Source organism: Cynocephalus volans, chromosome 2 (genome assembly GCF_027409185.1).
Source record: "Cynocephalus volans isolate mCynVol1 chromosome 2, mCynVol1.pri, whole genome shotgun sequence".
Lineage (NCBI taxonomy): Eukaryota > Metazoa > Chordata > Mammalia > Dermoptera > Cynocephalidae > Cynocephalus > Cynocephalus volans.
The window spans coordinates 144,842,156-144,986,334 of NC_084461.1; the positions used below are offsets into that span (position 1 = coordinate 144,842,156).

Consider the following 144,179-nt stretch of genomic DNA (forward strand, 5'->3'; position numbering starts at 1 on the left):
TTATTTCTCATTTACTGAAGGATTTCTCTCTCTCTCTGTCTCTCTCTCTCTCTCTCTCTCTCTCTCTGTCTGTCTTTTTACCTAAAATCACAGTTGCTTCCTAGTAACTAACATGTACTATGCTATCTAATCTAGCCTTTAATGCTGGGCTTTTGAACACATTCTGTTGTTGGTAAGATATACCCTGTCTTCAATAAATCCTGTAAACTATTTAATTGCAAAATATTGTTTGTTCAGAGCATCTCTTAATAGATAACTCTGTAAAATAAGATATTTTAAATGAAATCAAGATAAACAGATGTATTTTTAATCCTCAGGTTTGAATGTCAAGGGGCCAACATCATGAAATTTTTATAGCCATAAACAGTCTTTATCATCTTTGCAGTAAAGAAATCAACTCTATTTTAGTCTCCCAACAAGACTTGAAAACATCCTAGTCTCATATTACTTTATGTCAGGTCATGATGAGACAGTGGTACAACATTGCAAACATATACTGTGTATGTGACACTTAATTCACCAACTCACCTGTTTAAGAAATTTTACATGTGTTTATTTCCTTTAGACCCAATTCTGTCATTATTTCCTTTTGTAGAGTTACATGGGAATCTGGGGAGCTTATAAGTACCTGAAAAATCAACTAAAGTCATTTAATCTTCAGTCATTATAATTGCTGCCACTATCCTCATTGATTTTTCAGGGCCCCTTGAAGTGGGTGGCTTCTCTGCTACCATGTCAGTGGAGCACAAGGGACTTTTCCTGGCCAAGCAGTCCCAGGGTTCAGCCTCCTGGACACACCACTGGCAGTTCCTTCTGAAGTTTGTCACTCTCTTGGTGGGAGCTGGGGCTGCTGCCAAGATTCTGTCACATCATATTGCTGTTGTATCCTGGCCTCTTACCACTCTAGGAGAGGGGCCAGTGTTTCCCTAATCATGCAGCTCAAAGTCTCTCTCATACAGTCTGCTGTCTGACTTTGCTAGAACTCCGCACTGCTCTATAATGAATGGATGAAAGATACCCACACATTTGCTGCTTCTGCTACCTGAATCTTCTCCAGTGAATATTGTGTCTCAGGTCTCATGTGTGTGCTCTCTGGTCATTGGCTCTTGTTTGCACACTAGACACCTTATCCCAGAAAAGGAGAAGATGTATCTCTGCCATAAGAATCACTTCCTATCAGTTTTATATCAGACTTTTTGTTTGTTTTGTTTTTTTATCTGACACTCCAAAGCTACGAAAAAGGATTAAGGGCATTTTGTATTTCTTTTTTTAACATGGCAGACTGAATACATGTGTTTATTGCCACTCCCTTCGCACATCCACACAAAAAAACAATAAAATATATGTAAAAAGTAGAAATTCAAAATGCAAAGAATGGAAAGAGGAGAGAGCAAAGAAGACATTAACGTGTTTTTGAAAGATGAAAAGTAGATAGAGGAATGGCAACTGATTTACCAGAGCTGAGGAAGCTTAAAACATGACTTCAGGAAAGAGGTTTGTGCAAACCCCCCCTCCCCCCACCCAAGATAAAAAAGCCTATTTAAGTCAAAGAAAAAGAAAACGAAAAACAAAACAAAGAACGAAGGGCGGGAGGGAGGGAAAAAGAAGAGAGGACAAAGGGAAGAAAGGAAGGAGTGACGAAAGAGAGGGAGAGAAGGGGGGAAGAGGGTGGAAAGGAAAGAGAGAGGGGGGAGAGAGAGAGAGAGAGCGCCCCCCGGGAGTCGATGGCTCCAGGTACCCTAAAAGACAGAGTGAGATGTGCATGATACGTTGAAAATACGGATAAGAAGCAGTTAAATCCCCAGACCCCAGGCCCACATCATTGTTCTTCCCTGGCCCCCACAGAACACTGTGGGGCTTTTTCTCTCAGACACTGCAGCAGAGAGGACCTGGACTCAGGAACACCAGGCACTGGGAAAGCAGGAGGAGGGCGCCTAGCTGAAAACAAGGCAGCTGAGACTCCACCTCCCTTTCGTCCCTCACTCCCCAAACACTGTCATCTAAAAACTTATTTTAAAAAAATCTGCAGACAGAATATTAGAGGATATTTTACTGGAGAAAATAAATGCCCCCAAAGAAGCTCTACAGGTAATTTTTGAGAAATAGTTTTGTGACTAGATCTCCCAGTTGTCTAATCAGCAATACAGCACAGGTGATTATGCCCAATCACCTTGGCATAATTGACATTTTAGACCATATAATTTTTTGTTGTTTGGAGCTTTCCTGTGCATTGTAGGATGTTTAACAGCATCTTTGACCTCTCCCACTAAGTGTCAGTAGCATTTCCCCAGTGGTGACAATCAAAAATGTCTCAGATATTGCCAAATGTCTCCCGGGGGGTGAAATCACCCCCCAGATCAGAACCCCTGCCCTACAAGGAAACCTACCAGTCAACAAATACCACAGACATAGACATAGCTAATTATGTTCTAATTCCTACAACAAACAAAAATTGAATTAAGGATTAATTTTTGTTTTATTTTTTGGCATAACTCTTTTGATAAATTGTATGAGTTCATATGTCAGTCTTTCCTTCAGAGTCAATTTTCAGATTTTTGTAAAATAGTCTAGATTTTTACAATTTTTCCAAGGGGTTTGCTTTATCCTTTGACAGTCAAATCATTCCTTTCTGAATCATTGATCCTGTAGTCATCCTTTTACAAAGTTTGCAAATTCATTTTGTAATCCACTTGTGTTCTACTTACATTATATATTCTGCTTGATAAAGACGTTGACCTGATGGGTGGGCAAGACACAAGTGCTAATGAGTGAAAGAATCTTTGAGATGAGACTAATTGCATAAGTGCTTGGTTCATTATCACTAATGTTCACATTATGATCCACTGTTGTAGCCATGGGGTAACTTGAATCATAAGCACCTATTAACAACAGCTCCTGTACCTATCACAGTAGTTTTGAGCTTACACATAAAATAAAGGCTCCATTCTTCAGGAGAATGAAAAAGGAGAGTTGGTAAAATATTCTGGTTAACTGTTTAATATTAGGGTTTCCCTAACTTAACTTACAGCTGATGGGAGTAAACAGAGTGACAAGGAACTGTAACAGCCTATGACAGAGTGACAAGCAACAATCTTTCTTTTCAAACCAGAATAATAACCAATTCTCACAAGCCAATATTCAGTTCTAGTAAATTTCAGTGTTTGGTGCCAGTAATTAGACTGGAGTTTACATAAAAATATAAAATGTGTCCATTTCTAGCACTTTGTGATTGGCAAAGTGACAAAATTGTGGAATAGTTCTTTTCCCCAGCTGTGAGGAACTTTCTCAACAGGCACCTATTGACCATGGGAATAATCAGACCTAGTTATACAAATGTCAATCACTTGGCTTTCAAGTTCAAAAACAGCATGAAAAAAAGAACTGCTGATATTGTTGGCACTCATTGCAACAGAATCATTCTTTCTCCATAAAATTCTAGGTGACCTTCCAATTCATTTCCTTCTGACTTTCCTTGACATATTACTTTTTCAACATTCATCTTTCAAACTGTCTAATCTTTACTAATTTTATAATTAGATGGTTTCAGAGTTTTAAAAAAGAGCCCACACTGATAACATCCTGACCAATTTGTATGGCAATTTTTCTGTTCAAGTTTAAGCAGCAATGATAAGGAAACTTATTAGAACGCTCTCTTCATATCCTGAGATTAGTGAACTTGCAAAAATAAATTCTTCTTTGCAAAGCTTTGCATGGAAAACTTGGTTCACATAATTCTTAGAAAATTTATTATTTCTTTATAGAACTGGCCCATATATGTGGTAGTCTTCCTAGCATTTGAAGGTTATTGAACAAGATATGTAAATACCTCCCCCAGAGGTGTGCTTTAAAGCCTAAAGTTTCCACTTTGACATTCATTTCTTTAGATGTCAATGTTGCCGCATTAAAATTTGCATATTATTGCATATTACCACTGACAGCTTTGGCAGATTATATTTTCCAAAAATGGCTGCAGTAATATTTCTGGTCTTACATACTCTTTCAGAACCTTGACACGTCCCACCAAGAAGTGGAGCCTATTTTTCCTCCCCTTGAATTGCAGTAGGCTGTTTCTCTACTGCCCTGACCAACAAAAAACAACAGAAGAGATGCTGCATTACTTCTAATACTAGTTCAGAAAAGACAATAATGGCTTCTGCCTGGCTCACACATGCTATGTCTCTCTCTTTGTCTCTCTCTCTCTCTCTCAGTGAGTGTATGTGTGTTTACCACTGGAACCCAGCCACCATGCTGTGAGAAAGTCAAGTTGCCACATTGTATTCTGGCCACAACCAAAGCTGAGGTTCCAGCCAACAGTCAGGATTAAGGCCACACATGTGAGTGAGTGAGTGATTGAGAGAACAAGCCTTCAGAGGACTCCAGCCACCAGCCACCAGCCACCAAGCCACTCTAGCTGCCTCTAGCCGAGTATAGCAGAGATGAGCTGTTGCCATGTCTAGCCAAATCTCAGATTTTTTACTAAATGACACCATTGTTTTAAGTCACTTAGCTTTGTTTTGTTTGTTTCTTTTTAATGTACCCTTAAAAACAGAAGAAGACTAAAACATTGATACTGATACAGGTTAATCTTTCAGATTAGCTAGTTATTTGTAGTAGATTGAAGAACCATGAGGATTATAACATGGCACAGATCAGACTTAATGAAGAGATAAAGGAACAGGGAAAATAGTGTAAGCAAAGCAAGACTTTTTCTACTTAGGGTGAGTAGGCCTAGTAGGGATGAGAACAAGAGGGTCAGAGAAGGTGAGGAAGAGATAAGTAAGAACTTCCAAAGGCAAATTATTTGGGTGGGGACTATGGACTAGCATTCATATTTTAGAGCTATGAGACATTTTAAAATAAACAAACAGTGCCTATCTATACTTATTATTAATTTTTAAGACCAATTCTCCACCTCATGTTTTTTAAGACAGCAACTATACACATCAGAGTTTTCTATACCACTCTTACATATCTATAAAGATTATTTCAAAGGAAAACAACCATCTACACCCCTCTCTTGTACACTGGGAAAATTCAAGTTACCCACAGCCTTCTAAGCAAATTACTCGCTGCTCTCAGGAAACTGCTGTGACTTTGTCCTATGGGATAAACACACACACACTCACACACACACGCGCGCGCACACACACACACACACACACACACACCTCTGTATATAACTACATATATAGCTATATAAATACCTACATACTTTTTTAGCTCAGCCACGGTAGGGCACAATAAAATGTTACATAATAATGAATGAATGGGGCTGGCCCCGTGGCTCACTTGGGAGAGTGTGGCGCTAGGAGCGCAGTGGCACTGAGCGCCGAGGCCGCGGGTTCAGAATATAGGGTTGGCTGGTGTGCTCACTGGCTGAGCACAGTGCGGGCAGCACCAAGCCAAGGGTCACAATCCCCTTACCGGTCACAAAAATAAAAAAAAAATTAATACTAATAATGAATGAATGGCTAGCACAAATGACTTACTTTACTAATTGTAATTGTATTTAGTTTAATACTGCCACTATGGCCCAATTTCCCTGGAAGTAAATAAATTATAAATTGTAGAGTTTAGGCATCTTCCAGAAAAATATTACAACAGGAAAAAAACTGTATGAAAAGTTACTATAAAGAACCTAAAAACAGGGTCTCAAAAACAGGGTCTCTGAAGCAAAAGCACAGAGTTGAAGGGAGAAATAGAAAACTCAACGATAAAAGCTAGAGACTTTATACCACACTTTCACTAATTGATAAAACAATTACGAACAATATCAACAAGGAAACAGAAGACTTAAGCAATACTATAATCCAGCTAGACCTAATGCAATAGAGCACTCCACCAACAACAGAAAAACACACATTCTTCTAAGGCACACCTAGAACACCCTCCAGAATAGAGCATAGACTAGGCCATAAACAAAGTTGCAACAAATTTAAAGGAACTGAAATTATACAAAATATACTCTCCAGCCACAAAGGAATTAAATTAGAAATTAACAAGAGAAAGTTTGAAACATCCACAAATATCCAGAAATTAAACAAGAAACTTCTAAAGAACCAATGGGCCAGAGAAGAAATCAAAGGGTTGAATTAGAAAATACCATGAAATGAATGAAAGTAGAAACAATGTACCAAAGCTTGTGGGGATACAACTAAAGCAGTGCTCAGAGAAAAATTTATACCTTTAAATGCTTATTTCAAAAAAAAAAAAAAAAAAAACTCCACTCAGTGTCATCTTAAGAAACTACAAAAAGATTAAACTAAAATCAAATCAAGACCAAGGAAGAAAATAATAATAATTAAATAAAACAGAGAATTTTTAAAAATAGAGAAAATTTGCAAGACCAAAAACGAAAATCAATTCTTTGAAAAGATGAACAAAATTGACAAAGCTTTGCTAGACTGACCAAGAAGAAAATAAGGATCAAATTATAAAAATCAGAAATCAGAGAGAGGACCTTACTACCAATCTCACAGAAATAAAAAGGAATAGTATGAACAACTATGTGCCAACGAATTAGGTAACTTGGATGAAATGGACAAATTCTTAGAAACATACAAACTCTCAAAACTAACTCAAAAAATATATAAAATCTGAATAGGCTTATAATAAGTAATGATAATAAATTTAGACCAAACATTTAAAAAAGAATTAAACCCAATTCTTCACAAACTCACTCAAAATTAGAAGAGGAAGGAACAATTCTCAACTCATTCTATGAGATCAATTTTTCCCTGGTAAAAACAAAGGCATCACAAGAAAAGAAAACACAAATCAATCAATATCTCTTATGAACATAAGTTAAAATCTTCACCAGCAAAATCTTAGACAAAATATTAACATACCAAATCCAGTAACATATTAAAAGTATTATACCCCATGACCAAGTAGAATTTATCTCAGGAGTGCAAGAATAGTTCAACACATAAAAATCAGTCAATTTAGTACACCACATCAATAGAATGAAGGGGCAAAATATAAGATCATCTCAATTGATGCAGAAAATGCATCTGAAAAACTTCACATTCTTTCACGATAAAATCACTCAGCAAACCAGGGATAGAAGGAAACTACCTCCACACAACAAAGATCATATATAAAAAGCCCATAACTAATATCATATTAAATAATGAAAGACTGACAACTTTTCCTTGAAGATCAGAAACAAGACCCAATGCCTGCTTTCAACACTTCTATTCAATATAGTCCTAGCAAGAGCAATTAGGCAAGAAAAAGAGATAAAAAGTATCTGTAATGGTTAGTTTTATGTGTCAACTTGATTGAACTAAGGGATGGCCCAATAGCTGGTAAAATATTTCTAGATTTGTCTGTGAAGATGTTTCCAGAAGAGATTAGCATTTGAATCAGTAGACTGAGTGAAGAAGATTTGCCCTTACCAATGTAAGCAGTCATGATTTAATCTGTTGGGGGTCAGAATAGAACAAAAAAGTGAAAGGAGAACAAATTCTGTCTCTTCTTGAGATGGGACATCCAAATCCTCTTGCCCTTAATCATCAAAGCTCCTGATTCTTGGGCCTTTGGACTCCAGCCTTACATCAGATTTTCCCCTGACCCCGGTTTTCAGGCCTTTAGTCTCAGATGGGAAGTTACATCATAGGCTCTCCTGATTCTTGGGTGTTTGGATACAGACTGAATTACACCACTTGCTTTCTTGGTTTTCCAGATTACAAGGACTTCTCAGCCTCCATAATCACATGAACCAATTCCCATAATTGTATTATGTTTCTATTTTTCTTCTTCTATAGTACTGTTTCTCTGTAGAACCCTGACTAATACAGCATCCAAATTGGAAAGGAAAAAGTAAAATTATCTCTGTTTTCAGATGACATGATCTTATATAGAGAAAACTCTAAAGGTTCCACAAAAATATCTTATAACTAATAAATTCAGCAAATTTTCAGGATACAAAACCAACACACAAAAATTAGTCACATTTCTATATGCTAACAATGCACAATCTGAAAATTGTACACTTAAGTGTGTGAATTTTATAGTATGTTAATTAAAATCTTGCTAGAGACATTTTAAAAATTTAAAAATCAACTTGATAACTAAGTGAAGTTGCATATGTAATTATTTATGAAAGGCACATGCATGTGAGGAAGATACATTTATCCATTGACGGATAAATGTATAAACAAAATGTGATATATACATATAATGGAATATTACTCAGCCCTTAAAAGGAAAGAAATTCTGACACATACTGCAACATGGATGACCTCTGAGGATGCTATGCTAAGTGAAATAAACCAGTTGCAAAAAGACAAATACTGTATGATTTCACTTACATGAAGTACCTAAAGCAGTCAAACTCGTAGAAGCAGAAAGTAAAATGGTGGTTTCCAGGGGCTAGGGAAAAGGGAATAGAGAGTTATTGTTTAATGGACACAGAGTTTCACTTTGGAGAGATTAAAACGGTCTGAGATAGATGGTAGTGATGGTTGCACAATAATGTGAATGTACTTAATGCCACTGAACTGTATACTCAAAAATTATTAAATGGTAAATCTTACATATTTTTTACCACAATGAAAATTGGGCGGGCTGGCCTGTGGCTCACTCGGGAGAGTGTGGTGCTGATAACACCAAGGCCACGGGTTCGGATCCCATATAGGGATGGCCGGTTAGCTCACTTGGGAGAGTGTGGTGCTGATAACACCAAGGCCACAGGTTCGGATCCCATATAGGGATGGCCAGTTAGCTCACTCGGGAGAGCGTGGTGCTGATAACACCAAGTCAAGGGTTAAGATCCCCTTACCAGTCATCTTTAAAAAAATAATAAAGAAAGAAAATTTGGCAAAGAATTTGAACCCTTTTCCAAAGAAAATATAAAAGTGACCAATAGGCACATGAAAAGATGATCAACATCATTAGTCGTTAGGTAAATGCACACCAACACTACAATGAGCTACCACTTCATACCTACTAGTGTGGCTATCATCAAAATGACAGATAATAGGTGTTGCCAAGGATGTCGAGAAATTGGAACCCTCATACATTACTGATGGGAATGTACAATGGTCCAGCTGCTTTAGAAAATGGTTTGGCAGCTAGCTATTCAAAATGTTAACTATAAAACTACCATATGCCCCATCAATGCCACTGCTAGATACACATCCAAGTGAAATGAAAACATAGATTCACGCAAAAACTTGTACATGAATATAATATTATTCATAATATCCAAAAAGTAGAAAGAACTCAAATGTCTATTAACTGATGAATGGATGTACAAAATATGGTATATTCATACAATGGCTTATTATTAAAAAGGAATAAAGTACTGGTACATGCTACAACATGTCTGAACCTTGAAAACGTTATGCTAACTGAAAGAGGCCAGTCACAAAGGATCATGCATTGTATGATTCCATTCATATTAATTGCCCATAACAGGCAAATATAGGGAGATAGAAAGTGGATTGTTGGTAGCGTAGAGCTAGGGGACTGGGAGAAGGGAACAGAGAATGATTCCTGAAAGATGTGGGGTTTCTTCTGGTGTGAAATGTTCTAAACTTAGGTTGTGGTAATGGGTGCACAACTCTATGAATATGCTAAAATCCATTGAATTGTACACTTAACTGGGTGAATTTCAAGATGTTTTAAAAACTTAAAAATCAATATGATAATTAAGAGGAATGATATATAATATATAATTAATTATGGAAGGCACATGCATGTGAGAAAGAGGCATACATTCAGAAACAAACACAATTATCTACAGATTGATTAAATTCCTTTTAGGGTTTTTTTTTTTTTTTTTTTTTTTTTTTTTTTGTCTTTTTCGTGACCAGTACTCAGCCAGTGAGTGCACCGGCCATTCCTATATAGGATCTGAACCCGCGGCGGGAGCGTCACCGTGCTCCCGAGTGCGCCACGGGCGCGGCCCTCCTTTTAGTTTTGATCTCAAATTGGTGGTAGGAAAAGGGAAGCAGATGTACCTCATGTATGGATATTTTTCTATAGAATATTAATATAATTACCTCTCCTTGAGAAAAAGGGGATTAAAGTCACACTGGCTATAAAAACATCTTCTTTTTAAAATGTACAATGAACCAGAGATAAGTCTGTATTAAATATCTTTTGTTTAAAATATACAATGAATCATGCGTGTGTAAATGTAATACAAATACCTGCTTAGAAAATGTTTTGAGTCCTAATATTACTACATCACACAGCATAGTATAAAAATTTTATTTTTGTTTTGGGGTAGAGAAATTTTGTGTATGATCACATAGAGTACTACTGATTTAAACATCATATTCTTTGCTCATTTTTAACTATCATCCCCAGGCTGTGTTATACACTAGATTCCCAGAATATTAGAGAGGTAGTTGCCAGTGCTGGAGAGTGGGAGAAATGGGGAGGTGTTGATCAAAGGATACAAACTTTCAGTTATAAGGTGAATAATGCAGAATTTTTTAGCCTTGTGGGAGAGACATGAATCAAAGAAGGCTGCTCTAATGAATGGCGGGGCGGTGAAGGGCAGAAGAACTGAGACTCTCTGTTCCACAGTGGACATTTGTTTTGATACTCACAAGTTTTCCTTATGAATTCCCCTGTTAAAAAAGAAGGAAATTTGGAACTATAGCAATAACTAATTTATGGCCCCAAAAGCGTTCTTAACACCATATTCTTTGCCAGCAATTTTATAATAGGTTCTTTCCCCTTGTAACATGCTTATTGTTAAGGGGTTTGTGTGCTAGGAAGTATTTAAATAAGCTAGCCTTTAATTTCTCAAGACAGTCCAGAAGTTATTATGAAATGACCAACTAAAAATTAACAATAATAAAGTTTGAGACAGTGAGTTCAGTTGAAAAGAGCAAAGTACAACCAAGCAATGAAATTCGGAGCTTAGATCTCATGTGTGCATAAAACAGCATTCCCTTGAACTTAAAATTGCTTCATAAACACATACCAATATAAAGCATTTCTAGAGAAGTAATTTCAGAAAGGAATGTGAGATGTTCAACGGGGAAAATTAGAAGAAAGAAAGGTCCTGAGCTTTAGTCCTAACTCATTATCCACACTTGAGAAAATCATTTAACCTCTCTGGCCTTACTGTCCTCACACAAAAAATATGGATCATAATCTGTGATGGACTGAACTGTGTCCCCTTAGAATTCATATATTGAAGCCCTAACCTCCAATTTGACTCCATCTGGAAATAGGGCCTTTAGAGATATAATTAAGTATAAATTGGTTCATAAAGGTGGCCTTAATCCAATATGATTGGTGTCCTTATAAGAAGAGGAAGAGACATGCACAGACCATGGGAGGACACAGTAAGCAGGTAGCGATCTGCAAGCCAGGAGAGGCCATAGGGAAAACCAAATCTACTGACACCTCGTTCTGGGACTTCCAGCCTCCGTAACTGTGAGAAAATAAATTTCTGTGGTTTAAGCCATCCAGTCTGTGGTATTTTGTTACGGCAGCCCTGACAAACTAATATACAATCTCTACCCTGAAAATCTGTCAAGGACTCTGGAGAGTTAGATGAGAAAATACATGTGAAAGTCCTTTGTAAACTATGAAGTTTACTAAAAATAAAAAATGTTATCTCTTGGTGGGAATTATCATTCACTTTTATATATGAGGGACAATCCACTTAAGGGAATACTTAACAGAAGAAAGACGGAAGAAAAAACTAAAATATTGGCTTATGTTTGATAGTTGATTTGTATTAAGTCCTCCCAGTTTATGGAGTCTTATCCCAGCACATTAGGAAATGAATTCCTGCTGTTAAGATCAAAGCAACCGGAAGACCAACATTGTTGCAAGTAACGAAGGACAAAGATCCTGACAAAACCACTTGGGTTATAATTTGTTTCTCTCTCAGAAGGTTACTTATGTCTACAGATAAAAATAATACCTAACATTTACTGAGTCTTCACGTGTGTTTTCCATATATTAGCTCAATTAATCCTACTGTTATCTCCCAATCAAAATATCAAGATACTGAGGCTGAGAGCTAGAAACTGGAGAAACTGTGATCCAGACTGTGGTTTGTCCTTTATTGTCTCAACTAAATCACTGCTTCTGGTTATTAAACATTCTTTTACAGGGCCAGAATTGACAGAAAATTTCATATACAGAAATCTGTATCAATGTTATTTGGCAGTATTATTTATCACACTCAAGTACTTTCATGCCCACAGACAATGTGTTTATGATTACATGACGTAAATATATGTGAATTTCCATTAAAAATAGAAACACCTATAATGTGCCTAAAGTTTTTATTCTATTTGCACTAAATCTATGCATGGGTGACTTTCAAGAAAAACTGGATATTTAACGAAGGCTTGAACAAATTGATGTGCTGTTCTATCGTATTTTAACTACCTATGGGTATATAAAATCCATGTTTTTATTTATTACTCTTATTTTAACCCTGATGAAAAGCTCCTAAACTTGACACGTGAGAATATCTTATATCAAGAAGAGACTCTGAATAATTTGAAACTGGAAATTATGCATATAAAACAGCTGCAGGAAACATAAACATTCATAAAACATTTGGTGATATTTCTTAACATCTCTCCAGAGAATTTTAAGCATTCTAAATACGTAGAATTTCTGCTCCTTTGTATCGTTTGCTTTCATTGTAGTCTGAGTATTTGTCTAGAAGCTTTCATAACAATACAGCTGACTGAGTGTAAATTGACTAGTGTCAATTAAATTGACTAGTGTCATATGAGGCCTTAGATTGTTCCAGTCATCAGATATTTCTTTTTCTCTGCTGGCTCTTTCTTGACATTATTTAAATAGACACAGTTCTAGTTCATCTTTGAAAAGCAAAATATCTCTCTTATTCTATCCTCTGGCCATTGCCTCTACCCTTACTGTTTGGCTACTGCTAAGCTAAGGCTGATGTCGCAAATCCTGCACACAGCTCCAATTGTCTAGCTCTTAATCCTGTTTGTGACACCAATTGTAAAGCTAGGCGACCACACTAGTTGTTGCAGCTCTTTTACCTGCCGGTAATCCTGCACCGACTGGGCCGATGGTTGAGCTAGGGCTGGGTCTGGAGCTCCCAGACTCCTCAAGCCCATTCACACCCTGGATCACAAACCCTTCACACGCCAGGATGGGTCACCAGACCCCTTCACGCAGGTCTATAAACTAGGTAACCAGCCACAGGGTCCTTGGAAGCTGCGGGTCTGGAAAAACATGGCCGTGCAGGGTGGGCGCCTGAGGCAGTAAAACACCTACCAAAGCGGTGCTTCCATGCAGGCTCACTTACTCCACCCACACGCACAATGTTTACCAAATGCTCTGAGCCCGCTCTGAGGCAACGGGAGCCTAACCAAATTGTTCCATTTTCCCAACACTTACAGTCATGTTCCTTGAAAGACGATTGGTTTATAAATTCAACGGTTTCATTTTCTGTTTCTTGTTCTTACTTTATATCATCCTCTCTGCAGTATCAGATACTGGTGCTCACTCTCTCCTTGAAACACTTTCTCCTGATTCCTGTAACATACTCCTGTTTGATTTCCCTCTTCTCTCTCTTTCCTCTCCTTCCAGGTTCCCTCCAGAGATCCCTCTTCCCTAGATTCTCTCTTCAGATTTATCACGTTCAACTCTCCCTAAGGAATCTTTTTTCATGACTCAAATCACTCTCTATATTCTGATGAGTCCCAAAGCTACCTGCAGCAGCAAATATTTCTCTAGCTGCCTTTAGACATCTCCACCTCAAAGTCCTTCAGGCATCTCAAGTTCAATGTTTGTTGTCAGCAAACCTGATATTTTTCCTGTATTTTCTGATGAGTACATAGACAGAACCTCCAGTTAACCTTTTGCTTAAACCAGAAACGTGGACATTACTCCTTATTCCTCCTTCTTCCTGATCCCCTAAATTTAACCAATGACTACAATCCACCTGTTCTACCTCCTAAGGTCCCTTGAATCCATCTCTTTCTCACCATTTCCACTCTTACTCTCTCAATTCTACCTTCTCACTTTTTTCCTTGGTGAAGACAGTGGCCTCTTAACTATTCTTTTTGACCCTGATCTTGACCCCCTCTCTACAATCTTCACCCTGATGCCAAGGGTTTTTTTCTAAATCACACCCCAGTTGTGGCATTTTCTTTAAATTCCCTGGTTAGTTCCCCAAAGTCTGCAGAAGAAAGTCCAAAATTCCAAGAATGGTATACAAGGTATATGTGTCCCTTGAGGATGAGTTAACTGCATCTCCCCCAGTTTCATAGCTAGACCAGCCCCCTCAACACCCTCTGTACTTTAGTCAGAGTAATCCGTATTTCATTTGCAGAAATAAGTTTATTCAAGCTGCCCGGTTAGCTTAGTTGGTTAAAGCATGGTGCTGATAACACCAAGGTCCAGGGTTTGATCCCGAGAGAGAGAGAGAGATAAAGAAAGAAACAAGTTTAGTCTCTGTCCTCTGTGCCTCTGTTGGTTTCATCTGACATACACTTTGCACCAGCCTTTTAACTTGGCTAAATCTTTCAAAACTCAGATCAGAAGTCAGAGCATCTCAGAAGTCTTCTTCAAGACCCTCTGGCCCCCTACTTTAAGTCTTCTTGTGTGTTCCTCTGGCATCCTATGCACAGCTCTACCACAGCACTTATTCCGTGGCTGGTCATTTGTTTCCTTGAAAGGTTTTTTGTTTGTTTTGTTGTGAACATAAACTATAACATGGAATACATTACCCTAACTTAGATATTTTTCACCCACATTCACCCGCCAACTCCTGGAATGCCAAGGGAGGGCTCACTGCCTTCTACTGGAAGTATAGGCTGGCAGCTGGAGAGAGGCTTTGACCCACAACCAACACTAGAAGCAGTGAAAAACAACCATCTTGGGACTTGCTGATTGTTTGTTAGAAGTTTGAGGTTGGGTAGGGAAAAGAGCAAAGGGCTGGCAAAATCAGGTAGAGGAAAGAAGAGTTTGAAGTCTAAATAGATAAGGAAGTGGTGACCCGAAGCAAGGAAGGCCTTCACTGGTTTATTGCTAACCTAAGGAACAGAAGTTCTGATTTATGAAGTCTCTTATTCTAATATGATGCAAAGGGACAAGAAAGCTAGATTGGAAAGTATACTTCATTTTCCAAATCTGAATTCTGTCAAAACGTTTTGTGTATATTGTGTGCATGTGTGTTCAGGGGGGAGGAAGGTTAGCAACCTAGGCAGAAGCCTGAATGGGAAATGGAATTATTCTCCCCTCACCTTTCCATTCTCTCCTTCCAGAGCAGTGGACGACAGACACATCATCAGTGCTGACTTCTGATTGGAGTACAATGACCCAGCTGATCCTTCCAGGCCCTTACCTTCACAGAGAAAAATAGCCAACATTCCTTATGGCTCAAAAGCTGTAGCATTTTAAAACTGGGACTACAAAATACAATGGTCTGGCACCTAGAATGCCCTCAATAAATAACTGTTGATTGGACAAACAGAAAGTAAATGGGGGGGGGGGGGCGGAGAAGAAAGTAAATAGGCAATAAGGGCAAAATGGCAAAATGTTGGTGATTATTGAAGCTGGGTAGTGAGTTTAAAATGTTCCACAATAAAAACTTTTTCTAAAAAATTCAGTAAAATCCAAATTCAAGTTATTTGTAATTTTAATAAAATGTGGTTACTAAACAAGAAGTATGCAAGATCGCCCTCATTTTTGAGGATGATAATAATGACATCAGAGATGTTAGAGGACTAAATAAGATCATGTGTGTTTATAAGTTCAGCATAATGGCCTGGCACATTGGAAATATATAACAAATGCAAACCCTATGTTATTGGCTGATCTTGGCTTTGAGCTCTGCACTCAACAGAGTCTATAGCCGTAGAAAGCAGAGAATCTCTCCCTAATATCTGCCAGTAGCTTTTTATGGCAGTGGTTACTTGACAAGTCAAAAGTTTAGCTTTTCATGGAATATAGTAAAACTTCAGTTAATTGGAAAGGGTTAATTTATCTGAATATCTAAGCAGTTGCTGGAATCTCTGAGTGGAAGGATATACCTGAAGTTACTAGTCTATGTATTTTTCTCTTCCTGTTTCCCCACAGCCATACACAATTTAACTGGTATCCCAGGGACTAATAAAGAATCTAAGAAGCTACTGCCAAGCATGTTTTCTTCAAATGAAGAAGACAGCAGATGCACTGGAAAACAGCTGGAGAGGTGGAGGGGAACATAATAAGCATTTACAGGAAGAAATAGGAAGTACAGGGGAAGGGACTCAACTGGGCTCTTTTTGACCCTCACTTCCTAGGCCTTCATCATAGTTAGACAAGCCTACATTCAAAAGTTAAGGATATTTGTCAGAAAACCTGAACAGAGGGTGAGGTGCTTGGACATCATGTGTTTGAGAGGAAAGGCAAAGATGCAAACAGAACCAAATAGGAATTTCCCTATGAATCAGGGCAGCATTTAACACGTCACCACTGTTATACCTGCTTGTAATTTTTGTTGCTCAAAGGCACTTCTACAATCTACCATGTAGAAAATATGATTAAATCTTTCTATTACCACCTGGACGCTTGCCCAGCCTCAAGACCATTATTCTGAGCATTGGTTCTTGTTGCAATTAACTGTAGATTGAGAAGAAAGTATGAAGACAGTAATTGAATATATCATTGAGCCAAGAAAATACCCTAGAAGTAAGTCATTTGAAAAATTCCTGATAGGAACGCATGACTAAATCTAAATTTCTTTAAAAATAAAATCATGGTTAATGAAGGGGCTCATTTTCTCCCTTTCACAAGAGTAAACAATTGAGTGTTACATTTGCACATTTTGCTAATTAGGTCTTTTACGTTATTTAAATGATGGTCTGTGTTCTAAATATTGTGGAATAAAATGGTAGTGGGGCTGAGGGGAGGGAGAAAAGACAAAGAATGTCTATTTGACTCGATTTACATTTAATTAATGTTTCTTCAGTGTTAGTGAAACTTTTTTTATGTAGGAATTTGAGATTTTAATAAAAAGTAAAAGCAAGATCCTAATGTTAGAGAAAACATTTTTATTATATATATTACCTAAAGCCTCAAGTAAAATTTTCAAGTATAAATAAGGCATATTGGATTGAATTATGTCCCTCCAAAACTCACTGAAGCTTTGTGTCCCCCAAGTTTTGGGTATTAGAAACTTAGTCCCCACTGTGACTGTTAAGAGGGTGGGAAATCCTATTATGGTAATTGAAAGGTGGAGCCTTGAAGAGGTGATTGGATTGTAGGATCCTGCAGGAGTGAATGGATTAAAAATGGTGGTCAGGAGCCTGGTTTAGAGGGCTTTAAAGGAACAGGAAAGTCTGTCTCTCTATCTACTCTCTCTGCTTCCACCATCTTGCATTGTGAGACCCCTGGGTCATTGTCACCACCACCAGAAGGACTTTGGACTTCCCAGCCTCAGAAACTGTAAACAATAAATTTTGGTTTTTTAATAAATTATCCAGTTCCATGTATTTTGTTATAGCAACACAAAAAAGGACTAACACATATGGTGTAGAAATTAATACATGTAATTTAGATAATTTTATTAGGGTTAAATAAACAATTCTTATACTCTGATTCTTCTTCTAGGCTGAGAATAGAAGACTAAGTCTGACAACAGAGAAAACACAATCAAATGTATTTTTTTTTCTTACTGCCTGCCTGCCTGTTGGGCTCAAATGTATTTTTAAGTAAGACATTTAAAAAGAAATGTTACTAATTTAATCATAAAGGCTATCATTTATCAAGTTATTTACTGTGTTCTTGGAATAATGTTTATCTCTCTGTATACTTTCCATTATTTGATCCTTTCAATAACCCTATGAGTAAGCTATTTTTACTTTCTATTTTTTTGTGTGTGATGAATTTTTTTTATTCATTATATATATTTGTGTGGAACAGAATTGAATATCAATACATGTGTACAATATATGGTGATCAAATTAGGATAATTAGTATAGTCAAGTTCACAAAACTTAATAAATCTCTGTGACCCTTAACTAGTTTCTTGCCAACCCCCCGCCCCCTTTCCCACCTCTAATAACCACAGTTCTGTTCTCTCTTAAAAATATGGAATGCTTCACGAATTTGCATGTCATCTTTGCACAGGGGTCATGCTAATCTTCTCTGTATCATTCCAATTTTAGTATATGTGCAGCCGAAGTGAACGCTTTACTTCCTATTTTTGAGAAAAGAAAATACAAACTTGATGTGATTAAATAACTTGCTGAAAGTCAGATAGCTAGTTAATAGCCATTTCTGGTTATGAAAATAAGTTTATTTTATTACAAAGTCTTTGTGCTTATATTGCCCAGACTACACGTTCCACAAGGACAAGGACCAGTCTGGTTAGTTCTCCATAGACACATATTATGTGTTCAATAAATATTAGTGAGCTTGTGTATGCTTTTCATTGCCATAAAGGTTTTATGATCCTTTATCAATTTTTTAAAGTTGTGTATATATTTTCCCAATTTTTGAAATTAGTAATAATGGGAACTAAAAGCCCCAAAGAGAAATATGTACATTTGTAAACTCACACATTATTGCAATAAGTATTTTTTTAATGAAATTATTTTTTAAGTTTTATAAATTGCAAATTTATATTCATTAGTTAAGTTTTATTTTCAAGGGGTACGAAGGGCCCTTCTCCATTTGAGCCCCAGTTTCTCAAACTGACCTGATTACGTGGCCGAGGTATCCTTTTGAGGTATTAACTTTTTCTCCCTTGTTTTCCTTTCCCCCCTGTGCCCCCATTCCAGGGATTAGTTCTGTGGCATTGCCTCAGGGAAGTACGTGGCAGGGCAAACAGCACAGATGTCAGCAAATCTTTCAGATTTTCACTTTTTCAAAGCCCAGAGAGCCACTGAACAGGAAGAGGCCATGAGAACAGAGACCTCCAACTACAGTGTGCAAGAACTGATAACTGACTCCTTGTGCACCCTTCCTCGGGCCCTTTTACTTGTAGACCTTTCTCACTTGTGACAATCTGGCAGAGAGAGAGGGAAGGAATCTAGGAAGAGTTCAAGCTAATTATCTTCCTACTAACCTGGCATAAGAGAAGCTCATAAATATTAAGTTTGTTAAAGTAAATAAAAAGAGTAATATTGTTTCATACCCGGGTCTGTAGTCTGAGAATCACACTCACTGCAATTATTTTTCTCATGTATTCTTCCTAGCAGTCTGCCACACATTGCTCATTTTAAGCCATTGAAAAACTGCACCAAAGTTTCTATTTAAATTTGCTCAAAAAGCAAATTCAGAAAATTGGTCGAAAACCAAGAAATTACGTAGTCTAACTCCATTATTTGCTAAATTATACAAAATAATAATAAGGCAAAGATCTATTGGCTTCCAAAGCTCACACAGAGAACTCTCTGGAATTTAATAAACCACACCATAGAAAATCCACCACTTCTCTCCATTTGTAATGAAAAACCAAAGCTTCACTTTTTTAAAAAAACGAGTCTTTTTAAAAACTGGGGGCAGAACCACTGTTCAACTACTAAACCGCAGGGAACAAAAACTCCCAGTACATTCTGGAGTGATATCCCGGCCAAACCGGCTGGCAGCCAATCGACGTGACCCGGGCAAGAGTTGGTGCAGCAGAGTATTTAGTTCGGTCCCCTCTAGAATAAAGACGCTTTGGGACATTCTCCAATGAGAGCCGCTTAGAGGTTGGGGCGTGGTCTCAAGGGCGCGGACAGTTTGGCTCTGGATAATGGGAAGTGTGCGCTGATTGGCCGGGCTTCTTACCTCTACGGACCAGCCCTCTTTGGGCTGCGGCTGCCATCCATCAAAAGAACTGCACCAATCAGCAGCGAAAGGCCCCCTCTACCTCCCACCCGCGGGAAAGCCCCGCCCTTCAATATATTGCTCAGGAGGTCCATCGCAGCCCTTTTGGCTCCTAGTTTACCCCGGCTAGGGCAGTGTCGTCTTGGCGGCACTGCGGAGACCTCCACCCAGGACGGCTCCCCCTCCCCGGGCCTCTCCCCTCTGGCCCGCGAGTCCCCTCGCCTCTTAGACCTCTCGAATCTGATATCGTGGGGTGAGGTGAGAGCAGGCCCGGGGAGGGTGGTTACCACTGAGGAGCCGCAGTCGCTATCAAGGTGAGCTGGGACTGCGGGGTCGACGCCGGGTTGCGGGTGAAGAATAGGGTTAGGGGCGCGGGGTGAAACGTAGGTCTGGCCCGCGCCTTTTTTCTCGATTAACTCTCCCGCTGCTGCTGTGAGTGCAAGCCCAGGCTAGTCCGAGCCTGGAGGGGCGGGGCTGGATCTGTGTTCTCGAGGTGTCTTAGTATTTTGCCGGCCCAGTCCCAGGGACCAGCCCAGAGGCGAAAGAGCGGGGCTCACGAAGTTAGTGGTTCCGCGATTGCCCTGCCTTCCTGCCTTTAAATTGGTGTAGGGAGGGACCGTCCGTGTATCCAGGGTTTAGCTTCTACCCGGGACATAGATGTGTTATATACACTTAAATTAATGAAATTCTCGGGTTCATCTTGCAGACCGGGTTAGCCCCCGGCCCCACTATGTGTTCCCATAGCACCTTTTTAAGTTTCCTTTCCTAACTCCAATAAAATTTAACTATTATTGAGCACTGTGTGCCAAGCACTGTAATGCATTCATTGAATCGTCTTGTTTAATCTTCACATTCAGAGGCAGATATTGTTACTCTCATTTTACAGATGTAGAAATAAGCTCATTATTATTGTCCAATGTTTAAGCATCTACCATATGTGTTAAGCTCTTTACGTTATTTCATTTAATCCACACAAGTATATGAGGTATAATAACCTTATCCCCACTTTACAAACGAGGAGCTAAGAAAAATTAACTTGGATAGTTCACATTGTTAATATATGGAAGAATACATACCATCTGATTTCAGTGTCTAGTCATGATTATCTATTGACAATGAATAATTTGAACAAGTATTTATTGAAGATTTGCTATCTTTTTTTAAAGGGCATGGTCCCTGTCCTCAAGGAACTCACAGTATAGGATGTGACCAGCCTGTAGAAGGGAAAAAAATGAGGTGGCATTTTGCAGTGGCTTAGATTCACCAGCCCCATTGTGTGTGTGTGTGGGGGGGGGGGGCTTGTGTTATAAAGCTCTTCTTGACACAATGCAAAGATGGCCAAGGAAAGCAGGAAGGGCTACTCTTACACTCCTTTCTGGGTTTTGTTCTATATATAGATGATAGAGGTACTGACAACAACTGACTCTGAGAAACTGCTACACCAGCTAAATGCACTGTTGGAACAGGAGTCTAGATGTCAGCCAAAGGTCTGTGGCTTGAGAGTAATTGAGTCTGCACACGATAATGGCCTCAGAATGACTGCAAAGCTAAGGGACTTTGAAGTAAAAGATCTTCTTAGTCTAACTCAGTTCTTTGGCTTCGACACGGAGACATTTTCTCTAGCTGTGAATATACTGGACAGATTCCTGTCTAAAATGAAGGTATGTTTAAAGGAACATTACCCTGAGTATCTCAATTTTGCTCAATGTGTTTTGGAGATGGAATTTCCAACCTTTGGATGGTATTCATAAACTTGACCTTTTTTATTTTCAGCAAGTAGTCAAAACACTATGGTAATTTTACATACTACAGCATTAATATGCTTCCTTATCATAATCAAGAGTTATGTATCATTTATTAGGCTTAAATCTGAGATGAAAAATAGTCTAATATCAATTAATTGCAGACTCTCCCAGTAGGAAAGTTGACTGTTTTTAAAAACCTATCTTAATAGCTTAGATATTTTCATTTATTTACTGTCATTTTTAGATTTAAAGAAATTTGTTAGAGGCAGAATGCTAGATTGTGGTTAAGAATTAGGATATATTTCTTAATCATTACCCCTATATAAAGTTCTAATTGTTTTAGCCTTAGACCTGGTCAAGTATTGCTTACGGTTGGCATTTCCAGATTAAATTTGCCTGCAGTAGAGAGTATCTTCTGAAAAGAGCATTTATATAATTATTTCCCTATACTGGATAAATAAGACATCTATGTAGCTTTCAGAGCTTAACTGTTAAAAATACCTCTGCCTTCTCTGTATGTCCATGGTCACTGGAGGATAATGAGATAATGTGACAATTTAGTCTTCAGTACCTAACACAATGCTTCATATATAGAAGGAACTCCATATTTGCTCAGTTGAATGGTTCAAGGTACTTGTTCAACAGACTGATTAAACTACTCTTTAGACACCAGGTGTGGGCACTAGCTTTGATCTATAAATGTTGCACGAATGAATAACATACAGCTGTCCCTCAAGTGTAATACAGTCTTATGTGGGAATAAGATGGTGGTACCGGTAACTATCATCGAATACAAATCATAATAAGAAAAATAATTACATATGCCCTTAAAGAGATATAAATATATTGCTGAATGGGTTACAAGGAGAGAGAACACAGATTGGTAAAAGCTTCATTTGAGCTGGAACTTAAAGACTGATAGAATTCTGACTGTGCGTCACACTGCAACATTCAGAAAATGATGAATAAGTGGAAAAGATATTGGTAGTGGACAGAACTTTACAGGTGGAGTAAACAGTATGTATGATAGTACTTAAAAACTTTTATATGTGTTACTACAAAGAAAACAGCCTGGAAAAAAATACAACGCCCTGGAAAGAAATTTTGTGAATAAGCTGTAAGGTGTTTTAGTCCTCTTATAAGTCATTGACCAGTTAACTTATTTGGTCAAACTAGAAGACAGTCCTTACTTATAGTTCTGCAGTGATAAACAACAGGCTTTTTCTATGCTAAAGCCAAACATGCTGAAACTTAGTCCCGTTATTCAAAAATTGGTTCCAAATCTGGTACATAGAGTTGACAGGCTATAGAGTTTAGGAATGAGTGGATCATGTTAAGTCTATCACAGCTGAGAAATAGGAGGGTACTTCAAAAAGTTCATGGAAAAATAGAATTAAAAGATAATACAAATCCTTCCATGAACTTTTTGAAGTACCCTCCTATACCTCAGATACATTTTCATAATGATGGGTCTGAGTTCTAGATTATCCTTTAAGTGGTGTAAGGTGGAGACATGGGTTTATTGTTTTTTGTTGTTGCTTTAGGTACAGCCCAAGCACCTTGGGTGTGTTGGACTGAGCTGTTTCTATTTGGCTGTAAAATCTATAGAAGAGGAAAAGAATGTCCCATTGGCTACTGACTTGATCAGAATAAGTCAGTATAGGTTCACGGTTTCAGACTTGATGAGAATGGAAAAGATTGTTTTGGAGAAAGTGTGTTGGAAAGTCAAAGCTACTACTGCCTTTCAATTTCTGCAATTTTATTATTCACTTATTCAAGAGAACTTGCCATTTGAAAGGTATGTGAACTTTGTTTTGAACAAAGAAGATTTGAAATTCAGAATGGTATTATCTGGATATTTCATAAAGTCAATATCCTTGTAGAATTCGAATTATAGACAGTAAAATGACAGTTATGGCTTCTTGAACTTTACTGTCCAGCAGAAGTGAAAAGACTTTCAGTTGTCCATAGCTTCATGAAGACTAATTCTTGGCATTAAAGGACATTTCAAATTTATAGAACCTAATTGGTAAGACTCTAATATAAATTTATGGAAATAGGACCTTCAGTAGATGCAGAAATAGATTAAAAGGAAAATAAATCTTGATATTTGTGGCATGATACTGTTCTTTTTATTTTTTTGGCCCAAATCATTTAAAACTCATATATGGTGCCCTTAGGAAGTTAATATCTCTGATGGAAGGGGAATTCCTTTACTTCAAATTTTTTTTTTTTTCTTTTGGTGGCTAGATGGTACAGGGATCCAAACCCTTGACCTTGGTTTGATAAGACCATGCTCTAACCAACTGAGCCAACCAGCCAGCCCCAAATAATTTACTTTCTGCGATGTGTGCATAAGCTTCACTTTAAACATTGACTTATTGTTTTTCTAAAAATGTCTCTTGTCTAGTTGTAATATTATCTCTATAAAATTAATTCCGTTTTCTTTTTAAAGGAGAAATAGCCTTAATTTTGAAAGACTAGAAGCTCAGCTTAAGGCATGTCACTGTAGGATCATGTTTTCTAAAGCAAAGGTAAATATTTTAGAAAGATTAAACCTACTTATATAGTCCTATTTTTATATTTGACGTTTACTTTAAATTTCTCTTTTATTTAGCCTTCTGTGTTGGCGTTGTCTATCATTACATTGGAGATCCAAGCACAGAACTGTGTAGAGTTAACAGAAGGAGCAGAATGTCTTCAGAAACATTCCAGGGTATGTCAAGGTCATAGCTGTAAAAGAAACTAAACTACTTGTATGAGCTCCGGAAGTAAAATGGGATGTCATATGTTTATTTGAAACTTAAGTAGCTATCCTTAAATTTTTTTTGATGAGGAAAGATATGTTAATAGGATCACATTTATTACTGTAGTAAAATACAGTGGAACTTTAATTTTTAAAAATTTATTTACAGATAAATGACAGAGATTTGACCTTCTGGCAAGAGCTCGTATCCAAGTGTTTAACTGAATATTCATCAAACAAATGTTCCAAACCAAATGTTCAGAAGTTAAAATGGATTGTTTCTGGGCGTACTGCACGGCAATTGAAGCATAGTTACTACAGAATAACTCACCTTCCAACAATCCCTGAAATGGTTCCTTAATTGGTAAGTTTGGTTCATTGTTATTCTCCATATAGAGAAAAATTTCCAATGCTATAATTCTCTTCTATAATTGAAAAATTTAAAATATTATCTTCAAATACATAAAATGACTTTAGAATAGCCAAGGGAAAAAATGACTTCACAGATCTAATCAGCTAATATTTGAAGGTGTTTACTACATACAAGGTACAATATCCTAAGAGTAAGGAATTAACCTCATGTGTATGCTAGCCATTTCATTAAATTGTGAACTTAGAAAACAGCATCCTCCTTAGTAGCCTGAATTTTTAAAGTTGGACTAAAATAGTAATTTTTATTGCATAATATCTTGCTGTATGTAGACCCAACTTCTGGCTCATTTAAAGTTACACAAGCCTAAGAAGGACGAGACCAAAAGTTTGAACCATATATGAACTAATTTAAGACTATTAGCTTATAAGCAAAATTAAAATGAACTTGAATATTGTACTTACAAAGATACAGCAGATGGTCTCCACTTTGGGTGTCTGGAAACTGCCAAGGGGTCTCAACATTGTAGTTGCATATCATTTCTATAGCAGTTGGACTACTGTAGTTTTACATATAAAAATGTAAACTTGGTCACTGCATATATGATATACATTCTTGCCATCTAAATTTCTTAACTCATAGGGATGATTTTTTTCTACTCAAAACTAAATGTTATTTAATACGTCTACATATGAACCTTAAATATGAACAGTTCATTTTTTACAGTTAACATATAAGCAAACTTCTGATGTTGTTTTTGTTGTTGTTGTTTATTTAAATAGGATTATTACAGCAACTAAAAACTCTTCTCTGAAGCCTCTCTCCACAACCCTGGGCTACGGATGCCATGTTGTGATGGATTTTAAGCTATGAAGCCTCAAAACATTACAACTAGATTTAGCATTGATGTTCTCATTCTGGGAAAACTGGCTAATTAATATTATGCTGTAGTGGAATTATGTTTAGATTTCAATTCATCTGTGAAACATTCAAATCAAAGCTAAAAGCATAAATGTGAAACGTTAATTACAAGCCTGAGAAGGTAAACTGTGAATCTTCATTTCTAACATTGATCTTTCTATATTGGATCAATATATTGTATTTAGGTGGTACAGAAAATGGTAACCTACTTAAATGTTAAATTTTAAATTGAGGTTTACCTCAAAAACAACATTTCACAAATGCACTTTTAAGGCATAAGGGTTAATATTCTAAGCAGTGTAAATGGTTTCTTGGCACCTGTAGTGCAAGTAATAGATAATCCAGAGATGTGGACTTTATTGCTATCTGGTGATTACATTTAAGTTTGAAGGCATTTTATATAAGGAAAAAATACAGACCTAGTAAGTTTGGCATAGTCATTAAGTTATCTTTAATATTTTTTCTAGAAAACAGGTGATGTTTGTATCCATGATGAAAAATTTTATACAAAATTTACTGCCTCAATCTACTTCATCGAGAAAATTCGTTTCTATTTTATTAGTAACTCAAAATAAATTATCACTCTGAAAACATGCATTACCTCAGTAAAGTTCAGGCTAGATTTAACACTCCAGATGTTTTTACTAAAGAGTTTTTTATAAAACTACCATTACTTCTAATTTAGAATTTTGTTTAAAGGAAGAGAATGTATTCGTTAAATGCCCCTACTATGCCAAAACAAAGTGTTAAGAACAGTAAGTAGGCACCTTCATTATTATGATGTCACTAAGGTATTGTTCAGGATTTTTCATGTCAGTGAGTGAATGTAAGTTAGTAGGTTTACGGTGTTGAAGTTTTCTATATGGTTACTCAGTGCAAAGTGTAGCCTGAGTCCATCCAGAATGGCTGTAACCAATTTTGACATCATGTTGTGGATAAATAAGCACTGAAAAATAAACCAAAGAAAAAATTATATCTTATCCTTAACATTTATGAACCATGTTTTATGGATAACTTCAGTTTTCCCAAAAGGCTGGTATATTTCAATATTTTGAATACATCAGTGTTAATTTTGAGTTGGCACAGGTAACCTAACCAACTACCATTGTGTTTTGGTACTAAGTGATATACCTTTCAATAAAGTTATTGAAATGCAATCCTTTGCTGGGTGTTTTAGTTTTTCTTCTGATTTAATTACTTTAGCAGTGTGATAACAGAACTATAATAAAACTATCTCTATTTAGTATACTTAAACTTAGCAGTAAAATAAGATGCATAGTAGCAGAAACAATAAAATCTCTTTATAGTATGGCTATTACCTAATTGATACTTTATTTTCTAATAGTTTTTAAAACAGACACAGATAATGACATATAAATATGCTTAATGTGCACTAACAAGTTGGTGTTTATTTATTATTAATCACTTTTGTCATTTATATTCATCACTATTATGAATGTTAGTCTTAATACAAATTTAATCTTAGATTGAGCCCACCTGAAGTTCTGTGCAAACCCTCTTACCTAATTAAACAGCATTCCAGGGGGGTGGCTCTTAATGATATATAACTGCCAACTATTATGTTAGCGTTCTTGGATCAATTAGTAATAATTATTGGAACTGAAACAATATCTGATTTTGAACTGTTCTTGATTGATTAGACTAACAAGACATCTTATAAATTGTACATAGAAAGGAATTACTGATAAAAGAAAAACTTAAAAAAGAAGACTTCTGCACTTGACTCTGAGTAGACATATTTAATAACATCTCTTTTCACATTTTATTTTTTAAAAAGGTATCCTTATATGTATATACAACTATGAGACATACTATTGAAAAACAATAGACATTTCTGATCTAATGTGTGTAACTGGCAATGATAGCTTTTACTGTCAGTTACTATTGCTAGATGTTTGTCATGAATCATCTTATGTAATTCTCTAAACTGAACAAGGTTATCACAAATTACAAATGAACCAGAGCCAGAGATGCTAAGACATTTGCCCCTGGTCACGTACCTGATACTTGGAGGTGAAATTCAATCCAGGTAGTTCTGTCTCCAGAGGCTGTGCTCTTAACCACTCTGCACAATACCTCCCCCCAAATAGAAGATTATTTGGACTTATGTGAAATTGTGTAATTTCCAGTCAAAACTATATTCTGGTCACATTAACTTAAGTGCTATCATCGTGATCACAGATGAACAACAACACTCAAAGAATTTATTTTCTCTATTTTATACTAATAATTTTTGTAAAACATGTTACCAAGGGCCGGCCCGTGGCTCACTCAGGAGAGTGTGGTGCTGATAACCCCCAAGGCCACAGGTTCAGATCCCATATAGGGATGGCCAGTTAGCTCACTTGGGAGAGCGTGGTGCTTACAACACCAAGTCAAGGGTTAAGATCCCCTTACCGCTCATCTTTAAAAAAAAAAAAAAAAGTGTTACCAAGGATAAAGAGAGTGATTATATAATGATAAGAGAATCAATTCACCAAGATGACACAACGATCTTAGATGTGTAAGCACCTAATACCAGAGCTTAAAAATACGTGAAACAAAACCTGACAGCACTGAAAGAAGAAATGGACAAAGCTTCAATTATAGTTGGAGACTTTCTCTCACTAATCTATAAAATTACTAGAAAATTAGCAAAGATGTATAATTACTGAATAATACCAGCAACAAGCTAGTTCTAATTGACATAAAACATGTTATCCTAAATCAGAATAAGCATTCTTTTCAAGTGTACATAGAACATGCACCAAGACAGACCATATCCTGGGTCTTAAAACAAACCTGAACAAATTTCAAAGAACTAAAATCATACAACGTATGTTCTGTGACCATAAACTAGAAATCAATGATAACAGGAAAATGTCCAAACACTTGGAAATTAAACAAGACTTCCAAATAATTCATGGCTCTAAGGGGAAGTATCAAAAGAAATTAGAAGACATCTTAAACCGAATGAAAATGAAAATATCAATGTGTGTAATGCAGGTAAACCAATACTCAGCATTTACAGCACCAATTGCTTCTATTACATAAGAAAAAAGGTCTCAAATCAATACTCTAAGCTTCCACTTTAAGAAAATGGGGGGGGGGGGGGAGAAGCAAAATAAACCCAAAACAAGCAGAAAGAAGAAAGTAATTTAAAAAGGGTGTGTGGGGACGGGGGGACACCAATAAAATTTAAAACATTAAAAATAGAGAAAAATCAACAAAACTAATAACTAGTTCTTCAAAAAGAGCAATAAATTGATAAATCTCTATCAAGACTAACAGAAAAAAGAAATTATCAATCTTAGGAAAGAAATAGGAGATTCCACTACAGATGCTAAAGACATTAAAAGGACACTAAGAAATTACCATGAACAACTCCATGTACATAGAGTTAGATGAAATAAACCAACTCCTTGAAAGCACAACCAAAACTTAAATAAAATGAACTAGATAACCTGAATAAGTTGGGTAGTTATTTTTAAAATGGAATCCATTGTTTAAAACCTTACTGGCAAGTTCAAAGAAGAATTAACATAAATTCTACAAACTTCTTCCAGAATGTAGAAGAATAACATTCCAATTCATTTTATAAGGCCAGAATTAACAAGATAACAAATCAAATAAAGATAATACAAGAGAAAAAACTATTGAGCAATATCCCAAATGAATGTAGATATATGAACTGAATACACCATGACCAAGTTTGGGATGGCACGAGGGAGATACAGCTGTTCCAAAATTCTAAACTTAATCAATATAGTATATCATAGTATCAGTCTAAAAAAAAAATGATCAAATCAATTGATATAGAAAAAGCATTTGAGTATTCAGGGTCTTTTGTTCCACACAAATGTTAGGATTGCTTTTTCTATTTCTGTGAAGAATGTCATTGATATTTTGACAGGGATTGTATTGAATCTATAGATTGCATTGGGCAGTATAGTCATTTTGACAATATTAATTCTTCTGATCCATGACCATTGAAAGTCTATTTTTTGGTGCCCTCTTTAAGTTCTTTCCTCAGCATTTTGTAGTTTTCATTGCAGAGATCTTTTACCTCGGTTAAATTTATTCCTAGGTATTTTGTTTGTAGCTATTATAAATGGGATTGCTTTCTGATTTTTCAGCTAGTTCATTGTTGCTGTATAGAAATGCTTCTGATTTTTATATGGTGATTTTGTTATCCTGCAACTTTACTTTGTTGATCAGTTCTAAGAATTTTTTTGGCCAAGTGTTTAGGTTTTCCTATATATAAGATCATTTCATCTGCAAACAGGGACAATTTCACTTCCTCTTTTCTAATTTATATGCCCTTTATTTCTTTCTATTGCCTAATTGCTCTGGCTAGAACTTACAGAATTATGTTAATAAGAGTGGTGAGAATGGACCTCCTTGTCTTGTTCCTGGACTTAGAGAAAAGCTTTCAACTTTTCCCCATTCAGTATGTTATAGCTGTGGGTTTGTCATATATGGCCCTTACTGTGTTGAGATATTTTCCTTCTACACCTAATTTGTTAAGAGTTTTTATCATGAAGCGATGTTGAATTTTATCAAGTGCTTTTTCTGCATCTATTGAGGTGATCATATGGTTTTTTTCCCTTCATTGTGTTGATATTGTCTATCACACTCATTTATGTATAATGAACAATCCTTGCAGCTCTGGGATAAATCCCACTTGATCATGGTCTAAACAATCCTGAGCAAAAAGAACAAAGCTTGAGGCATTACAGTGCCTGACTTCAAAATATACTACAAAGCTATAGTAGTCAAAACAACATGTTGCATAAAAAGACACATGGACCAATGGAACAGAATAGAAAACCCAGAAATAAGTCCATGTTATCTATAGCCAACTGATTTTTGACAAAGGATGCCAAGAACATACACTGGGGGAAGGATAGCCTCGCTAATAAATAGTTCTGGGAAAACTAGATATCCATATTTAGAAGACAGAAACTAGACCCCTATCTCTCATGATATACCAAATTCAACTCGAAATAGATTAAAGACTTAAGTGTAAGACCTGGAACTATAAAACTACTAGAAGAAAACAGGAAACACACCAAGACATTGGTCTGGAAAAAATTGTATGGAGATGACTTATAAAGCACAGGCCAACAATAAACATAATGGGATTACATCAAACTAAAAAGTTTCTGTAGAGCAGAAGAGACAATCAACAGCAAAGAGGCAACCAGCAGAATGGGAGAAAATATTTGTCAACTATTTACCAACAAGGGTTTAATATACAGAATATACAAGGAACTTAAACAACTCAACAGCAAAAAAACAAATAATACATTTTAAAAAATGAACAAATGACCTGAATCGACATCTCAAAAGAAGACATACAAATGGCCAACAGATATATGAAAAAATGCTCTACATCACTAATCATCAGGGAAATGCAAATCAAAACCACAATGAGATCATCTCATCCCAGTTAGAATGGCTTATCAGGTGAGGATGTGGAAAAAAGGGGACTCTTACACACTGTTGGTGAGAATATAAATTAGTACAGCCATTATGGAAAACAGTATGGAGGTTCCTCAAAAAACTAAAAATAGAACTACCTTAGAATCCAGTAATCCCACTGCTGGGTATTTACCCAAAGGAAAGGAAATAAGCATACTGAAGAGATATCTGCAACCCCTTGTTTATTACAGCACTATTCACAATAGCCAAGATATGGAATCAACCTAGGTGTCCATTAGACAGATGAATAGATAATATAGTATATATACACAAAGGAATACTATTCAGCCATGAAAAAGAATGAAATCCTGTCATTTGCAGCAATACAGAAGAGTCTGGAGGATGTTAGGTTAAGTGAAATAAGTCAGGCATGGAAAAGTAAATACTGCATGTTCTCACTCATATGTGGGAGCTTAAAAAAAAAGTTGATCTTTTATAAATAAAGAGGAGAAGAACTGTGGTTACTAGATGCTGGAAAGAGGAGAGGGTGAGGGGAATAGAAGTTGGTTAATAGACACAAAATTACAACTAGACAGGAAAAATAAGTTCTAGTAGTGGACAACAGTTCTAGGTATCTATAATTAACAATTATTTATTGTATGTTTTCACAAGGCTAGAAGAGAGAAGCTCAAATGTTTTCAACATGAAGAAATGATAAAGTTTTACAATGATGAATATGCTAATTATCCTGTGTTGATTATCGCAAATTGTATACATGTATTGAAACATAATTTTGTATCCCATAAATATGAAGTAAATACATGTCAATTTAAAAAAATCCTTAAAAAAAAAAGCATTTGAGAAAATTCAACATCCACTCATACAGAAATTCAGCTAACTAAGAATGTAACAAGAACTTCCTCAATGTGATAAAGGGCATATATGAAAAATCTAGGGCTAACATAATACTTAATGGGGAAAGACAATGCTTTCATAAACTCTAAGATCCAGAACAAGACAAAGATGGCACTTTCTGCACTTTATTGTTCTAGCCAGTGCAATCAAGCAAGAAAAAGATCTAGAAAGGATAAAATAAAACTGTTCCTATTTATGGTTTATGTAGAAACCTCAGGGAATCAAGAACAAAAATACTCCTAGAATTAATCACTGAGTTTAGCAAGGAAACAGAATACAAAGTCATCAAACAAAAATCAGACATTTATACACACTAGCAATATGCAAAAGGATAATCAAATCTTAAAAGCAAAACCATTTACAATAGCTCCAAAAAAATGAACACTTAGGAACAAATCTAACAAAAGATGTAAAGGATCTATCTATAAGCTGAGAAATGCACAAAGTGCTGATGACTGAAATCAAAGAGGTCCTAAACAGAGACACCCCATGTTCATGGACTGGAAGACTCCTAAAATTCTATTCAAAACCCCAGGAGGATTTTTTGTAAATATAGACTGATTTTAAACTTTATATGGAAAGACAAAGAAACTAAAACAGCCAAAACAATTAAAGAATAATGTTAAAGGAATCATGCTACCCAGTCTTGTCTTACTATAAAGCTACAATAATCACAGCAATGTGGTATTGGTGAAAGGACACACACACAGATTTATGGAATATAGAGTCCAAAAACAGACTCGCACAAATAGCAACTGATTTCTGACAAAGGTGCAAAGACAATTCAATGGGAAATGGATGTCTTTTCAACAAAGGATTTTGAAACAATTGGACATCCATATGCAAAAGAATGAACCTCCACCTAAACTTCACAGCTTATACAAAAATTAACTTAAAATGGGCCACAGATATAAATGTAAAAAATAAAATTATAAAGCTTTTAGAAGGAAACAAATGGAAAAATCCTAACCTGGGGTGAGGGAAAAAGTTCTTAAACATGACACCAAAAGCATAAGCCACCAACAGCGTTATGAATTAAGACTTCATCAAAATTAAAAACTTTTGTGCTTCAAAATACACCATCAAGAAAGTGAAAAGAATCTACAGAATAGGATAATTTATTTATAAATATCTCTAATAAGGGATTTATATCTAGAATATGTAAACAACTCTCACTACTCAAAAACAAGACAATAACAAATGGGCAAAGGATGTAAACAAACATTTCTCCAAGAAAAACATACACATGGTCAATAGCACAAGACAGAATGCTCAACATAATTAGTCATCAAGGAAATGCAAATCAAAACCAGAGATACCAAAGTATCACTTTGAATCAAAGGCAGATGACTAGTGATAGCACGGAGAAACTGGAACCCTTGTACACTGCTGGTGGGAATGTAAAATGGTACAGCCACTTTGGAAAATAATCTGGCAGTTCTTCAAATGATTACACATAGTTACCATAAAACCTAAATATTCTAGGTAAGAAATGAAAACACATATACACATAAAAACCTGTACACAAAATGTTTATAGCAGCCTTAGTCAGCATAGCCAAAAGGTGGAAATACCCTGAACACCTATAATTTACAAATGGATAAAATGTGATTAATACAGACATACAATGGAATATTACTGACATAAAAATGAATATACTGACACATGCTGGAACATGGATGAACTTTGAAAACATTATAAGTGAAAGAAGCCAGTAACAAAAGACCACATTTTATATGATTCCATGTACATCAAATGTCCAAAACAAAGAGATCTATGAGACAAAAGGTAAATTAGTTGTTGCTTGGCTGGCAGGGGGAGATAACAGGAGCCAGGGATAATAAAAGGTTTCTATTTGAGATGATAAAGATGTTCCAAAACTAACTACAGTAATGGTTGCGTATGTATGGGTACATACTAAAAACTACTGAATTATACATTTTAAATAGGTGAAATATACGGTATGCAAATTAAGTCTCAATAAAACTGTTTTAGAAAAAGTTTACATATGATTGCATTTATATGACATTTTTGAAAAAACAAAACTATACAGACAGAGACTAGATCAGTGGTTTCCAGGGTTTAGGGGCTGGGAATAGGGTGTGACTACAAAGAGACAGCATGAGGAAGTTTTTATGGTCACTGAACTGTTCAATATCCTAACTATGGAGGTGTTATATATACATATACAGGTACATCAAAAAGTTCACGGAAAAATAGAATTAAAAAATACAAACCTTTCCATGAATTCTGAAGTACACTTGTATGTGTTTTAAGTCACTGAACTATACACCAGAAAAAGTTAATTTTACTGTATATTTATTCCAAATACAACATTTTTTAAAATGTCAAAAAGAGAAGCCAATTAAAAGAAAAAAGCCTCTTCCCCAACAATCCATTCCTAAAATTATTGGGTAAAATGAGCAAGACAGGTGTTATAGGGTGGGAAGGCTGCAGTGGCCTACAGTGAGGCGTTGGGGTGGAAGCAGAGTAAGGACATCCCTGCTCCAGCACATGATGGAGCCTAAGTAGGGTGAGGAAGACATTCATATGGGGAGATGACCTACAATAGGGAGTCAAATACATTAAGGACAGTAGGAAGCTGGTTTCTCACTGCTATTGAAGGGAGTTAAAAATACGGAAAGGGAGGAAACTAAAATAAACCCCATGGGATTAGGATAGAAAGTTAGAATTGACCACATAGTTTTCAATATATATGGATATAAAAATACAGATGTATATACATGCACTGTGTATACACACCAACAGTAATTGCACTCTAGCACACATATCTTGGCTTTTAAATACCATTATCCATTAAAGAGAACCTGGGTTTTTGGAAAAATGGCTGATTCCTGGGCTGGGGCAGGGAAAGCATAATGAGCCTGGTATATTTTGTGCCAGAGAGTAAGAAATCGCTCCAATAATGATAAGGACATGTCAAAAGGACACATAAACCACCTAGTATGGGCTTTTGCCAGGCAAACGTATGGCAATTTTGAGAATCAAAGTAATGAGAATAAAAGAATTTTAAACTACTGAATAAAAAAAGAAATCATGAGTCTCTACAGATACAGAAAGTTTGATGAGAAACAAAATAATACTTGAAACTATCTTCTCACAAAATAATTAACATAAAAAGAGTAACTTTACAGTGAAGGCTGGCAGACATTACTGTAATCAGTGATCTAAGTAACACCATAAGAAATGGGACAAATTGAAATTATTAATCCATGATAGGATGCAGTAAGAACACATCATCCTTATCATTCCTTCCAGAGATGCTTAGTGTGAATCTAATCATGAATATTAGACAAAACTCACAGTTAGGGATACTCAATAGAACTAGCCTCTAATCTTCAAAAGTGCCAGTGTTGTGAAAGTTAAGGAAAAAATGAGAACTTGTTCCATACCAAAGTGGACTAAAGACATCTGACATCTAAAGACAAGGCATGATTCCGAATGGATCTTCCTGCTATAAAGGACATTACTGGGACAATCAGTTCAATGTCAATGTCTGAGGATTAGATGGTAGTAATGTGTCAATGTAAATTTCTTGCTTTTAATGGGTACATCGTAGGTTGGCTGGTTAGCTCAGTTGGTTAGAGTGCAACCTTATAACACCAAGGTCACGAGTTCGGATCCCTGTACCAGCCAGCCGCCAAAAAAAACTAATGGGTGCATTGTAGTTATGTAAGAGAATGTCCTTTGAAGCAAGTGAACACTAAAGTATTCAGAGGTAATGGGGCATCATGTCCTTATTTTATTCACAAATGGTTCAGGAAGAAAAAATTCTGTGTACTTGTAATAACTTTTCTATGTATTTAAGATTTAAAATATTTTAAGAATTAAAAAGACCATAAAAAGGATGAAATAAAACTTCAGTAGACAATTCCTACCTTTATGTCTGGATCACTGAAGATCAAAATGACTTACAATAAGTGACCTTAAGTTTCTTTCTACCACTAATGAAGGACTTGCTCAATAACTATATTCACTTTGCTGCTTCTCTTGTATTAATCCACTCCTATTTTTAGATTTTTAACTATTTTTCAATTTCTTAACCAATCCCTCGAGGAATAATATGCTAATTAAGAAATTTTCATTAACTCTTAAAAGTCACTTACTCAAAATACATTTGTAGATTTTTTTCCTTTCTTAAATATTTTTTTCAGTACTATAATTCCCTTGTGTGAATTGGTATACTTAGACAAAGGGGTACACAACCCCTAGTTAGAAAACTTTATTGAACATTTCTCCTGGATCCCACTTGTCAAAAGAAAAACTTAATTTTCCCGGAAGGCATCCTTTCATTTCACATGATCTATACCCTAATAATTTTTGTATTAAAAATAGACTTAAATATGAAATTAGTAAAATGTAGCATATAAAACTTCATGCTGAGCAAAAACAAGTCCAAAAAAAGGTTACCACATATCCACAGAATAGTTTCCACAGTACATTTCCTATGTAAATCATATTTAAATGCAAATTTTAGAACCATATTTAAATATATTTTGTAATTTGTTAACTGTAGGCATCGAAATATTTCTTCCACCACATATTCTGATCTTTTGATCAAGCTGGCAACATCTGCTAGGATCCACACAATGCAGCAAAAAAAACCCAGCAATTATTTCTCAAGGTTTGAGAAATCTGGTCCACCTTTAGTGTAGTTTCCTGAGATTTCTGCTCCACTGAAGTCAAAACCAGGATTCTAAAAGATATGAAAAAAATAAAATAAAATAAAACTTATAAGGGAAAATAGAAGTATGAAGTGGCAACTGACAAAAAGAGGAAATATGAATGGCCAATGAATACATGAAAAGATACCAAAAACAAACTTCACGGTAATCACCAAAATGGAATTTAAAACTGAAGTATTTTTCAACTTTGAAAATTACAAATACTTAGAATGTCAATATTTACATTACAATTTTGGCAAATGTATGGGAAAACATATACTTCGACATCAGTATGTAAACAGATCTTAACGGCCAGTGTTTTTTAGGGGAGCTAACTATACGCCATGCAGGGTTCTAAGAGCTATACATATATTAACTTCTTTAACTCTCACAACAATCCTATGAAGTAAGCACTACCTCAGGCTTTTAGTCTTTTTGGTGGGGCCATATCATTTATTCAACAAACATTAATTGAGCTCATACTGTTTGTAAGACACCATTAGAGGCATGTGGAATTCAAGAGTGAACAAAACAAAGATCCCTGTTCTAGTGGAGCTTACGTTCTAGCAGCAGGAGATAAATAATAAAATCCATAAATTATCCAGTATAGGGGCTGGCAAACTCTTCTGTAAGAAGCCAGGTAGTAAACATTTAGGCTTTGCAGGCCACACAGTGTCTACATGAAACTGCTATATGAAAGATAATATACAAACAAATGAGCAGCATAGCTGTGTTCCAGTAAAACTTTACTCATAAAAACAGGTGGTGGGCCAGATTTGGCCCATGGGCCATAGCTGTAGTTTGCCGACCCCTGATCTAGTGTGTTAAAAGTTCAGTGCTACACACAAAAAAAAGTAGGACAGTGTAAGAGAAGATTATAGTTTTTAAGTGGGATGATCAAAGTATGCTTTAAAGGATTTGAAAACAATGAAAAAAATGGCAAGCTATAGAAGAGTATTCCAGTGAAAATGACAGTGAAGAAATAGGCTAGCATGTTAAGAAACAACAGGACAGTATGGGTAGAGCAGAATGACTGAGGGGGACAGCAGTGAGAGATAAGGTCAGGGAGATAATGGAGTCCCCTATTAGAAAGGGCCTTGTAAAAGAGGAAGGACTTGCTAAGTTCTGAGAAGTGACATGCTCTGACTTGCATTTTAAAAGGACGGCTCTAACTGCTATTTTTAGAAGACTGCGGCTGGGCTAGAGTAGAAGCCAGGAGACCAATTAGAAGGTTATTAGAGAAATCCAGGCAAGGCCTTAAAGGTGGTTCAGATAAGAGTGGTGGTAGAGGTGGTGGTAAGAAGTGGTCAATATATTTGTAAAGTATTGCCAATAAAATTTCCTAATAAATTGGAAAGAGTGTGAGAGAGGAAGGAATTCCAATTTTTTCAACATGTGCAACTAGTTTCCATCAACCGAGATGAGAAGGCTAGATGTAGAACAAATGTGGGAGGGAAGTTGGGGTGTTCAATTTGGGCATGTTGAGTTTGATACGTCTGTCAGATAGCCAAGTGGAGATGTTGAATAGGACCTACTGGATATACAGGTCCAAAATTAAGGACAGTAGTCTAAGCTAGAGATATACATCTAGAAATCATTAACATATAGATGGGAAGTACCCACTAAAACTTTAAAAGTGCTTTAATCTAGTAACTCCTCTCCTAGATATCTATCTTAAAGATATCTATCTTGGAACACAGAGATGAAAACACAGGCTTAGTGTAAAATAGAGAAAAATGGAGAAATCTACACTGTGGCAAAGAGGAATAGCTAAATAGATAATTATGATACATCCAAATTAGAAAACACTCTGAAGCAGCTAAAAGGAATGAATTTTGTCTGTATGTACTAGTAAGGAAAGAGACCTGAGACATACCATTAAATGAAAAAGTAACACGAAGAACAATACACACAGTGTTATCCACCATTTATGTTAAAAACAAAACAAAAAAGCCAGTACATGAGATGAGAATGAGAAAGAGGCATGCAATGGGGGTGGGGGTTGTGGACCCTTCACTTTTTTATACTATGTAAGCCTACACTGGCTTAATTTTTATAAGAGTTTATTCATGTACTACTGATGTACGTTAAGTAAATGTAAACTCAGAAATCATAGCAATAATACCAATAAATTCCTCTCAAGAAAATTTTTAAAAAATCAAATCCATACACGTAAAATGGCCATTTTTCTAACCATTTACTCAAAAACTTCCTCTAAAGAATTTTTGTAACTTTACATTGAGCTTTAATTTCAAATAATAGTATGTATTCTATGATTTTTAGATACATAACTACAAATATTTATACATTCATGTGACTTACTTCTTTCTGAAATCTCTCTAATGTAAGCTTTCTCTGCATTTGGTCTTGCACCCAAGGATCAGCTGCATATTCAGATTCTAGAAGAGAAGTCCAACAATTTGCTGCATCTCTCTTTGTCTTTGTAAGAACAATACGAACCATTTTTCTATCCTCTAAAGAAAAAAAACACAAATAAAGAAAGGAGAGTTACCATCAAATTATATATTTTTCAAAAACCATTAGGTAATCTTGGCATGTAATTGTTTTCAACACGTTTCTAGTATATTTCAAAGTCGCAAAGACAAAAGGGGACAAGATACTAAGTTCCAAGACAAAATTAATTTTAAAAAAGATTCTATAAATTATAATAGATTACCCTTACCCAAAGTCCATGTTCCCTCATCAGCTATTGTAGAATCAAAGAGTTTACCCTGAAAAAGAAACATATAAAGCACTAAAAATATAGCTTTTCATTAATTTTTATAAAGCTTTCATAGTTAAGACTTATCTAATTTTCTATTTAATCCACATCTTATATCATTTCACCATATTTATAGGTGCTCAACTCTTAAGTTTCTTTCTGGCAAGTGAAATGGACCCTGGTTTACATTGCTTGGGATATTTACTACAACAAAGAACAAAGGGCTCTCTAAAGAAAGATCAGAACTCCTTAACTTCTAGAAGACATATAAATACTATTGATCACCAACCAGCCAAACGTGAAATATGTGAAAGGCTTTAATTTTACCAATCATCATGAACTACAACAGAAGATCTGTTAAAACTAGAAAGAAATGCTGTCTTTCAAAGTAAACTTTTAAAAACTGGTTCAATGTCTTTGTTAGGCAAATCTGTTAAATCAAATTTAAAGCACATAGTGTAGATTTAATTGATAATTAGTTGTGACTAATTTTTCATAAACTAGTTTTAAGAAAAAAATAAGCAAAATATAAATTTAAAAGCAAATGCATAAACTCAAATCCATTTTAATTTGTTGCCAAATTTATGTAAAAATTAAAATGTAACTAAAAAAACCCACATTCTTTCAATATGTCAATACTACTAATAAAAATCCTAACGGTCTATATATGTACATCTAAACTCCCAGAGTTACTGCTAACTTCCCAAAGTTATTGGAGTTAGCAAAGTACATTTGAATTTTAGTTTAAAAACGGTGTTCAAGAAACTATGAATTGTACAATTATTCAGAAAGGTCATTAAGATACAAGTTGACATAAATCAATGTCTTTCATGCTCACCTTCTGAAGCACTAAAAGCACTTTTATATGAAACAGTTAACATATAGTGTGAGTTTATTACATACCAGGCACTACTCCAACCTCTTCATTCACACGGACAACATGTTATGCTTAAAGCAATCCTGAGAAAAGTACTATAATTACCACACTTGCTGATGAAGGTTTAGAGACACTGAATAATCTCTTGCCTAAGGTTAGAAAACTAGAAAACTGGCAGAGCCAGGTATCCTACCAAATAGTCTCCCTTTACCACTGCACCACATTGCTATCAAACATCTTGGGCATCTAATCTGAGAACAAAATCTAATTTCAATTTAATTTAACCACACGCTTAACAAGGAAAAAAAGGGTCCCCGATACGAAGGACTTCGGTGAAAAAAAACAAATAAAAAAAAGGGGTGCTGAGTATTTTCTTCACACACTTCTTCGCTCTTGCTTTACCACTCCACAAACAGGCAGTAGTTTTCTCATTTTAGATGAGAAAGTTAAGTCATCTGACATCATTTCTGAACATTCACCCCGTTATCCTATTCTTTATTTTCTTTTTTGGACTTTCCTATACCCGCCTACATATTAATCATGTTTCCCTACAGGAGCGAACCTTCTCCAGTGCAGGAACCTTATCTGTCCCGCTGTACTCCTGGCACTTAGATCAATGCCTGGAAGTGTATATACGATATACTTTGTTCCTTTAACAACTTAGTTAATTTGTTCTCAGCTGAAGACCCTCAGAGGCGCAGAAGAGGCAGCTTGACTTAGTTTGATAATAAAGCAGAAAAATGGATTCCTCAAATTTCCATAATTCAGGACTTGCCCTTAGGACCAGACCAAAACCAGGCCAATTTTATCGCTCTTCCTCTTTCTGCCAGCCAGAGGAACCATCCGACCCGACAAGAGTCACTCCACGGAAACAATGAACTTCAAAACTCGGGGATTTGCGGAGGCCGGGAAGAAACTGAGCACAAGCCCCGACCTGCCGCTACCTTGAGGATCTCGCGGCCACCCACGGCCAGCGCAACATGCCGGCTCTGCAGGCCGCACTGGATATCCTGGGCACGAGTCCCTGGCGGCACTTGAACTTCAATGAACACCTCCTCCAGGGTCTGGTACCACTGGCCCCACGGGGTCCCACATGGAACCACCCCACTGCGCTCCTCAAAAGGGGCCGACATTATCCAGGAACCTCCCGCCGCAGCCACACCGAGCGAGCCGAGCGCACGCGCGGAATCCCCACGCTCCGGCTACGCCCAGGCTCTTCCGCTCGGGTCACTGCACATGCGCAGGATCCCAAGCTGCTGTTGCGGTGTGTGTTCGTTTTTCCCTTTCAAAGGCCATTTACGGCACTGGCAGGACCCGGTTTGAAAGAACTGAAATCCAGAGGAACTTAAATCTTAAGAACGCTGGGAGAGAGGTGGAACCTGTGAAGCAGAAACTCACCACACTGTCACCCATATGACGCCACAATACAGGTTTTCAGACTTCTCATTTATGAAGTGCGTTTGCGCAAATGCAACCAGTGCATAAGTTACAATTAGTAACGCCTGAAATGATTGGGGGGCGGGGAGGAGTAGAGAACAGTAATAGTCTCCTATTGGCTGGTAGCCTAAACTCACAGGCTGCCTAATTGGACGCCGCTAGGACCCAGTGCGCATGCTCCTTTGATGTTACCGTGCGAGATTGGTGTGCCCAGGGTTCTGATTTTCTAATTGGCTAACGTCAGGATGGGCGGGGAATGTGCGGAGAAATTTAAATTTGAAAGGAGTAGGGAAGTATAATCCGCGGGCAGTTGCCGCGGAGTGCTAACTTTCTTCGGTTTCTGGAGCTGGTCGGCAGCATGTCTTTTCCTAAGGCGCCTCTAAAACGATTCAATGACCCTTCCGGTGGGTATAGGAGAAGGAGCTGGGGGACTGGAACTCTCACTCCGCTTTCCCCTCTTCGGTTCCCTACGTCGGAGGCAAGCAGGAGGCGATTTTAGGCCTGGAATGGGATTCATTCAGTTGATTCATTTTTATCATATATACTAAGCATATGCTACATGCCAAGTATTTTTATCAGGATACTGATGATACAGCAGTGAGTAAATATGGAGACTACATTCAGGTGGGGAATACCGTAAATAAACAATTACTTCTGTAGAGAAACTAAAGCAGGGTGAAGGGAATGGGAATGAGAAGGCATTGGTAGCTATTTGATAGTCAAGTGCAGGAAGGCCTCACTGATGAGAACATTTGAGTATTACTTTTCGTCTAAACTTGTGAATTTCTTTTGAATATTACATTTGGGCATAAAAGAAGGAAGATTGGTAATGGCAGTTTACTGGCATAAAATTATAGCAGTAGCACTTATTGAAAACACTGTAAATGTTTTTCATTTGGTTTTTCATTCTGATACTGACCACTTACAATGTACCCCGGGCACCATACTAAGTCTTTACATGGATTATTAGTTCTTTTTTAAATCCCCCAACAACCCTAAGAGGTAATCTTATTATTCATTGTTTTATTGATAATCTTACTAATCTTATTTTATTAAGACGGGGACTTAGATTTGCTCAATGTTATACAAACTGGCAGAACTGACGTATGAACCTAGGCTGCATGAATTCATCATGTGCTCCTACCCACTGCAATGCATAAGCACAATAACCTGGAAGCCTTACATGTGGTTGTTAGGCATTCATCTTTTAGTAGATGATAACTGTGCTGAGTCTGTGCTTAGGTCTCTCCTTCTAGTACTTGTACGTATTTTGTATAACATGGATTTATAAATTTCCTGAGCCTCAACTTATCCATAAATTATCGTATAGAGTTCTTGTGAGGATTAAATAAAATAACATCCATAAAATGCTTAGTATAATTCCTGGCATTAGTAAGCTTTCAGAGTTCTTAGTATGGTTGCTTTTCTTCTGTGCATTCAAACCGCACTTGGCATCATCAGTAGGTCTGATGTATTGATGTTAGCCAGAGATGGATTATCACTATATTTTTTTATTCAAGGCTAATGAGGACTGGACAGTTTAAATTGCTTTATTTCTATAAACCAATGGTAGTTACCTCAGTGACTCTCTTGGAGTAGAGTGGACACCAAATATTTTCTTATATTCAGTCCTCAATAACAAAGCCATGTTGCTTGTTATTACATGATGTTCAAACCAAAACTATCTTAACTGTTCTGCTCAGTTGCCTGTGTTCTTTGACCCAATTGATATAAATGGCAAGATGATATTATTCCTCATAGGCCTTCTTTATAGTATCAAATGGATGCTATTTTTACATTTTAAAAAAATGAAGCAGTTTATTGATATTTTTACATTTATATCCACTTTATTACGACATGTTTTTAACTTAAGATCATACAAAACATTAGATGAAACATTAATGTTTTATGTTTCCTCTAGGTTGTACACCTTCTCCGGGTGCTTATGATGTTAAAACCTCAGAAGTATTAAAAGGACCAGTATCCTTTCAGAAATCACAAAGATTTAAAAAACAAAAAGGTAATGGATCCCAAAATAAAACAATGATTATATGATTTTATATGTTTTAAAGTTATGAATAACAATATTTAAGTATGAAAATACTGTATCATTTCTGAAAGTGTAAAGCTAGAACTATATTTAAATTTAAGGGTTAAGTACAGAATAATGCTTTTATCATTACACTGTTGTATTAACAGGAAAATTAAGCAAACCACTTGTATAAGCAAGACACTCATATATATATATATATATATATGTATATATATATATGTAGTTTCCCATTCGGTAATTGCCTTAACCTTTCTGTCAGGGAATATCAGGAAAGTCAGAGAGGTGTGGGATGTGTAAAAAATATTGCACAACTAATTATTTGGAAATGTACTATCAAGAAAAGAATAACTTTATGTTGCTTCATTAATAATTGCAATAAGAAATTTGAATATTATGTTTTGTGTGTGGTTAAAACATGTAAACACCAACCTTGATATGTATAATTTATTTTTCTACAGAATCTCAACAAAATCTTAATGTTGATAAAGATACTACCTTGCCTGCTTCAGCTAGAAAAGCTAAAACTTTGGGATTAAAGGTGAGGAACTTTTTATATGTCACATGGTTTATCAACTGTATCATTAAAAACGTATCTGAAAGTTATTATATTTGATTAGAATGGGTTAAGTGTATAAATCAAAGTTGTAAGTAAATTTATAAACTGATGAAACAAGTTATTGTTAGGACTCTAGCAAGTTTTACATTTTTGCCTGGGTCATTACTAAATACATTGCGTTTAAATGTGCCTTTAGTTCGCTATTACTAAATGGTATCCACTTGTCAGTCATTTCTGTATCTCGATAAATTTTACATTCCTAATTAGCCTTTAAAAATTATGCTATGCTTTGATTTGTTAGTTAGCACCATTTGAGTTGTTTTGGTTTTGTTTGTTTGTTTGTGGGGAAAAGTAAGTATTGTGAAGCAAAAAAAAAAAAAAAAAAAAAAAAATCCAATGCCTAAAAGAGGTTTGCTGCTCAGAAACTACTAAGGAGTGGTGGGAGATTAAATTCTCAATAGTTTTATGATATGGCTTGTGCAAGAGCCTACTATTACTGTTTTCATTGTCTCATATGCAAGCAAGTTGTACTTTCTTAAGCAGTTACACAAATTAATATTTTAATGTGAAAAGGATTCAGAGTTGAGAAACCAAAGCTCCAGGTTAAGCTTAGACTACTCATTCGTTTGAGAGTTACCTAAGTCTCTTGTTCTATAATACAAAATTAATATATAATAAAAAAATTATGGAAAATAGAATTAAAAGATAATATGAATCTTTCCATGAACATTTTGAAGACGCCACTTATAGAGCTGTACTGTCCAGTATGGAAGCGACTAGCCACATGTGGCTGTTGAACACTTTAAATGTGGCTAGTGCTACTGAAGAACAAAATGTTTAATATTATTTAATTTTAGTTAATGTATATTTTAAAACATATTTGATTTTGTTAGTGGCAAACTTCTAGATGTTCTTGGAACTACTTGGGTATGTGAATCTACCTTTTTGTCTATATGCTTCATGAAATCTAAAAATAAATATTTTTGATGAAAATTCAGCATCTGAATTGAAATATGCTATGAGTGTAAAATTCACAGCAAACTTGGAAGACTTAGTACAAAAAATATTAAACATCTCATTAATAATTTTATACTAGTGACATGTTGAAATAATGTATTTGATATATATTGGGTTGAGTAAAATATATTAAAATTTCTTTTTAAATATTACTACTAGAAAATTTAAAATACATATATGGCTTACATTATATTTTTATTGTGCAGGACTGATGTAGACACTCTTTTCTTGTGTACTGATATAAATGGCTTGACTTGATTTTCTTGAGGAACAGTTCTGAAATTTTGAATTAATTATAGAATTTACAAATCCCCTTAAAAAACAAAATTACAAACAAGTTTGTGTAGAATCCTAAAATAATAGGTCTTCCCTGATAGAAAATGTAATAAACATAGAAACATATAGTACAGATTTTGTTCAAGGTGTTTATGTATTTTCTTCCATTTTTATGTTGCTTTGCCTCTCATGGATTTTTCGCCCCTTTTCCCCTGGGTGACGGAGCCACCAAAGATTACTCAAAGCCCATCTCTTCTGAGCAGTGAGAAGCCCTGAAAAGGGGTTAATCTCCCGGAACTCTCAAGAGGCATTCCTTCCATTTGGGAAATTAAACGGGAATTGGGGTTCTCTACCCACATTTATTCTCCAGACCAGAAAGTTACAGGAAGAGAACATAGGTGGGGTTTTTTCTAAGTACAATTTAACAAGTTTAACAATAGAAGCCGGTAACTTTCAGTAAGAAAAGCAAGGTGACATTCTATAATGCAATTTTTCAAGAAGTTAAGTTGATCCACCAACAAAAGCTTGATCTTGGCAAGCATTCTCTTCTTACAGCAATTTCCCAGTATCTTTACATATCAGTCAGTAACCTGTCTGTCTTTGAGCCAGCAACCTTGCTGTGTTACAATTCTTTATCTTACAACAGAGACTATAGCCTGGGGAAAATTTCCTGTCCTTTGCAAGGTCAGTATTTGAAACTGCAAGGCTTTGGAAAACCAGGCCCTGTGAAGTACATTTGCTTTATGCATACTCCACGTTTTAGATGGAAAAGATAGATATTCTATTTTTAACCATTGTGTCAGAAAGGTTGTTGGATATAAAAGGATGTAGTGTGAAAATATATGTTTTATGTAGAATAAAGGCAATTAGAAAATTAGAATCAATTTTGGACTATTTCAGTTTTTCTTTATTTCTTTGTATCTGTATATTTATTTTCCTTTTTGAATATCAAAATTTAAGTTGACTTTTCTTTGTAAGATTCTTTTCTTTCTGAGATAACGTACTAAATATTCAAAATGTATTGCTATTCAACATTAGAAGGGAGGCAGTCAGTAGCTTTATTCATAAAACTCCACCTATTCTTTTCACTGAGTGTATTCAAAAGAGCCAGATCTATTGGGTTCAAAACTTTCAAACCTGAAATATTTTGAGATTTTTTTTTTTTTGGTGGCTGGTGGCTGGCTGGTAGGGGGATCAGAACCCTTTGTCCTTGGTGTTATAACACCACACTCAAATCAACTGAGCTAACCAGCCCTGAGATTTTAAGAACTTTTTTTTTCATGTACCAAATAAGTGACCTACAAAATGTTTAATAGACTCAGTGCAATGTTTAAAATAGAAATTAACTGTTTGGAACTCTTAATCTTTTCTGATAACTAAAAATCAAATTTGGATGTGATATTTGTAGCACTTAAATTTGTTTATAATTGTCTTTTGGCTTTTAAACAGAAAGAATCTCAAAAGAATGATAAAGATTTGAAGATATTAGAAAAAGAGGTAAGCAATGCTAAATAAATGTGGAATACTATGTAATGAAAAAGGAGCTACAAAGAATTAAGAGACAAGGATTTTGTTGCAGTTTGAGGAGTCCTGTAGTGAGGCAAACATACCATTGAGACCAGTGCCTACCGGGGAACAGTTCCTTTGTGTGGTTATCATATTTCAGAACCTCTCCAGGCTATGGAGATATGGTATGCTGGCAAAGTCAAGTTTCTTAGCATTCTAAAGAACAGATAAAGAAAGCCAGCTTCACGAAAAAGTGATAACTAAAAACCAATGTTGTTTTATTACAATTAGGTATGTGGATCAAATATTTACATTTACTCATAGTGAATACCCTTCCTGTATTCTAAACTGTGTTAAGACAGCATAGCTAGAGAATTGCTTGGTGAGCATGCAGTCCTAGCAGATTAGTTGGATTGGGATTGAGTTATGCTAACCTGATGCATTGTTCTGTACAATAGGTATATGCCTTTCTCAGGAGTGAAATAACCTAGAGCTGTGCTGTACAGTGTGGTACCCACTCACCACATGTGACTATTTAAATTCAATAAGATTAAATAAAATTAAGAACTCAGTTCCTCAGTTGTACTAATCGCATTTCAAGTGCTCAGTAGCCACCTGTGGTGAGCAGGTACGATACTGGACAGTGCATTTCCATCAAGTCAGAAATTTCTGTTGAGTAGCAGAAACCTAAAGAATCCCCTTACCCCTAAGCAGTGTTCAGCTGCTCACTGCCACCTTTGCTTCTCTGGCAGTCTTTTTCCATGTTTCCATTGCTGGCCAACTCTTCTAGTGGGCATATTCTTTCAGTATATTAAAACTTTCTGTTTCAAGAAGATATAACAACCACAATTATTTGAAGTTGATACGACAAGCAAACAGAAAGGACATTGTTGGGGGGGAGGGGGGGAGGGAGAAGGGAGGGAGGTTTTGGTGATGGGGAGCAATAATCAGCCACAATGTATATCGACAAAATAAAACTTTAAAAAAAAAAAAAAAACTTTCTGTTTGATTATAGTTAAACGTTGGTTTAGGAAAAGAATATGTCAAGATAACTGCAAATTTCTGCCTCGTTGCTCTGATGCTTTTGTATTTATTTTAATAATATTGGCTGTCATTTTAGTGTGGATACATGCTGCTGATGTAGGGGTTGGTACTTACAGACGTAATAAATGAGTCTTAGTGATGTAGCTGATGAGTGAGTGGCAGAGCCAGGATTAGAACTGATAATTTGCATCAGTTACTTCATTGGGTATGGAATTTTAGGTTGGCAGGTTTTTCCCCCTGCTATTTTAAAGATGGCATTTCATTATTTTCTGGTTTCCACATTTTCTTTTGACAAATATTAAGTTTTGTTGTTTTTTTAAAATCTCGTAGTAGCAGGAGGAATGATGGTTTGGTGATGCCTACTACATTTTGCTCACAAGCCCAGCTCTGCCTTTTTGAAATAAAGAAGATATTTAGCATTTCAAACTATAGTTTGAATTTGTGTAGTTGGAACTAGAGAAAAGAACTCTTATAAGGAGAAATACCTTAAAGGTGAATAAGCAAAGGTTAAGGGTTTGGATCTTCTTACCAGCCAACCTCCAAAAAAAAAAAAAAAAAATACTGAATAAACAGCTTAATTGCATTTGGAAATTTATGGCAATTAAAATCTTTCTTTTCTTAAAATGTATACAGATTTTTAAGATGTATCATGTAAATATGATTATACAGATAGCTAGTAAAATTAGACTATCTATGAACATAACATCAAAATCAGAGTTTTTCCTAGCAGCTTTAACACACTGATTATCGGTAGCATATGTTTATGTTGGGATTGTCTCAGTGAATTCATTTATCACCTCGTTTTTGTCCAGATTCGTGTTCTTGTGCAGGAACGTGGTGCTCAGGACAGGCGAATCCAGGATCTGGAATCTGAGTTAGAGAAGGTGGAAGCAAAGCTAAGTGCTGTAGTCAGGGAAAAAACATCTCTCTCTGCAAATAATGCTTCGCTGGAAAAACAGCTTATTGAATTGACCAGGACTAATGAATTGCTAAAATCTAAGGTATTTGAACCTCAATATAATGTGTACAATTGAATAAACAATAAATATGTTTTTTCTCATTACAGTTGTTTGGGAAGGGTTGGCTCGAGTTTAGCCCTTTTCCTTCACTAAATGTACCTTAATTATTAAGCTGCTTCAAATAGGGATTATTATATCTTTTTTTTTTTTTTTTTAAATTAGGGTGTCTGTCACTTAAGAGGTTATAAACAAACAAGTTACTTTTTGTTTCAGTTTCTGACATTTTCTCACCCCTCAAAAGTATCTCCAGAAAATAAGACCATTAATAAAATTACAGTATTTATATCTAGAAGTCACTTTAAAGATCTTTCTTTGAAGTAAATAATAGCATAACATCAGCCTTCCACCTCAAATCCTTTTGGGAATGGAATAGGAAATAAATAAATTGATAGACTAAATATGTTCAATAGATAAATTGTGTTTATCAATATTAATATACTAATAGATCTTAAAGGGCTTAACGTGGTCATCCTGCTTGTTACAGAAGCAGAGGGAAGAAATAAACCACTGTTCAGTTTAATAAGAGTCATTTATTCAGCGCTTGTAATGTGCTGGGCTCTTTGCTTACAAAAGGAGTAAGACTACACTAGAATCAAGCATAGGAAGTGAACAGGTACCTGGGCCCCACTGCAGGAGATTCTGTGTTAGTAGGCCTGGGGTAGACTCTATATTCTACATATTTCAGAGTATACCAGGCAATTCAGATTCATTTTGTTAAGCAAAAACACCAAGAAATCTCTTAAAGCCTTGTTTTAGAGCCTCACAATGGACTTTCCAGCACATAAAAGTAAGTGATTTCCCAAACTTTTCAGAAATAAACCAGAAAGTCACATTAAAGAAAAGGAGAGACAAGAACAGTAGTAGTGTGTAATCAGTTAATTGTGTTGGTCAAAGGTTATTTTCTCTACCAAAGGATATTGCAGGCAGATAATAGCCCCAATGATAGGTAGAATAATCAATATTTAAGTGATTTTACATATGACTTGGTAGAAAATTTTACGAATTGTTTATTACGTGTTTGTTCTACTTAGTTTTCTGAAGATGGTAACCAGAAAAATATGAAAATTCTAAGCATGGAGCTGATGAAACTTAGCAACAAAAGAGAAACAAAGATGAGGGTTAGTGCTACCTTTGGTAAGATTGCTCTGTCTGGATCTGGGGATCTGGACAATTTCTCATTTCCTAAGACAGAGATCTCTTTTGTGTAGAGTATGATGGCTAAACAAGAAGGCATGGAGATGAAGCTGCAAGTCACCCAGAGGAATCTTGAAGAGTCTCAGGGAAAAACAGCACAACTTGAAGGGAAACTGTAAGTGACTAAAAGTAAAGAGAAATTACATGAACCAATTCTTGATTTGCCTCTCTTAGTGAGTTATTGTTTAGTGAGACTTTAACATTCCTTCAGTGCCTATTTCATTGCCTCCTTCCAATAGACCTGTTCCTTTTTCTAAGTGACGGTTAAGCCATAATCATTACCACACATTTTATGCTAGAAAGTTGTATTACTTTTGTACATCTGTATTAATGTTGAGGAAAGGTCTCTTTATAATCACATAATCTTATGGAGGTAATAGTCAAATTGAGAAACACTAGCATAGGAAGCTGTGATAAATGCGCAATCCTAGCCTTCTTTTTATTACATAGCTGTACTTTACATGCAGTAAAATGCACTGATCATAAGTATTCAGTTTGTAGACGTTTGACAACTGGTTATATTGATGTAACCATTAACAAAACAAGATAGAGAACATTTCCATTCCCTCAGAAAGTTTCTTCATGCCCCTTCTTGCTCCCCTGCTACTACCCATGCATTGCATCCTATTTCCGCAACTATGTCTGACTTCTATTATCATAGGTTTGTTTTGCCTTTGTTGGGATATTCATCACAGCATGAGAGGAGAGAAAGAGAATGTGCATGTGCATGCGTGTATGTGTGTATGTGTGTGTGGCTTTTTTACGTAATTTTTCAAGATCCATCCATATGCTATATGTGTTATAATTTTTTCTTTTTATTTCTGAATAGTATTCCACTCTATGAATATACAGACGATCCCCAACTTAATGATGGTTCAGCTTATGATTTTTCAACTTTACGATGGTGAACTGATATGCATACAGTAGAAACTGTACTTCGAATACCCATATGACCATTCTGTATTTCACTTTCTGTACAGTATTCAATAAATTACTTGAGATATTCAACACGTTATTATAAAATAGGCTTGTGTTAGATGCTTTTGTCCAACTGTTGGCTACTGTAAGTGTTCTGAGCACATTTAAGGTCAGCTAGACTAAGCTATGATGTTTGTTGGGTTAGGTGTATTAAATGCATTTTTGACTTTAAAACTCTTGGGGTTTCCTGAGTGAGGGGAGAGTCTTTGTTATTTTAATGAGTCAAATCATTAGAAAGATTCAGGATGGGTGCTATCTGCCAGAAAAATCAATCATATGATTAGGTGTGTTGAATGCATTTTCAACTTATGATGACGTAACACCATTGTAAGTTGAGGAGTATCTGTACCTCTATTTGTTTACTGTTCTCCTTTTGATTATTATTTGGACTGTTTCTAGTTTCTGTATATTATGAAAAGATTGCAGTACACGTGTTCTATGTCCTTTTGTGGGCATGTTTTTATTTCTCTTGGGTAAATATCTAGGAATAGAATTCTTGGACCATAGGTAGTATAACATTTTAAATAACTCTAAAGCGGTTGTACCATTTTATACTCCCACTAGCAATGTATGATATTTCCAGTTGTTCCCCATTCTCACCAACATTTGATGTTGTCAGTCTACTTGATTTTAACCTTTCTAGTGGATATGAAGTGGTATTTCATTTGTAATTTTAATTTGTTACTGTTAATGTCAGGGAGCATCTTTTTATGTTCTTATTGACCAATCATATCTCATTTTGTAAGGTGTCTAAGTCTCCTGTTCATTTCTTACATTAGGTTGTTCAGAGGAGATAAACACAAATACCAAGCAGCCTGGAACAGAAGCTTTCTGGCACATAAAATGCTATTTAGTATATTGGGTGGGTGGGGAAATCAGGAAAGCTACAAAAAAAGATTATTTCTAACACTGGAATGTTGTAGATGATGGTTCTCGTCATCATAGCTCTTTTGTAGGAATGTGTTTGGAAAGCTTTTTCACTTAAATAAAAATTTTAGTCTCCTATTTGCATATAAATTGTCAATTTAAGAGGTCACATAAAATAATGGATAAGAGTTTGGACTCTGGAGTTAGCCTGCTTGATATAATAGTGTCTAGTATCTGATACATAGTAAGCATTATGTATGATTATTAAGTAAATAAATTAGTTCATATTAACATATGCAATTTTTTTTAGTGTTTCAATAGAGAAAGAAAAGATTGATGAAAAATCTGAAACAGAAAAACTCTTAGAATACATCGAAGAAATTAGGTAATAAGAGCAGTAGCTTTAAATTGGGCCTTATTTTGTTGAATTCTGATGAATACATCATTTTCATCATTTTTCTGTTAATTTTACCTGTGACTAAATAGATGTGCTCTTCAAAATAATCTGTTTAATGCAGCTGTGCATCAGATCAAGTGGAAAAATATAAGCTGGATGTTGCCCAGTTAGAAGGAAATTTGAAAGAGAAGAATCATGAAATATTAAGCCTTAAGAAGTCTCTTGAGGAAAATGTTATGTTGTCTAAACAAGTAGAAGACCTGAATGTTAAATGTCAACTGCTTCAAAGAGAAAAAGGTATTATAGTGTTCATAATTACTTTCTTTAGATAAGTGCTACATACAATATTTAAGAAAAGTACAATATACTTATAATTGTCTAAACAACAACAAAAAAACCCTGTTCTGTATTTGAGAATTTTTTACTCATATAATATTTGTTCTGTATTTATTTCAATATATTGTTTGTCTTGATTGAAATATATATAACTGTGCAGTTCTTTACTTCCCCACTGGGTGGCTATTTAAAATTGGTAGATGTACAGAACTAGATTTGGGAGTTTTATTATATAGCATATGTTATATATGTGTGTATATAGTAATGATACAAACTATATAGTTTTGGGTTTTTTCTTTGGAAACACTTAATCTGAATAACATGCTAAAAGCCATATAAGGAAATATTGTGGGATTCTGGGTTTCTCAATGTTAATGTTGGTATCTAGTTACAATATTTTCAATGTTTTGTCTTTTATAGAAGACCTCATCACCAGGAATAGAGAACAGGATGAAAATCTAAATGCCAAGATGCAAAACTTAAAAGAGAAGTTTATTCTTGAAAAACAAGAACATGAAAAGCTACAACAAAAAGAGTTGCAAATTGATTCACTTCTGCAACAAGAGAAGGTAGTTTACTACAATATAAAAAAAAAGTGCTTATTCAATGTCACACCTTTTTTTATGTATCAGAAAATCTTTATTGTTTATATCCTTTGATCCAGCAATTCTAGTTTTAGAATCTTATCCTGAGGAAACAATCATCAGTATGCTGAAGATTTAGCCACAAATCTTCACTACATATTCACCACAGGATTATTAATAATGTGAAAAAATTATAAATAATGCAGCAATATAGGGAAATTCTTTTTTAAAAACTTCCTGGTACAGTCTATGTAGGCATTTAGTTATCTCATAAAAGTGTTTAATAACAGGAGAAAAAAAACTATTTTTAAAATCCAGATTCTGTAAAGAATATTTCAATAACAATGGGAAAAGAAGTCCTCTAAAAAACAAAAAAATGACCATAGGATGGAAATAGATAATTCTCAGAGAAATTCAGATGGCCTTTAAGCCAGAAAAGCTGCTCTTCCTCAGTAGTAACAAAGGAAATGGAAATTATTTTTTTTTTCACTTGCAAGATTTGCACAAATCAAAACATTTGATAATATTTGAGAACATTGGTGAGAGCTGAGCCAACAGGTACTTACATGCTGATGTGAAATATATTGTTAGGCTACATGCAACAACTAAAGGAATTAGGTAAATCAATATATACTGACCTGAAAAGATCTCAGCAACCGTTTTTATTATTTTTTTAACTTACATTTACGTATACAGAGTATATGTATATATATATATATTTTTTTTTATATCCAAAAAATGTATACATGTATATGAATATATAGAAAAAGACCAAAAGGCATATATATTCCAAACTAGCAGTTATCTCTAGAATGGGAAACTGCTGTTGGGGTGGGGAGTAGTCAAAGATAATAGTCACTTCATTGTAATGTTAGACTTTTTTCACAGTGGTGATGTGTTTGTGTATCATATAACTTAAAAATAGTTTTATATAACACTGAAATCACTATATACTTTTTATATAATATGTGAGAAAAGTATATTAAAGTGTATATAAAAACCAGTTGTAAAACAGAAGTATAATTTTAATTTTATTGTGTGTGTGTGTGTGTGTGTGTGTGTGTGCGTGCGTGTGCGTGCGTGCTGTGTAGAAAAAAAGCCTGAAATGATATTTGCCACAATGTTAACAAGGTGTAGGATATCATCCATATAAAATGATATATCTATGTTGTTTTTTCTTGAAACTCTTGAATTTAATTTTTATACTTCATTTATTATAGTTCTTTTTTGTCTCTCCATAAAACCTCACAATGCCATTTCAAATTATTTTGATGTTTTTTTGATTTGGATGTAGGAGTTATCTTCCAGTCTTCAGCAGAAGCTATGCTCTTTCCAAGAGGAAATGATTAAAGAGAGGAATTTCTTTGAGGAAGAATTAAAGCAAGCACTGGATGAGCTAGATAAATTACAGCAAAAGGAGGAGCAAGCTAAAAGTCTGGTCAAGCAATTGGAAGAGGAAACAAAATCTAGAGCTGAAGAACTAAAACTCCTAGAAGAGAAGCTGAAAGGGTTTGTATTAATAGGACCTCATGTTTATATATGACTTCAGTTGTTAAAAAGAATTTTCTAGTACATTTTCTTAGGATTCTCACATCAATCATGTGAGTGTGTGAGGCTGGAATTATTAAAAGTAATGAATAAACAGAGAGAGGTATAGTACATGCACAAAATGTAATGCAAACAGGTATGGCAGCCAAAGTTAAAAGTGTTGCCCTTTCTTTTTCTAAGGCCAGACGTTTAAGTAAAGAGAGTTTTAATAAACAAATGACTAAAGTTTTATGCCCTTTTAGTACTCATATTTTCTAAAAACTATTGGACATAAGCATTGTAACAATAATGAATTTAAGAAAAAAACAAAAAATTAAGAATTCTACCCTTTAATAAAGTTTCCATTTTTTGTCTGTGTGTACATCAGTTTATGTAGTGTAAGTTATACCTTTAATTACCTTTTTGAGGGAGAACAAACACTTCAGAAATAGCAGTCTAAAAGCAAAATGGGGAAAAAAACTGGGAAACATTTAAAAATAAGAAGTTTATTCAAGGTAGAAAGATTGAGATCTCATTTTTTTTAACTCTAGTTTCATATTATTTCTATCACATTTTACTTCCTTCTCCACTACATTTATTTAAATTAAAATATCCAGTTTGATTCTTGAGCACAAATTGCAAATAAAATAATGGATTATGTTATTTAAATCCTTGGGATCTCATCACTAAAACATTTTATAGCAAGAAACCATGTACTAAACATAAGCCTACACTATTATATCTCACACCTGTGTATCTGTTTCTGGTTGAATACTTTTATTATTAATCTTTTCTCTGTTTTCTTGTGGTGATTAGTGATGTATATGAACACCAAGGTTTTATACATTCCTGCTTTTCAGAGAATAGTAAAAAAGTGTAATTAGCAGGATTGTTTTATACTGTAGCCAGTCTCAAGGAATAGGAACCTTAAGAAACTCAGTACGTGATTTCAGAGGAGAAATTTGAGACAATCATTTATTCTAACTCAAAGAACTCTGGTCCAGTAGTTAAGAGATAGGTATTTTATTACTAGATCTATTAACTGGCTGTGTGATTCTGAGTAAGACAGTCTTAATTTCTTTCCCTTCATTAGATATTAAATAAAGGACTTTTACGAGATGATCTCTAAGGTCCCTTGCAGCCTAGAAATTTCAGGCTTAGAAGAAAAACCAACTAAGAGATTGAAAATGATTCCTGTAGGGGACAGGGAGGAAATCGTTATTATTATGAACCCTATAATAATATTTGATTGCTCTTGCTGTGGTGTGTATATTTTTAAAATTCCATATTCAGAATTAATTTAATCAGCTATTTATCTTGTCTCAGTGTCCGACTTAATCTGTAACTGCAGAATGCGTATTTATATTTTTTAGTTCTATATAGTCTTTAAAAGATCTCTCATAAGTTCATATTCTATCTAAAATTTTGTCACCATTTTGGTAATATATAATATTTCAAAAAATCTGATATATGTAGCATATATTTTAAAGATGGCTTAAAATCTATTCTATCTATGCAAAATAATCCATTAAAAAAGTTGTTGAATCTTTGAATACTGACAATGTGTCATGTGGGTTATTCATAGAATCAGAATAAATCCACATAGTCCTTTAACTATTTTTTCAAAAGAACTTTTAAAATGAAGTGTCCTTAACTTTATTAGTATGTCTTAAGTGCTTAAGTGCAGAGAATTAAACTTTTTTCAATCCAGGTGCTTTATAACTGGTAATCCTTTGCATTCTTTAGTCTTGGTTGCTGCTGTAAGACTCTGTTTTACAGTCTTTTTATTTTTTTTATTTTTTTTATTTTTTTATTTTTTTATTTTTTATTTATTTATTTATTTATTTATTTATTTTTAAATTTTTTTTTAAATTTTATTTTCTCGATATACATTGTGGCTGATTATTGCTCCCCATCACCAAAACCTCCCTCCCTTCTCCCTCCCCCCCTCCGCCCCAACAATGTCCTTTCTGTTTGCTTGTCGTATCAACTTCAAGTAATTGTGGTTGTTATATCTTCTTCCCCCCCCCCCCCGGTTTTGTGTGTGTGTGTGCGTGTGTGTGTGCGTGTGTGTGTGTGAATTTATATATTAATTTTTAGCTCCCACCAATAAGTGAGAACATGTGGTATTTCTCTTTCTGTGCCTGACTTGTTTCACTTAATATAATTCTCTCAAGGTCCATCCATGTTGTTGCAAATGGCAGTATTTCATTCGTTTTTATAGCTGAGTAGTATTCCATTGTGTAGATGTACCACATTTTCCGTATCCACTCATCTGATGATGGACATCTGGGCTGGTTCCAACTCTTGGCTATTGTAAAGAGTGCTGCGATGAACATTGGGGAACAGGTATACCTTCGACTTGATGATTTCCATTCCTCTGGGTATATTCCCAACAGTGGGATAGCTGGGTCGTATGGTAGATCTATCTGCAGTTGTTTGAGGAATCTCCATACCATTTTCCATAGAGGCTTCACCATTTTGCAGTCCCACCAACAATGTATGTGAGTTCCTTTTTCTCCGCAACCTCGCCAGCATTTATTGTTCAGAGTCTTTTGGATTTTAGCCATCCTAACTGGGGTTAGGTGGTATCTCAGTGTGGTTTTGATTTGCATTTCCCGGATGCTGAGTGATGTTGAGCATTTTTTCATATGTCTGTTGGCCATTTGTATATCTTCCTTAGAGAAATGCCTACTTAGCTCTTTTGCCCATTTTTTAATTGGGTTGCTTGTTTTCTTCTTGTAAAGTTGTTTGAGTTCCTTGTATATTCTGGATATTAATCCTTTGTCAGATGTATATTTTGCAAATATTTTCTCCCACTCTGTTGGTTGTCTTTTAACTCTGTTAATTGTTTCTTTTGCTGTGCAGATGCTTTTTAGTTTGATATAATCCCATTTGTTTATTTTTCCTTTTGTTGCCCGTGCTTTTGGGGTTGTGTTCATGAAGTCTGTGTCCAGTCCTATTTCCTCAAGTGTTTCTCTTATGTTTTCTTGAAGAAGTTTTATTGTTTCAGGGTGTATATTTAAATCCTTAATCCATTTTGAGTTGATTTTAGTATACGGTGAGAGGTATGGATCTAGTTTCATTCTCCTGCATATGGATATCCAGTTATCCCAGCACCATTTGCTGAAGAGGCAGTCCCTTCCCCAGTGAATAGGCTTGGTGCCTTTGTCAAAGATCAGATGGCAGTAAGTGTGTGGGTTGATTTCTGGATTCTCTATTCTATTCCATTGGTCAGTGTGTCTGTTTTTATGCCAGCACAGTGCGCACAGAGTGGGGAGACGTGCGGCCAGGGAGGCGGAGACTAGACAGAAACCACACACCCTGTGGGGTTGCCACTGCACGATCCAACAGCCTGGGCCAGAGCACACGGAAAAGGGAGAAGTCCTGCACAGGAAGTGAAAGCTCAACAGCGATCACACACCCTGTGGTACGTGAGCCACCAGCCCAGTAGAGTCCAAGCTGACCAGAAAGGTGGCTCCCCGGAGAAGCCCAAGTCCTGAGGCAACCACACACACAAGGCACTAGAGGCCAACTGAGCAGCCAGGGAGGTAGCCATACGAAATTGGCAACCACGGCAACATCCTAGTTATTCATTAGTCTCAAACTGGTGGACTGTGAAACCCCCTGCCACAATGAATAAACATCAAAAAAAAGATAACAGAAATACAAAAAATCAAGAAAGTACACCACCAAAAGTTAATAAATCTCAAACTCTAGATCCTATAGAACAAGAAGCCCTTGAAATGACTGACAAGGAATTTCGAGTGATAATTCTAAGGAAACTGAATGAGATACAGGAAAACACAGCTAGACATCATGACGAAATGAGGAAAAGTATACAGGATCTGAAAGAGGAAATTTACAAAGAAATCAATGTCCTGAAAAAAAATGTAGCGGAACTTGCTGAACTGAAGAAGTTATTCAACGAAATAAAAAACACAACGGAGAGTTTAACCAGCAGGCTTGTCGAAGTTGAAGAGAGAACTTCTGAACTTGAAGATGGGCTGTTTGAAATAACACAAGCAGACAAAAAGAAAGAAAAAAGAATCAAGGACATGGAAGAAAATCTGAGAGAGATATCAGACAACCTCAAGCGCTCAAATATCCGAGTCATGGGTATTCCAGAAGGGGAGGAAAATGGAGATTCCATTGAAAACATATTCAAAAAAATAGTGGCAGAAAACTTCCCAGGTATAGGAAAAGTCACAGATATTCAGATCCAGGAAGCTCAACGATCTCCAAACGTATTCAACCCAAAAAGGCCTTCTCCAAGACATGTCATAGTCAAATTGGCAAAACTCAGAGACAAAGAGAGAATCTTAAAAGCTGCAAGAGAGAAGTGTCAAACCACCTATAAGGGAGCCCTAATCAGACTAACATCAGACGTTTCATCGCAAACCCTAAAAGCTAGAAAGGAATGGGATGATGTTTTCAAAATACTAAAAGACAAAGATTGCCAGCCAAGAATACTTTACCCTGCAAGGCTATCCTTCTGAAATGAAGGGCAAATAGTATATTTCTCAGACAAACAAAAACTGCGGGAGTTCACTACCACACGACCACCTTACAAGAAATCCTCAAGGGAGTACTGGGTTTGGTTCCTGAAAAATAACTACCACTGCACTAAAAACCCAAGAAAAATCAATACCCACTAGTATAATAAAAATGGCATTCATGAAGAGAAAACAAGCAAACAAAAACGCTATCTACAACCTAAGGAACCAACAAACACAGAAACCAATCAGTAAATCAGAAAGCAAGGAACAAAAGAGACCTAAGACAACCAAACAACCAACAAAATGCTAGGAATAAATCAACACCTTTCAATAACAACTCTTAATGTAAAAGACTTAAATTCCCCAATCAAAAGACACAGACTGGCTGACTGGATCAAAAAGGAGGACCCAACTATATGCTGCCTACAAGAGACCCACCTCACCCATAAAGATTCACACAGACTAAGAGTGAAAGGATGGAAAAAGATTTACCATGCAAACAGAAAAGAAAAACGAGCTGGAGTAGCTATTCTTATATCTGACAAAATAGACTTTAAACTAAAAACCATAAAAAGAGACAATGAGGGACACTACTTAATGATAAAAGGGCTGATCCATCAAGAAGACATAACAATCATAAATATGTACGCACCCAATGTTGGAGCAGCCAGATTTATAAAACAAACTCTATTAGACCTAAAGAAGGAAATAGACACTAATACCATAATAGCAGGGGACCTGAACACCCCACTGTCAATATTAGACAGATCATCTAGGCAAAGAATCAGTAGAGAAACACAAGATCTAAACAAGACTCTAGACCAATTGGAATTGGCAGATATCTACGGAGTCTTTTTACCCTACCTTCTCCCCCTCAAATTTTTTAACTCCCAACATAAATACATATGATATTGAAAGATAAACGTAGTAATAAGTAAATTTGGATGAAAACAAAAGTAAATTAAGAGCAGGAAAGATACGATGAAGCCAGTAGTAAAGTTGGTACATAAAAAAATAATGCTATTAGAGATAGGACATAAATAAACTTGGATCTAACTACCTAGCACCTAATGCAATGATGAAATATGACATATATGATTCAGTTTCAAAGGTGAATACTATTCTCTATCTTAGGGTTAATGATTTGTAATTAGCCTTTTTTTTTTTTTTGGCAGCTGGCCAGTACTGGGATGTGAACCCTTGACCCTGGTGTTATGAGCTCTGTGCTCTAACCGAGTGCTTATCTTTTAATTGTATCTTTTTTTAGGAAAGAAGCTGAACTGGAGAAAAGTAATGCTGCTCACACTCAGGCCACCCTGCTTTTGCAAGAGAGGTATAATAATACAGCACAAAACCTTGGAGATGTTACTGCCCAATTTGAAAGGTATTTTTCTTGGGATCCCCAACTCTCAAATGTAACATGAACAGCAAAGCATGTTTACCTAGAGAAATCTGTAAATTAAGCAATTGCACAAAGTGAATAGTTGGTATTACTTTAAATGCTGTAATGACCAATAGTAAAATGGCATTTAGTCTTACTATACTTATATAGAAATTTTTCTTTCCCACTGTCCACTTAAGATTTCATGCACTCTTAAACTTTGGCATTTTTGCCTTTCTCATGATGTCATCATTTTCCTTAAAGAATTCAAAAGTTATTATCTCCTCATCATCAAACCTATAAACACATCCATATTTATAATCATCCCCTCTTTCCACCTATTACAGATGAAGTGTCCTAGTTTTAACCTTCAGTGGCCTCATTCTATTATTTATCCTTGTTTCTCATAATTTCCAATATTTCCACTGGAATTTTTCCAGTCAATGTTAAAACATTAATGTGCATTCATCTTTAAAACACATAAATTAAAAAAACAAAAACTTCTTTGACTCACTTCCTTTTGTTGCAGCTATCTAACACTACCACTCACTCCCAACACCCTCCTTAACCCCAAATTCTACTCCTCTTCACAGTCCCTCTTCTTGATAGATCTGTATGCTATATTCACTTCCTCACATCCTATTCTGTCTACTTGTGATTTTCCTTGTAAAAAAAGTTTATTTGGGGGTGGACTACAAATTGCAAAGGATAATATAACAAATACCTATGCATCTCACACCAAAGGTCTATTAATGTTAACTTTTTTATCATATTTACTTTAGATCATTTAGGAGGAGGTCTTTTTTTGTCTACTTTAATATATTTTATAAACACAAAAGAGTGCACAACATGTGCATAAACTAAAAGATAAAAAAAAGCATAAAGATAAAATCAACATGCATGAACCCTTAAAAGACAACTATAAGCCAAAAGATTTTTAGCAACTTGGTATCTATATATGGGTTCTTCCACTGTTCCATAATCACACTTTCTCTGAAGAGCTAACACTATCTCGAAGCCTACATTAGTTCTTTCCTCACTTTTTTCCTGTGTATTATAATTTTATAACATGTATAAAGGCACTTCAAAAAGTTCACAGAAAGATTAGTATTATCTTTTAATTCTGTTTTTCCACGAACATTTTGAAGTACTCCTGTATATGCATACAAATAATACATTATCTAATTTTTCTTTTTCCTGAACATCACCAAAAAATGTTATCATGGTGTTTGCCATTTTCTGGGACTTGCTTTTTCATTCTGCATTATGAATGTTTTTAGGATTGAGTCATGTTGTTGCCTGAGGCTGTAGTTTGCTCATGGTTGCTGCTATGAATATTCGATTGTATGAATATACTCGTACCATAATTTATTTTTCTACTCCTACCTTGGACTTTTGGGTTGTTTCTCATTTCTTTTATTATTAATAGTATACTTATGAATATTTTTGTAGTCTCCTACTATATCTGTATAAGAATTTCTATAAGGTCATAGGTACGTGAATGTTCGACTTTAAAATTTAATACCTTTTCAAAGTGGAGATAAGAATGTAGGAACTGATCACTGGGGAAATAAGGTACTATTCAATAAATAGTACCCCCCAGTGTTGTGTGAATTCCCATTGATCTAATTCCTCACCAAAACTTGTTAAATTTCTTAAATTTTGCCAATGTTACCAAGTGTAAAATGGCTTCTTATTGTGGATAATTCATCTTTCTTTCTCTGTAAAAGGCTTGCTATGACTTTTGTTCATTTGTCTATAGGGTTATCATTTCCTCATTGATTTGTAGAGTTTTTTTAATCACCAATATACATTGCAAATATCTTCTCCCAGAGTGGCTTATCTTTTTATTTTCTTTATAGTTTCTTCTGATGAGTGAGAATTCTTCATTTTAATGTGGTTAAATTTATAGATGTTTTTGTGAGCACTTTTGCATCTCATTTAAGAAGTATTCTATTTCCATTTCTATTCCAAGAGCATAAAGATATTTACCTATTTTTCTTCTAAAAGTTTTAAAGTTTCACTTTTTATTTTACCACCTAAAACTTATTTCTGTGTGTGTAGTGATACAGGGATCAAATATTTATTTTTCCCTATAGTTAACCAATTGCCTAGTACCCATTCATTGAATATTGCCTTATTTTCCCAGTGATGTGTTCCTATATCTGATATATTATGTCAGATAGGTAAATAATTTGTGTGTGTTTATATTTTATTTATTATTTTTATATATCAGAGATTGATCTCAGTCCTCTAAAGGAATTTTCCTTCTCACTACTTTGAAAAATAGTGGTTTAGGGGGATTTTATCCACTCCATGATTTCACTTACTATCAGCATGCTAATGGCATTAAAATGTATTTCTTCAAACCAGACCTTTCTTTTCAGCTTCACACCCATATACCCAGCTGCCTACTTGGCATCTTCAAGTAGATATCTCACAATCATCTCATATTTACCCTTCCAGAACATCTCTTGATCTTCTCCATTTCTTTATAGCTCCAGTCTCATTTTTTTTTTTATCATAGTCAGTAACATCTTCATCTTCTCAGATTCTCATTCCATAAAACTTAGAGTCATCCTTGCTCATTCTCTTTTTCTTACCCTCAATATCCAGCCTATCTCTTGAATTTTTCTGTTCTGCCTCCAAAAGAGATCTCACATCTTTCCACTGCCAATTCTAGTCCAAGCCTTCTTTATTACGCACCTGGGCTGAAAAAATAATTGTCTTCTAATTGATCATCTAGTTTTTCATTTCTGCGCCTTCCCCAGTCCACTCTCCTCATACCTCTAGAGTGATCCACATGCTTACTTAGAGAACTTTAGCAGCTCCCCTTAATCCCTCAGGTAAACCCACTGCCCTGCGGTGATGACCAGCTCATGCCTCCGGCTTCTTCTCCTGCCTCTCTCATTCATTAGGCTCCAGTCTTGCCTCTTAATGGACTGTCTTCTACCTGCCTCCAAGTACATATGCATCTTTATCCTCTGAACTGCTTTCCCCTAACTGCCTAGCTAACTCATATCTCATATAAATTTATAACTCATGGGCCGAGCCTGTGGCGCACTCGGGAGGGTGCGGCGCTGGGAGCGCCACGACGCTCCCAGCGGCCGCGGGTTCGGATCCTATATAGGAATGGCCAGTGCACTCACTGGCTGAGTGCCGGAAACGAAAAAGAAAAAAAAAAAAAAAAAAAAAAATTTATAACTCATATAAATTTCCCAAAATGGCCTTTTCTGAACTTTCCCTGTTCTATCAGCTTAAAGTTCTTTTTTTTTTCTTCATAACCCTTATTACAAATTTATTTTATATTTACATTTTTTTAGAAGAGTAAGAAAGGCAATTCCCCATCTTCCCCACAAGACCTTAAACTCTGTGACAGTAGGTGTGAGGACTGTATATATTTTTTTGTTTTGAAGTGATTTTCATATTTGATAGTTAATTTTTTACATCTCTATATGCATAGTTCTGCACACAGTAGGCACTTGATTTTTTTTTTGAATGAATAAATGCCATGTAAACTCATTAGTATTTACCTTACAACACTGAATTCTTACCTGTGTAAAGGCATGACTATATCATAAGGGTTTGTTTGTTTTACCTAAAAATGTATAAAATGTAAAATTATTAGCCATATGTTTGTCATTTACACAATAGTTAGAAAAATGTTTTGATTTTTTTTTTTTTTTTTTTTAAATAAGCTTTAAAGCATTGACAGCTAGTGAGATAGAAGTCCTTAAGCTGGAGAACTCATCACTACAGGAAAAAGTGGCAAAGGCTGAAAAATGTGCAGAGGATGTTCAACATCAGGTGTTGGCAACTGAGAGCACAAATCAAGAATATGCAAGGTATGTAGAACAAATAAAGCCTGTCTATGCTGGTAGCCTTAGAGCCATGTAGACAATTTAATGTTGAAAGCCAGCTAGTAAATGATGCAGGGAATAGTCCCATGGCCTGCTTTTGGCAATAGAAAAAAGTAATTAAAATAGCTGTAAAATATTTAATGTACTCTTCTCTCAAACCCAAGGATGCTTCTAGATCTGCAGACCATGTCAGCACTTAAAGAAGCAGAAATTAAAGAAATCACAGTTTCTTCTCTTAAAAAAATAACTGATTTGCAGAACCAACTCAAGCAACAAGATGAAGACTTTAGGAAACAATTGGAAGAGGAGGAAGCAAGGTAACCTGGATTTAGAACTTACTGCCATGTAACTCAGTTACAATGTTATTTTTAACATAACTATGTTTTTAAATTTAATTTTCCCATACAGAAAAGCTGGAAAAGAGAATACAATGGCAGAATTAACTGAGGAAATTAATAAGTGGCGTCTCCTTTATGAAGAACTGTATAATAAAACAAAACCTTTTCAGGTTTGTCAATTAGAACTAAACTTACTCATCTCTATTTTAGGAATTCACTCTGTTCCCTGTTATAGTCATGACAGTGACTTGATTTTTCTGCAAGATCATTTGCTGTGTGTTTACTTTGCCAATTATACTTTATTTTAAAAAGTTAATAAATTTTATTATATTATTATACATAAATTTTTTTCAGTTTTATTGAGGTATAATTGGCTAATTAAAATTGACATAAATTGTTTAAATACGGCCTTTGTAGGTTAAAAAATACTTTCTAATAACTTAAAGTTAATATCTCAGAAGGCTCTTTTAATATGAACTTTTTAAATATATGTTAACTTGTGATATGCATTTTGTTATGATCTACCTCAGTTTTTCTCAAATTGATATGTTGATCTTTTCAAAAGAAGAAAAGGATGAATGCTAATTTTGTTATTTAAATAGAGTAGAAGTATAGTATTCGTTATAATGTGGTTATCCAGATGACACAGATAAGGCTGGTTAGCTGGCTTTTTATCTTTATTTCTTTTCCTCTGTTTTAATGATCTTTGAAATGAAAAATACAAAGTTTAAAAGATTTTCATAAAAAATCTATAGAGAGCCCTAAGAATATGTAAGCCTGCTTTGTTTTTGTTTGTTGTTTTTTAAAAATTTTTCTTAAGTTTTTTTATGGTTCATATGAAACCAGTAAGACTTAACAGTTTTAAGTCTTAACTTTTTAAAAAAATGTTTTTCAGCTACAACTGGATGCATTTGAAGCAGAGAAACAGGCATTGTTGAATGAACATGGTGCAGCTCAGGAACAGCTCAATAAAATAAGAGATTCATATGCTAAATTATTGGGTCATCAGAATCTAAAGCAAAAAATCAAGCATGTTGTGAAATTGAAAGATGAAAATAGCCAACTCAAATTGGTTTGTAAAATAACATTTAGTTTTATTAAAGATATTGGGGTGGAAGGTTTATTATTCTAACTATTTATAATAGTTAAGTAAAATTAAGGTCTTTGGTATCAGAAAAAAAACAGTAGTTTATATAGGAAAATCCATCTGAGAATTAATAGGTTATTTAGGAATGTTGACCAAATAGGTATTCAGTGTTCTCAGATTTTCCAACCACCTCTGTAGTATGTTGAAAATTACTAGTGTAACTGGAAGAATTCACAAAGCTTTACACATCTATTTCTGTTTGCAAAATAGCAAACTCTTTGATGTAAATACCATACAGACAAGCAGTATTCAAAAATAGTTAGGTAATTAAATTTTTGAACAGCTTTATTGAGATGTAATTTATATCCCATACATTTCACCCATTTAAAGTATACAAATCAGTGGGTTTTAGTATATTCATAGATACATGCAACCATCACCAGTCAATTTTAGAACATTTTCATCGTCTCAAAATCAAACTCTGTAATCTTTACCTATCAGCCTTCCATCTCCTCATTCTACCCGACTCTTCATCCCTAGGCAACTACTAATCTACTTTCTGTCTCTATAAATTTTCCTGTTGTAAACATTTTATAGTAATGGAATACATGTGGTTTTGTGACTGGCTAATTTCAATTAGCATTATGTTTCCATGTTTCCAGTGTTCATCTATGTCATAGCAAGTATCAGTACTTCATTACATTTTTATGGCCTAATAATAATTAATTGTGTGAACATACCACATTTTATCAGTTTGTCAGTCGATGGACACTTGGCTTATTTTTATGTTGTAGCTATTATGAATAATGCCATTATAAACATTCATGTATAAGTTTTTGTATGAACATATATGTATATTCCTCTTGGGTATATACTACCTAGGAGTGAAATTACTGGCTCACATGGTAACTCCGTTTAGTCATTTGAGGCACACTGTTGGACTATTTCCAAAGTGGCTTTACCATTCTACATTCCATTAGCAGAGTACGAGGGTTTCAGTTTCTCCACATCCTCATCAACATTTATTATTATCTGTTTTTTTGATTCTAGCCATGATGGGTGTGAAGTGCTATCTCATTTTGGTGTTGATTTGCACTTGCCTGATGTCTAAGGATGTTGATCATCTTTTCATGCGCTTATTGACCATTTGTATATCCTCCTAGGAGAATGTCTATACAGATCCTTTGCCCATTTTTTAAGTGGATTATTTGTCTTTTTATTGTTGAATTGTGAGAGTTCTTTATATTTTCTGGATACAAGTCTCTTACCATGTATCATTTGCAAATGTTTTTTCCCATTATGTGGGTTGTCTTTTCACTTTCTTGATGATGTCCTGTAAGGAACAAAATTTTGATGAAGTTCAGTGTATCTGTTTTACCTTTGTTACTTGTTTTTTTTTTGGTTTGTATCTATGTATCCTTTGCCAAATCTAAGGTCATTCAGATTTACCCATATGTTTTCTTCTAAGAGGCTTACTTTTAATTCATTGATTCATTTTGAGTTAATTTTTGTATATAGTGCGAGGTAAGGATCCAACTTTATTCTTTATCATGTGGCCAGTTGTCCCTTTCATTTTTTGAAGAGAATTCTTTCCCACAATGAATGGTGTTGACACCCTTGTTGAAAATCAGTTGACTGTATATTTGTACATTTATTTCTAAACTCAACTGTCTTCCACTGACCTATATCTATCCTTATGCCACCAGAAGATGTAGATTGTAGTAAGTTTTGAAATCAGGAAGTGTAAGTCCTCCTAGTCTGTTCTTTTTCAATATTGTTTTGTCTATTCTGCGCCCCTTGAAATTCCATAAGAATGTTAGGATCAGGTTTTCTGTTTGTATACAGAAACTAGCTGGAATTCTGATGGGAATTGCATTGGATCTGTGAATCAGATTGGAGCATATTGCCATCTTAATTATGTTAAAGTCTTCCAATCTGTAAACAGTGGATGTTTTTCTAATTATTAGATCTCCTTTAATTTCTTCCAACAGTGTTTTGTAGTTTTCAGAGTATAAGTTTTGCACTTCTTTTGTTAAATCTATCCCTAAGTATTTTATTCCTTTTGATGCTTGTTATAAATGAAATTGTTTTCTCAGTTTTATTTTTGGATTGCTCATTGCAAGTTTTTAGAAATACAATTGATGTTTATATACTGATTTTGTATCCTGCAACCTTGCTACCTCATTTATTAGTTCAAATAGTTTTTTAGTGGATTTCTTAGGACTTTCTATATAGAAGACCATGTCATCTGCAAATAGGGATAGTTTCACTTCTTTTCCAGTCTTGATGCCTTTTATTTCTTTTCCTTGCCTAATATCCCTGGATAGAACCTGTAGTATGAAGTTGAATAGATATGATGAGAATGGACATCCTTGTTTTGTTCCTGATCTAGGAGGAAAGCATTCAGTCTTTCATCATGAAGTGTGATGTAAACTTTGTAGTTATGGGTTTGTCGTAGATGCTCTTTCTCCAGTTGAGGAAGCTCCCTTCTATTCCTAGTTTGTTGGGTGTTTTTATCATAAAAGGGTGTTGAATTTTGTCAAATCTTTCTATTTCTATTGAGCCAATCATGTAATTTGTCTTTTATTTTATTGATAAGTTGTTTTTACATTAATCAGTTTTTAGATATTAATCCATCCTTGCATTTTTAAGATAGATCCCACTTGGTCATGGTGTACAATTCTTTTTATATGTTGCTGGATTCAGTTTGCTGGTATTTGTTGAGAATTTTTTCATCCATATTCCTAAGAGATATTATTCTGTAGTTTTCTTTTTTTGTAATGTCTTTATATGGTTTTTTATCAGTGTAATACTCACCTCATAAAATGAGTTGAGAAATTTTTCCTCTTTTTTATTTTTTGGAATCGTTTGTGAATAATTGGCATAAATTCTTCATTGAACGTGTGGTAGAATTCTTTGGTTTAGCCATCTGGACTGGGCTGTTCTTTTGTGGGTACTTTTGATTACTAATTCAATCTCTTCACTAGTTATAGGTCTATTCACACTGTCCATTTTTTCTTGAATCGGTTTCAGTAATTTATGTCTTTATAAAATTTGTCCATTTCATCAGAGTTATCTTATTTGTTGGTGTACAGTTGCTCATAGTATTCCTTTATAAGCATTTTTCTTTCTGTAAGATTAGTAGTAATGTTCCTTCTTTCATTTCTTATTCTAGTAATTTGAGTCTCGTCTGTTTTTTAGTTTCTTTACTTCTACAAACAAGTTTATAATGGCTACTTTTAAATATTTTTCTGATAAATATATCTGATTCTCACAAGCAATTTTTGTTGCCTGCTGTTTTCCCAAGTAATAGATTATACTTTCCTGTTTGTTTGCATGCCTTGTAATTTTTTCTTGGAAAGTGAATATTTTATATAATATATTGTAGCACTTCTGGGCCCTGCCCCCCTCCCTCTCTGGGCTTGTTGTTATTCGCTTGTTTGTGTATTTATTTATTAAGTGGTAGATAACTTTAGTGAAGTCTATTCCACCCTCACCCCCCAATATTGTTGTGCCTCTGATGTTGCTACTCTAGGAAGTACAGTTTGGGGTATGCCCACAGTCACCTTGGGATGACACTTGCTTTGTCAGGGCTGTCTTCCTCTTTTTCCCTTACCATACATAGCTGTTAAAACTACTAGTTGCTGGATCATAACAATACCCGAGGGCATAATTTGCTGTACAAATTAATTCATCAAAACTCTGGCTCCTTTGTAGGAATTGCGTCTGAGTTCAGTGATTGATATTTTTTCTGACCCTAGGAGGGCTCCTCCCAGCTGTCTATTCCCCACTTCTCTCCTACAAACTGGTTGGTCTTCAGTTTAGCCTCTGTCTTGAATCTCCTTCTGATTCTCCATCACCACAACTGTAACTGTTCTTCAGAACTGGGCTTGAACTTCTCCAAGATCTATTGCAAATGAAATTATTTTTGAGAGGAAGAAATTTTGAGCCATCTGTTTTATGGCTGCTTTTCCCCTCAGACAAAAATCTCTTGTACAGGATTCTGGAGCTGGAATTAGGGACGATGGCAAGCTTCTCTCTGAGTGACACCTTTATCCTAAGAGCTGAATTCTTGGTAGACTTGTGGGGAAGGGGAATGGAATAGCCTCAGGTTCTCTTGGCCTGTCTCTCCTGGTGTGGAACCATCACCTCATGAGCCACAGCAAGGGCGATCAGTGTCCCAGTATGTTTAGCACACCATGCCCAAAGTAGAGCCTCTGTTTCACAAGTGGGATCGAGCAGAGGAAGGGATTGCCCACCTCTCAACTGTATTTGCACAGGACATAATTCAGCAACAGGGAGTTGGAGTAAGATGAGAAACACTGATGTCCTGCTCCTTCTGGGAAGAAAAGTCTCTGACTGGGAGTTGGGGGGAGAGGGAGTCCTGTGTTCTTGGCTACAGCAGTCTGACGTGGAGTCTCTGCCTTGCTAAGCTAAGTGAGGGGTGGGGAAGGGAGGAAGCATCTTTGGTTTAAGTACCACAGACATCATCTTTCTCACCAAATTTTTATAGATTTCCTTGAAGAGATGTTTCTTCATTTGCTATTTTGCCCTTAGAACCATTTTTAGAAGCTTTTACTGGTTGCCTTTTTATAATTTTCAGTTTCACTAGGGAGTGGGTCAGCAGAACTTCCATGCTATCTTGCAGAAGTTGATCTTATGAATTAATTTTGAGTTGAACTTTTATCAGAAAAATAGCTTTGCACCTATTTGTAGAGGGGCAAGAAGATTTAAAAGACTATTTATCTCTTTTGTCAAAGATATTGAAAATCATTTTGTAATTCAGTTTTAAAACCTATATCTAGTAGTGATTTTTGCCATTAGGTTTCATATATAAACAACTTTGGAATTTCCTCACAACATTGTTAGTACGTTTCCCCAACATGAGCTTTAATAATTGTTTATTGTCTATTTTTCTATATAGGAAGTGTCAAAACTCCGCTGTCAGCTTGCTAAAAGAAAACAAAGTGAGGCAAAACTTCAGGAGGAATTGAATAAAGTTCTGGGTATCAGACACTTTGATCCTTCAAAAGCTTTTCATCATGAAAGTAAAGAGAATTTTGCCCTGAAAACCCCATTAAAAGAAGGTAAGGAATGAATAAATGTACAGAAGAATCATCTTGCTTTGGATTTGCTTTCACAGCAGTGAGCAAGTTACCCATTTTATGAACTGTGGAAATTTATTGACACCTTCTGATATATAAAGAAATTCTTACTGAGATTCTTGTGTGATGCCTTTTTCTCCTTCCTTCTATACTCTTTTCTATAGATCCAGATCTCCCCAGTCCTTCAAACTCAGTTCGTTGAAGTCTTGCATGACTTTTTTGCCCCTACCTGCACCCCCCCCACACACAAAAATTATTTTCTTTTTAATATTCTTAGCATTTTAACCTAAATGTTTCTTAGGTCCTTAAACATTTTCTAATTTGTAGTTTTAGAGAAGTAAATTATCTCTTTCTTGACTGTGAATCTTTGTATCTTTTGTAATAAAGCAAAATATTTGAAATAATATAAATAAAATTATGCTGCAGGATGTGAGCATTGCTTTTTCTGCCTTAGAAAAGATAGGAGGCCTGTTTTTAGCTTATAATGATTGTTGAATTCATTTTAATTTAAAATATAATACTGGCCAGCTGCCAAAAAAAAAATATAATAAAAATAAATAAAAGTAAGCATTCATACCCATTTAAAAAAGAACGAAGAAATAAAATACTAATATTTCTTTTTAATAATCCTTCCAGGCAATACAAACTGCTGCTGAGCTCTTATGGAGTGTCAAGAATCTTGCCAGTAAACATCTGAAAACCAGTTGAAGATTATTTCATTCTTATTATGGTTATTGCTGTTATTATTATGTGTATAAGTATTTTATAATGTTATATTTAATTTTAACTGCGTATCCATAGGTATGTGAAAGGAAGTTCTACATCTTTTACCAAAATGTCTTTTGACATTTTATTTTCTATTGTAAATGCCTCTTCCTTAATGTTTAGCTTTATTGTCTTATTCCGAACCTCCTAACTGGCTTTCCAGCTTACAGTGCATCCCATCAAATCAACATTCCTTTGAAAATCACTGTCATATTATTATTTCCCTATTGTAAAACCTTAGTTTCAAGACTGTAACCCCTAGACATTTTAACTTAATCCCGGAATTCTTTTCAAATGTGAACCTCTTGAGCTAGGCTAACGCACCTTGGCCTGTTTTTGCCTCTGCTTTGCTACTGCTAATGTCCATTCTGTCCTACCCATTGTGCATCCAGTTATCCAGTTCCAATAAGAAATAAGAGCAAGCTTAACTCCATAGTAACCTCTCTATCTTTTATCAGAGCCATTGAGTTGTTTCATAAATTACAGATTCCTAGGCTCCACGCTAGTTCTACTAAATTATAATCTGTGGTTTGGCCTGTAAACCTGAATTTTTAACAAACTCTTCAGTTAATTGTTAGGTATGCTAAAAATCTGACAAACTGCATGAAACCTTTTGAGAGAATTTGTTACATACTGCTTGTCCTCTGCCTGTCTACTGAGCATTTGATTAGAATTTTTATAATATGAAATAAGATCACAAAATAAATCATTTACCCAATTAATTATTCAACTTGCATTTTATGAGGTTACATTAATGCTTTTATTTAAGATGTGTTTATTGTCTCTGCCCTCCCCACCCTGCTTTGTTTCTAGAATCATAAATGATACTGTTTAGAAATTGGTAATTCTCCCTCTAAAATATCTGATTTGCACAGTGGGTACAATGTATATTTTTTTGTAGTGTTTCCCCATTGATGGACCAACAGAGATTATCACATCAAATAACTTTTTATAATAAATTATTTTTAATATATATTATATTTTAATATATATTATATATATATATGATTATATATGGCTGAATTTTAAAATGTAGTTATTTGAATTAAGTTCAGAGGAAATGTAAAAATTAGAAAAAATTATCAATGAAATAAAATGGTTCAAGACTTCTGCTTTTAGCCAAGATGAAGTAACAGCAAAGTGAACAACCAGGTGCACTGCTGAAAGTTCTGCCCACTGGGAGGATTTCCCTTTTCCACTGTCCTTCGGGATGTCCCGAAAGGGGCTGTAATGCTGCAGCTGTTCATTTTTGGATGGTGACTGCACATCATGCAGAACCGTCTATAAACCAGGCCCAAGTTTTTTCTTCCTCTGTCACTGATCGTTGGGAACTCCTCATGAGGCCATAGGTGCAGGCTGGGAGAAAGAAGTAGCTCAAAGAAGTAGCCCAAAGAAAGAAGTAGCCCAAATGCCCATGGTCCCCACTCCTGCTACAATGGGCATTTGGGCTACTTCTTTATGTAACTTCCTTGTTCCTTTAGGGCCTATTTGGACCTGATCACATACATACATACCACTTCCATTTGATGATGGAGTGCTCCTGGGCACAGTAAACTTTGTGGCTTGGTGGATAAGATAATACCAAGTTCATGATGGGCCACTCAACTAGCATGTTAACTTGATGGCCCATGGTCTAAGCATTCAGAATCTATGAAGTCCCAGTAGCAGGCCAAGTGCTATTTCTCAAAAGGAGAGTAGTTATCTGCAGAGGATGGCAGAGCTTTGCTCAAAAACCTAAGGGCCTGCACTGTGATTCACCTGTAGGGGTCTACCAAAGGCTTCAGATGGCATTTCCTATCTGCCATTGACAGTTCAAGTACCATTGCATTGGATCAGCAAGGGCATATGGCTCAAATGGCAGAGCAGCTTGCACAATAGCCTGAACCTGTGGCAGAACCTTCTATTCTGGGTCCCATTCAAAATTAGCAGCTTTTCAGGTCACTTGGTAAATAGGCCAGAGCAACAAACCCAAATGAGGTGTGTTCTGCCTCCAAAATCCAAAGAGGCCCACATAGAAGTTATGCCTCCGCTTTGGTTGTAGGAGGGTACAGATGCAACTGCTTATCTTTACCTTAGAAGGGATATCTCAACATGTCCCCACACCACTTGACCCCTAGAAATTTTACTAAGGTAGAAGTCTTAACAGTACGTATAGAGTAGTTGCTACTTCTCACTCATTAGGTCCAGTCAACATAATGCATCAACGTAATGGACCAGTGTGATATCTGTGGAAGGAAAAAGCATTTACAATCCCTGTGAACAAAATTATAACATAGAGCTAGAGAGTTGATATACCCCTGACGTAGGACAGGTGTGTTTATTGCTGGCCTTGCCAGCTAAAAGCAAACTGCTCTGGTCGACCTTTCTCTATCCTTAGACAGGGATAGAGAAAAAGGCATTTCCCAGATTAATAGCTGCGTATTAGGTACCAGTGGCTGTGTTAGTTTGCTCAAGCAATGAAACTACATCTGGTATAGCAGTTGCAGTTGGAGTCACAACTTGGTTAAGCTTATGAGAAGCCACTGTCATTCTCCAAAGATCTGTTTGTCTTCTTCACAGGCTAAATAAGCAAATTGAATGGGGATGTGGTAGGAATCACCACCCCTCCATCTTTCAAGTACTTGATGGTGGAACTAATCTTCAGCCCCTTTAGTACTTCAGTATTGCCTTTGGTAAACTATTTTCCTAGGTAGAAGCAGTTGAAAAATGGCTTTCACTTGGCCATTCCTGCAGAATAGCCCTTACTCCACAGATCAGGGAACTAATGTGGGAATTTCTGCCAGCTGCTGAGTATGTCTATTCCAGTTATGCTTTCTACTGCAGGAGCAGTTCAGGAACTCATTGGGCCCACTGTGAGATGTACCTAAGTTAAAATTTCACTGATCACTTTATCTCCATAAGCCTCTACTCTGACTGGTAGGCCACAGTGACATTTTGGTTATCCTGGAATTAGTGTCAGTTTGGAGCTAGTGTCCTCTTGTCCACGAAAGGCATAATTATTCTTTTTCTCAATTATCCTAGTTAAAGGCCATAGGTCCCTTTGGGAAAGGCTGGAAGAAAGACTAACTGTAAATTTTCAGAAGTGTACTAGAATCACTCCTCAAGGGGATCCAGCTTCCCCTTCATTCAAGGGGTTCTGGATTTGCAAAGTGGCTCAAGTCTGGGAATTGTTTGAGGGACCATGATTCTCTCTTTTTACAATTCAGATAAGACTTTTGTTCGTTTGACTTTGTAGGCAGCCTACTGTGCAATCAAACACTAGAACTCATTCCCCCTAAGTGTCCATTAACAGATGAATGGATAAAGACAATGGGATATATATACACAATGAAATATTATTGAGCCATGAAAAAGAGTGAAATCCTATCACTTGCAGCAACATGATGAGCTTGGAGGACATTATGTTAAGTGAAATTAGGCAGGAACAGAAAGAGAAATACTGCATGTTCTGCACTTATGTCTGAGAGTTAAAAGTTGATCTCATAGAAGTAGAGAGTAGAATAGTGGTTAGCAGCAGCTAGAAAGGGTAGGAGGGAGAAGGGGTAGGGAGAGATGGGTTATTGGGTATAAAAATTACCAGAAATTCTTGGAGTCATAGAATGGAGAAAGCTCCTTTGACCTGAGTCGCTGGGTAACTGTGATGCAGAGCCCTGGCTGAACTGCCTGATATATGAGTAGGAAGCAATAACTTTTTAGATTTACATCACTTAGATCAGATCTTGGATTTAATTTGTTACCTTAGTGTAAACTAGCATATCTTGACCAATAAACACAATAGTTAACAATACAGATAAAAATTATTTTTTAAATAAAATAGCTTTAATCTTTAAATGTTTTTTCAGTCTGTTAGAGAATTTAAAATATTGTCAGTTTAATTTTCATTTACTTGACTACTGGTAAGTTTGAGCATGTTGCCATATGTGTTTCGGGCCCTTTGAATTTTGTCATCTGTGAATTGTATTTTAATTTTTGCTTATTGGGTTTTTTTTCCTATTGATTTTCAAAAAACAGCATGGGAATTAACTCTTTTATCTTTAAAGCATCACATGTATTTTCCTTCAGTTTGTCTTTTGACTTTGTTAATTATCGTCATCATCGTAATGCAGCTACTTACAAAAATCTCTGTGCTCTAACTTGTTGATATTTTCCCTTTTGGTTTCTGAATTTCATGATCGTTTATAAAAGCCTTCCTCACTGCAAGATTATTTTATACTTATTACTTAAGTGCTTTTGTTCCACTTTTTTAGTTTAATTTTTTAAATCTGTCAATAATTTATTATTTTAGTATAAGTGAGTTAGGAATCTAGACTTTTTTAAAATGATCTATTTTTAACTTATTATCTTTATTCTGTAATAAATTCCCATGTATATATTTCAGTCTGAGTTAATTAGTATAGTAATGTCTTTCAGACTAGGGAGGTTAAGAGGAAGATCAGGTTTGGTGGAAAGATTATGAATTAATATTAAATTTACTTTTAGTTTCTTGGATTTGTGAATTTGATATACCACTGGGAACATACGAGTAAAGATGCCTTTAAAAGGCCTCTGGAATTGGGAAACGATAGCTTGGGAGAGAATTTGGCTCAGAGCCAATCATGTGGGTCAGAGTTTCAGAAATGGAGCAGAGGATATTTTTAAAAGTAAAAGGAGCTGTATGGAGACTCAAGAGAGGAATTGTTAGCTTTCATATGTTTGTTCTCTGAATATTTACTTAAAGCCTAAGTCCTGTGGAAACAAAGACATTGTAAAAAGAAGAAACAGAAAACTTTGGTCTTGCCCTTGTGGTGTCATAATAACTTAGAGATATATTTCTCAAACTTGTAAGATATATGCATACACTATAAAAGAAAAAGATTTTGATTTATTAGATCCTAATGAGTTTAGAAATTTAAATGCTGTCCATTTAGTTCGTCGCTTGGTACCAATGTAATTGTTAACTCTGCATCAAGCTAGTATCCTGGAAAGTGTTGACTGAGTTCAAGATTGTGACCCAAAGGATGCAAAATATGACTGTACTATTGTTTTTAAATTGAGGTACAAATTACAGTAGTACAGTGAAATGAACAGATCATAAGTGATATAATTCAATGAATTTTTATAAATGTATATACCCATGTAACTCACACCCCTGGCAAGACAGAACAGTTCCATTACCCTAGAAAGTTCACTTATAGCCTTCACAGCCAATCCCCATCTTTCCCCCAAGGCAAGATGATGTCTTTCCCTGTAGATTAGTTTCACCTGTTTTAGAATGTCCCATAAGTAGAATCATGCTCTTTTGTGCTCGGTTCTGTCATTCACCATAATGATTTTAAGATGTATTCATATAGTTCACTTCTTTGTAGCTGAGTAATATTCTGCAGTATGGTTATACCACAGTTTCTTGATCCGTTCATCTGTTGATGGATGTTTGGGTTGTTTACAGTTTTAGACTTTTGAATAAAGCTGCTATGAATATTCTTATGTAGGTATTTACAGATGTATGCTTTCATTTCCCTTGGGTAAGCATCTAGAAGTGGAATTACTGGGTCATGGGTTAGGTGTATGTTTAACTTTATTAAAAATTGCCAAAGAGTTTCTAAAGTGGTTGTATCATTTTATACTCCCACTAGCACTGAGTGAGCGTGTAGTTGTTCAAAATACTTGTTAGTGAAGGAGTTAAGAATATGCCATTCCAAAATATGCCACATTGGAATATTGACTATTTTGAATTAAAAGCACTTAAAAAACTTAAAGGGCAGATGCAAGATCACTCTGACCTTACTTCCTTCTGTTTCTTAAAAGCAGGGGATTAAATTTTCACATGAAAGATGCCTTCCTTACGCTGGAAGGAAAGTAACATTCTTATCAATGATGGGAAGATGAGGCTAAGAGAATTCTGTACAGACCTTATTAAAATAACTCTTCTAGCCTCACCACGTAACTTTAGTTATTTTTTTCACAACGTACTAATCTTTGTCTAATTCCTGATGTCATTGTTCAACTCTAACTACATCTTTGGGTCTTCATTTCTTTATGAAGGCCCCTATGACATGTAAAATTTGTGTTAAATAAGTTTGTATGCTTGTCTCCTGTTGATATCTTATGCCAGTTTAATTCTCAGGTCCAGATGAAAAACCTAAAAGGGTTGAGGTAAAATTTTGCTTTCCCTATATTATCATTAAGTCAGTCTTTTTAATTTTAGCCATTCTGTGAGGTATGTGATGGTATCACAATGTGGTTTTAAGTAGCATTTCCCTAATATTGAGCATCTTTTTGTGTGCTTATTGACCATTCTTATATATTCTTTTGTGAAGTGTCTGTTAAAAACTTTTGTTCAATTTATCGATTTGTAGGAGCTTTTTAAATATTCTGAATGTAGGTTCTCTTAAGGTATGTGTTTTGAGATTATTTTTTTCCTGGTCTGTGGTTTGCTTACTTATTTTCTTAATGTTGCCTTTTGATGAGCAATTTTTAATGTTGATGAATTTTACTATATCAATTTTTTAAAAATTGTATACTTTTGATTTCTCTTGTATCTAAGCAATATTTGCTTACTTTTAGGTCATTAAGATATTCCCCCATATTTTCTTCTAAGCTTTATATTTTTAGCTTTTACATCTTGATAATGCTAATTTTTAATACTTATTTAAATGCATACACCAAAAAAAAAAAAAAAAAGAAAGAAAAGAGAAAGTTCTTCATAATTTATAGCCCTCTGAATGCCTCCTAGAGCATATTCACCACCCTCTAAATTGTTAAAAATAAGACTACTGGGCTTCACTCCTAGAGAATGATTTTGTTCCATGGATTCTGTGGTGTACGCTGGTTTAGGAATCACTGATCCATAAGTTCTTAATGCTTGGTGAAACCTAAGGACACTCCACGTGCCATTTTCACATACTGTCAGATGACAGCACAATGTTAATGGAAATGACTTGTTGCATTTTAATTTCTTATCTTTTTTCTTTTTTTGTGGGGGGAGCTGGCCATTTTAAGATTCTAACCCTTGACCTTGTTATCAGTATTGCACTCTAATGGAGTGAGCCAACATATTTTAATTTCTGTGTGCTGTTACCACCAGTGCTTTTTACTGTCCTTTGAAGTAGGTAATTTAAAGAAATCATTGAGTAGAAAAGCACTGGAGAATTTTACTAAACATATTCTGTTGCAATAAGGCATAATGGAATAAAATCTTTCATAACAGGAATCAATTGCATGGTCGGTGTGCTTTTTAATTGCTGGCTATTGCTTTTTTCTGCAAGAGAAAATTGCAATAAATCTTGACAGGAAGTTATTGGTTTATTGTTGTTTTTAAAAAATAGTTCAACCAAATGGTGTTGCTAATGGACCTTCGTTTAGCTGGCAATTAAACATGAAACTTCTCATTGGGTATTTTCAAGACTACACGGGGAATCAGCTGCCAGCTTACTGCAATGTGGAAAACTGCACGTGATTCAGGGATTGGAATCAAAATGCTAATTTAAAAGGTCAAACGAAGCTGCGCCTCACGTTTTGTCGTGCCTGCGCTCTCTGCAGGCAGAAGCAAACAAAGACCAGCCAGTGGAGGCAGAGGCTGAAACCCGTCTTGTGTCTGTTTTTCTTGAAATAACTTTGGAATCATGCCTGAAATGCCGGAGAACATGGAACAGGTAAGAGCTAGCAATTCAAGAAATGAAGCATTCTGGAGTAAGAGCTGCTTTAAAAGCATTCCATTGAACGTCTGGTAAAAGCAGAATGGGCGTGTGAGGAAAATATAAACGGGCGTCATTCATTTACTTAAATCATAACAGTGGGACATAGAAGAATAAACCAACTTGAGTTATTCACCCAGGGAACCAGGTTATGGAGTGCTCAGCTAAGTCTCCTCAATTGACAAAAATAAAATGCGAAACAGAACAACAGTTTGATTTACCAAATTAAATGCAATATGCGAGGGTTCTATACAAATAAGAATTTATAGTTGTGTGCTCCCGCCTTTCTTTGTCTTTGTATGAATTGAATGTGCTAAACTAAAAGTTTTTAGTCCCAGGCTGCTCTCTTTAAATTTGTAGACTTAGCCATCACACGAGGTTGGATATCGTCTGTGTAAGGATGGCGTTCTATTCACACATAGACCATATCATCATTAAGGAAACGAATTTAAAAACCATACCCAAACATATGCCCTTAGAACTATGCCCAACTTTTACAGGGCAAGTATCAAATCAGATACCTAAATGAAGGCAAGTAAACTTTCTGTTCTTCACTCAAGACAATGCTGCTCTGAGAATCGAAATGCTAATTGCCTTTGCGTGTCCTTAAATTTTCACGTTGAACCCTGAATGTCCCCCCCCCCCCCCAGGGAGATTAGCTCGTATCACTCGTTGCACTAGAAACTTTAAGCAAAATTCAATTTTTAAGAGAGGAGGATTAAGAGGATCTTGGATCTGCTCCCGCCGGCCCTCCCCTCGCCCTTTTCTTTGTTGTCTCCAGCTTAGACTTGTTTAGCGCTGGGACAGTCCTCTCAAGGATTCCCTAAATAATGCTAAACTGTTGAACACTAACAGCCTGGATTAAAACAAAAAATCGAAAAGTGATGGACCTCAGGTTACCTTCGGTTACTGTTACAAAGAAACTTTTATGTGTACATCAATATAAGGAAATGAATTATTGTTGGGGGTTGGGGAGGAAGGAAAGTCCAAGGGCTCTGACGTAGAAAAACTTTTTTTAAAAAAGGCTGCTTAGTGTTTAGTTCTCAAACATACCAAAAAGGATTATAAAAATAAGGCTTTCTTAGGAGAAATCCAAGCACTGGTCATGTTTGTGGGCGATTCGTAGTTCTTGCTGTTCTGGGTGTCCGGACAAGAACACTGTTGGGTGAGAAGTCGGCGAATCCTACACGTTCTGCGCTGGGGATTTTTTTCCTGCGTAAATTTCACTGGCGTTCTGGCCAGTGGGGGGACATTTTGCGGTTTTAAACTGGAAGAGAAAGGAGTTGCGTGCTAGGCCGGCTTTAACACTTAGGGCTGTTGTTTCTGATGTCCTTTTCTTTTTTAAGGGATACAGGTGGTAGAACGCGCAGCATTACACTCTACCTCTAGGTTCCTTTAATTTTCGGTGTTTGCCTCGGCTCGGCTGGCATAGCCCAACGCTGCAGCCCCTTAAGAGGGTGGTCTTGACACCCGTAAAGTAGAGTTCCGGATTCTATTGTCACAGTTTCACATTCTGTAATTATGGGTAAAGTCCAAGAATCTACATTTTGAGGAGGTACCCAAATAAATAAGATGTGACAGACAGGTGTATGAATTTTTTGTTGTTGTTGGCTGGCCAGAAAGGGGATCCAAACCTTTGACCAGGGTGTTTGTTATCAGCACCACTTTCCAACGAAGTGAGCTAAGGGCAGCCTTAAAGACTACTGGAAACTGAGACTTAAGGCAGGAATTTCTTTGAGGAGGGGTGGGGGAAGGGAGTGGCTAGCCAGTACAGGTGTTTTGTTTTTTTTTAATATACATAATTTCAATTTTAATACTTATTAGTGACTTGGACATCTTTTTACATATTTATTTATCATTCTCTTTATTCCTATGTTCTGGAATTTGCGTTTCCACCTTTTTTTTTTCTTTTGGCGACTGACCTGTACGAGGATCCAAACCCCTGACGTTGGTGATATCAGTACCACCTCTAACCAACTGAGCTAGGCAGCCAGCCCTTTTTAATTTAAAAGTAGTTTTACATTTTTGAAATTTCACACATACTATTTTTTAGCATCCCAGAAAGACAAACGGGTTCCCAAGGTGTTAATGACTCAGATGCCAACACATTTATTTTCATTCCTTGTCTCTTTCTAAATCTTTCAAAAACCACACCTAATGCTCTAGGAGAGAGAAGTCCATTGTGCTCCCCCTCATAGCTAAAATGTTTTATTCTAGCTCATATATCACATACCCAGTTGATTCTTATGCACTGCGCACAGTCTGCAAACCTGAACACAAGGCGATCCAATTTAATCCTTGCCAGGATAAGAAGGAAAAAAGGGAAAAGAGAAGAAAAAGCACACAAATAAAACCTGTATTCGTTCCTTAAGGTCAGGGCCTTTGTTTTAAGTATCACTTTAAAGAGTTGGCGCGTGGGCTGGGAGCGTTCCACGGATGCCCGCCCCTTTCTGGAGCGTCGGCGGAGCGTGGCCAATCAACGGGCTCGGCTAGAGCAGCGGAAGCCGGAAGCAGCGAGCGGGGATCGGTCTGGGCCTAGGGGAGGCGGGCCGAGGGCGACTCATCTGCGGCCCTCGGCGATCCTGGACTGGAGGAGGTACCTCGGCGGCCTCTGTGGCGGCGTAAAGACGGCGGGCATGGTGGGGCGGCAGAAGGAGCTCTCCATTCACTTTGTTCCCGGGAGCTGCCGGCTGGTGGAGGTGAGGGAGTCGTCTCAAGACTCTCCCGTGGGAACCGGGGACGCTGAGGGAAATGAACGAAGTCTGCAGGGGTTCGGGTGGTTTTCCAGGCTCACCCTGGCCGGAGGCTCAGCGCCGCCTTCCCAGTCCCGGAGCCGAGGGCGGCGCCACCAAGTTTGTTTATCTCGGCACACGCTCGTCAGTGTTTTCTCTTCCAGCCACTGCGGCAGGAAGCAAGTAGGTCGAGGTTTTGCTTTCGAGTTTCCTGTGCTACCGAGGACGAAGAGGGGGTTTCTCTTCTGATTCTGTCTGCATTTTTTCTGTTCGAATTCCTCGATTTCATAAGTTCGTAGCTTTGAGAAAGAAGGGCGAAAGGTAGCTTTTGAGAAATAACAGTATTGGAGAGGACAGCTTACTGAACTCTTCTACAAGGCATTACGTGATGCATTTTACAGGCATTACTTTAATTCTCATAACTGAGATACTGTTATTGCTTCATTTTACAGATAAGAAAACTGAGGCATAGAGGGTAAGACATTAGCCAAGTTCATTTAGAAAGGTTGGAGTAGAGGTTCAAATATAGGTCTGTCTGACTGTCTTGGGCTTTGAACCACTATGGAGTTTGCATGAAGGGACACTATTATGATGTTTGAGATCCATCCCTGGTGTACGCGCCCCGCGGCCCCCCTCCCCGCCCTTTCCTTCATTCCATCTCAGGTCATGTATCAATCCACAGAATACAGAAGAAGGCTACTGCCCAGACCAATGTGTCTTGTGAATTTAAAGGAGAACATAGGAGATGGCTATTTTTGATAATGCAAAATCTACGCTTCCAAACTGTAACGTATTTAGTGTTTTCAAAACACTTAGTGACTTTGAGTGTATTTAGGATATATGAGCTATGTAAACCTCTGTGTTGTACCCATGTGCCCCAAACAGTGCTGAGTGTGTATAACATATTGTTTACGTATATGTATGCATGTATATGTGTGTGTATGAAACTTAATCTACTTTCACTTTAGGAGCTCAGTAAAGAAATTAAAATGATTTTTCATGTTTTCCTTCATTAAAAATGGTATAGCTAAGAGCTTGGCACATAGTTGTTGCTCTTTTAAAAGCTGTAGAATTAAAACTCACTCATGGGAACGAAAATTGTCTAAATAGTTAATGTTAGAGAGGCAGCCTGTAGTGGTTCCTGTTAGTACTACCTGTGGAGTAGGGTAGGGTAGGGTGGCAGTAGGATTAGTCATAGGATCTTAAAAAGTTTCTTAAAGCTAGGAGTGTCTACTCAAAGGTCTACACCTCTGGGGGAATGTTGTGAAGATCAGTTAAAAAATGAACATAAAATTTTATCAAATTTAAAACTCTAAAAATGGCGAGATATTATATTTACCACTAAAGTTTAAGAAAGTCCTCTAGGTATTAATGATACTTCACTCTTTACTTTTCTAGAAAAATTGTTCAAAAAGTTAGTGCAAGTATGCTGAAGTAGAAATCACTGTTCCAGATACTGTGTTGGACTATTTGGAAAGAGCCATTTATCTCCCATTACCTGTAGGATTTGGTGTCATTTGATTAGATAGCACAATAAGAACAGCAGATCTTCATTTATTTATGTTAATTTTTCAAGAGTTTTTTTGATGACTGTAAATCTGAACACCTGAAGTGAATTCTATACATCTAGGAGATTATACAATAAGAGGCAGATAAAACAAAAACCAACAAGACAGTGAACTTTAAAAAGCTTCAGCGTTCTGGGCCGGCCCGTGGCTTACTCGGGAGAGTGTAGTGCTGATATCACTAAGTCAAGGGTTAAGATCCCCTTACTGGTCATCTTTAAAAAAGTTCAGTGTTCTGTTTATATAGAAACTAAAAAATAGAGATTTTTGTTTGATATCTTTTAATTTCAGCATGATGCATATTCCGTTTGCCAACCACCAATAAACTTGCAATCCAAATGAAAAACATCTTGGTTTTACTCATGTAATTGACAAAAGGTGCTCTTTGAGTATCTAGAGAGCATTGTGTGAAAGAGGAAGTTTACTTATTTAAGTAAATAAAGCTCTTTTCACTCTATTCAGACCCTTTGTGATAAGGATAACATGGAAAATGTTAGAATTGTAGAGCTTGAAAGGTGGGAGAGCCTTAGTCACCTTGTCCAAATGTTTCATTTTACCAAAGAATTAGATTTATACAGATGGAGTAATTTCTCAATGAGACAGTTTGTGGCAGAGCAAATAAAACTTTAATCATTCATGAAACCAAATATAAATTCAGAGGATTGAAACAAAGTTTATTGTATTTGGCTTGACCTCAGAAGCAAGGAGACTCAAGTTAACAAGGCTGTTCTGTAATCTGAAGGTATATGTTTATATAACACTTGATAGTTTTCAAATATCAAGTTTTGCAGTATCATTTTCATCTCAGTAAATGCTTGCACTTCTGATTCCCACTCTTAATCAAGAAAATTCTTGAACATTGATATCTGACTACTGGGTACAGTGTACTGTTTCATACTTTCTTCTAGGGACCTTACACATTATCCCAGTGTGTTATATAAAGTTGCATTTTCTCCATTCAACTCCAGCACCCCCCCCTTTTTTTTTTAAGTGTATTATATTCCCAAAAGAGCCATGTTCTTCTGGAAATTTAATACTGCATTTCGCCAAGTCTAAGATGGTCTTGATTATAGGATCATCTGGGCTCTTATTTTAAGATGCACTAAGATAGCAAAAAATACAGCAAACTGTGACACGTAATAATCATCTCTTTTTCATTCCTTCAACAGAGATGTTAAAATGAGGAAAAGTGTGCTTTACAGAATAATAAAGTATGCAGAGATGTTAATTCACTGTTTAGTAACCTATGTGGATTGTGTATACTTTGCCTTTGGTTTCTAGTTTTACTTTGTGAGGGGGAGAGATATTGCTGTCACTTCCAGAAAGTTGATGGAAAATGTTTGCTTTATTTGAGTAAGAGAAATGGATCTTTATGAAAGCTTTGAACTTTCCTGGAATTCAATATTACAATGCTTTTCAAAGTACAGTCCCCAAATCACTGTGATTGGCATCAGCTGGGAACTTGTTAGGAATGCAAATTATTGGGCCCCACCGCAGTCCTACCTGATCTATGCCCTCCAGATGATTCTGATCCACACTGGAGCCTGAGAACCACTGACCTAAGTACTGCTACCTATTCATTTGTTTCTATAGAATGAAGTAAAAAAAACTCAGAAGAAACCAAATACTATCTTTTATTGTATTTTCCCAGGAATCTTTACGTTATTTATCATGTGTAAATTGTTTTGATTGTATCTATTTGACTTGGCATGTCTTTGTAGTTTTATTTTTTAGAGCTGGGACTTTTTTGCCAAAATTTGAAGAAAATATTTTGCTGGCTGAAATCCTTGTTTTCACAAATCAGTTGTTTTAGAGCCAAGTTTTGCAACACAGAGCCTGAATAAAGTTTCTTTCAACTTTTAAAGGTTTCTTGAAATTGGTCGAACTAAGGAAAAATAATGTTTAAGGATTTACCTTGATTGTCTTTCCCAGTCAACCTGTCATTTCAGGTTTTCCTATATTAGAAATACCAGATTTTGGTATCCTTCCTCCCCGCCCACCCCCTTTTATTCTGAGTAATTTAAGAGCTAAAAAAAAGAAAGATCTTTGGTAATTCTATACATATCTAAAAGTTTTTGACAGCTCAGGATTAGGTAACTATAACAAAACCAAGAAATGCCTCAAGTTGATAAAAATTTAATATTAAAAGTTGGCTTTATTCGAGACTTTGAGAGGACTCTTGTTACCTGTCTTGGGAAGAAGGAAAATTCTTGAAACTGTGCTTTGGAAACATAGAATTTAAGTTGTTTCCTAAATAGTGGTTCCTTTTCATTTGTGTATATGGAATTTTTTTTCTTTTTCACAATAGCAACACAGATCAGTTTAAAATATTTTTTTTTCCTGTTTTATTTTTTTAAAGCTCTCAATTGGCTTTATTGCGATTCTAAAATCAGGCAACACGTTATTCCATAAAATAGAGTAAGTATTCCTATGAGCCAAGCAGAGGAAGTTGATTTTATAGGTCAAGAAAAGCTGAATAAAGCAGAAACAAAGAACAAAAGGTGGATTGGTCATTTCAGAGTTACTTTCCTTGTAAAGTGGGGACAGGTTGACAGAACAATAGAAAAATAACTGATTAGCATCAGGTTACTTCAGGCTATCTCTTTTGTGTAAGGATTAAAGCAGAGGGAACTTCATTATCATACCTAAAGAAGATTTAAACTGGCCTGTTTGGGAAATTGGCTATTACCTCTCTCCTTCTTTCTCTGTAGGCTAAACCACAGCTTCGTTTAGATTTGCTGATTTGGAACTTAGCAGGGGTGACTTATTATTATGCATTTCTTTGAGTTTTGGTGGTCCCAGCCATTTGACCAGTTGACAAACCATTTGATTTTTGATGGATGGCTGCACAAAAACATTTAAAACTTTTGAGAAAAACCACCAGGGAGGTTACTATTATTACTCTCTCCCGGCTAATTACCAAGAGTTTGGAGTATGCTCCTTAACCAGGGTTCCCATGAACCAAACCAACCAAAATTGAACAGGCAGATGAGGAGTCTACCCGTTTTAATCTCATAGCCTGTTCATTGCTGAGTAGCCTGTTTATTAGTCTATGTATTTATCCATGTGCAGCAAGAAGTGTTAGCAACTGTACAAATGCCTTCCTGTTTAGTTAGTAGGTAATCTTAGCATCCCATGACTTTGTTGAAGCAAACATTTGCAAGTTACTAACCAACCATAGAAGATACTGATCTTGAAATTTTAGCTATAGCATTCTGCCACATAAAAGAGAAAGGCATATGTAAGGAAAAATAAAGAGAGGTAAGAGTCTCCTTAGGATAAATCTTGTTCCAATTATCTTGTTCCAATTATCATGTGTCCACAACATGATGCTGGCAACTTTTCATTCTAGTTTGTAGTTTGAATGTCTCTGGTTGTGGCATCAGGCATAAGAATTGTTCCTTGAAACCTACATCAAGTTGTCCAGCTTTGGCTTATAAGAACAGAGCAGTTTTTTTTGTTTTTTTTTTTAATAAAATGTAATTTTATTAATATTATTTACATTCTATTTTATGTTCTAGGATGTTGTTGAGCATTTGGGAGGGAGTGGGGAGAGGGGGAAGGGGAAGGAAATGTGATGGAGGAAGGAGGAGGGGCAGGATAGAGCAGTTTTTGTTAACTCTTAGAGCTCCATTAGGAACACAGTGGTCCTCAAAAAGAGGGATTCAGGGGTGCCTTCTATATTGTTTGAGAGGTTTTGGGGGTCATCAGCAGTCTCCTTCAGGTGCCTTCTTTGGTCACCACAACTGTCAAAGAACAAGATTACAACAAATTTAAAGATTTCAATTGGCTGCATTACAATTCTAGGATTAGGCAACACATTATTCCATAAGATAGAACAAATTTTCCCTAAATAGGTAAATTTAGAGGTTTCAGGAATATTTACTAATTTGGTTAAACTTAGAAAGCATTATTAGTGTTGTAAGGATCAAATTTATTTTTTTCCACATAAATTCCTTTGAAATGTTCACTAGTTCTCTAACTCAGACCCATCAAAATGTGATAAATAAATTATTGAAATTTGGAAGAAAATTTGAGATTTAAACAGAAGACCAGCAAAAATTACAGCTAGATACAAGCAATAGGTTCTAGTGTTCTGTAGCACTGTAGGGTGACTATAGTTAACAACAATTTATTGTGTAATTTCAAATAGGTAGAAGAGAGGATTTTGAATGTTCCCATCACAAAAAAATGACAAACTTTGAAGGAGATATGCTAATCACCTGATTTGATCATTACATATTGTATACATGTATCCAGATAGCAGCTTGTACCCCATAAATATGTACAATTATGTGTTAATTAAAAATATTTTTTTAAAAACTGAAGGCCAGAAGCATTAACTTATACATTGGCAGATAGAACCCAAATGCTTAATTGAGCCATAAAATAAGAAAGCTTAGAACTGTACTGTTTTATAAAATGAAGAACGTAAAGTCGCTGTTTATTACTTGGGCATCATCAATCATAAAAATAAGATTTTCCATTATTAATATAGGAAATCTAAATCTATAGGTAATTCCTTGCACCGTCATCTTATCTTTTTCTTGGGTAAGATTATTAAAACTTAAGTGATACGGTTGTTGACGTACTTTGATTAATCTTTGCTCTAACAACTCTAGAATTGAAAACTGCAATACTTAGAGTTGAGGTACTTAGTGAACAGTGATGGTGACTAATTTCTTTGAGTGAATTATTTTCAAAAGTAAATAATCCTGGTTTTCCCCCTTAACGTTTTAGGAGGAAGTTAATATTCCCAGCAGGCGGGTTCTGGTTACTGGTGCCACCGGGCTTCTTGGCAGAGCTGTATACAAAGAATTTCAGCAGAATAATTGGCATGCCGTTGGCTGTGGTTTTAGGAGAGCAAGACCAAAATTTGAACAGGTTAATCTTTTGGATTCTGAGGCAGTTCATCACATCATTCATGATTTTCAGGTATGGTTTAGTCTGTTTATTTTAACATATATGAACTATATTAAGAGTTGTCTGGATGATATAGAAAATGTCCTTTCTCTCAAGGAAGTTACTGTACCTGAAAGCTTTAACCTATTAAGCGGCAATATTATATAGTGTACTTTTTTTTTTTAGCATGGCAAAGTACATGTAATCCTTTAAAAGGTTAGGTTGACAAAGACAGAAATATGAAGCACTTTATAAAAGCTTATGTTTTTGGAGTGCCTTTTAAGTTAATACCTTTTTTTAGTGGCTGGCCAGTATGGAGATCCAAACCCTTGATCTTGGTATTATCACAACACCAAGTTCTAACCAACTTAGCTAACTGGCCAGTCCCTAAGTAACACTGTCTATGCAAATATTTTTTGAATGTTATTTGTAAACTTTACAACACTGCAAAATAGATATTTTCATTCCCATTTTAGAGCTGAAAAAGCAAGCTCAAAGAGGTTAAATAACTTGTATTTTGATTAAGAACCACAGTTGTCAACACAGGGTTTTATGTTTTTGTCTGATTTATCAAATTGCTGTTTCCTTTTTAAAGCATATATTAAACCTGGGGGTGGATGAAGGGAAAGGAAATCATGAAAAAACTACATTTAAAATTACAGTGATTTATTCTTAGTTGAAAGACTGTTGATTTGACAAACATTTTTCTCTATATTAACTTACTCTAAGAAGGCTGTTGTTTCTCTGTTATCTGTTTTGGGTTAAAAATGCATCCACGCTTAACTTCCAGCCCCATGTCATAGTACATTGTGCAGCAGAGAGAAGACCAGATGTTGTAGAAAATCAGCCAGATGCTGCTTCTCAACTTAATGTAGATGCTTCTGGGAATTTAGCAAAGGAAGCAGGTAATGATGACTTTATAAAATCTTTATAAAACATTAAATGGTTGAGTTTTTAAAGATTAAAGTTTAATAGATTGCTTATGAGAGAGGTTTTTATATGTCATGAAGAATAAACCATTCTAAATTCCTAAAGAATAATGTGTAAAAATTTAGTAAACTTTCTCTCTCTCTCTCTCTTTTTTTTTTTTTGGTAGCTGCAATTGGAGCATTTCTCATTTACATTAGCTCAGATTATGTATTTGATGGAACAAATCCACCTTACAGAGAAGAGGACATACCAACTCCCCTAAATTTGTATGGCAAAACAAAACTAGAAGGAGAAAAGGCTGTCCTGGAGAACAATTTAGGTAAGACATAATCTTTTTAGCCCCTGATTGTTTTTTGAGGATTTATTTTTGTTTATGATGTTTTCATTTTTTAATTTATTTTATTTTATTGGTTGCTGGCTGGTACGGGAACCAAACCCTTGATCTTGGTGTTCTAAAACCTTGCTCTAAATAACTGCACTAATTGGCCACCCCTGTTCATGATATGTTTTTGATTTTTAAGAAATTAGTCAAGAATACAAATCATTACAGAAAAATTAGAATGTAGTTAGAAAAGAAAGGAATTTTTTAAATACTAAAGGATAAGTACTTTGTGAATCCTTGTGAGCTTTTTTCACTGTGTGTATGTATACATTTTTGTATATAGAAAACATTATACAGTGTAAGTTTTTATAATCTACTTTCAGAAATACAGAGCAATATCATATCTCTTAGATCAAGGAATTCAGTTATATGTATGGTTTTTCTTTTTTCCTGTGTGTGTTTATGTATACATATACATACGAGTATACATATATGCATAGGAGTATACATATGTAAAAATTATGTCCTCGTGGAAAATAAAGCTAAATGAACTTTAAATTATAAGGAATGAAAATTCTCTTAAATGCTACCTCAGGGTGGTAAGAACCAAGTGTGATTGTATATGGAAGCATTTTTTGAATATATTTTTTTAAAAGTATGCATGTTGTTTCATAACCTGGTGTTTTCCTCCCACATCTTTGCATTTCAATACATGTGGAGCCAGCTCTGAGATATCATATAACTACCAGTGGCTACATAGTACTTAATTTAATGATCCCCTGCACTAAAACTACTGTCTTAGAGACTATTATGTCCTTGAGATCAGCCTCTAGTATTGGATACCCTACTAATGGACACTTAGATGGACATTTAGTTTTTTAGTTTTTTTGTGTTATAAGTTATCCTGCAGAAATCATCATTGAATTCATTTCTGTCTCAGTACATTTTGTGCTGCTATAACAGAATGCTACAGGCTAGGTAATTTGTAGAGAACAGAAATGTATTTCTCGAAGTTCTGTAGGCTGGGAAGTCCAAGAACAAGGCGCCAGCATCTAGTGAGGGCTTTCTTGTTGCATCTTCCAGAGGGGAGGAACGCTGTGTCTCCTCCTATGGCAAAAGAGCAGAAGGGCCAAAAGGGACAAACTGCCTTTGTCAAGTCCTTTTATAACTGCATTAATCTATTCCTGAGGTTTCTGTCTAAGCAACTCCCAAAAGCCCCTACCTCCTGACACTGTTACATTGGGGATTAAGTTGCAGTGTGAATTTTTGGAGGTGACAAAAACATTCAAGTCATAGCAATATCTATGTTTGCTTGTCTAATAATCTAATTTTAAAAGAAAATGTTTGACTTTCAGTTAGTGTTAATTATCCAAAGACTATTGTAAGCAGGGACCAATATAAAAATCTAAGTACCTCAAAATTCCTTAATCAATGGCTGTAAGAATCATGTGAACACTCACCCTTCACATTGATTCACCATTTGTTAACATTTTGCCACATTTGTTTTATACATACTTATTTTTTTTGTGTGGCTGGCCATTACAGGGATCTGAACCCTTGACCTTGGAGTTATAACAATGCACTCTGACCAGTTTTATGTATATACTTTTGCTGAACCCATTGGTACTAGTTGAATTTTATTCCAAAATACTTCACCACGTATCTTTTAACAGCAAGGAGGTTCTTTACATAATTAGAATGCAGTTCACACTTGGGAAATTTAGCATTACTATAGTACTGTATTTAAATATACGATCTATATAGGAATTTTTTCAATTCTCCAAAAAATGTCTATTGCTTTTATTTTTTAATCTATCAGTCAATCAAGGATTATTTGTTGCATTTAGTTGTCAGGATAGGTTTTATTTTTAATGATCATAATAATGTAGAAAGTATATATAAAAATATCCCAAATGACAGAAGACATTTAAGAATGTTTAGAATCACATTTAAATTAGCACATGTTAAATTGACAGTATTATAGGTGAGGTGTGTAATTTTGGCATATTTTTATTGAAAGGCAAGATTTCCACTTTGGTATTGCTTAAATTCACACACTCTTATTTTACATCAAAACTTAAGAGGCAACCAGGTTTTAAATACTATCTGTTTTTGTTTATCTCTAGGAGCTGCTGTTTTGAGAATTCCCGTTTTATATGGGGAAGTTGAAAAGCTTGAGGAAAGTGCTGTGACTGTTATGTTTGATAAAGTTCAGTTTAGCAACAAGTCAGCGAACATGGACCACTGGCAGCAGAGGTTCCCCACACATGTCAAAGATGTGGCCACTGTATGCCGGCAGCTAGCAGAGAAGAGAATGCTGGTAAATCCTTGGAAGAAAGGGTTTCTAACCTCTGTCTTAGTGAAGATCTACTTTGTCTTTTCCGTGCTTGAACTTTCATAGCTATACTTGGAGTGTTAATCAGTGAAAGTTAAAAGTGCTTTTTTTTAAAACTTAAGAGACCAAACAAAAGTAGTTGACACGTAGTAGACTATATTCATGAAGAATAAAAAGAATATGCTCTTGTGTTTGAGTTTATTTCTCACATACTATAGACCCTGTCATTTCTTTTATTGCAAGATGATGGAAAACCTATACTTTTTCTCTCTGGGCGACAAAATCACCTAATGTCCTTTAAGAAGTTACTCTGATTAAGATATAAATAGTGCCAAAGAAGAATCTGATAGGAATTTATCATTGTAGCTCTTTTAAGAATATTTGTTTTTGTTCGTTTGTTTAGATATTTTAATAGGAGTTAAACATTTGAAAAAGTTGGCATTAAATAGAATATTCATAAAAAGAAAGAGACTGGTTTAGTTTACAATATTTTTTTTTTTTTTTTTTTTTTTTAAAAAGATGACCGGTAAGGGGATCTCAACCCTTGGCTTGGTGTTGTCAGCACCGCACTCTACCGAGTGAGCCACGGGCCGGCCCTAGTTTACAATATTAATAATAGTATGACTGCAGTTTAATATGTAAAAACTTATATTTATTTTGAATATATGCCAAGGTGATATTTAAGAATATTTAGCTGATTAGATTATCTTAAAAAATGGTTCTAACTATTGGTTTTTAGTTTCTTAGGATAACTTAAAATACTCATTAAATTGACTTTGTTTCCATTCAAATCTCTATCCATTTTTAGAATTTCCACTAATAAAATAAAATGGGAGCCATTTATATCTTTATTAAATCTTAAGGCTAAATTTTAGACATTGCTTTTTAGTGTTTATCTGGGAATATTTATAGAAATTTGATTTTAGATATATTGTGGAGAGAATTCCAGAAAAGGAGGGTTGCCTTTTAGTACCCGTACCTTGTAAATTAGCTTTCTTGTCAAATGTATCATTCACTTAACTCAAAAAGTTGAAAATGTTTTAGATTTTTTTGTGTCCTTGTTCTTAGGATCCTTCAATTAAGGGAACCTTTCACTGGTCTGGCAATGAACAGATGACTAAGTATGAAATGGCATGTGCAATTGCAGATGCCTTCAACCTACCCAGCAGTCACTTAAGACCTGTAAGTACATGACATTTAAAACTTTCTCACTTTTTGAAAGTCTACATCCATTAATTACTGTAGCGTATATTGCTGACAACATTTTTCTTGTTGTTTTGAACATGTTGCATAACTTCATTTCTCAGTATTAATCAAAGTGAACTTTGCTTGTATGTTGGCAGTTTATAGTGCTACTTTTAAATAAATTATTAATTTAATAATTATAATTAATAATTAAATTATTTGTAAAGGAGCCTATGAGTATTCGTTACGTTTATAGAATGTGTATTGTCTTGATTGTGGCAGGCATTTTATTTTTCCAGGAATGATCGAATCAGATTTCTTGCACTACAGGCAAAATGAAATAGAAAATAAAAACCTGAAGAAATAGCCCTCCATTTACTTTTGGGTTTTTGTTTTTATTTTTCTTTAAAGATTACTGACAGCCCTGTCTTAGGAGCACAGCGTCCACGAAATGCTCAGCTTGACTGTTCCAAATTAGAGACCTTGGGCATTGGCCAGCGAACACCATTTCGAATTGGAATCAAAGAATCACTATGGCCTTTCCTCATTGACAAGAGATGGAGACAGACAGTCTTTCATTAGTTTGTGTGTTTTGTTTGTTTGTTTGTTTTTTAATGAAAAGTACGGTATGTGGCACTTTTTAAAGAAAAAAGGAAATAGTTTTGTACGAGTACTCTTTAATTGTGACTTATGATCTTTCAGGTAAATGATGCTCTTGCACTAGTGAAATTGTGTAAAGAAACTAAAGGGCAATGATGCCTTGTTTGCAGTAATGATTTTTTCTGTTTATCATTTTGTTTGTTCTGGCTTACCATGGGGTTTGAGCATAATAAATTATGACTCTTAAATATTTGAGAGCCAGGATGAAACAGATCTGCTGTAGACTTCTTTTTGGATGAAATGCATTTACTCTCACAACCTCTGTATTTTCAGGTTTTTTGCAATTGTTGATCCTTTTATGTTGATTATTTTAAGTATGTGAAATAGTATGAAAATCATTGGTGTTCATTATTTGCTTGAGCTCAGATCAAAATGTTCGAAGAAAGAAACTTTATTTTTGCAACTTCACTACGGTTTTTATGCTTGAGATATTTCAACATGTTATGTATATCAAAACTTCTACATACAACTTGATGCTGCCTGCTTTTGTAGCAGTGTATGGTGAACACTTGAGGGAGTGTGTGTGTACATGTATTTTTTTAATATAAATATATAACTGTCCTTTACACTCCATGTTGCTAAGTGATACTTCACATATGTGGTTATACTGATAGTAGTGGGCCTTGTAAGTTTTTGACCGTTCATGAATAATAATAAATATGTACTGCCAGCATGTAATGCTTGCTTAGTTTTCTTGTATTTACTTCTTTTAAATGTAAGGACCAAACATCTAAACTAATTGTTCTTTTATTGCTCTAATTTTTTAAAATTACATTCTTATCATGTAACATCTGATGCATACAAAAGAATAGTTTGTTTATATATATATATATATATATAAGATATGAAACACAGCAATAAAATGAACATGGTGAGCCCACCACTTGATATCTAGAATGTTACAGATACCATATCTACTTATGCCAGCTGATTGTTTTTTAACTAACTATAATCTTGTTATACATTTATATAAAATGTTAAGAATGTAGAATATTTGAATGTATTTTCTATATTATGTAATTTTCAGGTAACATCAGCCTAAACTATATTTTAGTTCCTTAATAAGGAAACCAGAAGGTAGAGAGAGACTTGTATGACTTGTCTTCTATTCAGGGGTCAGTGCAAATCCTGGTTTCAGATATTCTGATTTCACTTTTAGGGTATTCTTTCCCCAGATTATAACATTCGCTCATCAGATACAAAGTATTTGTTTCTAACTTCCTAATTTACTTGAATTTGGGGTTTAGAGAGGATCAGATTTGGATGATTTGCAATTCCCAGACTATATTATGTTTTGGAATTAATGGAGAATTTTTACTGGTACCTGAGTCCTACTCTGGACCCACTAAAATAGAATTTTGGAAATTGAGTCCTGCTAATTTATTTTTAAATATTTCCCAGGTGGTTGTTAGCCTGGCACTTAACGTTTGGCAATTACCAAATTAAAGCGTTCTATGTTACTACACTTCATATAGTACAAAATTAAAGTTTCAGAGAGTAAAAAATGTTATTCTTCTCTAGTCACCCATTTTCCATCTGTGGAAAAAAACAGTGTAGATTAGTTTTTTGCATGTTTCTAGAGGCTCTCTGCATATATAACAAAATATTCACACAACATAGGCTACATGTTCGTACTCTCACCATCCTGCCTTTATTTACAAAGTAGCATAATACATTTTTTTCACTTGGAATTTGCTTCATATTATAATGAATGTCCTTTTTTTAACTATTCATTTTGAAATTACAATCGTACAGAAAAGTTGCCATGATAGCGTAAAAAAAACCCAAAAGCCTATATTACCCTTTTTAGGTGCCCCAATTGTGAGTATTTAGCCATTTTATCCTATCATTTTGTCTTTCTTTACATACACATGAGATAAATATACTACTTTTTTCTGAACCATTTAAGAGTAAGTTGCAGCCGTGATGCTTCATCACCTACTTGGTATGTACACTTCAGTGTATGCTTTCTAAAAATAAGGATGCAGTTCCACATACCCCATAATATAATCATCAAAATCAAGAAATAAACATTGACTCAATACTATCTAATTTACAGACCACAATTAATTTCATCAGTTGTCCCAGTAACTCTTTTTTTTCTGGTAGCTGGCCGGTATGGGGATTTGAACCCTTGCCCTTGGTGTTACAACACTGTGCTGTTACCAACTGAGCTAGCTAACCAGCCAGCCCCCCAGAAATATTCTTTGTAGGTTTGTTCAGTCTAGAATTACTCCATGGTGTTTATCACCACATTGCTTTAGCCTTAATCTGGAACAGTTCCTCAGTCATTAAAATTGTCTTTCATGATCTTGACATCTTTGACATCTATGTATAAGAAACCATAAGTTCACATTGATACCTCCAATTCCAGTCTTGCTGTACAGGATTTATGTTAGTTTCCTTCTTTCCGTACTTCTCCTTTGTCTGACAGAACGCTAGTTCGCATTATTCTCAATGTATTTACTCACTTGTTCCACTTATCTTTAAGAACCGTTCTGATTATACCAAGCAAGTGGTGCCCTGCTTCCCTCCTCACACAGGCCTCCATGAACCAGATGAGCATCCCCAGACCCATAGGCCCTGGACCCTGATGTCAGTGACCTTGTAGGCCATTGCACCTGGTCAAAGATTCCCACTACCCTCTTCCCCACCAGCCCACCATATCCTGCAGAGTACCAAAAAGAAGGAACTAAGTGTTCTTTGTTTGGCTGCATTTATTCTATTGTATCAATAAGTGAATCACAACTTACATAATCAGTCTATTTTATTTTTACTTCTGATGTATTGAAACTAATAGGTGTATTTTTGATGTACTTTAGATTGTGTGGAATCTTTAAAGCATGCTTTTAATGAGCCCAACGTGTAAAACATTTCAATCTTGTGAGACTTTCTGTTCTGTGTCACAGATTATACCTATAACTCACAAGTATATGCTATAGGCCTCAAATGTATACCAGACTGCAGAATAAGAATTCAGAAAAAAGTCACTACCAAAATAGAAAAACAGCTTGAGATAATGTGCCTGAATGTGTGAGGAATGCAATACATCTTAAATTTTTCTTAATCGGACTTTGTTACATGCTTGAAACACTGTCCCCTATGAAGTTACTGGCTTTGATTTCACGTGGGTTTTAATACAGAATAGTAATATTTCAGTCACTTTCAAAAGAAAGTAGGAAACATTACAATTGGAGTCTAAGTAAAATCATGCTTTTTAAAAATCATCTCATTAACAGTAAATATGGCAGTAGGTTTTATTTCAAGTGTGAGCCAGCCATGAGAATTTTTTTACTTGAAGGCAGTATTAAGTATAGTGAGAAGAAGTGATCAAATCTGGATTTCATTGTGATTCTACCACGTGCTAGTAGCAATGAAAGCAAGGCCTTTTTAGGGTTAAGTGAAAGGAATATCACCTATTTCACAGCTCATATTGTGGAAATGTTTAGAACAGATATAAGCAAATGTAGCTATGGACTTAGCAAATGCTAAGGGCTGGGTTTGGGGGAAGGGTGCTGCTCTTGTTACTATCAATACTACCTTCACTTCTTTAGTTAGGAATTTTCTCCCATAAATGAAATTACCAGTGGTTCTTATTTTCTTTGTGATTTTAAAAATATTTTCCAGGTTTTCTACAACAAGCATATTTTAATATTTAGGGAATACATTTTTAAAAATTTCAAAGAAGATAAATTATTTTTGTGACTTGTTTTGCTAATGACTTCTGAAGTTTCTTTTCATATTTTGTGACACAGATGGCAAATACTTGAATTTATATGCACATAAATGTATCTCTGGAAATTGGATACATTCAAATTTATGTATTTACTTTCAAATGATTTATATGGAAAGATGGCCATGAAATTGCTCCACTCTACCTACAATTGCTTTGCTTTCCATAGTTCCCATCTTGATTCTCATTTTTAACATACATACTACATATTATTGAATAATTCCAATTTTTTCTCAATTTGTTCTAGAACTAAAAGAATGTTGCCTTTGAAATGTAAATTTGGTATCAAGGCTTCAAAATGTTTTAATGTGAGATGCTAAAACTTACCCAAAGTCAAACACTTTGGCATGTTGGAGTGCTGGAAATAACTTTTTATTCTCCTCATACAATATCACCCTAGGCTCTATGTGCTTAGTACACATTGGGTCCTCAGAAAATTGAAAGAGCAAGGATATTTCTGGCTTTCAGAAGTGTCCTTCCACAGTTAGAATTCACCCTGAAACTAGAGGATGAGGATGGATGATAGAAAAACTACGTAATACATGATATGACACCATATGAGACAATACCATTATTTATTTGGATAAGGTGTCTCTCAGTAGTGTGAGGTATTGTCATCTTTTATAACGTCAACCCCAAAGCATTCCTAATTTCTGTTAAATGATCCATTACAGCTCTATCATCCATGATCCACTTAAGTCTGCCAAACCAAATTAACACAATTACAGATCCATCATCCATGATTTACTTAAGTCTGCCAAACCAAATGAAGTTAATATAATCTCTGGCCTTAGACAGGTTTATCAGGCATAGGTTATTTGATTTAAATCTTGAAGAATTGTTAAGATGTGAACTTTGGCAAACAGATGGGTTTAATCCCAACCTTAGGTTTTTTAAAAGTGTTTTTGTGAAAAGAATCAAGCACACAAGAAAATGTATAAAATGTATGTGCAGTTTAAAAAATAAAAACACCCAGGTATCTACCACCCGCTAAATAGAACATGACAAGTACCTTAGAAGCTCACTATATACATTTCCCCTGTTGTGCTTGTATTAGGGTTCTCTAGAGAAAAAACAATAGAACATTGGCTGTGGGCCGAATTGTGTCCCCCAAAGTTCATATATTAGAAGCTTAATTCCCACTGTAACTGTGGAGGGTAGGCAATCCTATTATAGTAATTGAAATGTGGGGCCTTGGAGAGGTGATTGGATTGTAAGGACTGAACCCTCATGAGTGGATTGATCCATTTTTGGAATAGTGGACATAGTTCTGAGGGTTTTACAAGGAGAGTGAACAAGGAACTCTCTACTCCATTTTCTGCCATGTGAGACCCCTGCATAGCTGCAAAGCCACCAACAGAGAAGACCCTCACCAGATGTGTTCTCTGGACTTTGGACTTCCAGCCTCTGAAACTGTAAGCAATAAATTTCATTTTCTTACAAAGTACCCAGTTCTGTGTATTCTATTATAATTAACAGAAACGGGCTAAAAGAGATGTGTGTATATATAGAAAGAGTTTTATTATAAGGAATTGGCTCACACAATTATGGAGGCTGGCAATTCTGGAATCTGCAGGGTAGGCCAGCAGGCTGAAGACCAAGGAGAGCCAATCTTCCAGTTCAAGTCTGAAATCAATTTGTTGCAGAACAAGAAGAACTGATGTTGCAAGTGAAATCTAAAAGCAGTCTGCTGAAGAATTCTCTCTTGCTTGAGGAAGACCAGTCTTATACTCAAGCCTTCAACTGATTAGATGAGGCCCACCCAATGGGGCAATCTGCATTACTCAAAGTCTACCAGTTTAAATTTTAATCTCATTCAAAACATCCTCACAGAAACACCCAGAAGAATGTTTGACCAAATATCTGGGCACCCTGTGGCCCAGCCAAATTGACATAAACTTAACCATCACAGTGTTGCCCTGTCCCCCATAACCATTATCCTGCCTTTTTTAAAAAACTTTTTGAAAAAATGGTGGTAAAATATACATAACATAAACTTTACCACCTTAACCATTTTCAAGTGTACAGTTCAGTAGGCTTGAGTATGTTCACTGCTATACAACTAATTTTGAGAACTCAATCTTGCAAAACTGAAACTTTATACCTATTAACAACAGATCTCCCTTACCCCTCCTTGCCTTTGACAACTATCATTCTTCTGTCTCCATGAATATGACTACTCTAGAAAGCTCATGTAAGCAGAATCTTACAGTGTTTGACTTCTTGTGACTGGCTTATTTCACTTAGTATAACGTCCTCAAGGTTCATCCATGTTGTAACGTGTCCAAATATCTTTCCTTTTTAAGGCTGATTAATATTACATTGTATGTTTATATCACATTTTGTTTACTCATTCATGATAGACATTTGGGTTGCTTCTACCTCTTGGCTATTGTGAAAAACACTGCAATGAACACAGGTGTCAAGTAGCTCTTTGAGACCCTGCTTTCGGTTCTTTTGGGTATAGTCCCAGAAGTGGAATTGCTGGATCATATGGTAATTCTATTTTTTAATTTTTTGAAGAAACACCATACCATTTTCCATAGTGGCTGTTCCATTGTACATTCCCACCAACAGGGCACAAAGGTTCCGGTTTCTCTGTATCCTCAACACTCGGCTATTTCTTGTTTTTCTGATATTAGCCATCCTAATGGGTGTGAGGTGGTATCCTGACTTGTATATTACCATCTGGATTATCTTCACGGCTATTTACAATCCATGTATGTATCTCCAACTATATACGTGGAGTCTTCAAAGTGTTCATGGAAGGATTCATGTTATCTTTTAATTCAACTTTTCCCATTAATTTTTTGAAGTTGAAAAACAGGTACAAGTACATACCTAGCCAGGAAAAAAAAAAGGGGGAGATGATGGGGGACAGTATTCCACTGCTAAGTGACAGCTCCCAGGAGATGATTAACTGAAGGTCTCTGGCTTCAGCTTTTCTGGGAGTTTACAGAGCTCCTTTGGAATGCATTTTGGGAAAATTGGGCCTACCACAGGATAGTACTTTGAACCAGGAACTGGGATGGCCAAGTAAGAATGTGGTATGGGAGACTGTGTTGCTCTGTATTTTCTGCTTCTTTGCTAGTCTTTGCCTATCTCTGACTCTCAGGTTTATTTTGGGGGGGTAAAATAAGATTTCTCATGTATTCCAGGCATCATGGCATGACAGCAGAGTAGGAATGGATGACAAGGTAGGCCACACTCACCTGGCATTCTCAGATTTAAAAAATAAAAAGGTGGCACAATTGCAGAAACCATCTTAGGGATGACAGCCCTTAACTTACTCTCCTTAGTCATTTTGCTCCAGTCTGGACTTGTTGCTCTGTATTTCTGATCTCCCTTAACTACTGTCCCAGAATTTCCTTTGTCTTTCCTGTTTTGGGTTTCCCGTTACCTGTGTTTCATTTCTCTCACTTTATTGTGCTTTCTAGTTTTGGTTGTATGTCCTTCAGTAGCTTCCTGAGAAAGAATCCATAAGAGGTAAAAATATTAAGACTTGACTTTGAGTGCCTGGGTTTAAATTTTAGCTGTGAAATCATTTTTCCTCAGAATTTTGGAGACATTGTTTCAGCTTTCAGTGTTGCCATTGAGTCCAGAGCCATTGTGATTCCTTGACCTTTGCATGTTTTTCTCTCCTCCCTGGAAGCTTGTCATATCTTCTCTTTGTCTTTGGTATTCTGAAGTTTCATTTTGTGCCTTGTTGTAGATCTACAAGGGATCTTCAAAAAGTTCATGGAAAGATTTGTATTATCTTTTAATTCCATTTTTCCTTAAACTTAAATCCTTCACTATTTTATTGCTATTTTCCTCTTGCCTATTTTCTTTTTCATTCTCCTTTATGGATATCACATTTCCTATTCTGATTGTGGTAGGCTGAATAATGCCCTCCTCACCTCCCTCAGGATGTCCATGTCCAAATTCCCATAACCTGTGACTTATTGTATATGGCAAAAGAGACTTTGCACATATGATTAAAATAAAAATCTTGAAAGGCCGGCCTATGGCTTATGTGGGAGAGTGTGGTGCTGACAACACCGAGGCCACAGGTTCGGATCCCTATATAGGGATGGCTGGTTAGCTCACTTGGGAAAGTGTGATGCTGACAACACCAAGTCAAGGGTTAAGATACCCTTACCAGTCATCTTTAAAAAAAAATAAAAATAAATAAATGAAAATCTTGAGATGAGATTATCCTAAATTATCCTGGTATATCCAATGTAATCAAAGGGTCCTTTTAAGAGGGAGACTAGAAATCAGAGAGGAAGTAGGAAATGTGAAGATGGAAACAAGAGGTTGGAGAGATACAAGGAAGAGGTTACAAGCCAGGGAATTCAGGCCTCCGCCAGAAGCTACAAAAGGCAAGGAAAGGAATTTGCTCCTCGAGCCTCTGGAGGGAGAACCACCCTGCCAACACCTTGGCTTTGGCCTAGTGAAACCCATTCCAGACTAATGACCTGAACAGTAAGATAATAAGTTTTTGTTATTTAAGCCACAAAGTTTGTGTTAATATGTCATAGCTTCAATAGGAAGCTAATATATGAATTCTCTGATTTTTGTTTATTTTCTTCTCTATATTTCAGTTAAGCTATTTAAGTGAGAGTGCCTCAAGGTGAAAGATTTATCACAGAAAAGTGATGCTAGAGAGAGGAGAGAGCTAGGCACAACAGAAAATCACTATCACACTTTTGAGCTGCCTGGAGAGGCAGGAGATAGCAGGGCCAGAGGATGATCAGCCTGGAGCTGGCACTCTCAGAGCACCCAGGGCTTCTCTAGCACCATCTTCTTCCTACTTAGGTTGATCAGAACTTAGAGATTCCATAATTAGTATTGAAGAGGGTCATTGTTAGAACCAAACTTACCTTTTATATAATAAGTTTATTAGTCCATCTCTGTTGCTTATAATCAAATACCTGAAACTGGGTAATTTATAAAGAAACAATATTTGTTGCTTACAGTTTAGAGGCTGGGAAGTCCAAGGTCCAAGGAATACTTTTGGTGAGGGTCATGTTCTTGATGATAACTCTACAGTAATGGAGAGTATCACATGGTGAAATGGCAAAAGCAGAGAGACACTAACCTCCTCACTTCCTCTTGTTTTAAAGCCATCAGAACCATGCCCATGACCACCATTAAACTATCAACAGATTAATCCATTCACTAGGGCAGGGGTCGTCACAACCTAATCACCTCTTCACGGCTCCATCTTTCAATTACCATGATATGATTTCCCACCCTCTTAACACTGTCATGTTGGGGATTAAGTCTCAATGAGCTTTGGAGGGACATCCAATCCACAGCAATAGGCTTTCTTGCTTAAGAGTGCACAGTTCATCCATTAGGGGCTTACCGATAAGGTAAACAATTGTGGACTTCTTACTAGATTATGTTAGAGTTCTCACATAGTTCAAAGTTGCTGCAATTAGCATTGAGCCTTCATATATTCACTTAATCCTACTGTTTTTAGTGCAGCATCCCATCCTCAACTGTGCATCTACCCCCAACTTCACCCCAGTCCAGAACCCATCTATGTGGGTCTCTCCAGGGGCCAGTAATCTGGAGGTGTAGGGAAGGGGATCTGGGAATCTAATTTCACTCTTTTCTCTTTGCTCTATTCCTTCTCCTTAACCCGAGATTAAGAGATATCTGATCTTGAACCTTTCAAGGATTTTCAGAGTAAGTTAATTTAGTTCTCAGCTCACCCCCTGCGGACTAAAATTCAGCTTTTCTGGGTCTGCTCAGTCCTTACTTTTAGTCCCCTTGCTTTCCAGCTTTCAAAATGTCGTTGCTTTTGCCTCCTTTCCTATTCTCTCTGTCCTTGTTATTTTTTGTTTTATGAAAAAAAAATTTTCACTGGAGTTTTGGGAGAAAACAAAACTTGATACATGTATTTCCCGCTGTCTTAATATGGAACATTATACCATTATTGATTTTATAGGCTTAGATCCTGAACCTACTCCTGACCCACTTTATAAGCTGAAATGACCAGTTTTCTTTAGTTTGACACCTTACATGGTAGTTTGTGATCCGCTGGCCCACTTGAATGGCTATTTTTTGCCATTAACTTTGGGAAAGTTAATTAACTACAACTGGAACGTAAGTATTTAGATAAGGCCATTGTTTAATACAAATGAAGCACTAAACTAGACATTTTATTTTTGGCTATTAATATTGGCTTCCTTCACCTGGGGGGAAAATGCTGTTATTAGTATGATTCCTATAATTTTTGGAGTATCTTTTAGTTGAAAAGACCTAAGTATTCCTTGAACTCCTGTGGACTTCTTATTACAAATTCTCAAGGATAAGCATTAAAAGATAGAACAATCGATTCTCTGATTCCTGCCAAGAGCAATTCTTGGGAGATGATTAAGGGTCAGCATGGCATATTAATATTGTTGATCTATAACAAAACTATTAATTTTCATCCTTTACTCAGTGTCCCAATCAATGTTCTTAAGTTAATAATGACAGTTTTCTGAAATGGGACTAGAGTCTTTATATTTTCCATTTGTGATATATGGTTTAATTTGATTTTAGCAAGCAATATTTGAATGTTCATTGCACAGGGCAGTGCTGACTAAATGCTAACTGCAACAAAATTAATATTATAGCTCTTGTATTTGTGGACTTCAAGGATGATCTGAGTATGAAAATAGGATATTATGCTGTAGACAGAGTATTAGTTTTCTATGAGTTTTTAACACATTTGAAGCCACAAATATAGCAGCTTCAAATTTATTATCAAATGTATTATCAAAAATAATTCAAATGTATTAGCCTACAGTTCTGCAGGTCAGAACACAGGTCTCACTGGGCTAAAACCAAGGTGTCAGCAGACTGCATTCCTTTCTGGAGGATCTAGGGGAGAATAAGTTTCCAGCTCACTTGGGTTGTTGCTGGAATTCAGTTCTTTGAATCTGTGAGAAGGAGGTCCCTGCTTTCTTGCTGTTTGTAAGCTGAGGGCTGTGCCCAATTTCTAGAGGCCACCACGTTAGCTTGTGGCCCCTTCCTCCATCTTAAAAGCCAGCATCAGTGGGTTGAGTTCTCACTTCAAATCTCTCCAACCATTCTGTCTCATCTCTCTCTGACCACAGCTGGAAAAAGTTCTCCAGTTTGAAGGATGCATGTGATTAGATTGGGTGCCCTCTGATAATCCAGGATAATCTCCCCATCTCAAAGCTAGTTACCTTAATTACATCTACAAAGTAAATTTAGCCATGTAAGCTTCTGGGGATTAGAGTGTGGACATCCGTGGGAGACCATCATCTTGCCTACCATGTACAGTGAATGAGGTTTGTTCTGTAACTAAACAAATGAAATTATTTAGAATTGGCAGCCTGAAAATTTAAGGTAAAGCATTCTTGTAAAATGAAAGTGTTCTGTCATATGCCTACATGTGCTGAAGGAGGATAGGAGAAATGCACCAGCTTTTAATAGTACTCCTTCTTCTTCCAAAATCTGAAAGTCACTTTATTTTTGGTTTAATCTTTATTTAATCTTTGGTTAAGATTTTTCAGAATAACAAAGATTGTACTTTTGTCCATTTGTTAATATTAACTGCATCTATCCCCAAAGTAACAAGTATTGCAAGGGGACAGATAAAAATGGAGCCATTTCTTTTTGCTGTTCTTAGACATAGGCAAAGCAATTTAAATGGAAAGCATATTAAAATGAAAGCTACTGAATAGTTTTAGAGACAAATTTTGCCTTTTTTTGCTATCTCTTACCCAAAAACTTCAGTGTAGGACACTAAGACAGACTGGCAATATTGTCTACTGTCTTTTATATCATGCTCCAAAAAGCAGTTGATTACCTTGGAAGGGCTTCAAAAGCAGTTAAGGAAATCCCTTATGTCAAGTTACATTTCAGACAGGACAAATTAGATGTATGGGGAAAGGTCCTGATAAAGTACTCGAGAAATAATGAATCTGTGTACAATTCGTAATTGCTCCCACAAAAAAATTTACAACATAAAAGGGCCTGTTAACCTGAAACTGGAAGCTCAGTGATGGATTTTTTTTTCATTACAAATGCAAATGACTTATGAAATTGAGCCCAGAGCATTTTTAAATGTCCAAAATGTAATTCAAAACATTGTTTATTATATTTCCGTCTGGGCTCTTCACTGCATCACAAGCTGCTTTGTAAATGCTGATTTTTCAACCAGCAGGTCTGCAATGAAAAATGGCGGATTTGGCTCATTTAATGTGAGCATGTCCTAAAGGGCAGCTCTGAGCCGGAATGAAGGGTAAGTGTTAGCACAAATGCCACAAAAGGGTGGTGATGGATGGTAATTGAGGAGACATTTTAGTTGGTAATTGTCTGTGAGATTGTTGCATTTGGTTTCTACTTTATGCATTAAAGATAAACAGATGATCTTCAATCTGCATAACCCCATCCCTGTAACTACAGAACGATGCAGATTCCATGGATCATGGATAATGTGTTTGTGGGGGCAAGGGTTGGTGGGTTGGGTGCTGGAGGCTGGGGATACTCAATCAGATAGCGGTATCATTTGGATAGAGTGCTTTTATCTCAATGCTGGGAAATTCAAATGCAGTTTCCTTCCCTTACGAACTGGTATTCCCCTCTGAATAAAATGATTTCAACTCTTCTAAACTACTAGGATTTTATCCTCAGTTTTCTGACTTTTGAAATATGGGTGTGCCCATTGCTAATTTTTCTCCATGATAAACATTAGTGAGTGGGAAGTTATAGGGTTAGTATACAATATTTATAGACCACTTTTTATTTGCAAAGAGTTTGAAGGTCTCTTAAATATGAACTATTTCCAAATAACCTTGGGCTCATTTTTCATCTTGATCCAAATCTCTTGGAAGCAAACCAATCATGAAGCTCTCTGAAAAGTCATTGGGAACCCCAGGCTCAGAACTATTAGGCCCAGTGCTGCTGGAAGTTTGAGTAACTGAACCATGGGGACTGATGCTCATTTAGGAATCAAAGTTGGTGCTTTGTTTCCCGAATCCTTTGCCTGAGCTGAGGAAGGTGGAATAAATCTCTCATCGGAGTTCAAATTGTATAGACTTTACTCTAAACACAATTCCTTTTGAGATGGTCAACAAAGTGATATCTATTCTGTTTAAAGACTAGGGAACAATAACAAAGCCAATAAAAAAACAAACTTCAGGGTATTTCTATCCACAGGATGGCTCTGATTTCTAAGTATGTCTTTATTAATGTTCTCTTCTGCTTCTGTCAGTCCATTTTCTCTTTTAGTGAGGTCTTTCCCACTCCCATCCTCAAATATCATCAAAGGTAGACACTCTGAAACCTCCCCCTTATTTCTTATGTTCATCTCCTGTCCTCTGGTTTACAACTTGATCATATTTCTTACTATCTCTCATCAAAGTACATTTCTCCTGATTCTCTCTAGAGTCATCATTTGACATCACAATAATGCTTACTAAGTACTTTTCTAAGTACTTTATTTGTATAAATCCATTTATGCTCAGAACAACCCTATTGGGTAGTTACCATTTTGAGCCCATTTTACAGGTGGAGGAACCTGAGGTATGATGATGCTAAATACGTTGTTTAAGTCTCACAGCTGGCAAGTGATGGAGTAGGGATTCATGCTCTGGCGATTTGGCTCTAGCGTTCACACTTTTCACCACTGCTTTGCACCGGCGGGGAGAGCAAGTGCAGAGTGGAAAGAGCATCAGCTTTAAGGTCAGAGATCTGAATTTGAATGTGGATCCTGACATTTACACATAAACATCCTGAAGTTTGGCCTTGGGCAAGTAAAGGAACTTCTCTGAGCTTTAGTTTCTTCAGCAGTGAAAGCGGGATATTTGTGTGGAATAAAACTAAGATGACTCCTATAAAAGTCTGTGGTCATAGTAGGTGCTTGATAAAGTTTAAAGTATTAGCCCACTCTTTCTCTCCTTTAACATTCTCTCCTCAACTACATAATTGGCAAATGAATCAGTTGAAGGGTGTGTGTTGCTGGGGAAAGGGTTTACTATTTGCTTCTCTCTGAAGTAGCTTCAGCCATGATGACTTTTCAGGTTGGTGGACTTTTCAACACTACAATCAATGTAGGCAAGGGTTACAATTTGTAACTTCTCTGAAATTGTACTAAGTCACATGTTCTTGGATGTACTTATTTTTGATCTGAAACTTGTGTATTTCACTTACATGTGTTCATTGATACGATCTTCAGGAAATGTTTTGAGTGAAGAAATGAAGTGGAGCAGCAACCACCCGCTTGGGGGTTTGTATCATATCATGAAGAGCTGGTGGGCTGGAGCAGTGCTCCAAGAATGGCAATGACCCACAGCAAACGCTTTGGCAGCAGTCAGAATCCTCCCTAGCCATGGGGCCAGCTGTTTCCAACTGCACACCATGTGGTGGGAAGTTCCCTTTCCAAGCTGGACCCTTTCTGGGAACCACACGGGCTATTAATTTTACAATGGCAAATATAACTACAGATGGCCATGTGCAAGACTGGGTTGCAGGATAAACATGATGAGTTATTCACTTTCTGGGGACAAAATGGGAAGTTTTTATCTTTTCTGTTATGCTTATCATAGTAGCAATTAGAATCGCAAACCATTGCCAAGTTTCGGTTATGTTTATTTATGTGGGTTAAGAAGATTATGAAAAGTTTGTTGTATTGCATTTGAGTACTTCCTCAAAGCTCTTTTTATTATTTTCATTATCAGTTTGGACAAATCTATCTCTCTACACCCCTTTCTTTACTTAGCTTTACCCTATGTAAATCTGAGCATTTCGATCCACAAACATTTATTTGTTACCCACTATGTGTAATTTCCTGTGCATGTGGGAATATCAAGAAGAATAAAGCATGATTCTTGTCCTTAAAGATCATGAAATCTAATAAGAGCTAAGAATAAAACATGTAAAAGAGCTAGACAAATATGTTAGTATTTTTGGAATAGCTATTTGCAAACTACCAATTCTTTAGGTATCCTTCCAGAGATAGTCTATGCATAAATTAAGCATTTATTTATGTGCATATTCCTTTTTAAAATTACAGTCGAAAGGAGGCTGTACATACTGTTGTGTTTCTTGCTGGACACTGGACAAAATGTTTTGTAGGTCATTTCATAGTTATGTGTGTGTGTATATATATATGGTGCTGAAGGAGAGGGTCTGAGGAGGCCTAATAGCTGGCCTCAACCCACCCTATCCTCTTACCAGGTTCTTGACTTTGTCACAGGAAAGAATTCAAGGGCAGAATCAAAGTAGAAAGTGAAAATAGGTTTAATGTAATAGACAAGAAATACAGACTTCACAGAGAAAGTGTGGCCTAGCTCCAAAGAATGGGCAGGGCCCACACCAAGTTCAATACAAAAGTAAGAAATACACACTTAAGGTTTAGTACAGAATGCAGGCTGGCTCAAGAGAGTGAGCAGCCATTGCCGAAAGTATGATACAGAAAGAAAGCATACATACCTCAGCCAGCGAAGTGTGGGTCTAACCCCAGAAAAGTGAGCAACGACCACAGCAAGTTTAATACAAAAGTAAGAAATACATATTTACAGACAAATACTAGGCTGGCTCCAGAGTGCATAGCAGCCTGCTAAATCCAAGTTTGATACAAAAAGAAAGAAATACACACTTCAGGGGAAGTGATGACTGACTTCAGGAGAATGAGCAGCGGCCAGACCTCCTACCGGGTTCCACTTTTATACTTTCACCATCTAGTACATATTCATTGCTATCTAATAAATATTCAACTAAGGGGGTGGTTCTCTGTTATGTAACATTGTCTTGCACATGCTCAGTTGGTCTCCTTTTAAGGCAAGTTCATTGGTCAAATTCTATCACATGCACCAAACATACTCAAGACTATCCTGTGCTCTTTAGCACCTCTGGTGGAAGGTCATTCAAAAGATAAATTCCACTTTACTGAGTATGCTCGGCTATTATGGTTATATAAGCCTTTTCTACTGACCATGCCCAGCCACTGGATTTGCATAAGTCAGTCCCCTGAGGTCTCATTTTCCTCCTGTTGGTGCTGAAAATAGGTCCAATAAGCAGCAGTAGCTTTCCTCTATGAGACAGCCTAAAGGAGGAGTATGAAATTTTGGGGAGTGGCTTGAAATCCAGAGGTGTGTCTTGTAACCTGGACCCATGGAAAATGAGCACCTCCTATCTCATATATATCTGTTCCACTATTTTTAATAGCTTCATAGTATCTCATTATATGGAAACCAGTTATTTTCTTTTATTATTACTTGTTTCTAACCCTAAATGGATACATCAAACTTGATCACTCACCTTATCTGTCTTGAACTTAAATAAGTTTTAACTGATTAAAAAAAAAAATACTACTCTTAAGGGAGAAAATTTTAGTAGCATTGAGGATTTTGACTCCAAAGTTTGGAACATCGTTGAAACAAGTGTATATCTTTTCTCTGTAACTATTTTGAAGGGGATGACATTTATTTATTTTATTTTTTTGGTGGCTGTTTGGCACAGGGATTGAACCCTGGACCTTGGTGTTATCAGCAACATGCTCTAACCAACTAAGCAGGGGTGACAGTTATTTGAATTTATATTCTGTTGTGTTTAAAAAAGCAGCCTCATTAAATCACAGTCATAACATAACAAATGCTAAGTAAGCATTAAAGGTGTTCTGAGTATGGAGCAATTGCAGGATTAATTTTTACTAAAGTGGTGCTCTCAAGCGTCATGGACACCAGTAACAGCAGACTCAATCCCTATCTACTGTTTTATTCACATTTGGAACTGGGGCTTTGGCTTCCTTACTCAAGTTTTTTTTCTTCTTAATTAAGTTTTACTGTGGGAAGAACACTTGATGTGAGATCTAACCTCTTAACAAATTTCTGAGTATTGTTAATTATAGGGACAACGTTGTACAGCAGATCTCTAGAACTTATTTACGTTGTGTAATTGAGACTTTATGCCCGTTGATAAGCAACTCTCCATTTCCTCCTCCTTTCAGCCCCTGGCAACCATCATTCTACCCTCTTTTTCTATGAATTTAACTATTTTAGATACCTCATGTAAGTGGAGTCATGCAGATTGGTCCGTCTATGACTGGCATATTTCACTTAGCACAGTGTTCTCAGGGCTCATCCATGTTGTCCCATATTTGCAGGATTTCCTTATATAAGGCTGAATAATACTCCGTTGTATGTATGTATTGCATTTTCTTTATCCTCATGGGCATTTAGGTTGTTTCCACATCTTTGCTATTGTGAATAGTGCTGCAGTGAACATGGGAGAGCTAATATCTGTTCAAGATACTGATTTCAATTCTTCTGGATAAAAATCCAGAGGTGGGACTGCTGGATCAAATGGTGGTTTTATTTTTAATTTTCCAAGGAATCTCTATACTGCTTTCATGGTGGTTTTACCATTTTGTATTCCCACCAACAATGTATAAGATTTCTAATTTTTCCACATCCTTGCCAACACTTGTCTTTTTTCTTTTTTTATGTATAAGCCATCATAACAGACATCTCATGGTGGTTTTGATTTGTATTTCCCTAATGATTAATGATGTTGAACATCTTTTCATATACCTGTAGGTTATTTGCATGTCTTTTGAGAAATTTCTATTCAACTTTTTAGCCCACTTAAAAATCAAGTTAACGGTTTTCTTTGTTTTTTTTTTTTTTATATTAAGCTTTAGTAATTCTTTATATATTTTGGAAATTAACCCCTTATCTGACAGATGGTTTTCAAATATTCTCTCCCATTCTATAGATTGCCTTTTCACTCTGTTTTTTCTTTTTCTTTGCTCTTGTTTTTGCTGTTATCTGTTTGTCTGTTTGTTTTAAGGCAGTATAAAAAGTGAAATAGCATGCTCAGCAAATATTAACTGATAATTTCACATCTTTAATAAGAACTGATGCTTATAATGATGTTTTAGAAATTCTGAGATGTTTGTATTATTGTTGAAGAAAGATGAAATCCAGGCTAGGTTTATCCTAAGTTTTTTTTAGCACACTATTGTGCCAGGTGCTTTACATGCATTATATCACTGAATCCTCACATCATGTGAAGCAGATATTATTCTGGTTTACAGCTGAAAAAAAAAACCCCATGGAAACTAAGTAACTCACTCAGGATACACAACAAGTAGCAGAGTTGAAACTGAGGTCTGGTTGTATCCAAGGCTCGTGTTATTTCTGTTCTGATATGCCACTCTGAATCTTAGAAAACTGTGGATCTGAATGTTATACATATGCACACACACACATTTGTACACCCACCCACATTAACTAGAATAGTAGTCCTGAGACATTTGAGGTAATCTTTTGTTGCATATAGAAGTTTAGATACCCACATTATGATGTCATATTTATTTTTTCACTTTAAAAACCTTTGACCAGAGTTACCGACAAGCAACCAATTTGATTTATGTAAATTTTATCTTACCCTCAGATTTGTCTCTTGGGGTGAAGGTGAAAAATAAGTTGATGGAAAAGTCATTGTTTAGTATTCACTATGTGCTATACCAAACAAAGAGCTTTGTAGTGCCTAGAGGAAGCCCATCTATATCATATTAAAGTCTGCTTTTCCTGAGGAAAACCTATGCCATGTGATTCCCGTGTAATAAACTCCTCCCCCTCCCTGTCAAGGAGTTGTCATATTATACTCACCTGTGCAGAGTACCCAATTTTCGTGGCCAAAAGGAATGGATCAGGGATGGACGCATACCCCAAGTTGTGTTAATTTGACCTCTCCGTGGGGCTTTGGCTATGACTATCAGGAAAGGAGTTTTCTTTTTTTCCTTAGGAAAAAATAGTTGTAAGTTAAACATTAGTGGCATCTCAGCCACCATGTGCAGGCCCTTGACTAAGAATGCAGTGGAAAAAGGGGAACCCTCCTGCACTGTTGGTGGGACTATAAAATGGTGCAGCCATTATGGAAAATGGCTTGGAGGTTCCTCAAACAACTACAAATTGATCTACCATATGACTCAGCTATCCGACTGCTGGGTGTATACCCAGAAGAATGGAAATCATCATGTTGAAGGGATACCTGTACTCCCATGTTTATTGCAGCTCTATTTACAATAGCTTAGTATTGGAACCAGCCTAAATGCCCATCATTGGATGAGTGGATAAGGAAAATGTGGTATATTTACGCAATGGAATACCACTCTGCTATAAAAAAGAATAAAATTCTGCCATTCACAGCAAAATGGATGAACTTAGAGAAAATTATGTTAAGTGAAATAAGCCAGGCACAGAAAGAGAAATACTGCATGTTCTCACTTGTATGTGGGAGCTAATAAAAATAAACAAACACAGGGAAAAAAAAGAGCACAACAATCACAATAATTCTTTGAACTTGTTAAGAGAAGTAAACAAAACTGAGGTTGCCGGGGGTGGGAAGGGGGGAGAGAAAAGGGGGAAAGGGAGGAATTTGTCAAGGCCTGTAAAAATCAATTACATTATATAATGATTTAAAAAAAAATTTGCTGATGACACCAAGGTCAAGGGTTTGAATCCCCATACTGGCAAACCACACACACACACACACACACACACACACACACACACACGCACACACACACGTGCACACACACACATGCACACACACACAAAAAAGAGAGAGAGAGAGAATGCAACTGAGAAAAGCACAACCAAGAGTTTGAGAGAAAAATTTGAACTCCTAATGACATCAGCTGAACCCTTTCATTCACCTGTATTTGAAGCCAGCTTCATTGCCTTGAATCTTCCAATGACATGAGCCTCTTTGGAGAAATAGCTCATCCCAGGGCTGGAATTACAAGATGAGCATAGGTTCCAGAAAATGGGGAAGTGCTCAGAAATAATGAGGGTGTATCAAAAGGAACTAAGGTGAACGATCTCCCAATGGCCAAATCTAGGGCACTGTTAGCAAAAAGTAAGTACTAATAGTAATGGATTATAGCCCATAAAATAGAGTAAATAATTGTGAGTCCATACTGATATAAATAATTGAATGAACAAACCAGGGAGATGGAACAGTTCTTTCTTACTATAGAATTCCGATTAGTAAATGTAGGATGAATGATGGGAACAGAAACTTACCATTTGCTTAACACCGTAGTAATAATTGTTGCAGGCAATAATCTTTGATCGGTATTAAAATTAGTGGGCAAAAGTACAAGGAGAAATAATATATTTTCTACAAAATACTTATTCACAAAGGAAGAAATTAGTAACTCTACAATGGAGAAAGCTTGTAGACATTATCTTGACCAAGTGATCTAAGTTAATGTCACTTGCAATGAGACATATTAACACGTGTCTCTGGGACACAATCCTGTGGTATTACCCAAAATGCATAATCTTAATCTACATCATGAGGAAATATCAGATAAACTCAAACTGAAATACATCTACAAAATAACTGGCTAGTATTCTTCAAACTTTCAAGGTCAAGAAAGTCAAAAGCTGAGCAACTGTCCCAGACTGGAGAACATTAAGGAGATATGAAGTCTAAATGCAGTGTGAGATCCCTGGACCAGATAAAAAGACATGATTAGGACAATCGTCAAAATTTGAATTAGGTCTGTAGATTAAGAGCATTTTATTAATGTTAATTTCTTGGTTTTAGTAATTTTATGAAAATTACCAAGTTATTTATATTTGAGGAATCTGGGTAAAAGGTATTTGGAAACTGACATTTTTGCATTTTTTTTTTTTTTTTTTGAAATCTAAAATTATTCTGCTGGCCAGCTGTCAAAAAAAAAATTAAAATTATTCTGAATAAAAAGCATTTTGAATTATTTTAGGCCAGGTTTCTCTCATCTGAAACAAAAATGCCTTAATAAAACATATTGTCTAATTTTCACAACATAATATCAGGCTTGTTATCCTCATTTACTGATCATGAAACTAAGTCTTACGTGGTTTAAATAACTTTTCCGAGACCACAAAGTAAATAACAAAACAAGGACTTGAACCTATGTCTGCTTGACTTCAAAATTTTATGCATACTATAAAAATAATCAACCAACTGGATAAGTAATCCTTGCTTTAAAATTCACCATACTGTATTTTTAAAAACTCTGCCTTTTTCTGGAGACCACTTGAGGCAGAATACTTGAGAGTTGGGTGCAGGTTAGGAGAAATAATGGCAAAATATTAGAAAATGTTTTGGTGTTTGTGTTTTATAAGCATGCAGTAAGACTCAGTAATTATACGGTGTAGGAGGGCATTCCAATTAGCCTCGATACAAACTTCCTCTAAAAATAATTAACATTTTACAGACAGTATGATCAAATAAACCAGATAATGGAGGCATTTTTCCAATGGGATATATACTTGGTTTAAATCTTTGATGAACTGTTTTTCTATATTGAAGTAGTTTAAATTTAAGGAAAAGCAAACAGTAGGGCATGTTAAAATATCCATTAACTAAACATCCTGAAAGGGTATAAAATTCCTCCAGCTGCCAAAAAACAATTAGGCTGCAAATATGCCTTTGGTTACCTAACCACACATTCCCTGAACATTTAGTTCTAATTAATTTTCTTCATTACACAACAATACCTCTCCTAATTACACCAGAGAAATTCTATAAACCTACTAGCTATTCAAAGTCTTTACTGCACAAATTATTCTGGTAAGTCACTATTATAAGCAAATCCTCACTCTCTAATTTATACATACCTCATCTCAGCAGACATGGGATACTTAGTAAACCCTTGACACCTAGGCAACCTAATCCTGTATATGACCATATTCCAAATTAGTAATTTTAGTGAGATGGAACAATCAAGGGTGAATAATTTAAAACATACCTAGGTAAAAGTGACAAGTACAAGCTCAGGAACCATGTAGCATCTGAATTCATACACATGTTGCCAAGGCTTGTGATCCCTAGATTAGCTGCAGAGGCTGACTCAAAGGAACAAAACTTCTGTGCTTTCACTGAACTCATAAGTGCAAAGGGTAGGCAGTGACAGTCTTTAGGCACCAAAAGCAGTACGGCAAATCTAATAACATGAAAGATTGAATGAGTCATAGAACAATAGACTTTAAAGGATAGGCAAAAACCATCACTCAGTAAATGAGAAAATCAAAACCCAGCGAAGTAACATATTATGACAATCTCAAGGTCTTATGTTCCAGTTGGAAGTGCTGGAGGTAGAAGTAGGACTTGTCGGCCGACCCCGTGGTGCTCTCGGGAGAGTGCGGTGCTTGGGCGCACAGCAGCGCTCCCTCCGCGGTTCGGATCCTATATAGGGATGGCCAGTGTGCTCACTGGCTGAGCACGGTGCGGATGACACCAAGCCAAGGGTTGCGATCCCCTTACCGGTCACAAAAAAAGACAAAAAAAAAAAAAAAAAAAAAAAAAAGAAGTAGGACTTGTCAAATCCCTGGCCAGAGCTGTCTACACAACAGTGTCACTCTAGAGACAGTTTAGTACAATTTATCAGAGCCTTTTAGCTGGTTGGTGACAATGTCTGTAAGTCGGGCAAAAGATGGAGTTTGGTAACTGCTAAACCATTTTTGGTTTCCTTTCCCAGACACGTAAAAGTTTATGATCTTAGTTATGGGGGTTTTGGAGCACGGCATGTGGGCCGGTCTGTACAAGTGCATCCTTAGTATTCAAAGCTCAGAGCCCACTTAGGGTACTTTAGTAGCTTCACTTTCCATGCCTGGAGCACGCTGATTAGCCCTTTCAGCCTAGGCCTTGGGACTAGCCTCTGATGGTTCTTTTTTTAAAAAAAGATTAATGGTCTCTCATGTCATTAGGTAAAAAACAAAAACAACAACAACAAAAATAACCTAGAGTTTTGCTACTCAAAGTGGGGTCTATGAATCAGCAACATCTTCATCACTTATGAGAGTATTAGCTCCCAAATCCACAGAAAAAGAAACTTGCATTTTAACAAAATTCTTAGGTAATTTGTATTCATACTGAAGTTTGAGCAGCATGGGTTTGGAGCAGTGGTCCTCAAATTTTGATATGCATCAAATTCATCAGGAGGGTACCCCGCCTCCAGAATTTCTTATTTATGTATGTATGTATTTATTTAATTATAAATACATGTGGGGTACAACACTGATTTTCAATAATTGTTTAGAATGTGTGGTGTTTAGATCAGTATATTTAGCTTATTCATCATTACGTTTCTGATTCAGTAGGTTTGAGCTGAGGCTGAGAATTTGCATCACTAACAAGTATCTCGGGAGGCTTCTGAGACAAAACCTTCTTGGCTCTGACATAGACTCTTCACTTTATCTAGGAAAATAGATAAAAGTTGCGGGAGTGGGTCTTGGAGAGTCAATTGCTGGAGGTTTTGGTAGGTAAAGATTCTACCAGAGTTATTTTCCACAAACTGTAGACTTGTACAATCTTTTTAGATGATTCCAGAAATTCTACATATTTGAAGATAGCATAAGTCAGTAGTTCCCAGTTTTAGAGAAAGGTTGTTAAAAATGGAGCTTTCGTTTCCTACCACCACCAAAACAAAACAAAACAAAACAAAACAAAAAACCCTTAAATTAGTGGGTCCTGAATAAGGTTCAGAAATCAGCATTTTAAATAAACACCCAGATGATTTTGAGACAGGTGGCCAATGGACAGACACACTTTGAGAAGCATTGATTTGGATGACGGACATTCAAATTACAGGATCACAGGGAAGGAGCAGAATGTGTGCTCTCTCAGCAGCAGCGTGTCAGCGTTCTCCCAATGTGGCAGCAAGTGCTTTTCATAATTTAGCAATTAAAGCGGTTCTAGGAAATCAGTCCACCGGGCCTTCTCTTCACTGATGCCCCAGTAGAACTTGCTCACTCTCCGTTCTTAATTATGTCTGGCCAGCAGTGAGCACTGCAGCCGCTGTGCTCTTTAATCTACTTATCCATCCTACAACTCCAATTAACCAGGTGCAGCCATCCATCTGGTTAATATGAAGACAAGCTGTTAATTTGTGAATGAAAAAAAAAGGTCTGCAGACAACAAACTGGCAAGGGCTCTGGAAGGTAACATTCACCCCAATCTTTGCAAAGCAGATTGAGGGAGCAGGGGGATTCATTTGTTGTAATAAATGAAGGAGATGCTCTTTGGTGGAGGTAAGGGAATACAGAATTCAGGCAGCTTTTGGTACCCATGTTACTTGCCCCAGGTTATATCTGAACTTAGTATCTTTAGCTTTAAAACAGGGAGATTATAGCACTTAATCTTTGTTTTAGGGACATTAGAAGACTCCACTGAGATCAAGTGAGATTATATGCTTTGTAAAATGCAACAGAAATATTTTTGTTAGTTTTTGTGCAGCATTTCTTTTATGCAGATATATGGGGAAACTGTTTACATTTCATGCACACCTGACATTTTACAATTAGTGTTTCCTAGTGAGCAGATTGTACACTTTGATTTCATGGTAGCTTTGATTATTTTATTGTCTTCAAGTATATCTTGTTTTTGGTTTCTATAATGCATAATAGAACAGATTTCCCTGTGCTCTACAACCTAATTCTTAAACCTTAGTGTTCATTGGGATCACCTGGAGAACTTGTTAAAACCCACTTGAGCCTCCTCAGAGTTTGATTCAGTAGGCCTTGGAGGGGCCTGAGAATTTGCATTTTTATTAAGGTCACTTTCTTAATGATGCTGGTTGCAGAACACATTTTGAGAAACACAGCATTAAAACAAAACTTCCTGTGATTATAAAATATATGCTTTCTTTAAAAAGTTAATATCCTCCACCTCATATTCCTACTCCTGGTTGCCAATTTAAAGGGAATCATACTCCAGATTTAGAGCTGAGTGAAGTAGTGTAAAACATGCACCTGTGACCTTGGCTGCACTTCTGTAAACACTGTGCTAAACATGACTTCTCTCTTTCCATGTGTTTTTTATTTTTTAAAAGCCTTCCAACTACCCCAGGAGTTTATGATCAAGCTGGGGAAGTCAAATAGAGTCTGTAAAACACTTTGTGAATAATTACTGAGCAAAATAAACTATAAATGCAAAACAGTATTTCCTAACATTTCCAGGTGAGAACGCAGTCACATTCCTAAAAGGAGAAATTGAGATTTAAATCCCAAATGCTCAGAAAATCTACTTTATCACTTCAGCTTTTTAACAGCCAGCTAGAGGCAAACTTCCTGACTCAGTTCAATCAGAGATGGAGTAAAACTTAGACCTCACTGTGTGTGCTGTGTAATTAGATAAGATTTTGAAAGTAATGTTCTCAGAACGTGATCTGTGGACCATCTGCAGCAGAATTGCCTTGGAAACCCAGTCTATGTGCATATTAAAAATGACCTACCAAAATAGAATCTTGGGAGCAAAATCTTGGAAACTTCTCATTTAACCAGCTCCCCAGATAAATCTCATGCTTATTTAGTTTGAGAGAACACCCTCCAGAAACTTCTCCCCAACCCCACCCCACACATTGACTTTGAGATTACTACATTGTCCTTGAGGTAACTCTGTGCATCAAGCATTAATATGCCAGCAGCTGTAGGGAGATGTTTTCAATTTGAGCCTGAGTTTCTGGGTAGCTATAAAGTCCTAGCAGGAACTTGATCCTACTTATGATGGGATCCTTCCTTTTGCACTTGCAAGGAGCACAGAGATCCATGTTGGACAATTGGGAGGCAGGGAGAAAAGACTCTGATATATCCATATGAGAAAAGGAATCCAAAGAGAGAGAAAAGGATCAGGGTCTGAGGGCGATTGGAAGGGCCACACTGCTGCTGCTTGGGTCCTAGAGACCTTGACAGATCAGGTTAAGAGGTAATCTTGCTTTTGTTTGTTTTCTTAAAAAATCCAATTTCTGAAAAGGAAACTGTTTCCATTTACACATGCTATCTCCAAAGGGTAGATGAGATGAGTGTGAGGGCAGTAAACATAGTCCTGTGGTCCAGTTGTGAGCTTCAGGATGGGGCAAAGTCTTTTTTTCTTGAAGTCTGTTGGGCTCCTTTCCAACTATGAAATTAATATATATCCAATTTCAGACACCTCTAAAATTAGCAATAAGTGCAGAGATGTCCAATCACACCAAATTAACCTGACGATGGTTACTGAGTATCTACTGGTGTGGGATTTCAGGTTATTAAATAAGTGGAACCACACTTTGCATTCGCTATCTGACATTTTTCCTAATAAGTCATCCTTTCTCCACCTTAAAATATATTCTATGATCTGATTTTTTTAAGTAGCTGCATACCTTCCCATTGCATTGATATTATGGTTTGTTTATGTAGTCATTGCTGATATGATGTAATATCCTTTGATGGTTTCCAACAAGATTTCTCTACTTTGTACCAGATGGTTCTTTCTAGCTCTTGCTTAATGATTAAGGGATAATGGAGTTGTTCCATTTCCCCCTCCCTCAAGATCACTTAAGTTCTCATTTAATATTTAGGGGCTTGTTGAAAGCAAATGCTATAACCCCAACCCTTATATTTCATTAATTAATTCATTTATTTGGCAAATATTGAGAAAATGGAGATGACTGAGACACAAACCCCATCTTCCATGGATTTTATTCTGGTGGAGCCCCTGGGCAATATACAAGTAAAAATAAATAAATAGTATAATATCAAGTAGTAACAAGAAGTACTTAAATAGGTCTAAACTTATTTCTCTTAATTGGAAGGACAACTGTTACATTACAAACAGTATAATTATCAGCAAAGTCAGGATAGCAGGCTGAGGCCGAGGGGTTCAAGGACCCCTCCCCTCCAACATATACACACTTTTTTCTCAGTCACTGATGATCTTCCTGGTTCCCCCTTTTATCTACCGTAAAAAGAGTCTCTCATAATAGCTTTATGCATGATTATTTCTAAATTAGGTGGAGAACACCAGGCCTCCTTTCTAAAGCAGATTATTCTGTTTGCAGTGGCCTTGCCTATTGTTTTTTGTGGTTTTTCTTTTGTTGTAAACTTTTCCTTTTTTTTTTTTTTTTAAATCAGTGAAGGGTTTATATTGGTATGAGCAGTGCTGAAAGTTTAGTTTCTTTTTTCAAGAATGCTATTTATTGCTTATGTCTGGGGTCAAGCAAATCAATAAAAGAGGCCAACAAAAGCACGCATTTCAGGAGGCACAGGCTCACTGAATGTGTATGTGTGTTTTGGCAAAAGCTGGACCTTTATATCTTAAAAAAAAAAAAAAAAAAAAGGAAAAGATCCCAGTGCTGCCTGACTGTGAGACAACAGATAAAGAGAAACCTGTCTGAAAAGTTGTTATGGTTCTTTATTGGACTTTCATATGTCTGTTCATAGCAAATTAACCAGAAATCTGGCTCCCCTGAGGTCAATAAAAAATCTGACACTTCAGAAGTAAGTTTTAGAGTGACTTTCCGGTCATTTTAGAGAACACTGCAGCATAAAAGCATTTCACTTTCCAATGGAAATTCTTCTCTATTAGTACCAAAGATAAAATTTCCATGATCATTTATGTGTTTCTAAGCATTGTAGCTAAACATCTCAAAGAATTTTCTCACCATTTTTCTGTAATTTACACCTATGCAAGTTTAAAGGGAACAATAATGATATCTCGGATTGGCTTGTGTAGACCCAGATGGCTTTTGCATATTTTCATTACACATTTATTTGGTAGTCAGAGGAGGTTATATAGATTCTCATATAACTGGTTCCTCAGACAAACAGAGTAAAGTGAGAATAAAGTGAACCATCAAGAGTTATGGACTATACCATATAAGAGGAAAGTATCCTTTCAGCCCTGTGTTTAGGGAAAGGGAGTTAGGAAGTACAAGTTCAAAACTTGGTAAGTCTGACCATCAGAGAATCTATTTCCTTGGCAGGAAAGAAAGACCACAGTGATGAGTTGGACTTGCAGAGAGGGAGAGAGCACACCTAGGGATACAAAGTGGAGTGGGGAAAGGGGGAGGGGGAGGGAGGTCGGGGATAATTGGGTGGGGGACACAGGAGTGTAATCACAATTTGTGGTAATGGGCATGCTGCCAGTATGGATCTGACAATTACATCTTGGGCACGAGTGGTGACAATTAGCTTTGTATCCCATGTGTATTCATAACCAATAAAAAATTTTAAAAAATTAAGTAAAAAATAAAAAGAGTAAAAGAAGAATCTGTTTCCTTGGTACAGCATGGTTAAATTTTTGTGGGTTAAAAGAAAGAGAGAGAGAGAGAGAGAGAGAGAGAGAGAGAAAGAGAAAGAAAGAAAGAAAGAAAAGGTTAGATCAATTTTGAGGGACTTTGTGTGGGATCTCTCTGGAGGAGGTATTCCCAAGTGTGAAAACCTTTCTAGGTAATATCCTTGAAATGGGTAAAGAGGGAAATGAGAAACTGAAATGAGACCTTTCATAACTGCTGCCAGAGCCTCAGACCTGACCATCCCTGTTGACACAAGATGCAGGGTCCTTGTTTGGGAGCTTGTTGATGCTTTTCAATCTGCATATGTGAGGCAACCAGACTCAAGCCTGGAGGGTTACCAAAGGACAGTGTGATCTTTGAAGTTCCCAAAAACTTTCTTCAGAAGGTTAAGCAAGATATATCTCTGTTGATAACCAAACCATCTTTTCCTTAGTGTAAATCCCCAACAAAGCTAAACCTGTTTTTGAACTCTGAGTGACTGTTTTTTTTTTTTTTTAATATATTTAAAAATTTTTTTTGTTTTTTGGTGGCTGGCTGGTGTGGAGATCTGAACTCTTGACCTTGGTGTTATAACACCATGCTCCAACCAGCTGATAGAGACTGGCTCTATCCAGCCAGTCTCTAATGACCGTTTTTGTCAAGGATTTGCACTGTCTTTCTTGTGCTCTTTGAGAAACTTTAGAGAGTCCACATTATGTTTTTAAATCTGCATCACTGTCTTACTTTACATATGTCAAGACTTTCAGCCTTCATAAGAGGACACTGGTTGGTGCTCTCTTTGGACATAAATGCTATTACTGTCAGTGAAATCAGGCCTATGTTCAATTATTGAACTCTCTAAAAGCCTACAATTGAACACTTATGTTTGGTCAGTTTTTGGTTCTTTAACTTCCAGGTGAAACTAGCATGGCCAGGAGATGAAAATTTGTTTTCTTCCTAATTAAAAACAAACTCATGATATTCATTGTAGAGAACAGGAAAAAAATTTAAAAACCAAACCACACACACGAAAAAAAGCTCACGATATTACCATGCAGACACAGTCACTGTTAACATTTCAGTTTATTTTCATCTACTACTCTTTTTTTTTTTTTTTCTTGCGGCTGGCCAGTACGGGGATCCAAACCCTTGTCCTTGGTATTATAACACTATGCTTTAACCGCATGAGCTAACCTGCCAGCAAGCCAACTCCTTTTTTTAAAAAAAAAAAAAATAATAATAATATTGATAGAGTATTTGTCATGTGCTAAATATTTTGCATTCATTGAGGGACAGATTTTTGTTATTCCAAGTTTTTAGAAACCACTAATGCCATGCACGGAACAGTGGACAATATAATTTAAGGTACTTGCACATTCATACACCGGAATCAACAGGTACACACACAGACACGTATGATAATGGATTCCTTTGTATGGGTTTCTCTGTACCTTATTTTACTCAACATGCTACCACAAACATTTAACCATGAGAGAAGTTAATCTCTGAAATATCTCTTATTGAGGCATACTGCTTCACGCTCTGGATCTATCGCAATGTGTTTGATCGGTTCCCTGTTGCTGGCTTTTTAGGTTGTTGGAGTTTTCCCTTTTTACTGTTTCTTTCAGCCCTTGTATGCTCTACCAAGTCAGAACCACGTTGTGTATTTTCGGAGACTTGGATCTTTCCATTAGAGGTTGTGGAAATTTTTTTAACTGCTTAGAAACTTTTTCTTACATGGGTTATAAACAAGCAGACTGGATATGAGCCCTTCCAGAAAGGGGGAACGGACATTAAAACAGCTCTAAAAGGTTGGAAAGCTCATTTCAGAACCCCCAGTTTGGGGCCGGCCCTGTGGCTCACTTGGGAGAGTGCGGCGCTGGTGATGCAGAGGCCGCAGGTTCGGATCCTATATAGGGATGGCCACTGCGCTCACTGGCTGAGCGTGGTGCAGACCACACTGTGCTGAGGTTTGCGATCCTCTTACCGGTCAAAAAAAAAAAAAAAAAAAAGAATCCCCAGTTTGTAGTCAAATTTTGACAACTTTCCCAATAACATTCTTTACGACTTTTTTTTTTTTTTTTTAAGCCCAGGATCCAATTCAGGATCTTGCATTGCATTTAGTGGTTATTTGTCTTTGTTCTTTAATCTGATCAGCTAATCTTTCTTTTATCACTCTTAACATCAAAATTGTTTAAGAGTATGGACCAGTTATTTTGTAGAATGTCCCTCAGTTTGGGTTCCTACAATGCTTCCTCACAATTAGATACAGGTTATGCATTTTTGGCAAGAATACTAGGTAATGCTTGCCCTTCTCAGTGCAGCATATCAGTAGACCCCTGGCATCTGTTTGTTTCATTACTAGTGATGTAAGCTTTTATCTCTTAGTTAAGGTTAAGGGGGTGTCTGCCAGATTTCTCCACAATAAAGTTATCATTTTACCCTTTATAATTGATAATTTGTCAGGCAGTGTTTTGAGAACATGTAAATATCGTCTTTCTCCTTGACCTTCCAGACACTAGTTTTAGCATCTCTTACTGTTTTGATGGCTACAGAATGGTGATTTTCTAACTCCATATTTATTACTGTTTGTAAGAACCCAAATGCCCCAAGGGATCACACCCTGATCACATAAGCCCTTCTCCGCCGCACCCCATCATGGTGCTGGTTGCCCTTCTCTTCTGCATTCTCCTTCCTGTCGGCGCGAATCGCACGCCAATCAGCTCCCCCCCAAGCCCCATGCGGTATGCTAAATAGGGATTGTATTTTAAACCAATCAGCTTTCCCGTAAAGCCCTGTATATATGTGTGTGTGCTGCCTAATAAACGAGCTCTCTCCGGTGGATCGTGGATCGTCAACTGGTGTGGACTGGTCCTTTCACTGTTGTCGTTTTTTTTGATGCTCAAAATTTTTTTTGATGATCACATTGTACCCAGATTTGGTCAGTGGGACTCCTTCAGGCTGGCTTCTGTGTGCTTTTTTTGGCATGTCCCCAACATGTTTTAAGTATTTTCACACTTTCTGGCACAAGAATTTTCAGGTTCATCTTGTATTTTTCCTGACCCAGCCCTGGAATCAGCCATTTCTCCAAGGAGCCTGTAGTGGAGAAAGGAATTTGAAATTAAGTTGTTTCTATTGAACTCCTCATTGCTGAAGATAAATTTTATTGTCCTCATGGAGTTTATATTTTGTTAGAAATAAGAAAGGTCTTCTGTGTAGTTCTATTTTTATTCATTGTGCTCGCTATTTAGTGAGCCCTTTTCATCTGAAAACTTATGTCCTATTGTTCTGAAAAACAATTTTAAAAATAATTTTCAGTTTTTTCATGATTCAGTCTTCTAATTTTATTATCTTCACTTTGTTTTCCATTTCTTTTTTTTTTCTTTCTTTTTTTTTTCCTCTCTAGTTTCTGGGAGGTTTTCTCAACTTTATCTTTCAGCCTTGCTGTTTCGGTTTTTATTTTTGCTATGATGTTTTTAACCACCTTACTTATTAATTTTAAATTTTAGAAAGTAGTGTACTGTTTTTGGGCTATTAATGAAAATGTTTAATTTGAAGTTTTTATTTTACATGCGTATGTCTTCACATATGAGTGTGTTTTGTTTGTTTGCTTGTTTTCTTCTTTTATGTTAGAATTCCTCAAATGTCTGATGATCCTTAGCTGTCTGCTCATATTTTAAAAAATAGACTTTATTTTCTAGAGCCATTTTAGATTCACAGGAAAATTGAGCAGAAAGTACAGAGATTTCCCATATCCCCCTTCCCCAGTGCACAGACAGTCTCCCCCACTATTGACAGGCATGGGAGAGGTGCGTTTGTTACAACTGATGACTTTACATGGACTCATCATTACCACCCAAAGTCCATAGTTTACATTAGGGTTCACGCTAGATATTGTACATTCTATGGATTTTGACAAACGTATAATGACATGTGTCCACCATTACAGTATCATAAAGAATGATTTCACTACCCTAAAAATCCTCTGTGCTCCACCTATTCATGCCTTTCCCCTCATTCCCTGGCGGCCACTGATCTTTTTACTGTCTCCAGAGTCTTGCCTTTTCCAGAAGTTCGTATAGTTCGAATCATACAAGTCTGCTCATTTTTAAGAACATGGCACAAAAAACTGGAAACTGAGCTAGACTGGAGATTAACTGTGAGCACCACTGTAGGGTGACTTCACCAGCTGTCTTATTGAGGTACTCTAAATATCAGTATTGTTAGATTTTTCACTTTGGCTGGTCAGATTCCCTAGAGGATATAATCTGCTGACATTCTAGGTTCAGGTGGAGGAGGGCGACTAAGCATCTCAAGTTTTGATATGTAAACTTTGTAAATCCCCCCGTTTTCGGTAGAGGATCCTGCCTTGGACTTTGTATTGCCCTCACTGCCCTCTGTGCAGAGTGAAGAAGGGAATCTGTGTATCTAACTGCTTATGAAACAGACCCATTTTTGCTCCATGCTTCCTAAGTTATCTAATGCCACAAACTCCTGTGACTTTTGGGCTCTGATGTGTCAATGGTTGATTCTTGTATCTTCTTACTACCAGCTTAGGATTCTGTTTCCCAGGTCTTCTACATTAATTACCACTTAATCTGTTTCCCACATCCCAGAATTTTATTTTCATTTTGCCTTCTGTTCTTTGTCCTTATGAATTTATGCCTTTTTCTTTTTAAATCCCTTTACTGTGAATATAGTGAGGTTTTGGAAGAGAAAGAGACAATGTGTTCTATCTGCTGAATTTTATTAAAAGTCTCCTGACACTTTCTCTTGTGTTGTATTTTTATTCTCACATTGGTGAAGCAGACCATTGATGATGAAGCCATCACTAGTTTGTCTTACTGCACCGTTCTTACAATTACAAGCTCTGGGGAGAGGCAGATTTCTGTTTAAACAATGGCTCTGCCTCTATGTCTTTGCTTATTAAAGAAACAAGTTAATTATTTCATAGAAAAGTCCAACATTCTAAATTTGGCCAATGCTCTCCAGTGGTGCAGATTGACTGGTTCCTCTGTCTCCAGTATCGTGTGTGATTGAGAACATAGAACTAAAGGTACATTAGTTTCTACATCAGTTCATTTCTTATTTGTTTTTGAAGAATATCTTATAGTGATGCCATGCGGTTTATGTTTCGTTGCTTCATGTAATATGTAATATTTGGTTGTTTAGCTTTTAGTGATACTAATATCAATCAAGATTCAGGTGTGCTGATCAGTTTCCCATCAACATTTTACTTAATCTTTTTATTATCTATTGATGACTGTTAGGAATTAAGCTCTGTCCTCCCCAAAAAAGATATGTTGAAATTCTAAACCCTGGTACCTTTAAATGTAATCTTATTTAGCAGAAATAATCAAGTTAAGATGAAGTCATTAGAGTGGGCCTATACCCAATATGACCAGTATCCTTATAAGAAGAGGAAAATGCCACGTGAAGATAGAGACACACAGGGAGAATGCCAGGTGATGACAAAGGCAGAGATTGAAATGATACAGAAGAAAGCCAAGGAATGCCAAGGATTGATGGGGCCATCACCAGAAGCTGAAGAAAGAGACAAGGGAGGATTCTTTATCTAGAGTCTCAGAAGGAGCATAGCACTGCTGACACCTTGCTTTTGGACTTAGAGCCTCCAGAACTCTGAGAGAATATATTTCTGTTGTTTTAAGCCATCTGGTTTGTGCTGGTTTGTTACAACAGTTATGAGAAACTAATACGATGACTATTGCCTGGATTGATTATTTTATTAAGGGCTGAGAACTGGTGATTTTATTTATTTATTTATTTATTTATTTATTAATTTAATTTATTTATTTAATTTTATTTTTTAAATTTTATTTTGTCGATATACATTGTGGCTGATTATTGCTCCCCATCACCAAAACCTCCCTCCCTCCTCCCTCCCCCCTCCCGCCCAACAATGTCCTTTCTGTTTGCTTGTCGTATCAACTTCAAGTATTTGTGGTTGTTATATCTTCTCCCCCCCCCCGGTTTTGTGTGTGTGTGTGTGTGTGTGTGTGTGTGAATTTATATATTAATTTTTAGCTCCCACCAATAAGTGAGAACATGTGGTATTTCTCTTTCTGTGCCTGACTTGTTTCACTTAATATAATTCTCTCAAGGTCCATCCATGTTGTTGCAAATGGCAGTATTTCATTCGTTTTTATAGCTGAGTAGTATTCCATTGTGTAGCTGTACCACATTTTCCGTATCCACTCATCTGATGATGGACATTTGGGCTGGTTCCAACTCTTGGCTATTGTAAAGAGTGCCGCGATGAACATTGGGGAACAGGTATACATTCGACTTGATGATTTCCATTCCTCTGGGTATATTCCCAACAGTGGGATAGCTGGGTCGTATGGTAGATTTATCTGCAATTGTTTGAGGAACCTCCATACCATTTTCCATAGAGGCTGCACCATTTTGCAGTCCCACCAACAATGTATGAGAGTTCCTTTTTCTCCTCAACCTTGCAATTTTTGAATTGTATCGTATTTTCCCTCCACTTATTAGCTGGAATTCCTTTGGATAGAAGAATTTTTTTATTTCCTTTACTAAAGCTACTTTCATTGCCTTGAAATCTATTTACCCTAGAAAGGTGTAGTATATGCTGACTTTAAAAAATTTTTGTTATCAAATTTCAAAGTAGTGAGTTGGTGCTCTAGCAAACTTCAGTGATGTCTAATGAGTTTATTTAATTTTTCTCTTTCCTTTTTTCCCTCCTTTTGAATATGCTATAGACTTATGAAAAAAGCTCATTTGTTTATTTATTTATTGGTTATGAATATTCATGAGATGCAAAGCTGCTTGTCACCCCTTGTGCCCATGACATGAGGGCCAGATTCATACTGGCAGCACACCTATTACCACAAATTGCATTTGTACCCCGTGTCCCCCAACCAATTATCCCCAACCTCCCTCCTCCTCTCTCTTTCCCCTCCACTTCACTTTGTAGCCCAAGGAATGTTCTTTCCCTCTGCAAATCCAACGCACTACTATGGTCTTTCTTTCCTTCCTTCTTTCTCTCTTAGCTCTCACATATGATTGAGTACATGTGGTGTTTATCCCTCTGGGCTTTGCTTATTTCACTCAGTGTAAGTTTCTCCAGCCTCATCCATGTTGTTGCAAATGGGAGTAATTCATTCTTTTTTATTGCAGGGTAGTATTCCATGGTGTATGTATACCACAGTTTCCTTATCCAATCATCCATCAATGAACATTTAGGTTGGTTCCATGCCTTGGCTATTGTAAACAGAGCTGCAATGAACATGGGGGTGCAGGTATCCCTTCAACATGATAATTTCCATTCCTCTGGGTATATACACAGAAGTGGGATTGCTGGATCATATGGAAGATCTATCTGTAGTTGTTTGAGAAACCTCCATACTGTTCTCCATAGTGGTTGTACTAATTTACAGTCCCACCAGCAGTGTAGCAGTGTTCCCTTCTCTCCATACCCTTGCCAGCATTTGTTATTCACCATCTTTTTGATTATAGCCAGTCTAACGGGTTTGAGGTGTTTAAAGAAAGTGTAATTAATAAAGTATTCTGGGCTTCTCCCAGTAGTAAATTAAATGTATGATTGGCATCTTTTCCCTGAGTAAAATGTACATCAGGACAAATGACCTCATTAGGATGTCTAAGAAAATGCCTTTTGGTGCCCTAATGGGATTCTATCCAGGTTCCAATAGGGTTAAAGTTCAGTTTGGTTCAAATGATTCTTTGCATAATAATTATATTACTACTTGTTCTCCAGTTTGATGAATTTTATATATCCTTGGAACTGTGACTGTTTTATCTGGAAAACAATTAAACTTAAATGTACCCTCAAAACTTTTTTCTATCTCAAAACCAGTATGAACTATGAACACAATCCCTCTTTTATTGGGTAGATGAGCAGCAGGATAAAAATTTGGACAGTAGCAACTGATTGGTATTTGTATTTATTGTGAACTTGTCTTCAAAAATAAAATTTAGGCATGAGAATTAATGTATTCGAGGGAAAAAGATTACTTAAAACTGGAAATGTCTTGGAAAATTCACTTTTATAATATTAGCTATGTTTTACTCTCCCCACTCAATTCAAGTTCGTCCAGAGCAAGACTGTATCTAACTTATCATTGTATCCCCCTGATATGAGTTGAATGTTTGTTCCTTCCAAAATGCATGTGAAAGTTTGATCTCCACTGTGGCAGTGCTGAAAGGTGAAGCCTTTAGAAGGGCCCTGCCATCATGAATGGATTAAGTCACTAATGGGTTAATGGCTTAATGGGTGTAGAGGATTGAATTATGTTCCCTCAAAACTCATTGAAACTTGAATTTTGTTCCTTAAGTTTTATGTATTAGAAACTTAGCCCCCCACCGTGACTGTTATGAGGGTGGGAAATCCTATTATGGTAATTGAAAGGTGGAGCCTTTGAAGAGGTGATTGGATTATAGGACCATGCAGTAGAGAATGGATTAAAAGTGGTGGTCAGGGTCATGGTCTTGAGGCTTTAAAAGAAGAGGAAAGTCTGTCTGGCTTTCTTGCTTCTCTCTCTGTTTTCTCTGCTTCCACCATCTTGCAATGTGAGATCACTGGGTCACTGTCACCACCACCAGATGGATTTTGGACTTCCCAGCCTCAGAAACTGTAAGCAATAAATTTAGTTCTTCTTTATAAATCACCCAGTTCCAGGTATTTTGTTATAAATAAAAGAAACGTACTAATACAATGGGTTATCATGGGTGTGCAGTGGTGGTGGCTTTATAAGGAGAAAACATGAAAGCGCTCTTTTTCCTCTGCACCATGTGGCACCATGAGTCACCACAGGACTCTGTAGAGAGTTGACCCAAAGAAGGCCCTCGCCAGATGTGCTCTCTGGACCTTGGACTTCTAGCCTATAAAACTGTAAGAAATGAATTTTGTTTCTTTATAAATTATCCAATTTCAGGTATTCTTTTTATCAGCAACAACAGACAATGTACTAATATACCCCAAACATTCACTATAATGTTTTCACAGAGTAGGTGCTCAGCAAATGAATTAATTTAATTGAAATTCAGCACAATTAAAATTTCTCAGAAGACCAATATACTTTAGACAAATTTAGAGCAACAAACAACATCATGTGAGAAGATAGAATGGATCTGATTACCATAAAAAGAATATATTAGCTATATACAAAATGATGTGGAAGTACATGGGTAAAGATGCCTATAATATGAAGCAGATTATATCATAACATAGTATCCCATAATATAAAGAAAAATGGTAGGTAATGTTTCAAGATGAATTTTAAAAAAGAATATATGTATATATTTTGTGTGTGTGTGTGTAATGGGCTTATCATTCAGGATGCAATTAAGTAAAAAGAAACCATAAACAGTATTTCAGCATAAAGAATTTAACATAGAGAAAGGCTTACAAGGTTAGGTTGCTGAAAGAGCAAGAAGGGAATGCTGAGGAATCACAGAGATAGTAATGGTGGGAAGCAGGTACCACACCCAGGAATGAGAAACAAAGTATGCAGTTGGAGGTTATTAGCACCTCGGAGGAGGGCTCAGCCCTCTGAGGAGAGAGCACTGCCTAGCTTTTGCCGGTATCTGTCGAAGGAGCATCACAGGAATGGTTCTGGTAGTGCTGAAAGAAGCTGGAGGATAGAAGAGGAACCAGCTGCCCTACTGGGGCTCAGTGCCATGGCTGGGGTGACAATGACTGCAACATCAAGTAAGTAGCAGGTGGAACTTTCCTCCTCCTCCTGCCTTCCAGTCTCCTTCTCCGAGTTGTCAAGTCCCAGTTGAAGCATCACAAAGCAGAACATGGAAGAGGAGGCTTGGAATGTGGAGACAAGAGCTTCCTAACAGTCACGTGAGGGAGAGGGAAAGCAGACACTCTCAGCTTTTATGTATTTCTGCATCATTTGAATGGGGTCTACAGTGACCAAATCTTACTTATTTTTTTTGTTGAGATATGATTCACATACACTTTGTAAGTATACAGTTCTGTGTTTTTTAGTATATCCACAAAGTTGTGCAATTATCACCACTGTCTCATTCTGGAATGTTTCCACCAGCCCAAGAAGGAATTCCATATCCTTTAGCTGTCACCTCCCACCCCCCTATGTTCCCTTCCTTCTAGCCCTACAACCATTAACCTACTTTCTCTATCTGTGGATTTGTTTAGTTTGAACATTTCATAAGAATGGAATCATATAATTTGTTTTTGTCGTTTTTTTTTTTTTTTTTTTCGTGACCGGCACTCAGCCCGTGAGTGCACCGGTCATTCCTATATAGGATCCGAACCCGCGGCGGGAGCGTCGCCGCTCTCCCAGCGCCGCACTCTACCGAGTGCGCCACGGGCTCGGCCCTGGAATCATATAATTTGTAATGTTCATTGTTTGGACTCTTTCACTTAGCCAAGTGTTTTTAAGGTTCATCCATGTTGTGGTATGTATCAGTACATCATTACTTTTTATGGCTGAGTAATATTTCATTATATGGACATACAACATTTTGTTTATCCATTCATCAGATAATAGACATCTGGATTATTTCTGCTTTTTGGCTACTATGAATAATGCTGCAGTGAACATTTGTGTACAAGTTTTTGTGTGGTGTATATTTTTAGTTCTATTTGGTATACACCAAGCAGTGGAATTGCTGGCTTATATAGTAACTCTATGCTTAATATTTTGATGAACTACTAAATGTTTTCTACAGTGGCTGCACCATTTTACATCCCTGCTAGCAATGTATAAAAGTTCCAATTCTGCATATCTTCATGAAGACTTGTTATTGTCTGTCTTTTTGATCACTGCCATCCTAATGCATGTGAAGTGATAACTCATTGTGATTTTTTTCTATGAAATGAAATTATGCATTACTAATAATCTAGCATCTTTTCATATGCTTTTTGACCACTTGTGTATATTATTTAGAGAAACGTCTGTTCAAGTCCTTTGGCAATTTTTTAATTAGGTAGTTTATCTTTTTGTTGTTGGGTTGTAAGAGTTCTTTATATATTCTGGACACTAATTGGCTAATATCCAGATATATGATTTGCAAAGATATTCTGTAGGTTGTCTTTTTATTTTTTTGATATGTCCTTTGATACATAAAAATTTTAAATTTTGATGAACTCTAAGATATCTATTTTTTCTTTTGTTGCTGGAATTTTTGGTGTCTCATCTCAAAATCTACCACCTAATCCAGGGTCACAAAGATTTGTGTATGTTTTCTTCTAAATGTTTTATAATTTTAACTTTTACATTTATGTCTTTAATTCAGTTGGAGTTAATTTTTGCCTGTGGATATCCAGTTGTCCCAGCATCATTTGTTGAAAAGATTATTCTTTCCTCATTGAATTATCTTGGCACCACTGTTGAAAATCAGTTGATTTCTGGATTCTAAATCCTATTCTATTGTCCTATCTGCCTATCTTTATGCTAGCACCATGCAGTCTCGATTACTGTAGCTTTGTAGTAAATTTTAAAATTGGGAAATTTGAGTCCTACAACTTTGCTCTTTTTCAAAATTGTTTTGGCTACTTGGGGTGCCTTGGATTTCCATGTGAATTCTAGGATCAGCTCGTCAATTTCTGCAAAAAAGACAGCTGGGATTTTGATAGGGATTGCACTTAATACCATGCCTTATTTTTAGGAAAAACAACATTATTTTCATGTTGACCAGAAACTCTATGTTTTTCAAGATGCTAATTCTCTTGGTAATAGGCAAATATGGTAACCTTCATTAAGTTAGTTCAGATTAAAATCAATATTCTGTCTCTCTTTTGTAGAACATATCACATTGATTACTTTAAATTTATTTGGGTGAAATAAATATTTGTGTAACTTTGTGCAGATAGGGACTATGTCTAGTTTTGTTGAACACTGTATCCCCAGGCTAAGCCAAGCAGCTTATATGTAAAAGGTGTTCAAAGAATTGTCAAGAAATGCAGACTTCTTGTCTAATGGGCTAGAAAATAAGAGCAGAAGGGTATGTGGTTTTGAGATGACCAAGGTGATGCCCAAGATACATATGGAAAAAGAACTCAGCTTGACCAGACACAAAAGTACACATGGTTTATGATTTCATTCATATAAAATATTTAAAAGTCTAGGGGTGGGGTATGTAGGGACTCTAAATAGGTATGAGGTTCTTTTCTTTGTTGATGGAAATATTCTAAAATTTTAATGAGGTGATGATTGTATTCTGTGATTTTACTATAATTCATTTAAGTGTACACTTTACTATGGTGAATTTTATGGTATGTACATCATATCACAGTGAAGCTGTCTACAACAGAACTTCAGCTTGAAACTGGGGCCTTAACCAATTTCAATTTTTTATTGGGGAAAATGATGTAGACAAGGCAGGTCAAAGAGGCTGTATTTCACTGACAAAAAAAACCCCAAAAACGAATCTGTACAAAGCAAATGGGACAGAAGCTCACAGAAAAGGTGAAGAGGGATCAAGGGCCAAGATTCCTGTTGGGAATTGGTCTAAAAAAGGTCCTGGAATATAAAGTAGGGAATGGACATTGGGTTGAAGGGAGACTGGGGACTGGAAGTTTAGCTCATCTGTCCAATTCTTGACAGTGAAGAAACAAAGAAGGTGGTGGGCTTATTTTCAGCAGTTCTAGAGGGACCACATTTGAAATGCTGCAGAGTAGTGCTGGTCACCCCGGTGTGAAAAGACTATAGCTGCTGCCGGAGCAATGTGGTAATAAGAAAACCTTCTAGTTAGGAGCCATCACTTCACCATTCACCCTTGTCGGCCCAGCCGCTGGGATGGCTCAGAAGGGAAAGAAAATGATCGATAGTAGCCCCTGACAGATTACAAAGGAAGAAGTAAATGTTCAACAAATGGCTGCGGGGCATGTTGGCTGAACTCTCTGATTCCCAAGTCTGCCCTGATCTTGATGCTGGAGAGTTTCTTTCTATCCCTCGTAGTCTCTCAGTCTAAATCACATGCAGAAGTTTTCCTGCTTCGATACTTTTGCTCACTCCAAGCTAAAATTGACTTGGTTTTTAAAGCTGGCTTCATTTATGTATGATGCCAGCTCTCTTATTATTCTCTAACTTGTGTGATATGCTAAGATCTTGCCAAGTATGCACTCATTCTCACACCAACACCAGGAGTGAGTGACTGTTAATCCCATTTTATAGATGAGGATCTAAACTCACCTGGATTAATTTGCTGAGATCACACAGCTAATCAGTGGCAGAGGTGGGGCTTCAGCTTGGATGTGTCTGATGCCAAAGCCCATTTTCTCAGACACTTCCCTCTTCCCAAATATCCACCTCTGATATGAATCTTCACACAGAACAGCAGATGTGCCTGATGCGTGTAAAACAAAGACCACCTATTTTGCCCTCTGCCCACAAGTTGAGCAGTAAGTGTCCTACTTGCTCTTGTGGCAGGGGGTGGGGCAGTGCTGGGAGCTGGGGCTGGGACTTGTCACAGAAGTCTGCAGCCCTTGTAGGTGCTCAGGGTCTAGCTGGTTAGGAGCCGGCATGGCCAGCATACCCTAATATTGATTGCAGCTGCAAAGACCTAGCAGCTACCTCAAGCTCCCTGAACAGGGGCTTAAGGGTCTATTCTTTTCTGACCAACTGGCCTGGTTTTGATCTTTTCTGGGAGCAACTATGCATTCACAGGCTGGGTTACAAAAGCTCAAGTCACCCACTAAGCTTTCAGATTATTACCTAAATGATCACATTCATGAAATTTAGATCTAACACAATTAAATTTGAACTAGAAAGTTATGATAAAAACCTACAGGCTTTGGCCAATCTTGGGGAGACTTTGATGTCCAAGGGAAGAAAGTCTTATTGCATCTTAACCCTCCATGGAGTGATGGTAAGGATTTCGTAGGTGGCATTATGCCCATTTTACAGATCAGTTAGATCAGAGGAGTTTCCCTCTTGAGTATGTCTGTTGATATTCCATTTTAAATCATTATTCATTGACTGAGTAACCCTATAGTCAGAGAAAGAGAGAAGAAAATAGTGGTGTGATTTATGTAGTTTTTGATACAATGTTGTCCCTATTCTGTTGGACTTACTATGCTGGGAAAGTTTTCCTTTCTGCTCTGTTTATGTGCTGAATTCCTGCTACCCCCTCGGAGGATGCCTACCCAGAGGTAGCCTCTGGGCTTAGCTTGCCATTGTGGACTTGAATGGTGTAGCAAAAGGTGGTGGTACAAATTGATGGTGTGGAGCCAATAAATGAGTGTGGGAAATAAAAGGTCTCCCCTCTGTCCTCCCTTGAAGGAATCATGCAGGAAGGCAGTGAGGTAGGAAACCAGGTATGGGCACTGTAGCAGAAAAGTGACTGATGTCGCCATTAGGTTTGAGAATTGGTCCTCTTTGCTATCCAGCTGTTTCCTAATGACTTTTTTTTTTTTCTTTCTCGATTTCTTTCATAAGAAAACTGTGTGGAATGAAAACTCAGCCCAGAGTCCAGGGCCTGATTTGAATAGAGGTTTTATGATAAGTGACATTTTTATTCTTTAAAATGAAAGTTTCTTCATATATTGTTCCATGTTATAAGTAATTTATATTTGTAAAAGTACATATTTTTGTCATAATCTGTCAAATCTCCCTGGAAAACAGCTGCACTATTATTTTAGACCACACGAGGGCAGTGATGTCACGTGTAAAAGATGCCCACCTTCTGCTTTCTGAACAGATGGCAAATTTGTTAGACTTCGTTGGATGTACTTTCCCTTTATTGAAGCACAGGGGAATTTCACATTTGCAGGTAGAATGGGGAAAGATAGTTAAAATTTTATATCATTAAAAAAAATCTCTTTGTTTATGCTGATAAAGGTAGCAAAGGTTGTTGATTTATCCCCCTTTTTGCTGTTTTGAGGGACTGGTGTGCTAACAAGCTGAGGTGAGTGTTCATTACCACTGCGACCCTGGCAGAAGATGTTCTGTTGATTTTGCACTTAATTGGAAATGTCACAAAGATAATACATAAGTCTGTCTTTTCCCAAAACCCTTCAATATCCTTTAGATATGATTCAAATCCTGTTGTTCCTATCAGGAAATCTTTGCATTTAATCTTTCTCCATACCTATTAAGTAGGGAGAATCCAGCCAGCTTTCTCTGAGGGTGGAAAGTGTGGCCTTTCTTACACAGAAAGAGTATCTGATCATAGAAACTCTGAAGTGTCCCTTTCACAGATGGGCCTCGTCCTGCTGTGTTCCTAACATCACCCGTGTGCTAAGGGTTCTGGAGGTCTTAACCCAGAGCTAATCAGCTGACTCTTTCCAAGGTGGAATAATGCAGGGGTGACAATTCTAACATTTTTCCTATGGGTATATTCAGTGTCTCATGCTATTGGCCTGTACAGTTTTTAAGTTTTGCTTTTTTTAAAAAATTCATTCCCAATATTTAAGTGCCAAGAGTTCTTACTAAAGGTGCAGGTTATTTGCTTTTCTTGAAACATTGGACAGTGTGGTATTGCTAGCCTGTACAATCCCCTGGTGACAATCGGCAGCAGCCACCTTCTTTGTGTCTGTATGTAGTCACTACACACATGGGTCTCTCCTTTTGTTTCCCTGACACTAAGAGAGGGGCTGTTTTTAATCACGTTTTCACTGTTTTTTTTCCAATGAAAAGGAAAATGAGAATTTAATACCCACACCTGTCTCAAAGTTGGAAAAAAAATGAAAAATATAGTGACGGAGACATATGTCTCAAGAAAAATGAGCCTGAATGTAGATCTCCCTGCTGCAGTATTTAGAGAAATTGCCTGGCCTCGCTAGATTTGAATTTCAGCACCTGGGACAGCTCCACTTTGAACGTGGGCAGGCCTGGGGTTGACCTTGGGTAAAGCACCTCACTCTGGTGATCTTTTCTTTTTTTATCCAACTGGTCAAATGGTGGTAACCTCATTTGATCTCACAACTACCCTGCAAGGTAGTCACTTCCTTATTCGGGCCCGCTGCTCAGCATTAAGAGGTCGCGTCCTGACTTTTTCCTACCTTTCCCTGGGGGCAGCGGGGTTTTCAGGCTAGTGCTCCACGAAGCCTCCTAATCAACAGTCTTTGGCAAGTGGCGGATTCGCTGCCTGACTAGGCTTGGGGCAGAGAAGGGTTAAGGTAGGGGAGTGGGAGAGGAAAGCCCTTTGGATCGTGGGCTCTGACCCAACGGCCTCTCGACGCCTGTTCTCCAGCTTTGCGGTGGCAGCTGAGCCGCTCGCAGCTTAAGGAGGCTGCAGGAAGAGACAGGAAATCCATTCTTGTTCTGCAGATACATCGGCAAAGCGCCCAAAGCAAACAGCAGAGGAAGTTTGCTTTAGTGGAGACAAGCTCACAACTTTGCTCTTTCAAAGCCTCTGTTTACAAGTCAAAGCCGAGGCTCAGTCGGGCTTTCTTCGCGCACACCTCCGGAGGTGACGCCTGGGGGCCTTTCGCTGGGAGACGGGCCGCGCGGGACGCCGCGGCTGGCTCGGGGTGAACGGGTGGCTGCGGCTCGGATGGAGAACCGGTTTTCTACCCCTTGGGGAGCCAGGGCTGCTCACCCCAGGCCTCCCGAAGCTCAAATTTGGGAAATGGAGAGATGTGGGGAAAAAGCCCTCAGAAATGCGTCGCTTGGCCTTGGGTAATTGCCTGGGTGCTCCAAGGTGCCACACCAGAGTGCTCAAAGAGTGGAAGCCCCCGAAAATATCTCTAAGCAGGGGCGTTGGCTCTGTCACCGGCATGGTGTCCAATATTATACCTGGATTAGGTGTATCTGTTAGCTTGAAATAAAAGAACTGTAATCATAGCTGATGTCTGCAATAAAAAATACGTTGCCTAAAGGTGGAGTTTGGTGAATTTTTAAAAACAATAGCACAGATCTTAGATAACTTTATATTTCAGAAAAAAAAAATAAAAGCTTTCATATGGTGAAAGTGAAGCAAAGGTGATGCTTTTAGGTGACCAATAGGAAAACAGAGACACAGAGGTATCAGAGGGAACCAGGGAAATTAAATGAGTGACTGGCTTTCTTGCTCTTGAGAGGCTGAAGGCAAAAAGATCTCAGATATGGTGTAATACTGTGGTCAAGACCAACGGTTCTGGAGGCAGCCACGTCTGGTTTTGGATCCTGGTTGTGATGCTTTTAGCTGTGGTATGTTGGACAAATCATATTCTCTCTTTAAAACATAGTTTCCCATTGCTAGAAAAGGGATGGAGAGAGGCTAAGTACCCTACTCAAGGTTTTACAGGGGCAGATGACAGTGCTGACATCCGAATGGAAATGTCTGATTGCAAAACCCTGGCACTCTTCACCGCATCCACTGAGAATGAGTTAAAAACACAGCCCGCCTCCCCATTCTCCTCTGACCCACCCCCTAACATTTCATCCCGATGCAGACTTTGATCTAGGGCATTCTGTCTTTGCTGCTTATGTTATGATACCTCAGTTTAGAAACCTCCCCTCATTCTGTCCATTCAGACTTTCCAATTCCTTTGTAATCTGGCCCTGATTTTTTCAAACCAAATCTTCAATTCTTCTCAACCATACTTTCTGGTTATTCTTTGTTCCTCATGGGTTACCCTTCCTTCTTCTGAAAAGGCTGGTTTGTTTGTCTGCTGCATTCTTCTATGCTATTCATTCCTAGGACATGCCCTGTTGAGTTCAGTGGTGAAATAACTATGGAAAATAACTGCTTGTTCTAATGGAGTTTTACACTAATATGCATTCAGGTTTTCTCGAGTTATTTGGACCTAGGAATTTTAGACTTACCCTCCCTTCCTCCCTTCATTCCTTCCCTCCTCCCTCCATCCTTCCTTTTCTCCCTTCCTACCTTGCTTCTTTCCTTCTTTCCTCTCCCTTCCTTCCTTTCTCTCTCTCCTTTCCTTCCTTACTCCCTTTTTCTCTCTTCCTTCCTTCCTTCCTCCCGCCCTTTCTCCCTCCCTTCCTCTCTCCCATCTTCTCTTTCTTTTCTTTTTAAATACTTCATGGGGTTAGAATGCCATGATACATGTTTTGGAAAATGCTGCTCTGGCCATATGGTTGCAGTTACTAAATTCATAAGTAGTGTGTGCCTAGGGCCATATCTTGGAGTAATTCTTTTCCTAAGTGGGGTATGACAGACGACATCAAACAACCCTGGTGTTGCTGTGCTGGGAACTCATATTTTGCACGTAGAACTGTCATTTTACCATCTTGCCTGGTAACCAGGACTCTGTCTTATAAGGCATACCAGTTAGTGCATCCCTGTTTTGGTCTCCTGCACACTATTCAAATTCTTTTGGCCTGATTTGCCATTCCAAGTTCTGGCAGCCTACCCTTCCCCCAAACTGAACTCTGTATTGCTAGTCTTCTCTCAAACACTGCTTAAATTTCTACATGTTTTCTCTCAATTTGCCTTTACTGGAGGATCTCTTGGGGATCCCAATCTTTATTCTTGGTTCTGTGCCTTTCTGATCCATCCTAGCTCTTTGTCAAGTATTTGGTATGACATAGTTAAGAGTACAGGCTCTGGGGCCAGAAAATTCCAGATTTGCTATCTAATAATTATAAACTCTCGGGCAAGTTACTTAATGTTGGACTTCAATTTTCTCATCTGTAAAGTAAAGGTAACTCCCCCATATGGTTCTTAAGAAGAATAAATGATATAATGTATGTGAAGTACTTCTCATGCCACCTGGCATAGAATAAGAGAGGAGTTAACTGTCAGTTATTGTATTACCTAAGTCCCAAAGGCTTCTTTGATCAATTTAGCCCACACTGAGCTCTCTGGTCTCTATATATCTGGAGTTGGTATCTCCTACTCAGCTCTTGATGTTGCTTGTGACTTATTTATAGCACCCCAATCTAGATTTGAACTTAATTAAAAAATATATGGATAATTTCACACGTACCCAAAAGTACAGAGATGAGTAGCATGAAACCTCTTACACTTGTCACCGAATTGGTATTTTTGTAATTCTTTCTCACTGTGCTCTATTGTTAAACTTAATATTGCTTCATGCACAGGTGACATGGCGCTGTCCCTGATTGAGTGTGAGCCACTCCCAATGTGTGAGGCTTTGTATAAAGAAGTCTCTGCTCAGCCTCTCTTGGAAGATGGGACCACCAAAAAGTCTCTCTCTCTCTTTTTTTTTTTGTAAGGAATAGGGAGATAGAAAAATAGGACCCTATCATATTTCTTCCTGGAAAATCTACCTCATTTTCCAGAGCTTTACTCTCCTTTCTCCTCTTGTCAATTTTTCAAGGACTTGAACTGCATTTAATTCATTTTTGTATTCCCAGCCCCTCACAGAGCCTGCTGTAAAATAATGTTTGAATGAATGTCTTCCCATTTTTTCTAAAGTTTTATTAAAGCTGCTTTCTAGTGTCAGATTTGAATCCCAATCCTAGACCTTTGAGGCTTAAAGCTTCAGACTGGAGAAGACAGATCTCAGAGCTAAATTTCTTTCTCTCTCTCTCTCTCTCTTTTGCACTGGATGATTGACATTTGGGGTCACAATGTATTGACTTTTCTTAAGATGATGAACAAAATGAAAACTATGTGCAGGAGGAAAAATGATCCTACATTTATTTATGTGGCATCAGACAATGTCTCAGGAAACAGATGTTTTGTGCCATAATTCCTCTTGATGGCACTGGAGCCTTAAATATCATCGCAAGTCCGGTCTTTTCACATTTTAAATCCTATTATCTAGGTTAGCTCATCTGTATTCAAAAGATCAATGTTGCATTATTACAAAGATCCTTTCAAGTGTAAAAAGGATGGCACTTCATTACAGAAAGTAAAAGAAACTAATCAAACTTTCTTGGTGAAATCATTGACTTTTTAAAGTAAAGGGCAATTTTAAGAATTTGAAAGTCCGAGATGCGAGGGAACTCAGTGGTTTGGTCTCACTCTGGCATGCATCTGGTTGTAACGTGTGGGTCTCGGATAACCCAAAGAAGAAAGAAGCTTTCTTGAAAGAGTCTCAATGCTCCTAGCTGTTCTCATTTCTTCTGTTAGTGCTTGGTTGTGTATGTTTGAAAAACTGAGCTGCTGGTGGGAAGACTCAGAGAGATAATCCACAATATGTGGAAAACAGGCAACACTTATATTGATCTCGTTAATAAAAAATTATTCGGAAAACACTGGTAAATTTAATTTATTCACTGTCTTAATTCTTTTTTCAACCTAGCACCCCAACCTAGATTTGGACTTAATTCTTGTTTCTTATCATTGGGGGGTGGTGGTGGTGGTGGTGGTGGTGGTGGTGCGGATTCTGGTTTGTGCATTAACATGCAGGATGTTTATTGGGGGGTGCTTTTGGAATAGATGCCAGTAGAAGAGCCATGATACATGCCCATGGATACATAGACAAGGTGAAGAGCTCTGGAGCTGGAGTGGTCCCTCACAGCTGTGTTCCCTCAGGATGCTGTTTGACAGTCATTGTATTAGAGGTAAACCACCAGGAGGGGCTTGACTTTAGCAAGGTATGGCTCTTTAACTGGGGCAATTTCCAAAGGGAGATGATAGCTCAGGACTGTTTGCTGGCAGCACTCCCAGTAGCCTGGGTAAAATTCCTTTTATTTCTGAGAGTAGAATGTGGGTAGCACATCAGTGTCTCCACTCTTAACATCTTAAAAGAAAACATTCATTGACCACCTTTATATACTAGGACTGTGGTAGACATGGGGGCTGATGGAGATAAGTATAGAACAGTCCTTACCTTCAATGTATTTCTTATCAGATTTGTTGATGATTATTCTGGTCCAGACACAGTTTTAAGCACTCTACTTGCATTAACTAATTTAACCCACTGAGCCATATGAGATACCTAGAGTCTTATCTTCATTTTGCAGATGGGAAAACTGAGGCAAATGGTACTGAAGCTTGGGGAAGGCTCATCCCAGAGTCCTGATACTCCGCTGCTATACTGCATCCCAAACGTTGCTGTTTCTGTGAGGTCAAACCCATTCTTCATATTCTCATAGCTTGTATCTGAGTTAACTATAACATTTGCTTACTGGAATATATCTAGTGTGGCTATTACTTTAAAGCTGCACTTTTCAATAATAGTGTATTGAACATTTGAAAAGAGCATGTAAAGTCCAAATTAAGGTGTGCTGTTAACTGCAAAATACCAAATTTCAAAGACATAGTATAGAAAAAAGGATGTAAAATATCTCATCAATTTTTAAATATTAATTACATGTTGAAATAATAATATTTTGGATATATTGGGCGAAATGAAAGTATATTTTAAAATTTAATTCCACCTATTTTTATGTTTTAATGTAGCTACTAGAAAATTTAAAATTACATATGCAGCTCACATTTTATTTCAGTTCTGCTTTAGAATATCTGAGATTCTTCTGATGGGGATGTATTTCACTCTTTAATGCAGAGGAAACACTTATTTAGTTTGGTACTGGGATCAGGTTCTTCTGATATGCTTCATTTAATTTGTATTTATTAATAGCGATTCTATCCATTGGATAGCTACTACTTGCTGGTTGTTTAGTGATTGTTGAAAACTAGTTAGAGGCAGCCTGAGAGAGATGAATTAAAGTTCTATTGTTGTAGGGGAACAAGGTCATCAACTTGAAATTAATCAACGGATTTCAAATCACCGGGAAGGGATATTTTACCCTCAGCTTTACAGTTTCGGCATGTAAATTGCTGTTTAGAGGAGAGCCTGTAAAATCAATCCAGCCTTTTTCCCTTCAGAAATTAAAAGCAATTTATTTTTATTTTTGGCAAATCCTGTAAAGCACTTGTACATCCAAATCCTTCTCCCTGACACCACCTGTGTTGCATATTTTTTAGACCTTTGAATAGAGAGGTGGGAAATTCAGTTGTTTTTGGGTTCCCCAAGATTTGGAGGAGATCACTCTGGTCCCTGTTGGGGAGCCCATCTGTCCCTACCTGGTATGTTTTACTTGAAATGAGTCAGAAACTCCAAAGCTAAACTTGGCCAAAGTAGCACATATCATGTGGACTCCACCCAAAGCCATATAAATCATCCCGGATCATACCAAACTTGGCCCCCAAACAGACCACAATCTGGTCCTGGAGTTTGCCAGAAGGCAGGAGGACCACAGGGATGTGTGGGATGCATCTGGCTTTTTTCCCAACTTCTGTGGTTAGTGAAGCTTGTCTGATTCT

General features: G+C 36.5%; 4 protein-coding genes and 1 non-coding gene across 7 annotated transcripts; 3 read left to right on the forward strand and 2 right to left on the reverse strand.

The window, feature by feature from the left end:
- Positions 1–18,039: 18,039 nt before the first annotated feature.
- Positions 18,040–18,144, reverse strand: LOC134371293 (U6 spliceosomal RNA). The gene has a single exon (XR_010022734.1). It is a non-coding gene; the product is annotated as a U6 spliceosomal RNA (small nuclear RNA).
- A 1,706-nt stretch (positions 18,145–19,850) lies between these two features.
- On the forward strand, positions 19,851–26,709 carry CCNG1 (cyclin G1). Its single transcript, XM_063085897.1, has 7 exons — positions 19,851–20,084; positions 21,168–21,431; positions 23,060–23,313; positions 23,971–24,049; positions 24,133–24,231; positions 24,431–24,625; positions 25,414–26,709. Exons 2-6 carry the CDS (start codon positions 21,168–21,170, stop codon positions 24,620–24,622), a joined length of 888 nt encoding a protein of 295 aa, XP_062941967.1. The 5' UTR covers positions 19,851–20,084; the 3' UTR covers positions 24,623–24,625; positions 25,414–26,709.
- Positions 26,710–33,406: 6,697 nt separating this feature from the next.
- Positions 33,407–41,630, reverse strand: NUDCD2 (NudC domain containing 2). Of its 2 annotated transcripts, none has more exons than XM_063086676.1 (4): positions 41,574–41,630; positions 39,260–39,308; positions 38,899–39,050; positions 33,407–36,608 (listed from the first exon to the last, which is right to left on the reverse strand). In XM_063086676.1, exons 1-4 carry the CDS (start codon positions 41,586–41,588, stop codon positions 36,525–36,527), a joined length of 300 nt encoding a protein of 99 aa, XP_062942746.1. In that variant the 5' UTR covers positions 41,589–41,630; the 3' UTR covers positions 33,407–36,524. The 2 variants fall into 2 exon arrangements, with proteins under 2 accessions (XP_062942746.1, XP_062942745.1); XM_063086675.1 differs by lacking the exon at positions 41,574–41,630 and adding an exon at positions 41,120–41,361.
- Positions 41,631–41,970: 340 nt separating this feature from the next.
- HMMR (hyaluronan mediated motility receptor) lies at positions 41,971–71,925 on the forward strand. Its single transcript, XM_063087675.1, is given in 18 exon segments — positions 41,971–42,016; positions 43,534–43,632; positions 44,124–44,203; positions 46,964–47,011; positions 48,877–49,065; positions 50,115–50,201; positions 50,292–50,392; positions 52,433–52,507; positions 52,641–52,816; positions 53,276–53,424; positions 54,734–54,948; positions 60,733–60,849; positions 64,545–64,691; positions 64,871–65,023; positions 65,115–65,214; positions 65,940–66,116; positions 71,056–71,218; positions 71,873–71,925. Coding segments are annotated over 18 exon segments (2,175 nt in total).
- Positions 71,926–79,554: 7,629 nt separating this feature from the next.
- On the forward strand, positions 79,555–95,035 carry MAT2B (methionine adenosyltransferase 2 non-catalytic beta subunit). 2 transcript variants are annotated; one of them, XM_063086642.1, is made up of 7 exons: positions 79,555–79,632; positions 88,712–88,906; positions 89,664–89,778; positions 89,970–90,122; positions 92,252–92,445; positions 93,529–93,642; positions 94,057–95,035. In XM_063086642.1, the coding sequence occupies exons 1-7, from the start codon at positions 79,603–79,605 to the stop codon at positions 94,225–94,227; spliced, it is 972 nt and encodes a 323-aa protein (XP_062942712.1). In that variant the 5' UTR covers positions 79,555–79,602; the 3' UTR covers positions 94,228–95,035. The 2 variants fall into 2 exon arrangements, with proteins under 2 accessions (XP_062942712.1, XP_062942711.1); XM_063086641.1 differs by lacking the exon at positions 79,555–79,632 and adding an exon at positions 82,208–82,373.
- The last annotated feature ends 49,144 nt before the right edge of the window (positions 95,036–144,179 follow it).

Coding starts and splice junctions, on each gene's coding strand:
- NUDCD2 (XM_063086675.1), bottom strand. CDS start 41,308: ATGTCGGCCCCTTTTGAGGAGCGCAGTGGGGTGGTTCCATGTGGGACC. Junction 39,309..41,119: donor GTGGCCGCGAGATCCTCAAG/GTAGCGGCAGGT, acceptor TTTCTTTTTCAG/GGTAAACTCTTTGATTCTAC. Junction 39,051..39,259: donor TGAGGGAACATGGACTTTGG/GTAAGGGTAATC, acceptor TTTTTTCTTTAG/AGGATAGAAAAATGGTTCGT.
- CCNG1 (XM_063085897.1), top strand. CDS start 21,168: ATGATAGAGGTACTGACAACAACTGACTCTGAGAAACTGCTACACCAG. Junction 21,432..23,059: donor GATTCCTGTCTAAAATGAAG/GTATGTTTAAAG, acceptor TTGTTGCTTTAG/GTACAGCCCAAGCACCTTGG. Junction 23,314..23,970: donor GAGAACTTGCCATTTGAAAG/GTATGTGAACTT, acceptor TTCTTTTTAAAG/GAGAAATAGCCTTAATTTTG.
- MAT2B (XM_063086641.1), top strand. CDS start 82,311: ATGGTGGGGCGGCAGAAGGAGCTCTCCATTCACTTTGTTCCCGGGAGC. Junction 82,374..88,711: donor GGAGCTGCCGGCTGGTGGAG/GTGAGGGAGTCG, acceptor TTAACGTTTTAG/GAGGAAGTTAATATTCCCAG. Junction 93,643..94,056: donor CCAGCAGTCACTTAAGACCT/GTAAGTACATGA, acceptor TTTTCTTTAAAG/ATTACTGACAGCCCTGTCTT.